The sequence below is a fragment of the Ammodytes marinus genome (assembly GCF_949987685.1).
Source record: "Ammodytes marinus genome assembly, chromosome: 19".
Lineage (NCBI taxonomy): Eukaryota > Metazoa > Chordata > Actinopteri > Uranoscopiformes > Ammodytidae > Ammodytes > Ammodytes marinus.
Window position 1 is genome coordinate 16,299,977 of NC_137223.1, and position 144,179 is coordinate 16,444,155.

Consider the following 144,179-nt stretch of genomic DNA (forward strand, 5'->3'; position numbering starts at 1 on the left):
TACTACATACCTACTACATAGATATGTGTTACCTACTACATAGGGTTTTTTTTCTGTTACCTACTACATAGGGTTTTTTTTTTGTGCTACCTAACACAGGTTTTTTTTTCTGTTACCTACTACATAGGGTTTTTTTTTTGTGCTACCTAATACATAGGGTTTTTTTTTTTTGTGCAACCTAAAGGCCAGGACACCGGTCCGATAATCGTCGTCGTAGAGTCTGGAGGGTCAGGGACACGAATCTGTTTGGTGTGTGCCGTGAAATCGGTCGTCGTAGATGTCGTCGGGCTTCTTTTGGCGGCGGGCAGTCTTTCAGTTGGAGCAATTTGATTTGTGGAGGGCTAGCGAATCAGTGAAGCCCGGAAGTGAGGCGGGTAGCACAAACAGCTAACAACAGTTAGCCATAGTTTTAATGTGTTTGTTTGTTTCGTTCAGCGAGTACTCACATGCATCAACCCTTGTTGACTGCTCGACACCATGCTCGACACTCTCTGCTAAAAATGGTGCTCTTTATGGTCCATAAATATAAATACGTATTTCTATCTATGTTTATGGTCTAGAGAGCCGTCCCATCATTTCCGGCTTCCGTATTTTTTCGGGCCACAATACAGATTAGCGCCGCCTGCTGTTATGGAGACATTACGTCCCGCGCAAGCGCAGAGCGTACGGAAAGTCAGCAGTCAGTTTGGTGTGCTCTTTGCACTTTTTCGGCCGCGACGGGAAGACTGGAGCTCCCTGAATCGGCAGTCTCCATTTTCGGGTAGTCGGACTGGTGTGTCCTGGCCTTAACACATAGGGTTTTTTTTTTTTTTGTATTACCTACTACATAGGGTTTTTTTTTTGTGTTACCTACTACATGGGTTTTTTTTGTGTTACCTACTACATAGGGTTTTTTTTGTGTTACCTACTACATGGGTTTTTTTTTGTGTTACCTACTACATAGGGTTTTTTTTGTGCTACCTAACACATTGGGTTTTTTTTTGTGTTACCTAACACATAGGTTTTTTTTTGTTGTGCTTCCTATGTGTTAGTTAGCACAAAAAAAAACCTATGTAGTAGGTAACAAAAGCCCAACAAATATAGTGAACAAACAAAGATTTAATTGTTTTGCTTGTATTGATGGGAACCAGTTCAGCAGCTCAGCTCCAACTCTGTGTGAGTCGGTGACCCCCTCCAACACGTAAACTACTCTTCAGGTCATGTGAGGTGAAAATAGCTCATGAGGGAATAGGAAAGCGGTCTCTAAATTATGCAAAACCTGGCTCCACTAGAAAGTATTATCAGCTTTTAGTGCGCTTTAACAATATGTTGCTTGTTGCTAATTGACAGGTTCGAGTTTTCATATGGTCCATTACAGTTATGGTTAGTTACCTGACAGATAAAAGTACTGTAGGTTAAGCTGTTGCAAAAATAAGCAAACACTTGCAATGTATAAATATTTCGGTATATTCCCAATTTCCATAAAAATCACATATTCAGATGTTGTTTTTACATTATAAATGGAATAAATAAAGAACATTGAATATGAAGCTACACCAACAGGAGATTATCTCAATTGACCTAGGCAGTTCAATTCCTGGAAATGGGGGAAACAGCCTGGCTCTAACAAAATGTGCGTACCATTCGCAAATCCGTACAGATTATTCTCACACTAATCCATATACAAAGCTAATTGTAAAAACAACAAATTGTGGTTTTATGCAGGCGTGTGCCAAGCAATTTCTTGCAAGAGCTCAGTGACATCCTGATTTGCCGGACCCTACATGAACTGTATAATTCATCAACAATTGTTTATGTGTGTTGGGCAAGAAATGTGTGTTATACTACGCTCACCCTGAAAGTTGATTTACTCCCTATAGGAGGGTATATGGTAACTATGGTAACTATGGTAGCGAGGCACCAGGTGTGATTAAAAGGTGGAGTTATAAAAGTGTTATCGTTTTTGTTTTCGAATGTTTGAATATAAACGGCCAAAACTATCGGCAGCCAAAGGTGCGGCCAAAATCGGCAATTACATTTTTGCTGGATATCTGTCCACCTCACATAGACTCCATGAAAAACCAAAATTGTTATCTTTGGAGGGAGCCACGCTAGCTGTTTCACCCTGGTTCCATTGTTTGTGCTAAGCTAAGCGACCCTGCTGCTGGTTGCAGCTTCACATTTACCGCACATAAATAGTGTAAATCTTCCTGTCTTAAAGCGCTTGAGTGTATTTTTCCAAAAGGTCAAACAACACCTCAAAAAAATGTGCTCCAGTGTCTGTGTAACTAGTATAGAATAACACATCTACGAACCAAAACTTGCATGCACATGATGTAAACAATGTGTGCTTCAACTAATCCAGACACACAGCACTTTCTTGACAGTGGAACATGGAGACAAAAAGCAGCACAGTTAAAGGCCTACTTCACCGGTTGGAATATGAAGGTGTATTGAACTCGGAGATCCTATGAAGAATAAATGTGCAAAAAAAACATTTCTCTTTCTGTGACATCACAGAAAGAGAAATGTAGGGTTAGACAGTGAGACCATAAAACACTCTTTCTGCCTTTTCTCAGGCTAGGATGATCCGATTTTCATTTATCCATTAACTGTGCTAGTTACTGCACTAGCATACATTGATTGTGTACATCTTATGTTGAGGGAGCCTGTAGAAAAAGTGGGCTATGTGGTGTCCTCGTATGGACTTCTTATACACTGCATCTATAAATGAAAAACGTCAAGACACATGGGGTTTGTTGACTGTCCAATACGAAAGGAATGAATGCTGTTTTGGGGGATCCTGTTCTCATTAATAGTTTTTTTTATATTTTCAAGTGGGAACGAGGGGGGGTCAAATAAACACCCAATTCCAGGAAGACCTTTCCCAGGAGAGTGGCTGTTATCGTGCCATAATGACAAGCAATTTTCAAAAACACAGCAGTAAACTGTCTTGGGGGATGGGTTGGAAATGAAGAAAACATGAGTGAAATTCCTGTCCAAATCTAATTCACATTAGTAGACTTTACTGGAAATCTCTTCTGGATAACAACATTGTGCTTTGACATTTCAGACCAGTCTTTCATCTTCCGCAACAGTATCATATCAAACCTCAGCTGACCCACTTTGTCATCTTCCAAAACTCTTTATCAACACAACGGATTCTTTTTTTCTTCTTTTTTTTCTGGGCTAAATGGCAAGGCTGTTTGATGCGATAAAAAAAGCCACCCTCTCTAAAGACGTGCAGTTTGGCGTATTTGGTGAACAAAGGAGGCTAGTGATCCAACGTGATGTAGCCTATCAGTGTGCATCGAAGGCTCCATGCAGCCACACCGGCCTAGACGGATAAGCCCGAGAGGGATTGACTGTTGCTTAGTAACTACCGACTTAAATACTAGACAAACATGAGGGACAAGGCTGCATTTTGACCATGAATAGTCAAAAGTGAATTTTATTGCAACCTTACCTTACCTTGAACTGAACCAAACGTGACAGGGGACATGTACAGGATATATCTGACATGACAATCAGCTGACAGCCCTGATTGTCGCAATAACGTGTTTTTCTGTGCGTGTGTTCTACCTGAGACGTGAGTATTCAGTGGCTCTCCAGCGGCCGGTGTGCTAATAGTGTTTTCGGCTGGATCCCTGCCACTCTTGGTGCTTTGCTGCAGGCTCTGTTTTTCCTATTCTTGGCTGTCCTTGTATGACCCGCGCTCCCATGCCAAGAACCAGGCTGTGTCTAATGAAAGTAGGGTTCCGGGAGTTTATTTCAGAAAAAAAAGAGAAGAAAAAAATCAAGGCTGAGGCCACCAGTGTTTCATTAAGCCATACTTGTCAAGCAGGCGATTGAGAATGCGAAAAAGTAGCAGTAGCTGTGGGATGGTGGTAGTAGAAAAGGAAGTTTAAATGGATACACAATGAAAAGGCTTTTTAGTTTTTCAGGATTTTTTAGTTTTTTAAGCAAAACAGACATCGCTTATTCAGGGAAATAATGTGGAAACCGTGTTTAAAAAAAGAAAATGCTTGTCAAGTTGAATGCATACAGTATAGTTGTGTGTAGGCTACTGTACACATGATCACACTGTATAAATTACTTAAACATATGATTCTAATTTGGATGTGAAAGGCTTCATGAGACAAAAACCGTAAGAGTAAAGATAAGTTAAAGTTCATAAGATCGCCTCATGTGCTTTAAAGGTGTGTGTGTGTGTGTGTGTGTGTGTGTGTGTGTGTGTGTGTGTGTGTGTGTGTGTGTGCGTGTGCGTGTGTGTGTGTGTGTGGCTGACCAATTGAGGGAGCCATGTTTCAGTGTTTGTATGTGTACACTCTCTGCCAGGGTTAATGAGTTTAGGAGATTTCGGTAATGGCCTCTTCCACGGCCGGGGTCACATGAGGCTGAACGCGAGCTGATCTAAGTAGTCTTTCATGATTCCAAGAAACCAACAGGAGTTGTTTGCAAGCCAGCACACATACTCTTTTTCTTCCTTTTGCCAGGGTGTAAACAGCTGATGGACGTCAGTGGTCTAATTCAGAGTACTGCAGCAATTAAACAGACCTGTATGGAGAAAATCAAAACTGACAGGAACTCCTTCTTTCAGAGTGCTAAGTGTTTACATGGGTCCTCTATCACATACTAAGATCACAACCTTAAATTTTGTGGTAGACACTTGGCTTGGCAGCAGCTCGATGACCTTCAAGACAAATGACATCTGTAATGTTAGAAATTGGATCTGAAAAGAGACCTTTCTTGATCTGATCCATAGACTTATGTCATATTCAACTTTTTTTTGCAACATCTTGTTTGTATTCCACATTGCATCATCTCAAAAGAAAACACATTGGTACATTGTTTCTTTTCGGTCTATTTAATGGCCACAGGCCCAACACCAGACTGAAATTCCAGCAGTTAGATCATCTACTTCATTCTGAATTAAGTGTTTTTAACAAATCAAACCTCTTTTTTATTGCTGTCATATATACACAATGCCTCTGTACACACAAAGTCCGTCATCGTGTAAATCCAGGTCATGTCAAGACTGGGTGAGGTGTATGGATTGATAGGCTTCATTACAACTAAACGGGTAGCTGGATTTGGATTTGTGTCCATTAGCCATGCCGTTTGCTCGTCAGCATATGAGTCACATCCCATTAACCTTTTGTGCATCGTTAAAAAAAATCACACGCTGCCTCCTAAGGCCATTTGCGGTACATTGAGAATAGACATGTTTAAAAATAACATGAATGTATTTTTCCACCATTTTGTCAACTGTCAAGAATTAACAATAATATTGAATTTAATGCATTTATATTGTTTATGCTGTTTAAGATTTTAAATTTGCCACACATTAAGGGCCATTGTATGACAGACATACTTCCATTAAAACCACACTTTTTGACCCTGCTGCCAATCGATGAGAGAAACCGATTTTTTTACTATTCTTTTGGTTCATTGCACTAATGTCTTGAAATTTTAAATTTTTTGTGTTTTTTACTTGTTGGTGCTATTTTCACACATATGCCATAGTTTTAGTTACAGGCTAAAATGTAATTTTGCACTCCCCGCTACTTAGGCCACTGCAGGAGAGTGAAATTCACAGAGAAATACAGCTCAATGTAAATGCATGAAAAGCTTAAACAGCATGTTTTGATCCCACGTGTTAAATTACACATTCATCCTGCTCTTATAACTTGAAATTAATTGGTTTTATGATTTTTTTAGATGTTTCATAAATTGTGTCCTTGCCTACGGCCTATACAACTAATAACAATACAAAATGTATCACAGCTCCCTCGTTTGCACTAGGGCAGTGGTTCTCAAAGTACGGCCCGCGGGCCAATGGCGGCCCGCAGAAGCATATCTGGCGGCCCGCGGCCCTCATTGAATTATGAATTATTAAAAAAAAAAAAAAAATCACATTTTTTTTTTTTTTTTTTTTTGAAACGCACGGAGGGGATGCGTCCCCCGTAACAGTAAAAACAGTACAGGGGTTGAAACACTTAAATATCCCTCCTAATTGTTTGTATTCATTCCCCACTTATTAAACTTGCGAAGTTCGGCTGGCCTCTGCCTCTCGTTGCAGACGGCTGGTCAGCCTCCCGCAGTGCAGCAGGCAGTGTAGTGGTCCCAATGTAAGTTGTTAGATAGTGAGCTTGTCAAGCCCAATACGATGCACTTTCTCACATTCAAGGTGAATTAGATTAGGTCAAGTGTCTAAGGATGGATGCTAACATTATCTGGTTTCTAACTCTTTTGCCTAAAGTTTAGCTAACAAGCTAACGTTAGCTTGCTGCTGATAGCCATGGAACTATCTGCCTAGTTGACTGCTGATAGCCCACCCGGTTTATTTCCAATGTAGTGTCATAATAGTTAACACTGATGCTGCATCATGAGTAGTGAGTCCTACAAAAAAACACTCCAAAAGGTGATACGTTTTCAATGTGTAGAAAGTTTTGAACAATAAAGTAGAATAAATATTTGAATGCAATACAGAATGCCTCAGTGCCTTGATTTATATTCCATTAGATGTGTGTCAATGGGAGCGAGTTGTCTTTTCCTTAACATTTCCACCATAAATAAATACAGAAGACACAAATTACTGCATAAAAATTAACCAAAATGCACAAAATGAAGTGTTCGAACCTCAAATTTTTCTGGGGGACAACTCCCAGACCCCCGCTTTTAATGTGTGTTCCCCAATGTTGAAATGAGACCTAGCCCTTCATTTATTACTTTAAATGTGTTAATTACACAGTATTGGATGCTGACCAATACATGTAAACTGTAAAGACGCAAAGACGCTGGCCATTGAAATTATTTCAGTTTTATAATTGTTTTTCCTTCGGTGGCCCTCGGTCCAATGTTGGGTTCCTAAATTGGCCCTCAGCTATCAAAAGTTTGAGAACCCCTGCACTAGGGGTATCTTTGCTCTTCAGGCCTATAAGGATGAAATTCACGCATCATCTGTAAAATAGTAAAAATTTACATTTCAATGTATAAGAACAGGATGAATGTCTGATATTACCACATTCATGTATTTAACCTCAATTGACCATGGGATCAAAACATGCAGTTTTTATGGATTTACATTGAGCTGTTTTTCTCTATGTGAATTTCAGTGTCTGTGTTTGGATATACACACACACACACACACACACACACACACACACACACACACACACACACACACACATACACACTTATTTGTCAAAACACACATTTATATTATACTATGCCATCACCAAGAATACAGAGAGAGCATTATAGCTGGAAAAATGTGGCCTGCAGTGGCTAGTAGCAGAGGAGTGCACTATTGAATCCAACCTGTAATTAAAACCAATGGTATATGTGAGAAAACCGATGCAATTAAAAAAAAACACTAAAAATTTAAATGTTCAAGATATTAATGCAATTAAGCAAAACAAACAAATTTTTTTTTGATTTCTATCATCTATTGGCCACAGTGTCAAAAAGCGTTGTTTGAATGGAAGTCAATTGGGCCAAAAATGGCCCTAGGAGGTAGCCTGGTGCTACCAGACCATCGTACTTCATTTAATTTGTACAGAAGGTCTGGAAGTGCTGTAATTGGCAAACGTTCACTCACTTGGAAGCGGGTGTCTGTTGAAGTTTAAAACTATTGGATCTGCCCAGTGCCACTCTGGATTAGCCAACCAATTGCATCACGTTTGGTCAGACGTATGTCATGAGCCGGCTTCTGGCGGTGCGTTCTAGTTGTACAGGGAACTCGGAAATTTCCGTCTTCACTACATATTGTAGTCTATGGAGCTACCGGTACCTGGCAACGGTAACTTGCTAGAGCCTAACGTTAAGTTATTTGGATGAGAAAGGTTGTAGGTGTCCATACTTTCCCGAGCAGATGCACTGGAACACAGACAGGTCGGAAGTCGGAACTACCAAGTCGTAAATTTCCGATTTCTGAGTATAAAGGAACGCTGCATTCAACTGAAACTGGAGCGCGACTTCGACATCATCGTTCTCAGCCACTCGCTCTGTTCGCTGATTGGACCGGCAGAAATCTGCCTGGGAAAGAACCCATGAATACACCGCACACCCAGACTGACTACTGAAGTGAAATGAAAATTGAGCGGAAGTAGGTAGGTGGGCGGAGCCAGGCTACCTAGGAGGCAGAGTGTGAGTAAAATTAATATACAGTGCATTAAAGTGTTTATATGTGTATTGAGGTTAATATTCATAAATTGGTCAGAAAACTTTTGCTTTGACCAGATATGAACCATTTGCATGAACACAGCCACAGCAGTTGTAAAATGAAAAAACAAAATGTACCAAAAAGGGCCTAAGATGCACTTAGGGTTAAATGTAAAGTGTTTTGTTTTTGTTTCTTTGAATTGATTTACTTTTCAGATGAAAAATGTATTTCTCATCATTTCAATTTATTAAAGTTCCCATTTTTCAGTCATCAGTGTTGTTTTTGTTGCAATCTGGCAGTTAAATCTAGCCTGGCACCACCCGCCAACGTACTTCCGCTCAATTTTCATTTCCCTTCAGTAGTCAGTCTGGGCCTGCGTTATATTCTTAGGTTTTCTCCGGACAGATTTTTTTCGGTCCAAAGAGGGAGTGGCTAAGAAGCATGGGCTCAGAAGCTGGCGCATGACATACGTCACGACCAAACATTATGCGATTGGTTGGCAGATTCAATAGTTTTAAACTTCAACAGACACCCGCCTTCAAGTGAGTTAACATTTGTCAATTGAGCGATTCCGGACCTTCTGTACAAATGAAATGAAGTACGATGGTCTGGTAGGACCAGACTAAGTTAAACCACCATGGCCGGGAATAATTCAAGACAGAGGGGGCGCCCTTAGCTCAGTTGGGGCCGGGCCCAGCAGCAGACCCGGGTTCGACTCCCGCCCGCGGTCGTTCTCTGCATGTCATTCTCCTCTCTGCCCCATTTCACCTCTGTCTCCTAACACTATCAATAATGCATGAAAATTGCCAAAAAATATCTTACAAAATAATTCAAGACATAAGCAAGAAACTGACGTGTTCCATTCAGGAAGTTGCCCTTTTCTGGCTGGAATCAATATATTGGATAACATTGACTTATTTTTGTATTATTTTCTAATTTCCTTTTTATATGTTTTGAGGTAAACGGATTGGGCCTGTAGTCAAATCATGTTGTTTATGAAGAAACGCTAAGCTACAATATAATTTGAAGTTGTTCAATGGTACTTGTGTTTTGGAATTATTTATGTTTTAACACATTCGTACTGTGAATAAAACACCAACTGACAATGTTTTAGTTTTCATGTATGATGACAGGCCAAGACATTGCATATCTAAAAAAAAAAAATCAAAAATTCAAACTATGAATTGTAAAATCCAAAGCTCTGGGTGGTAAGAAGAGGAAAAAAACACATCTCAGCTTCTTTTGTGTGAAACACATGTTGCTAACTCTCTGATCTAACATCTCTCTTTGAGTAAATGTTGCCAGTTAATGGCACTTGGAAAGTAGATGGCGCCTGGCACCGCTTTCTACTACTTTGTTTACTAAACAAACAGACCTCACACTTGCAGATGTTTGTGTGAAAGGAACTTAGATGTCAGATGCTGTTGCACATCTGTTTTCTTACGGCCGTTTTTTTGTGTCTGCTGTTCTGCAAACAGCTGCTAAACAGTTCCAGGTGCCTCCCATCAGCCCGGACGTCTGCTTTGGGATAAATGCACTGAACTTAAAGGTTCATTTCGGTTTTATCACAACTTGAATCCTATTTCCCTGGGTTGAGCCACTGGTTCTATATCAGTAGCATTGTATGCACCAGGTTAATGGCTGAGATCACAGCGACATCACTGAAAAGAAGGCGAGAAACACCATGGCGTCAGACTATCCCACAGGTTTTAAACAAACCCCAAGGGTAGGCAAAATGTATTAAAAAGAGAAAACAATGGCAAACTTACAGTTTTTGCCAAGATATGGGTTGGAAAATGATATCACGGTTTACAGACCGAATTCCTGGTTCAGCTATGACCTACTTGCTGAAGTCGTTTTCTACAAATAGAGTTTAGGGTGAAGTCGCTGTCGGTTTTAACTTCAAATAATCCTGTAGAAGACATGACTTAGCTGTTGGCTTTTTTACAACCTGTCTGATCGTCTTTCCACTTCTGTTTTCTTGGCCTATCTCATTGTACAGTGTTGGTGTCAAAGCGTTCATAGATCTCAACAACGACTTTAAAGGCATACTAAGCGATCTCCAGCGAGTGTTTGGCTACTTTTGTTTATGTTTATACTATCTGCGGCAATAGTTGACGGTCAGAGCAAGTGCTCGAGGCAGGCTGTTCCCCAAAATGCGGAGCGGCGGCTGTGTGTAAACACCCGACTTTCTTTCAGCATGCACACATGATGGACAGGTAGCAGATGTTGAGTAGATTTTAGTTGATTTTGGGAGAAAAAATCTGGATTCCAATCGCTTAGTTTGTCTTTACAGTTTTTTTCGATTGTTAACCAACAGTGGGCACAACTGGAGCGACATGTGCAAAACTCTAACAACACTATGCACAGCAGCGGTTCATTCGGACCCAACTGTAGCTCGTTTTTCATTGCTTAAACACAATTTTCAAAACTCTACACACGTATCTCATGGCTTAACCACAGCCTGCACAACACTGGATTTCCGGCACTTTGTTGAAATGCTAACACAATGCTCCCACAACTGTAAACCACACATTCAAAACAGAATAGATTTCAGCCTAGTGCATTTCAAACACTGCAGATTGCAATTTCAACTGAAACACTAAGAATGTGTCTTGTTTTAGACTTGTTAGTGAACATATATACAGTATATAGGGAAAGCTCAAAAATATTTTATTTTGGAAATGGACCAAGTTTAATGGACAGGTTGTTGGAGGGAGAAGAGTGGCAGTGAGAATGTGCATGTGTGGAGGAAGACCCAGAAGGTATAGAGCTGTAATTCATGATGAAATACAGTAAGGGCTACACTGATAGACCCTGTTGTGAATCATGGTCTCTCATTGATAGAAGCAGGGTTGAGAGTGTAACCAAATCTGCAAAGATCTAAAGTTGCATCTGTAATACGAATTTTCCAGCAAACAAACAGGTGAGAGTTGAATCCTTACAGTAAATGACAACATTACAGGAATTGATTTCTGTATTACAATTATAGAATATTTATACATATATATACTAAATTTGGATACATTTTTATCAATAAAATACAAATATGTATCTATTGAAGTAAACTTTTGATTTTCATTTATTTTTGTTTACCTAAAAAACTGGTATGTTATAAAATAAACAATTTCATGTGAAAGAATTTCACTCTTTCCTCAATGAGGCTGGTTCATAGTGTTTGATGCACTGAGCCTATTTTGCAGGTGAAGTGAACTGTTCAGCTCCAGTGACTGTTGGTTGTGCAGACTGCAGTTAGAGTTTTGCACATAGAGCTACAGTTGTGCCCAATGTGGGTTAGCGATTGAAAAAAACTGTAAGATCCGACATTTCAAAAAATGTCGCTTTTAGGCAACATGTTATACATTTAAAAGAAATAGCCTGACATTTGGTGGAAATACATCTATTCACTTTCTTTCACTTACACAGTAAACATTTCATAAATTTCTTTATGAAAATTGTCAAAATAATACTTGAACTTTAATGTATTTAGTAAGCTATCTCAGAGTTTAGAAACTGGTCGTGGCAGGTTTATGCTCCTCATCCTCACAAGTCCAGACCGTCTATCAGGGAATGACTCATCCAGCCTTACAGGTATGAAACCAGCGCATTCTAGTGGTTACAGAGGCTTCTGCACTCTTCACGGGAAGATATCAGAGTGTGCAGGCAGAAGGGAAATTAAGTGAAATGTTTGGTCCTCCCCCCCTCCCTCCACCATGCGTTCAACTACAGCCAATTAAAAAACTAATCAAAGTGTCTCGCAATAATACAAAAACTTCCATCTACTGTCAACATGTATCTTCATATGTGGATTTAAGACAGCCTGTAAGGCACCGGTGTCTCTATCTCTCTCTCTCTCTCTCTCTCTCTCTCTCTCTCTCTCTCTCTCTCTCTCTCTCTCTCTCTCTCTCTCTCTCTCTCTCTCTCACACACACACACACACACACACACTTTCTCTATCTATCTCTCTCTCTCTCTTCCTCCCTCTGTGTGGATCTTTGAAGTCCTGAGTGGACGCGAGGTAATCCCCACCATGTGAGTGGGCGGCACGGGTACCGGAGGCGTGTTATTTTCACCTCTTTTTCTTTTCTTTTTTTTCTCCATTATTCAAACGCTGCTGTACCTATAAAAAGGAGTGCCTAAGTGCGTCAGATAGTTTTTCTCCAATGGGTAAATGTGTCTGAAGACTAGTTGATTCTCTCGCCTGCCTTCCTGCCCGGTCGCATCCTTTCGGCAGGGGGCAAGAGATGATGAACGACTCTGGCGGAGTCCAAATGGCTAGGGCGCTGAAGCATGCAGCGCTGTGCCTGATGCTGCTGCCCCGGTTCCTGCTTGCCGCTGTCATGCTCTGGCTCCTGGATTTCTTGTGCATTAGAAAACAAGTGCTGCTGAAAATGGGAGAGAGGAAGGACGGCCCTGACGACCCGCCGGTGTGCGTGTCCGACTCCAACAAGATGTTTACCTGGGAGTCCCTGCGCGCCGTGTGGTACGGACAGAAATTGGACTTTCTCAAAGCTGCGCGCCTGGGGAGCGCGGCACCCAACACCGAGGTGATGCTGGTCCAGGAGCGGAGGCGGGTCCGGATCCTGGACTGCATGAAAGGGAAGAGACCGCTCATCCTCAACTTTGGCAGCTGCTCCTGACCGCCGTTCATGACGCGCCTGGCGGCGTTTCAGCGCGTCGTGACTCAATACGCAGACATTGCGGACTTTTTAGTTGTATATATCGAGGAGGCGCACCCGTCCGACGGCTGGGTGAGCACGGACGCTCCGTATCAGATCCCCAAGCACCGCTGCTTGGAGGACAGACTGAGAGCCGCTCAGCTGATGCTCGCGGAAATGCCCGGCAGCAACGTAGTGGTGGATAATATGGACAACTCGTCCAACGCCGCGTACGGAGCCTACTTTGAGAGACTTTACATTGTGAGGGATGAGACAGTGGTGTACCAGGGGGGCAGAGGTCCAGAGGGGTACCGTATTTCCGAACTCAGAAACTGGCTGGAGAAATACAGGGACGATCTGGCGAATTCCCAAACGGCGGTGCTCCATGTTTAGTTTAGATGCTGTAGCCTATAGCCTACCACCTGCTGCTCTGCCCAGTCTGCTTAAGTGTCCAACTCACAGTGCAAAATATTCAGATGCTGCTATCAAATGTTCGCAAATGGCACATTACATTGTTTTTTTCTTGCATTAAGATATTCTGGGCTCTTAAATAGCCTAAATTCAGTGTTCAAGCCTAACATCAGACTGTATGTTGTGCTTGTTTTGGATCTTAATTGATTGCCCATAGCGATTGTCTTAATTTTTTTGTATGCAAAAGTGTGTGTGTGTGTGTGTGTGTGCGTGCGTGCGTGCGTGCGTGCAGGCGTATGTCCTCGCTCTGGTGTTTCTGTGAAGTTCGGTTTTTAAAAGGCGAAGCCAGAAGACCGACACTGATGTTTCTAACACCGGGAGCGGGTCCGCATTAGCAGGATGCCTTCATTGATGATTGATTGATTGCCAAACAATGTCACGTTGAAACAATGTAACTGAACAAATGTTTTTATTAAATGTCCGATCACACTTTGATGCTCTACTGTCGACTGTGGAACAAACACCATGTTTAGTTGTTTTTGTTTTTTTCAATACACACGAAAAATAGGATCCATTATGTCTCCATTAGGCATATACACATGCTCTATCATGTGTATGCCTCAAAATCAGTGTAAACTATTCTAAAAAATTATACTTTTTCCCTATTTCTTTCTCTACAGTCAGAATTGATCTGCACATGATAGTTTACTTTCCTGTTTTGACCGTTACCTTTCAGGCCTACCCTTGCTCCTATTATAGGCCCTATTCAGGTCAAAGCATTCTCCAATTAGCATAGTAATCTACAGCAGTGTTAATACTGTGTCCTTGTAAAACATAGTTACTAGTTCATTAACTATGGATCTGGAGATAATGGCGTACAATATTATAAATAATGAGGAGAAACTGTAGTTTTCAGCAAAGAAGAAGAAGTAAAAAAAGAAAAAAATTCACAAAAACTATTTGACAAGTGACAAGTGACTATCTGGTGAGCATCCAGCAGCTAAAAGCAGTATATTTCCCTCTGGAGTTGGTGGATACTAAAAACTAAGTGAAAACAAGTGTGAATATTGCGTTCATCGGGTGGGCAGACGCACAACTCCAAACGAGTGCTAATATGGGATGTGTAAATCGTTCATTGTTTGCTAATACTGTAAGTTCACCTAATCGACTTTAGAAGGTAATAAATGTAATTCCCTATGTATCTATTTATTTTACTCTTCAATTGTAGGGGTGTAGGCTTGTTGCCATGTTGCTTTTCAGTGTTGCCCATTATGTATGTACATAACTATGTGGATTTTCTTCTTTGTTGTTATTGTTGTTATTGTTCCGGTCACGGAAGTCCATCCACTACACCACCTGCATTCCAGTTTGCTTAAGGACAGCAAAGATCTTGGTCATATTTTGCTGGAACATAAAACACACACACACACACACACGCTCTGAATAACCTGGCACGTGTCCAAAAATAGTTCCGAGTACCACTGGTGCTTTTCGAGGAAAGGTAACAGGACAGGTAACATTCCTTTTGGGGCTATTATCTCTTCATTTACCCAATCCCATGACATTCCATTTAACTGCAAGCCCTTGAAGTCATATGATGGAGAAAACGAGGTTTGTTACCATGCAACAGTGTGTCCATTCAGAGAGACATTTTATAACACACTTTAGATATCCTGACCTCGGTTACCCTCAGCATAACTTTCCAGTTTCTATCACAGAAATGTCAAAATATATATGTGTGTGTGTGTGTGTGTGTGTGTGTGTGTGTGTGTGTGTGTGTGTGTGTGTGTGTGTGTGTGTGTGTGTGTGTGTGTGTGTGTGTGTGTGTGTGTGTGTGTGTGTGTTTGTGTGTGTGTGTGTGTGTGTTTGTGTGTGTGTGTGTGGGGGGGTAGTTGCTTTCATAAGCTATGCACACAGCATAAGCAATAACAATATGATTGAAAGAGGAGCAGTGAGGAGTCATTTCCAGTGGGGAGATGAGAGTGTGCTGGTATTTGACTTGGATATAAGTTTTTATAAGTTTAAGATAATGTATGAAAGGTACATCATGTAGAGTTCTTTACTGTTTTCACATTTTCAAGCTGACTTTTCTTTAAAAAAGGGGTTCATATTTTTCAAGCCTGTCTTGAAAAAATACTCCCATAATTGCAATCTTAAGAGTTCCTTGATCCTGTATAATTCCTTGTTTCCAAACTGGCCGTGACGAAATGTGATTTTAAGAGACATCAGAGTTGTTCAGCCTGATATTGACAAATCAATGAGATGCAGTCTCTTTACATAAGGATTCACTTCATACGTTTTAAAACATTTTAACAACCCAGCAAAAGAAAATGTTTTTTAAGCTTTTTTTCTATCTCCAAATATGAGGAGTGCTGAAGACACAGACACAATTCACATAGTAGAAGGAGTGCAAGTTTAAAGAGGACCTATTATACTACTTTTCTGGTCTTAATTTCTTGTTTTACACTGCTATAGAGCAACCTGACACGAATCACACCACAAAAAACTATGTAGATTTTCGGGAAGCTCTTTCTCTTATTTTGGCGATCCAGCACGTCCTGTCAACACTTGAGTGTGGCTGTGGCTGTGTCTTGATTCAGGGGTTGCGGTCTTGGAACCGGCCTCGTAGGCTGCATTTGAAGACCGATTGCGTCATAGCGGCGCGCAAAGGCTGTCCCATTTGCAAGGCTCCTTGCAAGGCTCCTCATATGCGGTCGTGAAATGCAGCCTTCGTTTCACGGTTTTGAAGCAGTTTTGAAGGCTGCATCAGATGTATCCTTCGTGGCCCAACATATCCCAAGATTCATTGCGTTTTTTTCAGAGATTGCGTAAAATAAAATAAAAAATAACAAAACAGCAACGTGTTGCTCCATCTTCTTAACTTTTATCTTCCTTTCTTTTTTTCTTGTACTTTTTTTTCTTTTCGTCTGGTAGACAACTTATTTTTCTTTTTTCCTCCGCTGACAGGGCTGTCTCCGTTGGCAGCAATCAGGGTTGCTAGGCAGCACAGGAGCGGCGAGTCGTCACGCAAGGTAACGGCTTGTTACGTAAACCGGAAATGCTCGTAAACGGAGACCTGCGGAGACCGTCTCGTTTAACAAGGCTCGTTGGCCTTAAAACCAGCCTTAAAATCGGCCTTCATAGGCTATAGCCTTCATAGACCGCGAGACTGCGTCCTACCAAGTGCGTGGTCTCTGAATCAAGACACAGCCTGTGTCTTGATTCAGAGACCACGCACTTGCTGCCAACGGAGACAGCCCTGTCAGCGGAGGAAAAAAGAAAAATAAGTTGTCTACCAGACGAAAAGAAAAAAAAGTACAAGAAAAAAAGAAAGGAAGATAAAAGTTAAGAAGATGGAGCAACACGTTGCTGTTTTGTTATTTTTTATTTTATTTTATGCAATCTCTGAAAAAAACGCAATGAATCATGGGATATGTTGGGCCACGAAGGATACATCTGATGCAGCCTTCAAAACTGCTTCAAAACCGTGAAACGAAGGCTGCATTTCACGACCGCATATGAGGAGCCTTGCAAGGAGCCTTGCAAATGGGACAGCCTTTGCGCGCCGCTATGACGCAATCGGTCTTCAAATGCAGCCTACGAGGCCGGTTCCAAGACCGCAACCCCTGAATCAAGACACAGCCAGTGTGTGCTTCGGCAATCTCCGCTCCCTCCGCCTGTGCATCGGCCATCTCCGCTACCCTCCCCCCCCCTCTTGCAAACCCCACTCCGTTGTGATTGGTTACCTTCCTTCCGGAACACTTTCAGTGGCGGGAAGCGCGAGCATGGACCTATAAGGGCGCGAGGCAGACGCGAACAGGGAAGTGACAGCATTACCATACATGGAAACATCCGCGTGGTCACGTCACAAATTTTTATGCGACGTCATGAATTATGAAAGGGTAGACCGCTTTGAAGACGTGACTTCTCGACTGGCTAGAATAGTGTTTAGTGCTCTGCACAGACACCCCAGACGGTCAGCAGGGAATATGTCGAAATGCATGTAAGTCATTATTTGATAATTTAGTATGGTTAAGCATGACTATGAATCATCATAACAACGTTTATAGGTCATAAAAGTCAAAAAGCATCATAGGTCCTCTTTAACCTCAAACAATGAGAAACCATGTGACGACATGATGGAAATATAGCATGTATCGTATTGTAAAAGTCTGAAAAAAGTTACCATTTGCATCGTTCCTCAAAGACTGCTGTGGTAATTTTCTGTATCTCTACAGATCATGAAGCTTTAGTAGATGTTTGATTGACATGTATCATCCATACAACAGGATGCATCTGCCAAGTCTGTTGGTCATGAAAACAGTAAACATACAATAGTAGTGAAAACAATAACACATGGAGATCAAGCAGACAATGCAGACACATTAATATTAAAAGTAGGGGAGAGTGGCCTAAGTTGTGCATTTTGGAAGTTGTGCCACCCCTTGTTTCTAGAAAACCGTGGAAGAAATTGGAAATGTGACCACATATTTAAGAAGAGCCATCCATTTGACTCATCCTGTAAAGAAGGGAGACACAAGGAATAAGATATAAGCACATTTAAGCTAAAAAAACTGTGTTTTGCCTTTCAAAGTAAAATTTCCATGATCAAGGTTTTTTGATTATTGTGTCTGAACAATTATAGACAAGTTTGAAAACATTTGACACATGTTTTAGTGCTTTGGTATGCTACATTTTGAGTCTATACAGTTAGCACGATGTCAGCCCTAAATTGCTGCATCATGCTTATTATCCAAATTTCTGGGATTGGGGTGATTTGTGCCAAAGGGCCTGGGTGAGTTATAAGTAAGTAAGTAAGTAAGTAAGTAAAATGTATTTATAAAAGCACATTTATGACAGTTTGCACTGTCCAAAGTGCTGTACATAGTGCATTCAGTAGGTAAACAATGAAGGTAAAATAACAATAACCAAAATAAAAGACGTAAAGCCCATACATCCACATAAACACAGATAGTAGTGCAGAGGTAAGATAGTTAATGGGGAGGAAACACCAAGGTGTACATATGGGTTTTGAGCCTTGATTTAAAGGCAGAAATGTAGGGGAATCACATTTGTTAGGTGGCAGTTGGTTCCACAAGCACGGAGCAACTAGTGCAAAGTACATTTCTGAGAGTTGTGCCAGTGGCATGGCTGTATACGCTGGTCACCAAAAGAAAGTGATTGTCTAAAGTAGCTCAGAAGAGAGTGACATCTCAATTCCACTTAACGACACCACTGATGAGAGTTCAGATGGCCAGAAAGATGATGATGGTGACTTTGTCATTGTGAGCTTTGCAGGTAAAACCATTAGATCTGCTAGGCCTTGTTTAAGAAAATTGTCCTTCAATCTTTGTCAACTATTTACTTTATTTAATTTAAATACACCTTAAATAAGTGATTGTCTAATGGATTTGTCTTGCATTATAGTTTATGAGATATATAGCAATGGCACAATTCACCCCATGGTATTCTCTCCAACCGCACAACTTACACCACACCGGGGGCAAGTTGTGCATCAAGACAACTTTTTTTCTGAAAGCTATATTTCTTCAACAGTTTATTCCAGATCCAAAGTTTGTATTGCCAGGGATGCACAACACCCTGAAATATATGTACATATTTGAGTTGGAGACTTTACTGTCAAGGCCTCACTTTAAAGTCACTTTGAGTGAAAAGTTGCACAACTTAGGCCACTCTCCCCTATATTAAAAAAATCATGAAATTGGCACTTTCATAAGTGACACCATGTCCATGTTTTATCATTTGTGATGTGAAATATTCAGTTTCCTAATTGTACCTCGTAAAAAATCTGTGATTGTATCACAATATAATTATAAAACAAAATACCTTTACGAGATGCTTTGGTATAGATGGAATTTGAATCAAATTACAACCACCCCAAAAATTATAATTTATACAAATAATTCTCAACTTAATACTACTTATTTCTTTCTTGAATTCCTAATTCTCAATTTACACTGTGACTGTTGACCTATAAAATCTCATTTTCTAACGGTCTTTTAGCGCCCAGCGCCCACACATGTGTCTTATCTTTTTTATTTAAGTTCATTATGAAAAGAAAAATTACTACAAAATGCAAGAATAAAGTACTTGCAAATGTTGCAACTTTTACAAGCGCTGCTGACCTATTCCTGAAGTGGAACATCAATCACGGGGAGAGGAAGCTGCTTTGGAGAAATGGTCAAATATAATTAGTGGAAGAAGAACAGGCAGGAAATGATGGGAGGCCAGTGATGCAGGAAATAATTGAGGGACGGAAAATAGATGAATCATTCAATAATTTTTTTCTTCTTCTTCTTTTGGAAAAATTCTGGCAGCAGTCACTCTGCATATCACCTCAGCATGGCATCTGTTTCCCCGTTGCCATGACAATGTGGTTGCTATGAGATCAATTTATCTGGAGATCTGGCAGTTGCAGATGTCACCAGGGGCTGCTCTCAATAAACAGAGACTCTGTCAAAATTACAGACAGTTAAGGATAATTAAAGATAGTTGACAAAAAACAATGGATAACGTCAACGGATGAAGCTTTTTGGGACCACTCTGTCAGAAATAACTGAGCCAGACGCCACTGTGAAGCATTCAGTGTATGAAATGAATATCATGAGATGCCAGTCAAGATCAAAGTGCAGCTTGACAGACAGCAGCTCCCCTCCAGCATCCTCTCTTCTCTCCCATCCCAGAGCCTCCTGCCATGCTGTAAAGCGCGGGCCCTGCATGACGCATGTCTGCACCTCTGACGTGTGGCCCTGCACACAGGTGGGAATACCACCTTCTTGCTTTTCAGTGGTTATTGGCCCTGAGCGGCATATGTATATCTGTTTATTGCTCTCCTGCCTTCCACAAAGTGCCTTACATTCACTCAAATGAACCTACGGTATGTGAAGACTCAACTGAAGAAACCTGATTCACGCAAGGTTGACTTTATTGACAGTTGGTTTACAGTAAAAACTTTTTTTGGGTTGAAATATTATGATAATGTTACATTTATGGTCATTTTAGTTTATTTAATATTTGTTTATATTTTTAATGTGTCTATTTTAATTTTTTTTATATTCCATTGTTATTTCCGTACATCATTACAGATCTAGGCGGTGGGGGCCGATTCGATACGATATCAGTATCGGGATCGATATGGCTGCAATCTACGTATCGGATATCAGACTGACAACTTCGATATTAAAAAAATAATAATAGTAGTAATAGTTTATTTTTTAACTATGAAAGAAATGTTAAGACCATCACTCTTCCAAAAACCTTGGAAACAGTAATCCCACCATTCAAAGCTTGTTAATAAATTGCACTCCCATGGTTAAGCTCCAATTGAGACGTCAGAGACTCCGTAGTTCATTGGCATATCAACACATACAGTATCTCACAAAAGTGAGTACACCCCTCATATTTCTTCAAATATTTCATTATATCTTTCCATGGGACAACACTGAAGAAATTACACTTTGATATAATGTAAAGTAGTCAGTGTACAGCTTATATAACAGTGTAAATTTACTGTCGCCTCAAAATAACTCGACACACAACCATTAATGTCTAAACTGAAGGCAACAAAAGTGAGTACACCCCTAAGAAAAAAATTCCAAATTGGGCCCAAAGTGTCAATATTTTGTGTGGCCACCATTATTTTCCAGCACTACCTTAACCCTCTTGGGCATGGAGTTCACCAGAGCTTCACAGGTTCCCACTGGAATCCTCTTGCACTCATTCATGACAACATCACGGAGCTGGTCGATATTAGAGACCTTGCGCTCCTCCATCTCCCGTTTTAAGAACCCCCAAAGATGCTCGATAGGGTTTAGGTCTGGGGACATGCTTGGCCAGTCCATCACCTTTACCCTCAGCTTCTTTAGCAAGCCACTGGTCGTCTTGGAGGTGTGTTTGGGGTCGTTATCATGTTGCAATACTGCCCTGCAGCCCAGTTTAAGAAGGTTGAGTGCACGTTTTCAGCGTCATACCAAGAGGTTGGCTTTGGAAAATTGACGTATGAGTGCTGCCAGCATTGCTGCAGGGCTTGAAGGGGTGGGGGGTCAACCTGTCAGTGCTCAGACCATACGCCACACTCTGCATCATACTGGTCTGCATGGCTGTCGTCCGAGAAGGAAGCCTCTTCTAAAGATGATGCAAAATAAAGCCCACAAATAGTTTGCTGAAGACAAGCAGACTACGGACATGGATCACTGCAACCATGTCCTGTGGTCTGATGAGACCAAGATAAACTTATTTGGTTCAGATGGTGTTAAGAGTGTGTGGTAGCAACCAGGTGAGGAGTACAAAGACAAGTGTGTATTGCCTATAGTCAAGCATGGTGGTTGGAGTGTCATGGTCTGGGGCTGCATGAGTGCTGCCAGCACTGGGGAGCTACAGTTCATTGAATACCAACATGTACTGTGCCATACTGAAGCAGAGCATGATCCCCTCCCTTCGTAAACTGGGCCGCAGGGCAGTACTGCAACATGATAACGACCCCAAACACACCTCCTAACGACCACTGGCTTGCTAAAGAAGCTGAGGGTAAAGGTTATGGACTGGCCAAGCATGTCCCCAGACCTAAACCCTATTGAGCATCTTTGGGGCTTCTTAAAACAGGAGATGGAGGAGCGCAAGGTCTCCAGTATCCACCAGCTCCGTGATGTTGTCATGAATGAGGGGAAGAGGATTCCAGTGGCAACCTGTGAAGCTCTGGTGAACACCATGCCCATGAGGGTTAAGGTAGTGCTGGAAAATAATGGTGGCCACACAAAATATTGACACTTTGGGCCCAATTTGGACATTTTAACTCAGGGGTGTACTCACTTTTGTAACCGGCAGTTTAGACATTAATGGCTGTGTGTCGAGTTATTTTGAGGGGACAGTAAATTTACACTGTTATATAAGCTGTACACACGCTACTTTACATTGTATCAAAGTGTCATTTATTCAGTGTTGTCCCATGAAAAGATATAATGAAATATTTGAAGAAATGTGAGGGGTGTACTCACTTTTGTGAGATACTGTAGGTATGCACACCTGAGGCTCCACTTGCTAATGCAAGCACCGGAGAGTAGAAGCAAACTGCACTGTTAGCTCATTCTCACATCAACACCAGCCTCGAAGTAGCCTGGCTCCGCCCGCCCGCCTACTTCCGGCCAAATTTTATTTTCCCTTCAGTAGTCAGTCTGGGTGTACAGCCCATTTCCCAGTTTTACCAGAGATTCGACAGCCGGTCCAATCAGCGAACAGAGCGAGTGGCTGAGAACGATGACGTCGAAGTCGCGCTCCAGTTTCAGTTGCCAGAAGCCGGCTCATGACACATATATTAATGTATGTGGGTTGCCAGGGCCTTTAACCCACTAGTGCAGGGGTGTCAACACTGATTGATTGCACATTTTAGAAATATAATGTAATATGGCCATTTTAATTTTTGAATAATTTAAATGGATTCATTATATTACAGAGAAATATGTCCCATAAAGAAAAAGAGCACTAAGTCCATCCCAGAGGACCCTGCATAATATTATTATGGAAAATCCATGTGTCCTTCTTCAATAGCTTCTAATTCATCTGACCCACTGTCTCCAAATTATTTGTTCACACAAAATTTCTCAGATTTAGCATCTTAATTTTCCTCTCAAAGTGCACCAGATTCATGCATTTCACTTTAAAAAGGTTAAAAAAATCTCCCGGGGGGGCATACCCCCGGAGACCCCTAAGAGGTTCTGAATCTCGGCTGTCTAATATTTTCGCACAGCCGCACAGTGGAGGCACTAGCGGAAAACACTGGGTGTGTGAATGATATTTAACAAAGATCTATAGTTTCAGCAGCGCTAACATTGGAGAGGGGCCCCTAATCATATTTAGCTTAGGGCCCCCTGAAGGCTTGGGCCGGCTCTGTTTACACCATAAGAAAATAAAATGCCAACTTCACATTTAATGATGTTACTGGGGGCAGTTCATTTCAACATCAACATAAGTGTAGCCTCTTTTTATTCCACATGTGAATTGGGATATATTGCCCTTGGCCAAGTCCGATCTAAGTGATTCTCACTCTGTTGGCGACAACCTGATTAAAATCAATATGAAAAGAATGCATGGATCAAACGAGCGCTTGTTGTAGTCCATTTTCGGAAAATAGTGTAGTTTCACGCTAGTGACTCACGTCAGCAATACTCGCCATCGCGCAATGACGTCGGTTAGGAAAGTGGAGTCGAATTCATTTGAAACGGTGCTGTCTTTTCCTATGTTCGATAGGAAGCACATTTCATCTCTCCTTAACCCCGATGACGTTTAGGGGTTAAGGTAGGCTATAGGAAAGGAAGTTTATAGGTTAGGAGATTGGACTATTCGGATCGGCCCCGGGGATTCAAATTGCCCCAGGGGGAACTCCCCGTCATATAATCGGCACAATAGCCTACCATATGTGTCACCGCTGCATGTAACAATAGTCTATTGCATTGGTGGTGCATTTTTTTAATCAATGTAACGAGTTACGAATGAAGTGCAGGCTGAGCTTTTTTTGTCAGCAATGTCTGAGAACATGTTGCCGCGGCTATACCTGCAGCCTACTTCAACAGCGGGTCTCCACACTGTTGTTCCGCCCAGACAACTTTAGCCTGCATGTTTAGGATCCAACTGGCCGGCTGGTTTTAACTCATTTGATTGTCTTTTTTAGCCTATATGTTACGAGTTTACTCCTTGCCCTCTTAATTCAAATCGCAACATCAGCTACGTGATGAGCAACATTAGGCTATCAGACTCCGTTTTCTCTCTCTCTCTCTCTCTATTCCCACTCCTATCCTCAGAAAAATCTGATTTTAAAAATGCATCCGGCTTAAATGGATAGGGGATTTTTTGCAAGTTTAACGAGAAATAAACTAATAAGAGATATCCTAACAAATAGCCTAACAATAAATACGAGACAGATATCTTTTTATAGCCTATATTTTCATTGTGACACACTGACACCTGATTCAATTAAATACGTTGCGGTTGTGGAGGGAAAAAATAGCCTACAACTAATTGCAAGCCTATAATAATAATAAGTTACTTTCAATCAGGATGCAAGTGATTCTGAGCTGCGGCTCTCAGCTGTGCCAAAGCATTCGCTGTTGCTAGGGAAACCAGCTACCGTCGCAGCCCGGTGCAGTAGTGTGAACTGCCAGTCAGGCTCATTGGCCCTCATTTATCAATTTTGCGTGGAAACTGGTGCAGATTCTGGCGCAAATACCTCCCTACGCCAGGTATCGCGTGGGATTTATCAAACAGGCGTATCTCGCCAATCGTAGCGTACGCCAGGCCATATATTGATAAATGCGGCGGATGGAAACGAGTGTATCACGCCCCTATATTTTCTCAGTTTAGAGGCCTCGCCCAGAGGTTTTACGACATGGATATGCGCAATACGGCACTTCCCTGAAGTAGAAATTGACAGAATAACAGCGAAAGTAGAAAAAAAAGAGTTTCATTTCGGAGCATTAGCCTACAAGCAGCATCAAAGAACGACAGAAGGCAGCAGTTAGGAAGGAAATAACTGCTGCGGTCAACAGCGTTGGTGTTGACTCAAAATCGCCACTAAAAAAAGCGTGTTGCTGTTCTGAAATGCAACCAACTGGGGGTGCGGGGCTGCGGGCATAATATAAGTGGTGGAGGAGAAAAAGACGCACCAACTGTCCGATAATGGTCCCCATAAAATAAATACACGTCTGCAGAGATTTGAATGATTAGAATGTATTGGCCCTTTTAGATAGCACTTTTCAAAAGGGTTTTAAAAACTAAAAATAACACATTTTGCGTTTGTATGACAGCATGCGCTTGGCACGAGTGGTCAGCCCGGCCGTCAGCTGCACAAGCCGACCCGGCAGCGATCAGCTGTGAGAGCGCCCACCGTCCTGCTCCACCAGCAGATAGGAACAACGTGCCGGTTAACGGTGGAAATTAATCGCTCGCTTTAGCATCAATGACACATTAAAAGAGGAACTAACATCTACAAAGTGCGTCAAATAAATAAAATGTTAAGCTGAATGTTGTGCCGTGTATTTTTTTGTATCATAAAGAGCAGTGTAGGCCTACTACATATTTAATACTTAGGCTAACATTTTGAATGAATGCAGCCCCCGTGCCTCAGTGTCCCCCCAGCTGCTCCAGACGGAGATAACTGCCGCAGTCCCATGCAGCGCTCCTAAGTGGCCGGTGTGTGCACTATTGAATCAGTGCTCCTACTCAGTTGCGCACCATAAGCTGCACAATTTTAAGTGATTAATATCTTTATTTCGGTCTGAGCAAACACTGCATTTGTATTATCTTCTTATAATTGTCCAACAAAGTCATCGGCTACCCGGCACAGCCTGCACTGCGAGTCCATGCTGTTTACAAAATTGCGTACACGAGCTGAGAGCTGGCGTGGGATTTGAGCGTATCCTACGCTCACGTCCATATTGATAAATGCCGAGATTTGCGTGGAAATGTACGTACACCCATTTTTCTTGTCTACGCAAAATTGATAAATGAGGGCCATTGTGAGCACTTGCAACATTGTCAAGTTTGCGTCTCGTTGTGTGGGGAATCTTTGGTCTGAACTGGGCTAAACCTGCTCAGCGCCATGACTGAGAGAACGTTCCCTTACAGAACGTTGTTGGCCACGCCCACACCACACTGCAAAATGTTCTAGACAGCAAAAAAGCAGTTTTTTATACTACATTTTATAATATTTATGAAAATTTATTTTAATCGGATAAATGTAAACAGCTTATAGAGAAACCCAACATTAATGTCATATATTAATGTATGTGGGTTGCCAGGGCCTTTAACCCACTAGTGCAGGGGTGTCAACACTGATTGATTGCACATTTTAGAAATATAATGTAATATGGCCATTTTAATTTTTGAATAATTTAAATGCATTCATTATATTACAGAGAAATATGTCCCATAAAGAAAAAGAGCACTAAGTCCATCCCAGAGGACCCTGCATAATATTATTATGGAAAATCCATGTGTCCTTCTTCAATAGCTTCTAATTCATCTGACACAGTGTCTCCAAATATTTTTTTCATTCAAAACTCTTCAGATTATGCCTCTTAATTTTCCTCTCAAAGTGCACCAGATTCATGCATTTCACTTTAAAAAGTTACAAAAAATCTCACAGGGGGGCATACTCCCGGACCCCCCTAGGAGGGTGGGATCTCGGCTGGCTACTATTTTCACCCACCTGGACATTGGAGACAATAGCAGGAAACACTGGGTGTCTGAATGGCATTTAACAATAGTCAATGATTTGGGCAGCGCTAACATTGGAGAGGGCCCCCCTAATCATATTCTGCTTAGGGCCCCATGAAGGCTTGGGCCGGCTCTGAGGGGAAATGTGTCTGTTTAATTTGCAAGGAAAGTGTTGCCGTGAAGAAGGATTACAATTTACGAAGACACTATGAAACTAAACATCAGAGCAGCTACATGTCCTGATAAATGTGTTATTTTTGCAAAGTGGCCTGGCCCTTCTTAGATTTTTCTGTATGTGGCCCTCAGTGAAAAAAGTTTGGACACCCCTGGTCTAAACCTTGCTTGTCTTATCCAAACCCTTATCCCCAGATACAAGTCAATCCTTCCCCTGATGAGGTCACTCAAGTGTGTTCTGAGCATGTGTACTGAGAGCAGGCTCCAGACGGTCAGCTGAGGACACACAGCTCTGGTACATCTCCCCCCACCGCATACAGTGTAGTCAGCTAACAAGTGTCTGGCAAAGGCTGCATGGCTTCAGATAATGTGTTTGTCCCCAGGTGCCACAGAAACTGTAAAGGTTATGTTTGTGTGTGTGTGTGTGTGTGTGTGTGTGTGTGTGTGTGTGTGTGTGTGTGTGTGTGTGTGTGTACGTGTGTATCATGGTGTGTACGTATGTTCCAGACAGTCGCAGTGGTAGAGTGTCCTGAGGCCTGTTGCATAAAACTAAGATAAGGGATTAACCTTGGATATTTCGGTTATCCTGGTTTGCGTTAGCCATGATCCGGTTGCATAAAAGCGGAGGGACATAAATTACCATGGAGATTTATGGAATAAGTTTATGGAATACATTTATGGAATAAATTTATAGAATAAGTTTATCCTTTACGTTTAGCCTGGTCGGGACCAGGCTAAACGTAAAGGATAAACTTATTCTGTTGCTTGATTGGCTCAGTCACCTGTCACTCCGGTCTGAAATCAAGGTGTTTAACAGTTATTCCATGATCTTCTGTGCACTGCTTTATTTTCATAAGCCTGTTTTAAAGTACCACATAAAAGACTGCATTGTTATTTAGTTAAATAGTTATTTTTTATTTATTTAACCTGAACCATTTATAATTAATTTAGGCCTAATTATGATTAGATTAAGATTAAATTATATAAATTATAATAATTTATGTGATAGTCTGTTCATATTGCAGGCTTTATTTATACAATTGATTATCGATGGCAGATGACATCGCAAATGTGGGACAAATAAATTCACTTTGTACCTATAACCATAATACAGGTGCATCTTAAACAAAATTGAATATCAATGAAAAGTTTATTTTTTCTGTAATTTAATTCAAAAAGTAAAATTTAAATATATTCTAGATTCATTACACATGAAGTGAAATTAATCTAGAATAAACATACTTTTCAGAACGCCGACATTTCTGTGTTATAAATCCTTTTTTTGGTTGGTTTTATGTAATATTCTAATATTTTGTGATGCTGGATTTTTTATTCCATGATCAATCAATCATCCAACAAAAAGGCCTTATCTCACTTTGTGTATTGAGTCTGGGAAAGTTTCACTTTTTGAATTTACTTTCCATAATATTCTATTTTTAGATGCACCTGTAGACTGCTCACTGTCAACTATCATTAAAATAGATACAGGGTGTTGAGAATGAATTGTTGAGTTGAGCTGGCAGCCTAATATTTACGCCGCTTCAGGGCTTCGGTCAGGAAGGACAGAGTCACTTGTTGAGAGTTAGCTGATTTTACTTCGATTGGACTGTATAACATTTTGTAGAACACGTGTTGACACGTAGAATGGTGGTACATGGAATGATGGAATAGAATATAGAATATGCATGGAAGTTTCTGTAAATAAAGAAAGAAAAGGAAAAAGTGTACATGACTCTCATCTAAATAAAATACACAGGCTGTATTAGCACACTGAGTAAGTACAAAATGGTTGCCTATTACAACATGGCCAGAGCTAGCTAGTAAAACACAATGCACATTAGCCTCATCAACATCATGCTAGATTGTTTAGCTCCTCATATAAGAAACACACATTAACATGACAAAACAATAAGTCAGCTTAACATACAGCTCTCCAAGCTAGTAAGTGCATATCAACTGATTAACATGTTTAACATCGGATTTATAACTTACATCGTCAATGACTTCCGAACGTGGCCACCGGAGAATAAACTGAAATGTGGTGCGGACATTTACGTTAATGACTAAATTACGTAAATAACTGACGTAACTCAGACGCTAACAATAAACAGACAGGCAGTACTTAGAGAATTCACAACAGCCGCCCCCACATTCGAGCAGCGAATGTGCAATAAAGGGAATTCTTCAAGTGTCCTTGTCGTCGGCTCCGAGAGCCGGTAGCTGAATCAGGCGGGCAACCGGTCTGGTGTAGACTTCTCCCTTGACCAGGCATCCGAAGGTCTCTGCCACTTCTGGTGTGTCTGAAGAGTAGGTAGGTATTGCGTGCGAAGTTGATCCAGAACTGGTCTACCAGGTTCTGGCGGTGACGCAGCCGTCGCCGCCCCAGTGCAGCCGGCACATAGACCGCTTGAGACAACGCTGCGCCTCTTGATCAGGAGCTTCATTCCTGGGTGTCGTGAGTCCAGGACGATGGGATGAATGTCTTCAGGCTTGGCGTATTCCAGTCTACGCAGCCTACCATCAACTCGGATCAACCCTGCAGTAGGATCCCATTCTGGAGCAAGACTGGCCAGGCAACTGTGAGGCGGTACAGGCTTATCTGCCTTAAGGGCAGCAACCTTGTCAGAGAAACTCTGGGTTTGGCCGTTTCTCAGCAGTTTGAGCTCTGCTTCTCGATGGGTAACCATCTGGTCCTTAGAAGAATCTTCTGCCGCCCCCTGAGACCCCTGCATTCTTGTTTCCACCAACGCCGTCCATGAGTTGGACTGGGTGGCATCAGGGACAGTAGAGCTTGTGTCAACTGTGGTCATGCAACAGAATGTGGCACTCTTCGACTCTGAAGGCTTTGCCGGAGTTGCATAGTCTGGTTTCTTGGGCCATTGGTCTGCGCTCTGTCGAAGGAAAGGTGGCCCTTGGTTGCACCTACCAGGCTGTGCTTGTTCGAAGAGTGTCTCGCCTCTTGCTATGGCATCAGCTGGGTTGTCTGCGGAGAGGAATAGACACTGCTGTTCTGGTGCCTGATCTGAGTTGCACCCTTCTGGACCCTGAAGAGCCCATCCCAGGGCGGTGTTAATGGCAACGGGTCCACCTTCAATGCCTTGGCGTACAGGCTCGGTAGCTGTGAGAAGGTGGACGTGGTCCGACCCGATCAACACCAGAGGGCGTTCATTGTGGAAGGCATGCAGAGGAATCCTCCTTAAGTAAGGATACCGTCTCTGGAGTCCTTCGACAGGGTAGCTTTGTTCCACCAGATCCAGTCCAGAGGCAGTGAACGCTCCTTGGATCTTGTACAGTTTCCCTGGATTACTCTTGGGAGAAATCTCAAAGGTGACCATTGACCCACTCAGATGGGTGACGTCTTCGTGTACCGTACGAAGGGCGAGAAGCTCACGTTCACCAGTGAGGCGAAGTTGCTGCGCTGCAGATGGAAGGATGAGGGAACGTTGGGCTCCATCGTCCAAGATTGCCAGAGCCTCCATAGTTGTGGCTTTATGATGCAGCAGGACTGGCACGATCTTCAGGAGGACTCTACCTGATTGACTAGAGGGTGTCAGGTAGATGCGACCCTCTGACACTCCCACCCGAGGGTTGAGGGTGTTATCTTGGGCTACACCGTGGAGAACATCGAGATGGATGCCCCCACAAAAGCTACAAGGTTTCTTGAGGTTGCATAAGTCTGGAGCATGGGAGCGTGCACATTTCCAGCAGCGCCTCCCTTCTTTGATCCACTTGACCAGACCCTCTGCTGACCGTTATCGAATGCGAGTACAGCGAGTGATGAAGTGTTCATTGCTGTTGCAGAAGAGGCAATGCACCTTGAACTTCTTGTTATGGGTAGACTGGGATGTGATATCTGAAGACTTAACCTCCGCTGAGCCTGACCCATGAAAGATAGCGGCGCTTGGACCCTTGGGTTTGGGGGGAGGGTTCTCCCTACCGCTAGTAGGAGGCTTCTCTTGTTGGTAGCGCTGCACCAGCCTACTAGACAGCCTCTGCTGGTGGGCTTTAGCCTGGAGCCATCCAGAAAAGTCCTGAAGGTTGTAGGGGTTGAGACTCATAGAGTTGAGTTTCCCTTGGAGTTGCAAGAACTCAATGAAGCTATCTCGTAAATACCTTGGTAGCTTACTCAACAAGCGATCCACATGTGAGCAGCAGTTAAGCTCGATGCCTGTAGGTCCCTCTAGAGAGAGTAGCATGCTAACCAAGAGGTGGATGTGCAAGGCGAAGCTTTGGAAGCCTTTGGCGTCGCTGGTCTTCACATCAGGAGAGTTCAGGATCTCTGCAATCTCGCTTTGAGCCAACTGGTGTGGCTGTCCATACTGCAACCGTAGAGCTTGCATAGCTGCCGAGTATGGATATGGGTGGTGGCGACAGGACTGGCCTATCATTTGGGCTTCAGGAAGCTTGAGGTGCTCCAATAGGACGTGGTACTTGTACCTTTCCAACAGCTGTGGATGAGCGTCAAGAAGGTTGTCCAAGGCTAGCTTGAGATTTGCAAAGTCTTTCTCACTATCGGTACTGAAGTCCGGGATGGAGGGCTTCGGTGCTCCATATAGCGACAGTTGCTGCATGCCGTACCCTGTTTGTGGCAGTACATGCTGGTGCGGGAACTGGGCTGGAAAGGATGGAGCTTGACCACTATATAGTGGAACTGTGAGGAGACTCTGAGGTGGCGGAGCCGACGAGGAGAGAGGAGCATAGTAGGGGTGAGCATTACTGGTCGGGGCAGGAGCTGCGGTGTTCTGCACCTGAGGATAGCCCGTGGTTATGTGACTAGGGGCCTGAGCAGGGTGCTGATAGGCCGGTGCTAGAGCAGTGGTAGGATACTGGTAGGAAGGGGCCAGAGCAGCTGCTGGCTGTTGTGTTAGGAGCAGCTGAGGTTGGCTAACGGTAGCCGAGTGGTGCGTTGGCCCGGTTCCCTGCACTGGTGAAGCTGGTATAGCACTGGGGTTATGCTGATTAGACAGCGGGGTTATCATGCCAGATGAAACAGGTGAACTGAATGCACTTGATCGTTGCTGTGATGCTGTATGGATGGGAATGAATTCAGTGTTGCCTAGTGTTGCTAGACGATGATGAAGAATCACTGCTGGTTTCACCCGCCTGCTTCTCTGCTCCTGCACTCTGCCTCACCTTCGGTCTGACGACTGTCTCGTGAGGTGGGAAGTTGGCTGACTGTTGACCAGTATTAGGCTCCGTAGTATTTAATTGACGTATTGGAGACGGGCGATGTAGACAAGGACCAGTGGTTGGCTCCATAGTTGATGTGCCTGTTGTCCTGCCCTCCATGCGAAGAGGTGTCTCTTCGGCCTCTTCCTCTTGTAGGAAAGCTGTAATGCGTCCCATAAACTCCTGGCGCCGCTGCCGTCGTCTCTCATACTGGGCTAGTTTGCTGGTGAGTTCAGCTATTTTGTTTGCTTCCTCCCTTTCGCTCTCTGAGATGGACTCCATTAGCTTGGTCAATGATCCCGTATTCAGCAGCTTAGCTTCGTCCGGGCTACGCATGACCGGGTACATACTCTGATTTGGGGACGTAATCCCTTGGGCATTGCTCACTGCGGCTGCTGCTCTTTGCTGCTCCTCTGGTCCAATGATGACCGGATGGGAGGAAAGTGCAGGTCGGTGAAGGCTGTGGCCGAGAATATAGTCCTCCAAATATCTGGGAGTATGATGATGCCTTGAGGGTCTCTCTTGTGTAGCAGAAAGGGAAGGGGGTGCTGACTCTCTGTCTGATGACATATCTGAAGTAGCCAATATTAATCCGGCTCGAAGGACCGTGTTGAGAATGAATTGTTGAGTTGAGCTGGCAGCCTAATATTTACGCCGCTTCAGGGCTTCGATCAGGAAGGACAGAGTCACTTGTTGAGAGTTAGCTGATTTTACTTCGATTGGACTGTATAACATTTTGTAGAACACGTGTTGACACGTAGAATGGTGGTACATGGAATGATGGAATAGAATATAGAATATGCATGGAAGTTTCTGTAAATAAAGAAAGAAAAGGAAAAAGTGTACATGACTCTCATCTAAATAAAATACACAGGCTGTATTAGCACACTGAGTAAGTACAAAATGGTTGCCTATTACAACATGGCCAGAGCTAGCTAGTAAAACACAATGCACATTAGCCTCATCAACATCATGCTAGATTGTTTAGCTCCTCATATAAGAAACACACATTAACATGACAAAACAATAAGTCAGCTTAACATACAGCTCTCCAAGCTAGTAAGTGCATATCAACTGATTAACATGTTTAACATCGGATTTATAACTTACATCGTCAATGACTTCCGAATGTGGCCACCGGGGAATAAACTGAAATGTGGTGCGGACATTTACGTTAATGACGTGACGTAAGATAAGTAAATTACGTAAATAACTGACGTAACTCAGACGCTAACAATAAACAGACAGGCAGTACTTAGAGAATTCACAACACAGGGGCATCAGGGTTGTTTGGCAGAGAATACAGGTGCTATATGAAATGAACAGCACTGTTACAGCTGGACAGGGAGGACACAGGCGCGGAGACAGTACCAGTTTAAGAAGGTTTATTCAACAAGAATCAGCTGGTGGTTTGGGCCGGGATCCAGGGAAAATCCAACTGTCCTGGGGGAGGGGTCCGGGGAGAGAGCAACGGAGAATGTCCAGGGGCTTGGGCGAGAGCAAACCAGAGCAGGTGGGCAGAGGAGTCCGGGGGGGAAGTGTTCGCTGGTGCAGGTTGGAGCCGATGGGGGAGTCAGGCCGGGAGAGCTGTGGCAGAAAAAAACAGAAATGAGCACGAGGCAAAAATGCAAACAGCGCTGCAAACAGGTAGGTAACGAGAGATAGAGCTACTGAGACTACAATCTGGCAGTATCTGGAAGGTCGGGCCGTGTATATGAAGAGCGGTTGATTGGTGATTGCTGGCAGCTGTGAGTGCTTCGCCTGACTCCAACACACCTGACTCCAACCCTGCAATAAACCAGACAAGCAGACGGGCAAAGGGCAAAAAACATAACAGAGGCAAAAAGGCCCAGGCAGGATCATGGCAAGCCCCCTCACTTACGATTTAAACTAGCAAGGCATTGTGTGAAAATGGGCTGTCTTTTCCATTTTTACATCAGTAAATCTGTGTTCGATCTCTGGGTCTACTTCTGAAAGCTGTGGGCTGGCACTTAACATAATTACTTACACCTGGCTTGACAAAGCAGCCCCTTTTCATCCTGGATTGGCGTTAATGCAACTGACCAATCCAAATTGCCCAGGCTAGACTTTGTCAAGGCTGGCTTTATCAATCATCCTGGATATCTGAATTCCACGTTTATGTAACAGGCCCCTGGTACGACTCTTTAATGCCTTGACTGACAACCAGCAGGATTAACTGCTGAAGAGGTTAGCACTGTGTTTTCTTCCTTCTACAAGGAACTTTGTAAAGTTCATGATTTATTTTATTTTTTTCCTCTGCTGATCACAAATGACCTGTAACAGCATACGAGACCATCTGCGAAAACAATGATTTTTTTTAACAATAGTTATTATTAAGGCATTTGCTCAGGTTCAATTAAAAAGGGATGCTCATTCATTCTCTGTCCTTCCACTAACAAGTGAACTGACTTTAAACTAAGAACATATACAAGAATATATAAGAATACACTTCATATATAATCCTATCACATACAGTTCAGCTGTGTGTGCTTTGATTATCCCTCTATTAGTAGCTTACACATGTTGACAATTTCCACCTTAATGTCTTCTGACTATGGAGTACCAACTGCCTTTCATTAATATCATCTTTTTTAAAGTTTTTTTAAGGAAAAGCTAAGAAACATCTGAATAAGAGATGAGTCATGTTTCCAGAGTTCCTGGTTATCTGTTCCAGTGATCCAACATGGTTTGGAGAATGTGCCGTGAGTGATACTGAGAGTTTTCAGCCAAGCAACCTGTGTTGACCTTGCAGCTCTGCAATGCAGCTACAGTGCCTCCAGGATGTTTAAAAATTATTACCATTTTTGAATCACTAGTAGTGCCTCTTCAAAGGGTCCCAGGACCCTGAGAGTCAGGGGGGACCAGTTGCAGTCACTTACAGTCAGTCCACAGTCCTCTATCCAAGTCAATTGAGGGCTTGCTATGCTAAGTGCTTCATCGTGCGGCACATCATCTCTAAAGCACATAGCAAACCCCATTTCTACTGTGTGAGTCAATAGCCCCTTTTACACAGAGATTGCAGCATATTGACGGAACAACATCACTCCAAAATGCCGGCTTTGCTTGCTTCTGTGTTATTTACACAGAACCAAGCAACGCCGGCCTGCTGGCGCATCAGTAGCTCCTTTTACACAGCGTTCCGGAATGAAAGAGGTGCTTGTAAACAGCGTCAGGTGTGACGTAAACATTTAGCGCCGCGCCGGTCAGCTGCTTTACAACAACAACACTGGCCGGTGAATTGAGAGCAGATGAGTGCTGGAGCTTGCAGTAAGAGGGCCGTATTTTACTGTCCCCACGATGTGCCGGTTGATCTCGCTACGCGCTGAGTCCAACATCACCGGGACTGTTAACCAAACTGACAAAATCAATCCGCTTCACCTCTGTGTCTGTGTGTGTGTGTGTGTGTGTGTGTGTGTGTGTGTGTGTGTGTGTTTGTGTGACAGGTTGGCTGTGAGCGAGTCTCTTTGTGAGGGCAGAGATCTGCCAATTAGATATAAACATACACATACACACAGTGTGTGAAGTCACGTTACTGTAGGCAGAAATAAAGTGTGGATATACGCTCAGACTTAGGATAATAATAGCGGCGGCGATCCGGTCGCAGCCTGGCTTAGCCTAGCCTAGCTTTCCCATTGTACAACTTCTCCTGGGCAGAAATAGACTCATACACTCTGCAAAATGAAGCGCGGGGGTTTGGATTGAGCAGCGGACCTTATGACCAGCTAGATTATAAACCGTTCCTTTTATTTGGTGATTTTTACGGGACATCAGGCCGCCGTGATTAATGTTAAACACACGTCCTTCAACTGCTAACATGGTCGCATGTTTAGAACGTAGGCTATGGAACGTCAAACGCCCCCCTGTTCCGCAACAACAAGCTGGAGCATTTAAACAGAGAGGCGGAACTGATTGTGTCGGGAATCTTACTACCCCCCGAGGTAGTAAAATTCCCGGAACAATCTCTCGCACCTTTATTCCCTCGTTCCGCAACGGTCGCATTTATACAGCAGGGCAGAGGGCCGAAATTCCGGCATTTTCCCGGCTTTCACTGGCTGTGTAAAAGGGGCTAGTTGAATATGCAGCAGCTTCTCTGCAGCTCTCATGTCATGGGGATACAGCATCACCATGGTCTGGGAGACTTCAGGAACGGCTATTATTGCATCATTCAACACCGAACTTTAGTGTGAGCAAACAGAGCTGATTTGAACTATACTGTCACAGTTGTCTTCGCCCATCTGATATCTTCCCATGTGCACGAGATAAACCTCAAGCTTTCCAGCTCTGTTAGGACCAGTCCAGAAAATATATGGGCATGACGGCACTCCCCCATAGACACACATCATTTAAAAGAAGACAAGTTTAAATGGGACTGATGCTGCTTATAAAATGAATAACAGTTGTATTATCTTTAATCTAAAAGGTGGCTATTCTTAAGTTCAGCCAGTGCAAGTACATACTTATTGATCCACATAAAGTCTCAGCCAGTACTAACTCAGAGCCAGTATTGGCTTCAGCCAGTACTAACTATTGTGACGACTGGACTGATTACTAATAAACAGACAGCAGAGCCAAACCTCAGTGTTATATTTTCTATTATTTACCTATGCTAATGTTAATAAACACGCATCTAGATAATATTCTATAGAAAATATTCTAGTCAAGGAGCACTGGGGGTCAGTTGTAACTGTGTTGCAATGGCAAATGGTTAACATAGGCCTATCTCACAGGTCACGTAAGAGGGCCCCTTAGTAAAGTTTTACTTAGGGGCCCCAGCGAGGTCAGGCCAGCTCTAGGTCGTGTTTATTGTCTGCAATCATTTACTCCATATAGAGTGTTTGCAAAAAATCATTAGTCCCACTGTTATTGTTATCCCTCTTTGACAGTCAATTCAATATTTCTGGAATTTGGACTGTAAGACAAGAGATATGAATATGTCACGTTGCACTTTGTCGAACTGTAACTTGAACTTTTCTCACTCATTTCTGACATTTAGTAGAATAAACAAATAATCGAGACAACAACCAACAAATTAATCAATAAGGAAAATGTATAACAAATATCGGCTATGTAAAGCAGTTAAACATGATTTGATTGTTTTCTATTAAAAAACTTCATGTGGACACGTGTTAAGAACTAGCATGTATTCTAAAGCACTAATGGTACACTTACACTATAAACCGAATAGCAGAATATACTGTACACTCACCGGCCACTGTATTAGGTACACCTGTTCAATTGCTTATAAAAACAAAAAGCTAATCTTCCAATCACATGGCCGCAACTCAAGGCATTTAGGCACGTAGACGTGGTCAAGACAACATGCTGAAGTTAAAACCGAGCATTAGAATGGGGAAGAAAGGGGGTTTAGGTGACTTTTAACATGGCATGGTTGATGGTGCAATGCAGGATGGATCAATGCTTTCATGTTGTTTACTCCAAATTCTGACCCTACCATCTGACTTTCGCAACTGAAATCAAGACTCATCAGACCAGGCAAGACTTTTCAAATCTTTTATTGTCCAATTTTGGTGAGCCTGTGCGAATTGTAGCCTCAGTTTCCTGTTTTTAGATGACAGGAGTGGCACCCGGTGGGATCTTCTGCTGCTGTAGCCCATCTGCTTCAAAGTTGGACGTGTTGTGCTTTCGGAGATGGTATTCTGCATACCCTGGTTGTAACGAGTGGTTATTTGAGTTAATGTTACATTTCTATTATCTTGAACCAGTATGCCCAATGCCCATCCTCCTCTGACATCAACAAGGCATTTTCGTCCACACAAATGCCGCTCACTGAATATTTTTTCTTCTTCAGGCCATTCTCCGTAAGCCCTAAAGATGGTTTGGAGTGAACATCCCAGTAGATCAAAAACCGGGCAGCCATCCGTCCTTGAGGTAGAGGAGAAGAGTGTAAGAGTGTGTTTGTGTGTGTTGGAGGGGGGAGGGGGAGGGAGGGACTACTCAAACACACACACACACACACACACACACACACACACACACACACACACCCCGGTCCACACAGGTGTTGCCACACTCTGTGGCCCCCCCCTGAAATCTTACTGGCCACCCCTGTTCCTAAAGTCTGATTGGATCTAGTCAGAGTGGGGGTTGACGCTCTGAAACTTTTGAGCACTGTTTCCATGGCGATAGGTTCTGACATCTCCTCCTGCCGTGATAAGATGTTGTTTAGGTTGCAAGGAAGGGGGATGGAGTGGGGGGGGGGGGGGCAAAGCAAGATTGGAACCCTGACAGTCATGGGAGGCTGTCAGAACATCCTGATCAAGTATCTCAAGTCGAGACTGACAGCGCAGCATGTCGACTGCAGGCAAAACACAATGAACCCGAGTGACCTCATCTCAGAGCAGAGAGAGAGAGGGAGAGATAAACACGGTCTGTTTATCATGCACAAAATCTCACTGGCGTAGGTTATCCTTCTGAATGTCGCATCCAGCCCAGAGGAATATTTCCTCCTAGATAATTGGGGTACAATGTGCTGTTTATGAGGCAAACTGTTTTTTGAGGGGATTGGTTTTGTTTTTGGTGGGAGACAATTTGCAGCCTCATTAGGGCAGTCATTTAGAGACTTCTCTAATGGGAGATACACCATTTTTACTTTGACCCTGAAAAAATTAGGGGGGGGGGGGATCCATCAAATTAAATGTGCAGCAATAAAAAAATGAATAATTTCAAACAGAGTGTTTTTTTTCTCCCTGTGTCACCTGCACTGTCAGAGCAGCAGCCCCCACATTTGTGTTTAAGAGGCGAATGAAAAAAAAAATCGTATTTGTTTTCTAAATCCCTCGCAGGGTCATTCAGGTTCAGATCCCAGCAGGGGTGCTAGACACAAGAAGGTGGGCTGGTGCCAAAAGCTCACTGTTGTCTTCAAATGAATGGAGGAACTTAAGTGACCTTGGATAAGCCAGCATTCGGGCAACTGACGGCAGCACCAAGCAACATCTCAGAGAGAAAGATAGAAAAAAAGCAAGCCTCCTTCAAATGAATACTATATGAAAAATATTGCTGCTTGGGAATCAAACCAGAATAATCAATGCCAGGTTATAGTCAGTGATGCATGAATGGACTTTTTCATTACATAACACGGCCCGTTTAAATGAGAGGCAAAGCATGACTGGATGTCCAATATTTCTGCATATGTGAGTTCATTAATTGCAAAATTATATGGCATTTCAAGTAAAATATTGTTAAAAAAAAATTCTGTCAAACTATATGATTTTTACTCTAATACTCTATGTCCTGGACACTGGATTTACACCTCTGTTTAAAATTGATATGGGGCAGTTTAACAAATTTATGATTAGAATAACCCACTTAGAGATGAATCTTCTGTTGTTTTAAAGGATGTTGAATGTTTGCCCGTTGTGTTCAGCAGGTGGCAGCAAAGACCTGCATTTACATTTGTCAAACTTAACAGGGATCAAGAGCACAGTGTATTTTGAGCATGGCAGGCAGGATTTGGCGAGCAGAGTTTCCACAGATTAAAGAAATTAGCATTTTCTCCTCACGATACGATATGTTTGACTAGTTTGTTCAGTGTGATATACTGTACTGTATATGCACATGTTTTCACTTATCTGTTTACATTAGTCAAGTGATATTATCTTGTATAGGTTTTTGCTGATACTTCTTGAGGTAAAAGGTTGTATGGAGAAACTGAACAAACCCGTGACAGTTTTCTTTTTTTTTTGGGGGGGGGGGGGGGGGACTTTGATAAGTCAGTTTTTCCAATTTGAAAGTTTCACTATGAAGATTGAGATATTTTAATTCACAGCACTAGTGTCAAACACACCAATCCGTTATTACTTGTTTTAGTTTCCTAGGTGAGAGAGAAACAACACAAGCCGGTGACGGCTGCAGAAAATGGTGATTCGCGCGAGTAAAAAAGACAAGATGCTCGCGGTCTACGGGGGCTTAATTGTTTCCAAGGCGAGTGGCGACCTATCTTTACTACAGCACATAGCAGAGCACAATCAATAGGCATAGGCTATATGGTGCGCAATTTGCACAGCGCAAACGTACTGCTTTGGTTTTTTCTGTTTCCATTTCCTCTTTAGTTTTGACCACTCTTCTTTAATTTAATTTAATTTAATTTAATTTAATTTTTTTTTTTAATTTAATTTAACCTTTATTTCACCAGGAAGGTCCCATTGAGTTACAGTAACTCTTCTCACAGGGAGTCGGCCAAGACAGGCAGCAGTTTGACGTCTATGGCGTTTGACGTGACGTGACACATTACCGCCACCTATTGCCCTGGCATGATAACGTCAGTGTTTTATTCTCTTTTATTATAATGTAGCCTGTCGGCATCGGATAACCTGCAGGACAAATAAAAAGCAAAGACTTCGCTTTGCATGGCCGGTGGTCCAGACAGACATGTCCTGTCAGATCTTATTTTCCAACGACGCTTGATTAGACTTACATACAGTATGTCATTGTCAGTGTTACAATGAGATGTTTGATTACTACTAACTTAAATTACCGTTGTTTGGCGAAAATAGTTCCGAATGTCTTCTCCTTTCCCTTTCTTCCCCGACAGTCTTCCTTCAGCCGCATTCACAGCGCAGCAGCTGAGCTGATTGATTCCGTCCCAAAATGACAGCAGAAGCTGTTTTACCGCTCTCAAATTAAGCAACCAATCACCGCTAACTGAAACACAACCCACGACAACCAACAGGAGGCAAAGCCAATCACTAAAGCGGGACTTTAAAGAGGCAACGCATTAACCCTTTCTCGTCGTTGTCATCTCGTTCTCATATTGGTGTGGACAATTTCAGCACATTTGAATATTGGTATGGACACGTCCACACCGTCCATACGCAATTTTACGCCACACCCCTCACATTTCTTCAAATATTTCATTATATCTTTTCACTGAAGAAATGACACTTTGATCAAATGTAAAGTAGTCAGTGTACAGCTTGTATAACAGTGTAAATGTACTGTCCCCTCAAAATAACTCGACACAGCCATTAATGTCTAAAGTGCTGACAACAAAAGTGAGTACACCCTTAGTGAAAATGTCCAAATTGGCCCCAAAGTGTTAATATTTTGTGTGGCCACTATATTTTTCCAGCATTGCCTTAGTCTCGCAAAGCCAGACCAAACTACAGCAAGTAGTATGGTCTGGAAGCACTCCGTTTAGAGCCGTCTATTCGGGGGGAAACTGGGCTGGCCTGTTTTTATTTCTTTAAACCAATCACAATCATCTACGGCGGGGCTAACCCCGGGAAGCAGCCAATGGAGGCGTAGCGTTGTTTGCCGACGCCAGCGCTTAATAGACGCTGGCTGAAGTGGTCAAGCCAGACTAGCATTGCCTTAACCCTCTTGGGCATGGAGTTCACCAGAGCTTCACAGGTTGCCACTGGAATCCTCTTCCACCCATTCATGACGACATCATGGAGCTGGTGGATATTGGAGACATTACGCTCCTCCACCTGGTTTGAGGATGCCCCAAAGATGTTCAATAGGGTTTAGGTCTGGAGACATGCTTGGCCAGTCTATCACCTTTACTCTCAGCTGTTTTAGCGAGGCAGTGGTCGTTTGGAGGTGTGTTTGGGGTTGTTATTATGTTGCAATACTGCTCTGCGGCCCGGTTTAAGAAGGGAGGGGATCATGCTCTGCTTCAGTATGGGACAGTACATGTTGGCATTCAGTGAACTGTAGTTCCCCAGTGCTGGCAGCACTCATGCAGCCCCAGACCATGACACTCCAACTATCATGCTTGACTATAGGCAAGACACACTTTTCTTTGTACTCCTCACCTGGTTGTCGCCCCACACTCTTAACACCATCTGAACCAAATACGTTTATCTTGGTCTCATCAGACATGGTTGCAGTGATCCATGTCCATAGTCTGCTTGTCTTCAGCAAACTGTTTGCAGGCTTTCTTTTGCATCATCTTTAGAAGAGGCTTCCTTCTGGGACAACAGCCATGCAGACCAGTATGATGCAGAGTGCGGCGTATGGTCTGAGCACTGACAGGTTGACCCTCCACCCCTTAAAAGACCTGCAGCAATGCTGGCAGTATTCATAGGTCTATTTTCCAAAGCCAACCTCTGGATATGACCCTGAGCAAGTGCACTCAACCTTCGTAAACTGGGCTGCAGGGCAGTATTGCAACATGATAACGACTGAATCTGAATCTGAAATTCGGGGGGAAAAAAAGACTTGAGAACAGTTTTTTTAGGATGAAAATATAAAACTCACATGTTCTCTTTATTTGCAGTATATAGATAGATGTTCACCACTGGAGATTTGGATAAAAGCACACAGAAAAAGCTCATGTATGTAGAATCTCAACACATGTCCGGAGATGAAAAACAAAACAAAAAAACGGATGTCAGATTACAATAGATAAAAAAAAACTATCCAAATTCTATAACGGCGTCTAAATGTAAATAGTCACATGTGTTTTAAGTCTGTGCCACATACCAACTGTCTGCAGTTGCTATTAACCTCTGTATTCTGTACACAGGATATTTTGTACAAAATATGAAATCTACCATTGAATAATAGTTATATAACATGAAATAAAAGTACATTATATGTACAGTATAAGATGAAGCCATTTAGTACAAGACATATACTAAATGACACTTCATTCTTTTCAAAGAAAAAAAAAAGCTTATTTAAAACGGAGAGCTCCAAAGAAGCCAATATTAAAGCCATTTCAAGAAAAACAACAGTCACCAGCGGGACACTCCTGCATGACAACATCACGTTCCTTTCATCAAATCCACTGTAATACCCAGCCTGGGAGGGGATGAGGTTAGTAGTAAAAGCCTTTGGTGATTGTTGTTCATCAAGACAAAAACATGGAGAGAACAGAACGTGACGGCAGTATTATTTACAATTTGCACATTCAGTTGAAAACACTGACAAGGAGGTTCTGCAGGCAAAGGAGGAATAACACAACAACAAAAAAGAACAAGCAAGCATCCAGAAGCAGATCAAACCGATTTTTAAAAGAACGAGCCCTGCAGGGTTGTACACTTGTTTTACTGAAAGGGGGACAGGGTGGGGTGATGGCCAGAGTGCAGGTCTGGGCAGAAGGGGTCAAACATCGCTACAAATCTAAAGCTCAATTGGACAGTGAGGGCAAAGAATGGAAAAGTCACAATGGGAGTTGACCTCCACGCACCAAAACTGACAGCATCACGGATTTCAATTCTTTACTAGTTTTTGATTTTTTCAGTTGTGTTTCTATTTTCTTTCAAGTTTCATCAGGAAGTGCTTCATTGTTAAAGTGGTTTGGGGTGACCACTACTGCTTCTCCTCTCTAGCTCATGACTACAAAATCCACGCTGTAGCTTCATCAAGGCATGTGCTGGAGTCCAAGCGGCTGGACGTGTGCCAAGGTGCAGACTTGAGCACATTTTGTTGTTGAAATGTTTTATGTCACCAATGTTACATTTTATTTTGGTTTATTAATGATGTGGCATTTTTAGCTCATGCTACTACTCGATTCTCGGTTGAGCAAATGTTCCCCTTAGACTATAAAAGGCACTGTGAAAAAGAAAGGCTTATGTTTGACCTCTTCAAACCAAACACACATTGCCTAAGAAGAAGTAGAACTCGAACAAGTCTTTTATAAATAAAAGGGTCTTGCTCGAGAAGAGTAGAAAAGGCGATTGCTGTCGGCACAGTTTCGGCCTGTTTTGTCTTCACTATACACGGTACAATCCCCAGGCAAGCAACAACACTCTCTGACCTCTGGTAAGCCTCACATGAATGACGGCGACTTGTACTGAATGCTAATGAACATGTTCGACGCACTCTTACAGGGCGCTGGATGTGAAAGGGCAACCAAAAATAAATCCCCACAATCCCCTCATGTAACTGGAGCAGCAAAGCGGGCTGGACTCATCCCAAGGACCAATCAATTGGACCGAACCACGAAATAACAAACAGTCTAACCAATGTTTGAGCTGCAGACACACACACTGCAACCTGTGTTAACTTATTGCCTACACAAATAAAAAGGGTCACTTACGAAAGAAAAGGTGCTAAATTAATGAGAGAAGTTGGCACCAAACTAGGCTCCTCCTGTGGAGCCTGACCCTCTGCCAGGCCAGCACTGTTTGATGATTATAACTGTTTTGTAACACTTTCAATCCATACACACGCGAGCGGGAGTCCCAGATGACCCTGTCCTGATTAACAGATCAATGAATCTTCACAGCTGATGGAAAATTAATTGAGAAGAACTAGCAAGCTCCAAACAGAACGGTTCCATAGAAAGGATGCGTGTTTAACTCTGAGTGGAGCTCCTAATATACTATGTAGGAAACAATATAAACATCTGTCTTGTTTAAATGTGGTGAGAAAAATAGCTTATATTAAATATATAGAAACAACTGACATTTTCTCACAAACTGATACTTTACTTTTTTCTCTTTTTTTTAATTCAACAGATGTAGTCCACTGTGAGGTTACGGTTGAGGGCTGATATTATTTGTAAAAGCACCTGACATATATAAAGAAGAGGCAAGAAGGAGAAGACGGCTCACACATAGAACAGAACACCTGAGAGAGATGACCAGAAGGGGGCGGCATTGCACCCTGAAAACACACACAAGTTGAGAGGACAGGAAGAGAGACAAAACGAGGGAGGAAAGAGAGATAACGACACTACAGTATCTCAGGGCCAGGATTCGGAGCACGGTGAATATTGTGGTCATGCAGCAAGACCGTCCAGAATCTCAGAAGTCTCTGCTGGACCAGGTGGGTGAAAGGGGAGGGACAGTAGAGAACATGCACCGCATGTCCCCAAAAACCTGGACCAGGCTTAGATTGGCGGTTTTTAGACATTGTCTGTGTCAGGAGGAGCTGGGACCGTTCAGTTGTGTGTTGTGCTGGACTGGGCTTAGATACCAGACTTCTTGGTGTTGTTGTGCTGGCCCCTGTGGGCCTGTGGTTCCTTTGCTGCTGCTGCTGGTTAATGGTGGATGAAGGGAGGTCTCTTAGTGGCCGTCGGTCGTAGTAATCATTTCATCTGCTCTCCTGTGTAACTCCAAGGCTGTGACAGTGCAGATGTCCTGGGGGAGTTCGGATTTCCTCCGCATCAACGGGCGCTCTCTACGCTGATCTTTTAGGCCCTAGACAGTGACACAATGGGACAGAGAAGGTTAAGTAACAAACCATACAAATACACCAAACCTTCTTCACAATCCTTTCTGTGCACGGTCTTAGGGGGCTTTCACACTTGAAAGTCGGCAACAGTACCCAAGGTCCCAACTAAGGACTACTTTTTTTAATCCCCTGTATTGATTTGATCCACTTATATTTGGTTTCACATTGCAGTTTTGCCAGCACACTAAAGAACTTTCCATGACATACCTACGTCTGTGTTTATCACCTACATGGGCTGCGTCCCCCTATACTGGACATTGATTGGTTTGTAGATGGGCTTGTGTCAGAATATATTATTCATGGCCAGAGTGAAGGCACTTTCTCTTCTTGAGTGTGTGTAACTTTACCTGAAATGGGCTCAAATGTTTTAGCTGTGGCTGGGTATAGAGCTGCAACGATTAATCGACGAATCGATTATTAATCGATTATTAAAATAATCGCCAACTATTTTGGAAATCGATTAATCGTTTTGAGTAATTTTTTAATAAAACATTTCCAAATTCTCTGATTTCAGCTCCTCAAATGTGAATATTTTCTGGTTTCTTTAATCCTATTATGACAGTAAACTGAAATATTTGTGTGTTTCGGACATAATACATTTAAGGACGTCAAATTTATCAACATTTTTCACCATTTTACGTACCAAAAAACAAATCGATTAATAATCGATTAATCGAGAAAATAATCGACGGATTAATCGATTATCAAAATAATCGTTAGTTGCAGCCCTAGCTGGGTATAAAAGTTCATTTTATCTTTGTGTCCAAACACACAAACAAAGTTTCGGATAAATGCATTCAGGCCTCGTGGATTCGATTTGAGCAGACACACGCACTATACGCTGAAAAACTAAAATACTTAATAGGCACCTCAGTGTTAGTCAGACCTAGGAACACAGTACTGTTGTGTGCAAACACGGATACACTTAGGAGAATTGTCTAATTTGGATGTCTGAGTGATGTGATAAAAAATAAATGTAACTTAAGCTGTTGGAAGGGTACATAGTAGTATTGTTTTTGTAAAAGTTGTACATGATCATACTACATTGACTTAAAAGCACAAGGGAGCTTCATCATGAACAAATCTTGAATTAAAAAGTACTTGCATATTAATTTACATAACTTGATAATTGATTGAGATTAATCCAGTGGATGAGTGTTGGCTGTAGCACAAATACATAAAGCTGATAGCATAGCTGTGTTTCTCCAAACTATAATAATTAGATTCCAGTGTCTTTGTGCCCTGCGACACACCTGCCCCACACAAAAGCACAGTGCTATACTAGAACGATACACTCACACTCTATTCCTGACCTGTGTGGCTTCCTCCGCTACCGTTTTCTTTAGCAAGTTGACATCGTCTAGCAGCGGCCCGTCTATCTCCATGTCCATCGGACTGCCTGAGCATATTGCCTCAACGAATACCAGGAACTGTACAGGGAGAAAAAAGGGCTAAGTCGAAAAGGTCCAAGAACCCATTTATATTTCATAGTTTGTGCGACATTCTTTCCGCTTTAATTTTTCTTTTCTTTAAAAAAAATCAACTTTAAGAATGTTTGTAATGGTGTAGTGGTTAGAGCGTCCTCCTAGAGGCTCAGTCCATATCACAGCAGACCCGGTTCAAATCTGCATGTCCTCCCCCATTTGCCCCATATCAACTCTGTCTTCTCAAAAAAAGAGTTTTCACATTCAGACTAATTATATGGTCAGACTAGAGTTATGGTACCTAAGACTATTTATTTCATAGAGGCATAGCTATCCTGAAATGCATCATCCTTGAGTATCATGTGTGCAGTATTATCTCCAGGTTAAAATCCTTCTGCTTACCTGTGGGTTTGACTTTGCGAGATTCTCAATTCTCAGCCATGCGTCCTCTCTCTCTTTCCATTTGGCTTTCTCTCTGTGACGGAAAATAACAGAGAAACTCATTAGAAACTGCATCAAAGGAAAGATTTACTTGCATACAGACAGACAGACGGACACACACACACACACACACACACACACACAGACAGACAGACAGACAGACAGACAGACAGACAGACAGACAGACAGACAGACAGACAGACAGACAGACAGACAGACAGACAGACAGACAGACAGACAGACAGACAGACAGACAGACAGACAGACAGACAGACAGACACACACACACAGACAGACAGACAGACAGACAGACAGACACACACCTAAAATCTGCTCTGTTCAAAGCATTTTGTGAGTTTGTGGTTACGTTAACGTTTCTGGTTTTCTTACCTGCTTAGTAATTTTTTTCGCCCAATCTCTAATAATGTTAATTTACAATGTTTTCTTTGACGTTTGTTATCAGTGGAACAAAGACCACAAGAGCTGTAAACTGGAGTATATGTCTGGCGTTTTGACTTACTTGCTTTTCTCTGCCCTAAATTGTTGGGTGCAGTCATCAAACAGCTTTTGGTTCATCTCCATGAAGAGTTTCAGAGCATTGTAGATCAACCCATGGATCGTCCTGCAGACGGACACATTTTACCATGGGGTCAATTGAATTATGTAGTCGGTATCATCACAGTAAAAGTCACACAGACAGAAGCACGGAGCAGGACAAAAGCCTGAGGTAACTGACTTGTTCCAGTGGGTCTTGGAGTTGCGGTAGAGGGCAGGGAACATGATGGGCAGGATCTTGGCGGCGTTGTCACTGATCAGACTCATGATGTACTCGTTGTTCCAGTAGTACAGAGCGCGTTCCGCCACCTAACATAAGCAAATTACATTAATAGGGTTACGAATTCAAAATGACCTCTACAAACTAAATACTAAATCAGATTATATGTAAACCGAGATCATGAGTCTCAGACCTGAAAGTGTGGGCTGGACACACACTTGGCCAACTGTCTGAAGAGGGGCTCCATGACTTTGACAAACTCCGAAGGCTCAATGACATCGAGGATCTCCTCCAGTTCATTGAGGAACATCACCTCTTTTGGACTGTGGGTCTTTGGCCAATACTTCAACAAAGCCATCACCGTCTGCACACAAAGGACAACAATCGTATTAAGGGAAGAGAAAGAGGTATGGACAGCTGACATCTGTCTCAAGCACTACAGGAGCAAGCTTTCAAAAAAAAGTTTATATAGAGATAAAGCAGAGAGCTATGTATATACTTGGTTTGTACATCATTGCATTTTTCGTCTGGGATTGAAAATAAAATTACATTTAGGCTGAGCAAGCAAATGGCCAGGTACTTGTTTTCTCTTTTTCTACATTTATTTTTTTACATTTATTTTTTTTAAACTTCAAATGTATTTCCTCTGCTCTTAACTGAGATTCTAAAATAATCCAACTAGGTTATCCTGAAGAAATGATTTGTCAAAATAAATTTGTTTTTATTAAAAAAAGAAATTGGTTTCTGAAAAAAAAAAATCACATTGCAATCAATCTTAGTTAGGAAATATCAAAAACTATACTTCGGCAACGGAGTCCTTGGAATTCATACAGGAATTAACTCCTCTTAAGCAGAAAGGATATTAAAGGATAATCCATTCTACAATATTAACAAAGAACAATAACAAATAAATCATATCTTACCGGTTCTGTGAGGGTGCTATCCTTCTCTAAGAACTGTACCACACAGTAGGCCAGCTAAAGAACAAAGACAACACAATGTCAGCACTTCGTTCTGACAAAACTGCAGTATTGTAGCAACAACACACAATATTTAAGTGACAAAAAGGGGTCGTTACCTGTGGGTGATATACACTAAGAGACTTGACTTTGTGTAAAGGCAGCAGAACTTTCAGCAGGAATATCTTGTGCTCTTCTTTCAATGGTAATGCAAATCCATTGATTATGCTGATAGGAGAAAGGTGGCCATTAGAAAAATAAGCTAGAGATTAGATGTACTTCTATGTGTATACCGCATACGTCGGTAAAGTCTCACAGGTGCACCTCTCGATAAGTCTCTTACCTGCCTAATATTTCCAGTAATTCTGCTATTCCATTATGATGTTCAGTCTCATAAATGAAGCTGAAAAATACGGTGAAGTAGTGGAGTGGTTAGTTTTGGTGCCACATTTAGTTTTTAATACACAGACAAAATACAGGTGACACTAATGTACCAAACTCAACAACTCACTCACCTATAAAATATGTTATTAATATGTTTCCTAATGTATGCTCGCAGGCCCAGGAACTTGCCATAGATGCGATGAAGAGTGGTCTTTAAAAAATCTCTTTCCCTGGGGTCTTCACTGTCAAACAGGTCTAAGAGCTGTGCACAGAGAAGGAGTTACTGAGACACATTGAGCAAACTAGAACGAGTACTAAATACAACAATGTATGGAAGAGAAAAATACACTCAGGAATAATGAAAAAGGCATACAAAGTGCTCACCTGCATTACATACTTCTGGTCAATATACTTTTTGGCTATGTTTGGTTGAAAGTCAGGTGACTCCAAGAACCGCAGGAAGAATTCATAGACGAGCTGTTGAAAGAAAAGCAGAGGTTAACAAAGCTGAATTGGGATTTATTTTCCTCTGTAAAAAGTGAATGAGTAAGACTGTGTCTCTGTGTACCTGCAGATGAGGCCATGCAGCCTCTAGCGTCGGCTCGTCCTCTTCTGGGTCAAACTCAGCCCCAGTGGGGTTAGATGATGGCGGCAACGCCCTGAACATATTCACAGCAAACTGGGGGGAGAAGAACAGAGACAGGACTGGTCAGGTCAGAAATCGACTGAAAATCTAACGTCAGTCGACACAAGGGATTCATGATACCATGTTTCAACTACCGACAGACATAACAAAATGCCTTCTAACTCAGGTATGCAAAGACTCAAAATTAAATAAGCCTTAAATATGAATAATTTACAAGCCAAACCAAAGTCTGGCAATTGGTGCCTTCTATAAATGATGGTGGATGGATTATAGACATAGTCTAGAGAAACTGAATGCACACGCTGAGAGCGGTAACTGAATGCACACACTGGGATTTTTGCACCAATTGCATTTTGACACTCAACAAGTGACTGAGTACCATGAGTGTGGAGTTTTAGTAAACACATTTCTTTTAGGCAGCAGTGAACACTGAAATACAATCCCTTTTTATATTAGCCTGGTCCAACCAGACCATCGTACTTCATTTCATTTGTACAGAAGGTCTGGAAGTGCTGTAATTGGCAAACGTTCACTCACTTGGAGGCGGGTGTCTGTCGAAGTTTAAAACTATTGGATCTGCCCAGTGCCACTCTGGATTAGCCAACCAATCGCATCACGTTTGGTCGTCACGTGTGTCATGAGCCGGCTTTTGGCGGTGCGTTCCAGTTGGACAGGGAACTCGGAAATTTCTGACTTCACTACATATTGTAGTCTATGAATCTACCGGTACCTGGCAACAGTAACTTGTTAGAGCCTAACGTTTAGTTATTTGGACGAGAAAGGCTTTAGGCGTCCATACTTTCGCGAGCAGATGCACTGGAACACAGACAGGTCGGAACTCGGAACTACCAAGTCGGAAATCTCCTTCTTCCGAGTATAAAGGAACGCAGCATTCAACTGAAACTGGAGCGCGACTTCGACGTCATCGTTCTCAGCCACTCGCTCTGTTCGCTGATTGGACGACTGTAGATTCTCCGGCGAAAGCTGGGAAATGCACTGTACACCCAGACTGACTACTGAAGGGAAAATGAAATTTGGCCGGAAGTAGGCGGGCGGGCGGAGCCAGGCTATTTTTATATGGCATTTAGTCCTATATTTGGCCGAGTGAGAAAATAACAGTTGCTATATTGCCATATCGTAGCAAATATTTGCTCTGGCTGTTTGTCTACTCTACTGCCAAATAACCCCAATAATTTAACTTTTGCTTTTAAAGCACATCCGACAGCTGAGATCATGAACCTGATGGGAGAATAGAAAAACTGTTGAGCCATAGTATATAATGTATTACTATTATGTCATTATGTTATAAACAACAAATGATGAATAACTCATTGTGGGAGTAGATTAAATACTGAAGAGGAAAACAAGTCTCTTTGTAACAGCTATGCCAAAATGGAATAAAACAGTGACACATTGGTTGTTATAATGTGTAGATCACATATAAATCCATGTAAATACAAACACTTGGAGAATTATGTTACATAGCCTCTGCATACGGGTTTATCTCCAAGTTTTAAAAACCACCTTAACTAAAACTTAACCCAAAATAGATTTCCAGACAGTACTTAACTTATTAAAATACTGTTTCAAAGTCTTCCCGTCCAAAAAATTAAATGATAAAGTGATGTGTTTTCTTTTGGAAAAGGAATGAATGAATTTGCATCGGTGGTTGAATATTCCCTCTTGTGGAAACATCCATCTATTTTCCCTCTTAGTCCTTTCTCCCTTTCAAGACAGAAGACTTAAGACAGTCCCTCCAGACAGTGCAGTCGAGCAGAGGTCAAAAACACACTGCCTCACTATAGTGTTTATATTATACTTAGCAGAAACCATTTCTTACTTCACCCCAGAGAATGGGACCAATGGAACAACCACTGACGTGTCAAAGGCTGGCCAAAATAATGTTCTAGAGCTCGTACATCGAGCAATCAAACATGATGTGAAAGAAAAAGAGATTATGGGGATACAGCCTTAACATAAGAATACACTCTTAATCACGATAGAGGAGTTAGTCATGTCAGCCTCTTTACTTTGATGATGAAAGTGGACTTCAAAGAGCCTTTGTCTTTCAGGGGTCACAGGGAAGGGGCAGCAAGGAATAAGACTATATCATTTTCATGCTGATTTGGCAGCTCTGTTGCATTTTCTGCTGCACTCATCAAATGAAGCCACGTCGAGGAGAACAGGGTTACATTTGCACCTTGATCATCTGCAGTTTACCATGCGGCATTGAGGCAGGGCTTTGATTAATATCAAAGGCTTTTTTAATTTGGCTTGAGAAAGCGAACCTGGCACTGACTGCACCATGAACACATCTAGGCCACAACCTCAGAGGAAGACACTTCTAATATACACAGTAATGAAAGCCATGGAAACCATAGGTCGAATTGTGTATTCACTTTTTTGGTTGTGTGTTTGTGTTCACTTCACTGATTTTGACAAAAAGTGATTTTGACAACAAGCATTCTCCAGAACCACTGACTCTACCTTTAATATCAAGACACTGAACCCTAAATTGCTCCTGATAGTTAGCCTGCCCTGCACCCTGCATAGTAGTTGCTGCTATCGGTGTATTAATGTGTGTGTGAATGTGTACAAAACACTGTAAAGCACTTGGGGTCTGTGAAAAACCAGGGAAAGTGCTATATAAGTCGAGTCCATTTACCAGTCCATTTAATATGGCTGAATAAACCCTTCTCTAGATGACCACTTTAGGAAAATACCAAAATATATGGATCCCTTGATGGTTGAGAAAAGTTAAAATCTTTGGGTTCAACCTGAGGTGAAGGATTTTCATGTGTTTCCTGTGACTCTGCAAGGAGCCAATAAATAAAGACTAAATATGTCTGAAGGCAGTAAATAGAGCCGGCAGTAGAAACCACAGTCCATTTCTTCCCATCGTACAGAAACGAAGCCCACAAGAAAAAAAAAAAGATCTAACGTCTTTGTAACAACTCACAAGCAGATCTTTTAAAACAAAAAATCTAAATGGAATATGAAAACAATAGTCAGTCAGACGGCACTTGTCTTTTACTGATATACAGCGGAGCATTATTCATAAGAAAATGAAAAATCCTTCTTACCCCAGTGGGAATAAATAACTCTGGAACATCTAACAGAGGAATTCATGTTTGGGAAAAGCTCCACGACCTATTGTACTGCTACACGGAGTCACAGACAGACAAGGGAATGTAACAATATGTTTTATTATGGAGCTAAATAAAATGGGATTATTACATAAAAAAGGCTTACACTAGCTGCAGAATAATGTCACTAGGTAGGTTAAGCCCATTCTATCCGTCGTTGGTAATTATGGCTCAATTTACACATTTTAATTAGGAGAGAAGACAATTCTCTAAGAAGGCCCAGATAAATTATTGAGACTGGAGAAAAAGACCATGATTTATTGGAATCATTACATCATCATAATGACTTGTGAATCAATTGTTCATTGTTTAAAAAGGCTGCGAGGAACTTTGCGTTTTTACCAAGGTATTAATGATCTTAATTATGATATAAAATATAACAGTTAAAATCAAGTCTTCTGCAAAATTAAAGATGTAAAAAGAAAATATAAAAACTGTGAAATTCTGAATCTCACATCAGCTCTAAGAATTCCATTGGTGGCAATGTCTTATCTAAAGTGAAACACCTACGTCGATTCAACGTCCATTCTGTATCAGCCAAGAAGAGGCCACATTTATGAAGGAAATGATATGCCACCATCTTTGTCCGGCCTTAAACATAAGCCATGCACTGCATGATAATATGGGGACACTTAATCTTACTGGGGTTGAATAATGGACAGTACTCAGATGAACTGACCATTTTAGTTCTCAAACTATTGGACCATTTGAATGTAATGACATTCTGTTGAGGATTGATAGCTCAAAACAAAATAATATCAGCGACAGTTGACTTTGTTTGATTTGAATTTCAATGAAGGTTTGATATGACTGACCATGTGAACCACCTCTGGGTAGATGGGTTCTGTGATGACGTTCCGGTTGTGGGTGATGTACTCCACCATTTCGCTCAGCGCCGCACGTTTCACCTCCTTCCATTTCAGATCGCTCAGCGGATCGGACACAAAATCAAAGAGGACGCAGCACTGCCGCAGCTTCTGGATGAACAGCTTCTCCTGCTCGGCGGGGGGGACATCTACCAGAGAGAGAGAAACACCAGGGAAAAGTGGAATCGACATGTCTGTCAGAGCATGTGTCAAGAGTTCGCTTTTTTTTTTTTTTTTTTATGGAAAAGTACAAGTACAAGAACAGATGTAAATCCTATACTTTCAAGATAGTAACACTGTATGTGGAATGTTGTCCCTCACACACTATTGGAGATGTCACAGAGGAACATCTTAGTATGACATTGTTTGAAAAATTAATCTGGTTGATCACATTTTATTAAGTAAAACACATGGCTAAAAGTGAAACAAAAGCCAGCTGCTTGACTTAATTCATCCCAAATTATACAACAACAAAACAATTCTAAAAGAAAAAGGTATATGTCAGGGATAAAAAGAAATCCATAGAAAATGCTAAAGTAGTGAGTTAATGTTGTTGTCAGTTGCATTGTTTGTTTTTCTACCCTCCCCCCCAATCGCCCTCTCTTGCAGCAATACATTTTAACAAAGCTTCAACGTTATTCAGGTTGAGCTGAAAACAGATGTCGTTTGACTTCATAGATCAATAATTCTGCCTGTCAAAGACTAAGTCACCACTCTATCAAGCAAAGGCTCAATCGTCCTCTAAGATACTGAGCCACACCTGTGTGTATAGTGATTAACTTGCTATTTAAAAATCATTACATGTTTTTTCAGCTACTGCACACACACTCACTGTCAATGAGCCAAGCTTCTTTCTGAGCCGGCATTCACACATTGTTAAGAGCAAACAAATCAGTGGTTAGCACATACACTCACCGGCCACTTTATTAGGTACAGCAGTTTGTTGTCTTGTTAACACAAACAACTTATCAGCAAATCACATGTCAGAAACTCAATGCATCTAGGCATGTAGACCTGGACGGGACAACTTATTGAGGTTGAAACCGAGCAACAGAATGGGGAAGAAAGGGGGTTTAAGTTACTTTGAACATGGCAATGTTGAGGGTGCCAGGAGGGCTGGTATGAGTATTTCAGAAACTGCTGATCTACTGGGATTTTCACTCTAAACCATCTCTAGGGTTTACAGAGAATGGTCCGAAAAAGAAAAAATATCCAGTGAGCGGCATTTGTGTGGACGTAAAATGCCTTGTTGAAGTCAGAGGTCAGTGGAGGATGGGCATACTAGTTCGAGATGATAGAAAGGCAGCAGTAACTCAAATAACCACTCGTTCCAACTAGGGTATGCAGAATACCATCTCTGAACGCAAAACACAACCAACCTTGAAGCAGATGGGCCACAGCAACAGAAGACCCCACCGGGTTCCACTCCTGTCAGCTAAAAACAGGAAAATGAGGCTACAATTCTCACAGGATCACCAATATTGGACAATAAAAGATTGAAAAATCTTGCCTGGTCTGATGAGTCTCGATTTCAGTTGCGACATTCAGATGGCAGGTTCAGAATTTGGCGTAAACAACATGAAAGTATGGATCCATCCTGCCGTGCACAATCAACCATGCCATGTTCAAAGTCACCTAAACCCCCTTTCTTCCCCATTCTGATGCTCGGTTTGACTTCAGTACATTGTCTTGACCACGTCTAAATGCATAAATGCATTAAATTGCTGCCATGTGATTGGCTGAAGAGCTTTTTGTTTTTATAAGCCATTGAACAGGTGTACCTAATAAAGTGGCCGGTGAGTGTATATCTCATCTACAATAATCTCACTCGACATGACATGCAATCAATCAAGCAAGCAATCAAATTAATGAACACTATAGAAAAAGAGAAATATTAAGACCAGTCAAATGTTGCACCAAATAGGTAAGCGTTCAACTGATGTTGAAATGTATTATAAATAGTATGTGTCTGTGCCAGAAGCTCAGAGCAAAGGAGCTAAGCAAAGAACCACTTTGATTCTGCACTCCTGAACCCTCTCCTCACAGGACCTGGGGGCTTTCCCAACCTGTACACTAAACTGTGTAAAGTGTAGGCCCATGTAGTGCATTATATTCAAGTGAAAGAACCTTAGAACTATGCTAAAACTTAGGGAACCATTGAAGGGATTTTAAAATAGATATGTGTCTGTGCTCTCCCCCTGGTTTTTGTCAGTCCTCCTCAGGCAGCCATAGTTGGTAAGATTCCAAAGCTAGAAAAAAGTACACTGAATCCAAAGAGAGGTCAGGTGCAATAGTGCTCATTCATTTATGTCTAACATGGGGATTAGAGACTTAAAGTCAACTCATACAACCCACTTATAGGGCAGCATTCATTTATTAGTAACAAACTGATTTATGATTCAGTCTTGTCTCCCCATTAACAATCAGCATGTGTACGGCACATCACCATGGTGACCACAGGAGAGGTAGGACTTTGGTAGGGGGGGGGGGGGGGGGTGCTGCTAATCAAAAGATGAATGCAAGCTGCTGCTGCTGTGGTTGTTACATTAGAATCGTATGCTACTGATTTGCTGTGCCCATCAACTGCGGCCAAGAGATGTGTCAGACAGAATCCTTGTCAAACATGAATAATAATAGCCAACACCAGTCAGTCCATTTCTAAAACACACCATCAAAACCAACATTAATAATCCAAATGTACACCCTGAAACAGAGTGTGTGAGCCGAGACAGTAAGCTGCGTAGTTTGTTGATACTTTTATAACTTTCGAAAGGTATTAAAGTCGTAGTTCCTTACTTTTTCCCCGTGGAAGCGAACAGCTGTTGTGCCGTTCCAAATCAGCTGTCATGTGCCATTGTAACCCTTGCAAGAGCTTTTCAATTCATCCCGGAACATGCATCTTTTCGGGGATTTATAAATCCATACAAAGGTCCAATATTGATAGTCTTTTGTGTCCATATTATATCCATTATTGACCGCGTATTCCCATGATGCAAGCAAGTCAGTGTTGATGATGGGCGATAGCAGCACTGCATTACGAACGTAAACAAACAGCTAAGGTAAGCTAACGTTAGCATTATGCCAAGCATTAGGCTACTTTTCATTCCAAAATCGCGCTAATGTTGTGTTATAGCAGTGGTTCTCAAAGTGCGGCCCGCGGGCCGAAGCATATCTGGCGGGCCGCGGGCATTGAATTATGAATTATTAACAAAAAAAAACAAAAAAAAGAATTACCGTACTTTCCGTACTATATGCCGCACTGGACAATAAGCCGCAGGTGTTATAATGTTTAATTACCATATGTAAGAGTTCGTGCACAGAGGGGATTGTCGGGAAAGAGATGGCTGCTTGAGGAAGCTCCCACATTTCAACAAACAAGTTGCATATTTGCATAACGTACGTAAGTGTTACCATTTTGTGCAATAGTAGCTATTAGGGATGGGCACGAGTGTTTTCGCTACTCGTGTGATCGCTTGCATTCCTCGAGGATCAATCGATTCTTCGTTAAACTTTTTTCTATTTTTAGGACGCAACGCATCTGTCTACAGAACAACGGTTGACCGCAATAAAGCGCTCAATGCTTATGTCAAACAGTCACAGTTGCCATATGATATTAAGGATTTATTTTCCACAAGTTTAAAACACATTTTCCTAACTGAAAGTAATTAAATAAGCGGGCCACAATTTAAACCGATCGAGTAGGTCTGCGGTGGAGAGAGAAAAAAGAGAGAGAAAAAAAGCATGGGCTGTAGTTGGCTAACATTCAAAATAGACATTTAAAATAAGAAGGGCAGCAAATACAATAAAATTATTGTCCTACAATTTAAACACATAGATAGGCTAAATAACTCACCAAAGCAGTAGAAGTAGTAGGCTAGTATATCCAAATGCTCACTCCTGTCCGTGACTAATTACCGCGACTAATTCCTCGTTAACGGAACGTTACACCGTCGGCTTTTGAATCTCAATCCTATATTCCATAATAAAGGCTTCTTAAATGTCGTTTGCTCGAATGTGCCCGAAGTCAGCCTGGCTTCTTTACGTGTCTTTCCAAGTTTTCCAGCACCGCATTCAGCTCCGCGGTGCTGTGGAGACCACACACTGGCTGCGCTGCACGGAGGTGGCAGTTATTTGCGGTTTCTGTTTGACACAACGCTTAGTTTATTTAACTTGGATCAAAATATTTAATTTTGTTAAACTTTATATCCGTTTTGTGCCGTTTTGTACACGTATATAACATTTTAAAATATGGGCGGCCCGCCGGCCGGCCTAAAGGCTACAAACACAAAAAAAAAAAAAAAACGATTTTCCTCATCCACCAATCGAGATCATTTGAAACGAGGAGTACTCGAGTACTCGATTACTAACGCCCATCCCCAGTAGCTACAGAATATATACTGTGCTGTGTAAATAACAGGGTCGAAAAACGGGGAAAAAGTCGCGGCTTGTAGGCCGAAAAGTACGGTATCATATTATATATTTTATTTTTTATTGAAACGCACGGAGGGGATGCGTCCCCCGTAACAGTACAAACAGTACAGGGGTCGAAACACTTAAATATCCCTCCTAATTGTTTGTATTCTTTCCCCACTTATTAAACTTGCGAAGTTCGGCTGGCCTCTGCCTCTCGTTGCAGACGGCTGGTCAGCCTCCCGCAGTGCAGCAGGCAGTGTAGTGGTCCCAATGTAAGTTGTTAGATAGTGAGCTTGTCAAGCCCAATACGATGCACTTTCTCACATTCAAGGTGAATTAGATTAGGTCAAGTGTCTAAGGATGGATGCTAACATTATCTGGTTTCTAACTCTTTTGCCTAAAGTTTAGCTAACAAACTAACGTTAGCTAGCTGCTGATAGCCATTGAACTATCTGCCTAGTTGACTGCTGATAGCCCACCCTGTTTATTTCCAATGTATAGTGTCATAATAGTTAACACTGCTGCTGCATCATGAGTAGTGAGTCCTACAAAAAAACACTCCAAAAGGTGATACGTTTTCAATGTGTAGAAAGTTTTGAACAATAAAGTAGAATAAATATTTGAATGCAATACAGAATGCCTCAGTGCCTTGATTTATATTCCATTAGATGTGTGTCAATGGGAGCGAGTTGTCTTTTCCTTAACATTTCCACCATAAATAAATACAGAAGACACAAATTACTGCATAAAAATTAACCAAAATGCACAAAATGAAGTGTTCGAACCTCAAATTTTTCTGGGGGACAACCCCGAGAACCCCGCTTTTAATGTGTGTTCCCCAATGTTGAAATGAGACCTAGCCCTTCATTTATTACTTTAAATGTGTTAATTACACAGTATTGGATGCTGACCAATACATGTAAACTGTAAAGACGCAAAGACGCTGGCCATTGAAATTATTTCAGTTTTATAATTTTTTTTCCTTCGGCGGCCCTCGGTCCAATGTTGGGTTCCTAAATTGGCCCTCAGCTATTAAAAGTTTGAGAACCCCTGTGTTATAGAGTTAAGAGGAACACATAATCTATTCTTCCTCCATCTCTCTCTCCCTACTGCGCTTGGTGCCGCTTTAGTTTGCCTCGCTCTGGTAACATCATGTAGCCTCCAGCTGATATCACCGGTTGTGCTTTGAAAGGTCAGCGGCAAACTAGGTCAAAGTTCAAATAATTCGATAATATATTTTAAATTAAAGTCTAATGTGTATTTTACAATTGTTGTATAACTTGTGTATCTAATCATTATTTGCTGACTAAATATGTTGGCGTTTGAGGTGCTTTTGCAAAACAAATATATATATATTTAAAAAAAAAAAAATAAAATAAAGACTAATATTCCGAATACTGAATTGAGCTCCGAATACTAATTTATCAAACGAATACTCGGATATTCAAATAATTCGGGCCAGCCCTAGAAACAATCCCAACATATGTAGGACAGTAATAAGAAATAAACTGGTACAGAAACATGTATGCACACTGATATGTGTTGATGCCATGGGTCAAATTACTGTAACCTCACATCACAGGCCAAACACACAGAGCTAACATTAAATACACAATAAATACAACTAGTGTCAGATTGAAGAACACATTTTTCTGTTCATACTCATCAAAAGAGGCAGAGCAATGAGAAGAAACTCAGATCCCAGAGAAGAGGTGTCCTTGGTTAATTTTGTTGTTCGGTAGCTAACAATTCTACAGGGTAATGTCTGTGTTTATTGACAGTATACACACCAACACCTCAATACCAATCATATGAACCTAAAAAGGAGATATTACCAATTTTGTATAGGTAGGTACTTTCTCATAACAAACAAATACATTTGCACATAGACAAATATTTGCATAAAATCACAAATGACTCGCATAAATTGCATATGCATCCAGACAGTTATTGTGTATATAATTGTACAATCTCCCTTTCAGCAAAAAAACACATTCAGCTTTTTTTAAACCATTTACTAGACATCATGTCCACAACAAATGTGCAGATGACTGACATGCAAACGTATACAGTAGCTGTATGGTTCCAATGCTGTGATGTCTATTGATTCATTTGCAGTATTTCCGCACACTCTTTTTTGAATATTGCATTTTATCATGTGGGGAACAGACACACATATCAGACTTGTTGATACCAGTGAAAAGTCTCATACAAATGTCTCTGCATTATATTTCCTCCTATAAAAACAAAGCAATCTTAAAAATCTACAACTTGGGTCTCATGAGGTGTCATACGACTTGTGGGTATTTCAGGCTTAAGGGGCTTGTTTGTCGGAACAAAGAGTCAAGCCAAGTGATTATGGAACATGTTTGATTCTATATTCAGATACACAGTGTAGAATAGTGACAAGTGTCTGAAGTAGCTTTTCAGTAACATCTTACTTGATTCCTTATATCCCAAGTGCTGGCCACAAACAGGATCTAATTGCCCACATAAAAAGGTCAAACAGCTGGTAATTTAACCCTGTGTTATCTATGGATACCACACCCGCGAAGAACCCTTATGGGGATCTGCTTGGTTTTAACACTTTGTTTATGTAAGGCACAGATGAATATATTATTCTTCTGTTCTGTCTTCCTTTCCAACAAGCCGCAGACTTATACTGTGAAGTTGCTACTACTCAGTGTAACTTTTCCACTGAAAACTTGTTACCATGCAAAAGTATATGTCCCTTTGACGGATCATTTTAGGTTAAATCCAGTAGTATCTGGAGGGTTGGTGTCTGTTACTAACATCTCATCAACCCCTGAGTGCCGAGAGGTCACCAGCTCCTCTTACACAACAGCACTAGGGTTTCTGAACAGGCCTGAAATATTAAGAGACCTGCTGTGCAACTGCCAACTTCACACACATGCCGCTCTGCGTGGATGGACACATAACCTTTACTCATCCAGAAGCTCCAGTGTGTGCACACAGGAGGAAACCGGACACAAATTGCCCCCAAAGAATATCAAACCCCACAATATCAATTGGTGAGTATAATGAATGAAAAGAAAAAGTGACAAATACTTATTTCTGTGTCAACCAAGACATGACCAACCAATGCAAATGAGAACAGGTGAGTAGGCTATACTGTGGCTGTAATTATCCCTATGCTTTTATGATGCCATTTCAACACCCTTACAAGTCACAGCAAGAGAACCCAACCTCTCGCTGATAGTAGCATGCTTGTGCAATAATAGGCTGCATGTTAAAAAGACACTGCTACATCTGTTTCAAGAGAACAAAGCAATGTATGAACAAAACAAACGTTAGCCTTGAATGTGTTTGACTTACTTTGCATTGATATAGAGTTAGTACTTGTGCTTGATGCACAAAACTTGCTTAAAGTCCGAGCTTAAAGTTTGTTCATTCTGTCAGTCAGAAGCCTGCAGAACACTCAGCAAAAACATGCAGAGCATTTCAACTTACACGTCTGTCAGCTGACATCGTATAACAATATTATACAACGCAATACAAATGCACACACAGACCGCAAGATTTGACCTCATTTCCTATGACATCGGCAGTCTTGATGGGGGAAGGGAGACTCAAAAGTAACACTCATTCTCACTCTATCGCTCTCGCTCCCTGACTGAAGCAAAGCAGTGCAATGTGTGGCCAAAACCCTTCCTTGTTGACATACAAACACAACATCAAGCTTCCTCTTCCAAAAATAACAATGCCAAGAACACAAGAGAACATATGCTCCGAGGATTTTGCACCAACTTTTAGAAAAAAAGGATTGTTTTCCTGCAAATATACAAATTGAGTTGCTGCAGTTGCTTATTGGCAAACACATTCTTGCCCATATCCCCTTGCAACAGACACACAGACACAGAACAGCAGAGGAGGCACATTTTTTTATCCTCACCTCTAAAATGCATGAGGGCAACAGGCTGGAAAGGCCCATTGGAGCTGGGTGCATCCAGAAGCATCCCACTGGCAGCACTAGTACATGCCAACATCAGTGAGCCGAGGCAGCAGACAGGGGAGAAGAGGGCAGCTAAGGCGAGGAGCCAGCCTCCATTTTAGCACGAACACTCGGAGCAGAAAATGAAGCTCCCCTGCTGCTGGAGGGAACCAGCTAGTTAGTGACGTCATAGCTCAATGTAGCCACCCGGTTGGCTGGCCGCGATCACGTGGCCAGGCTGTCAGAATAAATAAACATGTGGGAAGGGATTTGCTGGTGGGCTGAAGGGAAAGGGGTGGAACTGTTACTGTGATTGGAGTGAGAGCAGCCACATCTGTCAAGCGTTGTAAAGCACAAACTACAGATCTGCCATCAGTTTAGCCTGTTTTATTATTATTCAAATACAATAATAAGGCCAGAAAATACACATTCCTATCCCAACAGGTATATGCTGCAGTGATTAGGATCCGATTCAGTGACACTATACATTTCTCTTATAGTTTAACATCCAACTCCAAACCCAGAATAGCCCAACCAACAAAAACAATGACAGCACTCAAGTCAATACATTACAACATCAAAATACCCACCTGAAACCACAAGTGTAACAGGGCAGATTTAGACCGAATCTATGCAATTCAAAAAGCTACAATATTAAATAAGAACACTGTGCATCAACTTTAAGGTAAGGTTTGTACAAGACAAGAAAGAGACCGTCTGAAACTGTTTGATAAAATCTCTTTATATGGGTGTGAGTTTGTGCGTGACAGATTGCTCTGCAGGAGCGCAGCCTGAGCCCAGGTGTATGTGACAGAGAAACAGGAAGGCAGGAAGTCTCAATGTGAGCAACACAGGATGTGCATAATGTACCGAGCAGCACTCTGTCTGTCTCAGCAACACCACGGACACAATCCTGCACTGTAAAGCTGCACAGGAAAAGGGCAAGTCCAGAGTGACGCACACCAGTTAAATGCACTGAAAGCACAAATTAAGTGTAATTAAAGCACCTTCAAATCAAGACAAGAAAATGTCCCAATCAGGGTTGAGTCTTACTATTGTGCATCCATCACAATTCACAATGACAACAAATACTTCAACATTACCAACGACCAATGTAAAATCATGCAAATGCAGAATGAAAACTTGAGTTCAGAATTTGCAATTTGCAAAAGTTGCTGCACTATCACACAATTTGTTAGGGGTAAATGAGATACTACGGAACAAAAAGTTCAGAAGTATCTCACTTGTGGATTTGTTCAACTTTTTGTATGGGGTAAAATGTAAGTAAATGTCATGCTAGCTAACTCTTCAAAATATACATACAATCCAGGATCATTTATTTGTCTATTTTTTAAACCAAACCAATTCAAATTCTGGTTTGACTTGCTGCTACACTAGCTAGAAACGATAAAACTAAGCTACAATGTTAAAGAGTATCATGGCAACATATACATCCCCAGCGTAAAGATCTAGTCACGAAATACAATTCAGCAATGTGACTGAACCCCTAACATCAAGTCTGGTTGCTCCATATAAAATAATGGTGTAATTCAGCATGGCTTAATCTGAGTGTATAAAGGCCTCTTTCTTGCCATTGATTCTGTTCCCTAGTCATGGGTAGAGCTGCAACGATTAATCGAATAATCGATTAGTAATCGATTATTAAAATAATCGACAACTATTTTGATAATCGATTAATCGTTTTGAGACATTTTTTAATACAAAAATCCAAATTCTCTGTTTTCAGCTTCTCAAAGTGAATATTTTCTGGTTTCTTTAATCCTCTTATGACAGTAAACTGAAATATCTTTGTGTTTTGGACATAACAATACATTTGAGGACGTCAACATTTTTCACCATTTTATGACATTTAACGGGCCAAACCACTAATCGATTAATCGAGAAAATAATCGACAGATGAATCGATTATCAAAATAATCGTTAGTTGCAGCCCTAGTCATGGGGCAAACTCCCATCAGAAGATCTGTTGTTCCAACCAAGACTAGACGACGCCAAACACACCCACTTGTTACATATACAGTCAAAACGCTCCTTTGGCATATGCATCCGTCAGGCTTGATCTTTTTGCCGTCTCTGTGCTATTTCTTGCAGGGCAAAGAGACACAACGAGTGTGAGGCATTGTGCGTCAGCTCCTGAATTTGATTAAAAGTGTGCTCCCTTTTGTTATGAATAGCCCTTCTTGGATTCACTACAGTTGTATAATATAATCTTATAGCAGCGAGATTTCTCTAAATTCATCATTGATAGCAGATGGCCAGGATCAACTTCACAGTTGACTGAATCATTTACAGGTCTGCTGATCTTTAATGCCATGGTCTTCTGTAATATGCACTTCCAGGCTCAAATCTATCTGGAGAACCAGGCCAATCAACACAGCTAGAGGGTCTTACAACAGTAGCTTTACCTAAGGTTCCTGAAGCAGCTTCCCACAGTAGAAACACAGCCCCGTCAGTATCCATGATCAATCTAGCTCTACTGAAAGTTATCTATTCAAATGACAGATGCCATGTTTATTATGGCTCTGAATACATTTCACAAAAAGACGGAAATATCAAAAAGGGGGAGACAAGGGGGAGACAGTTCAAAATCTCAGGTAGAGCTTTAATTTGGGACAAAGCCAATACAAATGTTGTCCATGCAAAATGTCAACACCTGTGGCTGTGGGACTGTAAGCTGAATACACAATAGAAATTAGCATAAATACTTCAAAGTAAAGCCGTGGTGTATTACTGAGGAGCACTTTATTTAATTATATTCAAAAGTGAGAGTATACATTGACAGTAGTTGATGACAGTAGTTGACTGGGTTCGTCTGCCTTTTTGACTGTTTGTTTAAGTTAGAAATTTTGTTGTCAATACAATTCTAAACGTTATCATGCTAAGAATAGTAATGCTAGAATGACAAGCAGCAAATATGCTCTGCAGGTCAAGCAGATAATGTTCTCGCATTTGAGACACCATTTCATTCAAAAGTACTTAAACCTTTGCCTTTTTATTTTATTGGCTGTTTATTATTCTTAAAAGATATATATATATATAAAATAAATTGTATAAGAGCAGAGTAATGCCAGACCATTAGTAATAGGTAGTTATTTAGAGCTTCAACAGCCTGATCACAGCTAGTGAGTAATGTTTCTTTGGCTTTTGTATTGCGTTATGTGGCATGTTTGACCAGGGAAATCTCTCTCATGAGGTGTCTCGGTAGAGGAAACCTTTCCCTGAAACCTACCTTGCCCTTTTGCTTCCTGCTTTATGTATCTGCCAACAGTGTCATCAAATATGTATCAGGCATCAGCATGCTTAACCTGCAGCCTTATCCTTATACGGTCCTCATGAAACAGTTTAAGATTTGAAAATATTAAACTGATGTCCACATTTCAATGAGTAATTTTATTAGAACTAGATGCACAACTATGTGTGCCAATTACATGGAGATTCTAGTTCAACCAAAGGCTTACAAATAAATATGTTCTGCTCTAAAACATAATTAGTTTCAAAATGTTGTAGATTCTATAATATAACTTGTGTTGCCTAGCATGTGAAACTGACAATACGCCTTAATAAATAAAAACTCTTAAATTGAGAGATAATTACAAAATTGAATTCCACAAACTCTAGTTACTCAAATACTTGATACTCTAACCAGCAGATGGCGACAACGCCCATGAGACAAATGCTGCATGCAGGAATAGCTCCTGCTCTAAAAAAGAACACATACAGAGGCAACAACTGTTGTTGTTCTGTGCTTTTTGGCAAGTGTGTTTACACTTGAGACCACAATGAAATAAACAGGTCCCTGTAAAGATTTATCTTCCGCTTAATGACAGACCTCCAGCAAATATTTATCCAAAACACAAATTATAAAACATGCTCACGATATCAGGTCTTTAACAGGAAGCACTTAAACAGCTGCGCTACAAAATGTAAAACGCCTAGGCAGTTTAGAGTGTGTCTCTGGAGTCACAACAAGCACACATGGTTTTGCGGTGAGAAAGGCCTCCTTCTGGCTAGGCTTTACAGTCTGGCCTTAACCTTGTGGCTGTGCAGCACAAGCTCTCAGACGTGTGTTTCCATGGGGAGGTGGAGAACATGCCTGGAGTGGGAACAGGCCAAGCGAAGAGCATGTTTGGACAGGACTAAGTGATAACATCTACAGGGCCGGCCGCTGTGGGATAATGTTTTCCAGTATGTTATCAAAGCTTTCATTGGGGTATGGGCAGTGAGCAGTCTTTATCAGAAATTAGGTTTTGCTTATTGGTTTTCTTGTGCACAGTACAAAGGTAATGGCTAAGCGAGATAAAGACTCAGGTATATTAAATGGTAGAATCAATTTCTTTTTGTGTCCATTAATTCCACAGGAAACACTGAATGGAAACAAATGGCACACAATAATACAACAGCCACTGGAGTCACAGATAGTAACGCCACTTTACAATACCTGAGTCTTCACAACGAGAGCAATAAATAACATGTAAATGAAAATAAAATAATAAAGAATGCTGCTTTTGCTGTGGTCTTTTGAAGCAAAGTGTTTACTGCAAATAAAGAGGTATGTAGACATAAGGAGCGAGAAACAAAAATAAAACAAAGACAAACTTTAAAAAATAACTTGCATTAAAAAATGTAGTGTAGTGGTTAGAGCGTCCCCCCCAATGAGGCAGTCCTCGCAGCAGACCCAGTTAGAATCAGACCCGTGGTCAGTTCTCTGCATTTAATTTCCCTCTCTGCCCCATTTAATTTCTGTCTCTATGCACTATAAATAAAGCATTGAAATGCCCAAAAGATAATCTTCATAAAAAAATAAAATAAAAATTATATTTATTTTAATTAAAGAAACTATTTAACAATCAAAAAAGATCAGTAATTCATGAATTATTCTGGTTACCCGCTCCCTTAAAAAAATTTGCAAGTACTTACTTACCCATAATGCAGTAATAGGTGTCTGCTTTTTGTACACTGCAAAGTTATATAATATTTTCAAAGTGTAGCAGACATTATTGTCTTTTGTATTAATGCATGAGTACACAGAAACATGCATAGATAATATGCCCACAGGCTTTACAGGCGGCCTTGCTTTTCCATCTGGTGCTATCCTGGCACAGAGCTTAGACAATCCAGTAAACGTCAATATGCATCTGCACTGAGCCACCAATTTCTCTCCTGCAAGGGGAGGAGGAGTAAAGGAATAGCAGTGCAGCAGCCAGACATTGCTAGTCATTGGCAACATCCTGAAACACAAGGGCCATGGAATTAAAGCTTTATCTCTGGATTACCACTAAATATAGACGCTTGGGTCAAATCCAACACAAAGTCCATGCCATGTACGTCCGCTGTCCGTCTACATTGTGTAACATCATGCTAAGCTTGCTATTAAAATGAGGGTGACGCATCAGGGGATGTTTTGAGATATTTCAGCGTGGAAAGAGGGAGAAAATAAGTGTGTACCTCTAAGTATGCATGTCTGAGGCATACACTTATCTGTGTCAAGATTACAGGTATTCCTTACCGAGCCTGCCTACAGGAAAATTCTTCTCTATGACCAGCTTCTGACTGATTTTTTTTTCAGTATTGGATTTGGGCTCCAAAACGTCATAAATGCATTACTCATGCCCAGAAAAAAGCAAGTATGCTAAAATTCCTAAACCAATTGCAAACGCAGCAGCTTTGCTAAATGAGCTTGTATGTGTATTTGTGTTATTGCAATCACTCCAAAACCTAGCTGACCGGCTACTTAATTATGTGATAATATGACAGGATTAAGTCACTTTACTGGTAGATACCTTTGAAGGCAGGCAGTTTCTGCAGCTCCCTGTTGTTGCTCAGGCTGAAGCGAGATGAGCTCTGCCTCTTGTCCTTTTTGACAGGTGTCTGAGACCCTGGCTGCTTCCCCTTTAGCAGCTGAGTGGTGGGAGGAACACTATTGCTAGCCTTCTTGTTAGAGCTCTGCTGAAACAAGAGAAAAATCCACATTAGTGACACTGAGGTAGGGCAGGGACATGTAGTGCACAAAGCGTGAAAGACGGTGGAAGTACCTCCTTAGGAATCTGATAACACTGTGTGCATGTGGCCACTTGCAAGTGTATTATGGAACTAAGGTCATAGACCCCTACTTAAACAATTTTTACCTAATGTGCAGACACTATATCATAAGAAAAAACTATCATGGGTTTCTTTTCCACCCTGCCAAGCTGTGTCTCAGGAGACTTAAATAAACTGTAGGGTTTGTAGGGGTGGGTATAATACTGATGTGGGATCAGCTCAATGTGGCATGCCTCTTAGACCCCGTTTCCACTTGGCATTAACATCTGACTTTTGTAATCGGATCACATGAATAAAGCTCTAGCTACAGGTGAAAACACTCTCAAGACGCATTGAGATCGGATCACAAAAACCACATTCGGAGGTGGTTTACGTCCATTGTGACCGTTGTGTCCGCATTAATTTGGTAGTGGGAACACCAATGTGGTTTTTATCCACATTAGGGACCTCCTACTCAACTGCCGCCCCCTGCCTGAGCGGAAATACGTTGAAAATGCAGCTTTTATAGAAGCCTCATGAACGTTAGTTGCATCCGCCAGTATTGCAAATGACAAGCTTTCTGTCCTCTGTTTTCATTTCACTGCGTAAATCGCTGCTATTGACTGGAGAGCTGCAAGGCAACGACTTCCTGTTCTTATCTGCTTAAGAATAAAAGTCAACTCGCGTTTGGCTAGTAACAGGCGTTTAATGTGAAGGCGCACAGGAAATATTCTGTTCGCATATGCAGTATCTTAACTGCATACAGAAAGCCGTGTAGGCTACTGGTGGTGGTGACAAGAGTGTAGCAGACGTTAGAAAAGCCGCCCGGCAAACACACATCTTTCACCAGCCAAAGAGGCGTAATACCTTACTCGCCTAAGAGTTTTTACTTTGATATACTATCTATGATATTTCCCGCATTTGGCGAGTGTTAATGTAGAGCCCTCTAAGCAGTGTTGTGCATCGCTCCTCCTTGTCTAAATGAGACAGTAGCCTATCTCGTCAACCTAGACTTGTAATTATCTTCGCACGTAATACATTTTAATAGCAAATGTGATTAAAACTGTGGCACTGTACAGCCCTGTATGTTTACTTGTTTGAACCCCACCGGTTAAAAACAGCAATGCAAACGGAAATGATGTGCGTGTTGATTTAAATACAGCGCGGGTAAATGGAATCGGATCACAAGTAGACAAAGAAGTCACATTTGAAAATACAAGTGGGAACACACGGACTGAGAGCTGGCCACTTGTAACCAGATTCAAAAAGTCAGATGTTAATCCCAGGTGGAAACAGAGTCTTACAAATGGTCCCACCTGCCTGCTAGGATCCATTTATCACCACACACCTGATGGCATGGAGCTTACTTAACCAGATGCAGCTGTGTCAGTCTGAATCACAGGGGAATTGTTAAATGAACTTAATGGCCAGCTTAAGTTGGCCCCAGCCTGCTGTATTTCAATACAGGAACTTTAGCAAGCCGTCTTATAAAATGGAACTTTGGCTGAGATGGCCGCTTTTATGAACTACATTACATTTTCATGTGATACAAATATAGGAAAACGCTATTCTACTGGTAAGTTAATTCAGTAGAAACAGCGGTCTTCTAGAATTTAGTCATTTTCTAACTTCACTGATAAGTCTGCTACCAAGACAACCAATGCAGCCTTATGAACTTTCTATTCAGTCACAAACATTTCTGTTTAGCTTGCTGTATAGTACATAGAACAAAAGGAAGGGCTTACAACAACAGCCCTCTGCGTGGCAATTTTAAATAAGTTGACACAGGGTTGCTAAATGGCTACTGCTACATTACTGAAATGAGTACATCAAGGTTTTGGGAAAAAGAAAGGCCTGCAGTTCTATAAAGTTCTTTCCATAAGGATACAGTGATTTTCAGATAAAAGTGAATGCTTAGACCATGGCCAAGAGGAAGTTAGACTTAAACCCGTTGTTTCTAATATTTGTTCAAATGTATTCCACCTTGGTTAAAGAGGAAATAGAGGATTGTTGTTTGAAACAAAAAAGTGCATCTGGTCCCACTGAAGGCCCTAAAACAATGTTTTAAAAGACAGTATATGACCAGGAAGAGCAATAATGTGAGATATATACTAGGGATGTCCATGGTTAACTGGTTAACTGTTAAGAAGATCTTTAACCGGTTAATACTAAAGGTTAAACGGTTAAAAAAAAATCATCTTAATTTCTCTGAAATCCGGACTCTTATTTTGATATCGCTAAACCGGATGTAAGAATGCCAACTGTCGGTAAAGAATGAAAAGAGTCGTGTAGGCTACTCTCAACTTTATAATAGGTCCATGGTACGCTCCCAGAAAGATAGCCTGTCACAACTTAAGGTCACAACACTCCCCTGCCATGTGTTTGTATAATTTAATTAACAGCGTGGGCTCCCGCTAGTTTAACATAGCGCTAACATTAGCCTTCTTGAGGTGGATGCTGTCCTGCATCTATCACCGTCTCAGTGAGTGTGAGAGAGTGACAGACAGGCAGTGGGTGCCCCTGCACAGACACAGAGAGGTCTGCCATGCTTGTGTACGAGGCTCAATAGCGAAAATCCGTCATAAACAAAACCGTAAAGTACCGTTATGCAGTACTGATAACGTCGGAGCTTATCAATACTAAGGTCTTTCAAAATGTTGCCATCCCTAATATATACCTATGCTATGACAGGTCCAACACACAGTTTGTAATGTGGGCTGAAAGTCCCACTTTTCCAGATGTGGCCAGATCAAGATTTAAGCAAGAAAATTATTGGCTAGGAAGATATGTTTACATTATACAACTAGAAAGTGACATAGATTTGTGCATAGGGCTGCACAATATATCGAATTTTCATCGCGATGACGATATTGGCTTCCCACGATGACGTGTACATGAATGTGCGATATTGTAAATGTGTGCTCAGCTGCGAAGCAAATCAATCACTCCCCAAACCACTCGCTGATCATGTGCCTGTTCATGCTCCAACCTGGCAACCCCAGGTTCCCCGAGAGCTGTCAATCAAAGTCCAGTGGCTCCGCCCCCAAAGTGTGAACAATTTTCTGCCCGCATAGACAGAAAGCACTCCAAGAGCCGCGCGAAGAAGCAAGCTGCTGCTGCTTATCGCGCGAGCGAGAGCAGACATCTGCGCTTGTGAAATCACATACATCCCCTTGTTAGTCTCTTTTTTTGTGTGGGACCGGATTTATAACCCATTATTACATGACACTTTGCCAGGTCTGTTATCCAGCCAGACAGACCGCTGTCAAGAGTATAATGTATAGCGAACGGGTCACCTAAGGACCTACGTCATAGTTTTGATGGATAGACGTCCACAAACAGGGCTACTCGTTCAGAAAACAATGGAATACTTTTTCAACACGTCTTTGCATGTATCAGGAGAGCAGGGAACACAGGAGTCATGGTTAATGTCCGACAGGACTTCAGCAAGACGACGTGAGTACGTTTTGCTTCAGGCTGCAGCCCGCCATGTAAATGTTCGGCAGTCATTTTCTCCGTGAATTGTTATAGATTTTGGGGAATAATGCTTTGTTAGCTAGATGGAGCTCTGGTTAAGCATGTTGGCCGATTACATTTACTGTTTGTACAGTGTGCGAGTCTTGAGTTGTGTTAGCAAAACAGTAGCTCTGTGACTAACAGCTGAGCCGGAGCCTTCAGTCAGCTGAAGCAGTCTAGCTGGGCGAGTAGACTATTCCACCGTTGCTAGTTCGTATCCTTGGTCGTTCCTATTTGCTGGCGTATTGAACTACGTTTTCATTACATAAGAACCTAGTGGGTTTGCAATGACTATTCCAGTTATTAGACAAGCTCCCAGGGTTGCTAATAACTCCATACAGTCAGTGCCTCAGCGTACACACGACCTGAAGCGAAGATGAAACCTCGCGTTGGGAGTAAAGGCATGAGAGGCAGCAACATTTAACTAACGTGTTGCTGAGTGTTACCTGCCACTTCCAGTCTCCGTCCTTTCAAATTAAATTCCGACATAGTAGAGCCATATAGGTTGTGATTTATTTTGACAGGGCGCAGCTCATAATATACTTATTTTAGTTATACATTGTGGGCACAATTTTATTTAGTTCAAAATCAAGTTTTATACACATCCATCATGCAGGTACAATGAATGGAGTAAAATATTTTATATTTTTGCTTTTAGGAGATGCAATGAGGTCAGGTGAGGAAACAAAGATGTGTTATTCAACAGAAATGTAGCACAAGGATAAGTTAAAGCAGTGCTCTGTTGATTTGATTTTGAGTAAAGTTTTGGTGCAATATTTTGATTTATATTTTCTTTGTGGAAATGCATTGACTTCAGGTAAATATTTATTATATTTATGCAAATATATGTACATTATCAGTAATATTGCATAGCCGATCACATGGATATGAAAGCGCTGTTATGTTTACGTGACAATCCAATAAAAATATTTTACTCACTACAATTACTGAATAATCGTGGTAAAATATCGTGATATCAATATTGACCAAAATAATCGTGATAATCATTTTGGGCAATATCGTGCAGCCCTATTTGTGCATACTTTGTTTTGATACAAGTCGTTTCTGGCAATGCCGGTCTTAACCCTTATGCCCCGTTAAAAAAAAGTTACACTGGGACCGCTTCGTACATTTTGTGTATTTTGACCTTTAAACTGCATTAAAATGATGAAAGATCAATATTTTTTCACAATTTTTTTTTCCATTTTTTTCATGAAGGGGTTGTTATTCAATTCATGTTGTGATTTAATAAATCACAAATGAAAATTAACCCTTTAGATGCCATTTTTGATCATATACCACTAACCGCTTTTTTGAAAAATACACATAAATTCAATATTCAAATCTTTTTTTTAACTTTGATTATTATTAGTATCACCGGCTCACCCATCTGAATGATAGGTGAGAAAATTATATTTGGTGCATTATTACTTTTTGTTTAATGTCAGATTGAATAAAAAAGTTACACTGGGACCGCTTCGTACATTTTGTGTATTTTGACCTTTAAACTGCATTAAAATGATGAAAGATCAATATTTTTTCACAATTTTTTTTTCCATTTTTTTCATGAAGGGGTTGTTATTCAATTCATGTTGTGATTTAATTAATCACAATTAAAAATTAACCCTTTAGATGCCAGTTTCGATCATATACCACCAACCGCTTTTTTGAAAAATACACTAAAATTCAATATTCAAATATTTTTTTTAACTTTGATTATTATTAGTATCACCGACTCACCCATCTGAATGATAGGTGAGAAAATTATATTTGGTGCATTATTACTTTTTGTTTAATGTCAGATTGAATAAAAAAGTTACACTGGGACCGCTTCGTACATTTTGTGTATTTTGACCTTTAAACTGCATTAAAATGATGAAAGATCAATATTTTTTCACAATTTTTTTTTCCATTTGTTTCATGAAGGGGTTGTTATTCAATTCATGTTGTGATTTAATTAATCACAATTAAAAATTAACCCTTTAGATGCCAGTTTCGATCATATACCACCAACCGCTTTTTTGAAAAATACACTAAAATTCAATATTCAAATATTTTTTTTAACTTTGATTATTATTAGTATCACCGGCTCACCCATCTGAATGATAGGTGAGAAAATTATATTTGGGGCATTATTACTTTTTGAATAATGTCAAATTGAATAAAAAAAGTTAGATTTCTACCATTGACTTGCATTATAAGAAAACTTTTTGGCAACCCGCCTTTAAATTAAAGTGAAACATTTTTTTTGCCTCTGATTTCCCATATTACTGCAGAAAACACAATGCAATTGGGTAAAATGAAAGAGAATAGTAAAATTTACCCATTTTATCACCTCTTTTATCATCAAAATATGAATTTTTATGATGAAAACCACTCACTAAAACTACAAAATAACAGCTTTTTTTTTTTTTTTTAGTGTGTGAGTGTGTGTGTATGTGTCTGTGTGTGTGTGCATGTGTAAGTGCATGTGTGTGTGTGAAAGTGTGCTTGTGTGTGTGTATGAGAGGAGAGAAATTACAAGGGGTACAGATTTGCAGCCCTGATATCGTATGACACATGCAAACACACACACCCCCCCACACACACACACATACACACACAATCTTATTTTGTCATGGACATGCAGACAACAGTCCCCCCCATCCATATTCAAACAAATTTGACATTTTTCTTTAGATTTGTTGTCGCAGTGGCCAGTATTCCTGAAATTTTTTAAAATTATGAAAAATCCTATTTTTTTTCAGATTTGTGTCATGAGGCAAGTTTTCCCCCAGTAATACACCATATGAAATTCATAAATCAACTAGATAATAGTTAAAACCTAAAATGTGATGCCTTACCTTCAAAATGAATGCAAAACATTATATAAATTCTGATTTTATCTTGGCATGGCCAAGGAATCAAAAATACTGGTTTTATGGCTTTTTATGAGTTTACGAAATGGCATCTTTTTAGACAAGGATTTCAGTGTATTTGATTTGAGTACACACAGACACACTCCTGGATTTTTTTTTTTAACTTCAACCATTCTGACTAAAAGATGTGTTCACTAACTACACATCAAAACAATTTTATTGTATTTTTTAATTTTTTTAACTGGTTTGCAGCCATGAATTACACAAGGATGCCAATTTGTTGTAAAGGGTCACCATAGAGGTCAGGGGGGGGGGGGCTAAAACGGGGCATTTTTTTTATTGACCTTATTTTTACATAACCTTATCAAGTTTACTACAGAGAAATGGGAAATTACAGTCAAAAATATTTTTCACTTTAATTTTAAGGGGGGTGTCAAAAAATGTCGTTATAATGGAAGTCAATGGTACAAACCGCGTAGTTAGCGGTCCCAGTGTAACAAAAACATCTCACACAGTCAAAATGAAGTGGAAATGGATGAAACTCAGGATATCAAAACTTCATTGTAAAACACACCTCCTTACCAAATTTTATGGCTTGGGGACAATCACAGCCAAAATTATCTCAAAAATGCAACCCCAGATACACAGAATTCCACTAGCGGGGCATAAGGGTTAAGATGAAGCAAATGATTTTTGTTGAGTTTAGGAAAGAGGTGTCAATTTACTTCTGTGATCATTTCTGAGGCACCAATCCTGTCAAATGTTTGCCTTTAAAGTTTACATTTAGATGACTAAAGAATACCCAATTATACGCCGATTTATTTTGTAAACACAATACATGCAAGTATAACAAGGAATATTTCATCTAATTGGAATTATATTAAATGCCTGCATGTTGCGCTAAAAGTCTCATACAAGTAATAACAATAACAATAGGACCCACAAGGTGACAGTGAACTGTATGCCTTGCTCATCTATAGCTGCCTTTGTAATCCTGATTAGGTTAGTATAAGATTTGCATAATTTTGCCAGGTACACTACAAGTGGGTATTTCTACAACACCAGCAATTATATATTTTATTGATTTTTTTAATATCAGCATTTTAAGAGGGCATGGCAAAATTCTACAGGGCAGCAGTAATAAAAATGGATTAGAAAGTGCATCAATATTGAGTGAACGTTTGTCTCACTTTTTTTACACACTGTATGAAAAGAAAACCTTTCAAACAGTGGAGAAGTCTTGGTAAACATTAATGATTGGCTGATGCACTGCACTGATGCCATCTAAAGAAAAACAGCAGCAAGAGTCACAAAAAGGTTAACAAATGACCCAGGTGCAAAGGAGTTCGGTCTATGAACTCTCTTCTCACAGACAGACACTGGCAAAGGCAAAGCCACTCCCTGTACTATTTATAACCTGTGGTTCACGTGGGATGAATAACACTGTATCTATAACAATGTGATCTGATATATCGAACATAATATCATAAGATATGTTGGTTATATCCCAAAGATGTGCATATTTAGGGCAATTCACTGATATAAGGGAATGATCTTATCTCATTAAAACATCATCATGCACAGACCTTTCCCCAGAATCACTTCAAAGGGGCAGCAATGGAAACTGATAATGCAGAGGTTGAACTTGTTTATTCCTTATGTCACCGATGATGCAGTTGTTGTTCATACAGCGTAAGTGTTATAGGCCTATCAGTGGCATTTGAACTTATATCAGACAAAGTCAAGAGTGTTTTCTGGTAGACGGTCCTGGGTTAGCCTACCTCGTGCTCTGAATTCTCCTGACATCCACTCTTGCCCACTTTTCCAGACTTAGGGGACTCCTGATAGAAAAAAATAAAAAAGGTTAAGTCAACCTGACATTGCGAGAGAAGAAGGCTGATAACTCGAGTGTACAGTCTATCAATGAATGCTCCCATGCAACAACACAAAAAGTCCCGGCTAAATATAGCACTCCTGCCCACCCCTGTCTCGCACTCCTGTTTGCATACACTGGCAAAGCGGCTGCTAGCTAGCGAACGTTACTTTACAGTTGTACAGAAAGTGGCATTCACTCGACCCGTCTTAGAGCTTAGAAATTGAAACAAAGAGTTCACTTTTTACACCTCGAAATACGCTGCCAAGAAAGCTTTTACACCCAATTCAAAGTATATTAATTTAACTACTTGATAACGGCGCTGTATCTATATAAGGCAGCACAACGTAGCAAGTGCTAATATGTTGGCAGGATAGCGGCTAGCTGCTGCTGATTGCTGGTTGGCTAACGTTTACAATATGGGACACAGCGCTGATAGTAGCAAAATGATCTGTTATGAGGCAGGTTTCATTATTAAATAACACTGAATTGCATTTCATGCAAAGTATTTCTCCAACCCGCAATAACCGGTAGGCATTTCTCAGACTCACCTTGTCTTTTTTCGTTTTATTCGGCATTGTACAACCGTAGCCGCCCTTGCTCCCCTCTCGGTTACTCCACAATCAAAACCTTGACAACTCTCGGGGCATCCACACTGCAGGGCGGTTCTGCCCGTTCTCGCCCTGTGATTGGCTGCTTTCCGTCAGCTGACCAGCACATCCAAAAGCTGACACGCTGGGCATCGCGCGAGGCAGAGGGAGCTCCCTGCCGGTGACAGGTTGCCCTACTGTTTCTTTCCACATGCCCATCCGTCACTAATGTCAGAATCAGGAGCAAGCCCTGTTTAATAACGCTGTAAGCATTCACTGCACCTACAAATGCTAGACCATGTAGGCTATTTTATGCTTTAAATAAGCCTACACACTTTTAACCATGAAGATATAATCATCATCATGATAGCCTATAAATCTTAGCACATTGTAGGCCACATACAGTACTCTGATAAAGAAACCTGTTACAGGTTAATTATAATATTTCTAATTGTTAACATTTATTTTTGCCTATTTTTGGATAGATAGATAGATGATAGATAGATAGATAGATAGATAGATAGATAGATAGATAGATAGATAGATAGATAGATAGATAGATAGATAGAATACAATGTTTTTAGTAAAATAAAATATAATCAAATAATTGTAATTGTTTTTTCGCAGCTTATTATATGTAACTATTTGAAGGTTCTTAGTCTTCCATGCCAAACTTTTACAAGGGTTAGGAAATTGCATGCATTTTTTCAAAATGTCCCAACATCTGTGCACATTACAAAACGTAATTCCTGACCCTCCATTTCGCATAACTGAATTTGTTTTATCTCTCGCTTTTAGATAATATATTAACTTTACTGTGGCAATAGATTATCATTTCCTGCATTTTTGTTGTTGTTTTACCTCATTTTCTTTCTTCCTCTTGCTTGTGAGCAAAAAGCTATGCCAAACGTGAGCAGCTTGGCAGTACCCTCTTTAAATACAGAATCTGGCATCCTGTGTTACTTTACTGCCATCTATTGGTATTTTACAGTTACTTATGATGTTTATTTTTCGCTCTGAATTGTATTCATCATTTAACATTTTTCCCCAAATCATATATATTTACTTTTCTCCTTCTTTTTTTTTTATCTCTATCAATATATGCCCTGACCCCACCCATACAATAAACCTTTTCAGTTAAGTCATTTTGACATGTCAGAGAAGAAAAACGTAAAGGTGCTTGACAGGACAAAATGTCTGCTGTCTGTGTATAGACCATGTGTAGGAATGGTGTGACATGACTGTGACTTTCTTTAGTCTTGACATTATGCCTCTTCCTGCCAGTCACTCATCCCAATGGCATTCTCACAAGAAGTTTTCATTTTCGGTCTCATCTAGTGTGGGACTGCCAAGTTTGTGGACAGGATCCCTGAGCTCCCTGGTTGATAAAAAGGCAAAGCAGTAGTGCCCATAGAAGCCTTTCATAGTGCATGGTAAGTGTACCGTCCTGTTCATTTTACCAGGCAGCTTAAAGATATACAAACTTGTTTATACCTCATCGAAATTTCCTCCAACTTTACTATTATTTCCACAACCAATATGCATTCAACTGTTTTGTACATTACTTTGAAACTAAAAGCCACATTACCAGCTGCCAAACCTACCTCAAACCCGCTTATTTTCTGTATTAAAACAGCAAGTGACCTGCCATGTTCACACACACAATGCTGATTTCACTTGACTGTGCTTTAAATTATTTAACTTAATTTATACCAATTTCATGAGCCATCATTTTTTGTACCTAAAGGCCAGATTTCAACTGGATGTAACATATCTTCAACGAATTCACATTTGTCTTGTCTTGGAAATTCAATTATTTAGAAAAAATTAATAGGTTACTCACCTGTTATACAATTCTCAGAGGAGCAGTAAGGACTAACAAGACATGACTTGTTAACATGGTAAATCTTTATTTATGAGTCCCACATCGTTTAAATAACAGTATCAATTTTGTTTATATTTACAGTTAAAGAAAAAACACACAAACACATGAGAATGTCAATAAACACAATTTCTTTGTTGATAAAACAAAAGAATACAAAAAGTTTCAACTTAAAAAATGATATTCTAGTGGGAATGATTTTGAACCACCTGTGGTCAATGCAAGGGGGAATACAGTGAACTTGGTTGAAAAAGGGTTTAGGAGCAATAACAGGCTCATTTACAACATTAAACTTTACATTTTATAGAACAGTACCTCCTTATGCTAGCAGGTAATAGAAACAGGCCTAGTCCACCTCCTCCATCCTGGATGTGTCCTCATCATCCCCTTCAAGAGGAGGCATTTCTTCAGTGGGAGCAGAGGGGACATCCTCTGGTGTCAGATCATCTTCATCAATACCTACGAGAGGAATTAATCAGATTATGAGCCGGCAGAGTCAGGTAAATCATCATAGACATAGTCTGGGTGTGTTGCACAGCGTGTCGCTGCAATCATTTTTGGCTCATAAAAGAGCAAGAAAAATTAATAAAAATGTCAAGCTTAACATGGTGAGCACACACACAGACACTCACCTAGGCCCAGCTTGATCATTCTGTAGATGCGATTGGAGTGGGTCTGGGGGTCATCCAAGGTGAATCCTGAAGAGAGCAGGGCAGTCTCAAAGAGTAGGATGACCAGGTCCTTCACAGACTTGTCATTCTTGTCGGCCTCTGCCTTTTGCCTCAGGGTTTCCACGATGGGGTGATGTGGGTTGATCTCAAGGTGCTTTTTAGCAGCCATGTAGCCCATGGTGGAGTTATCCCTTAGAGCCTGGGCCTTCATGATCCTCTCCATGTTGGCCGTCCAGCCATACGTGCTTGTGACAATACAGCAAGGGGAGGATACCAGGCGGTTGGAGACTGTGACCTGTGCAGGTTAATAAATACCATTTTCAGCTTTATTAGTACAACAGATTAAAAGGTAAACAACACCTCGTAGAACGTTATGGAATGTATTCCACTGCTCACCTTTTCCACCTTCTTCTCCAATATGTCCTTCATGATCTTGCACAGGTTCTCAAACTGAGCCTTCTTCTCCTCCTGCTTCTTCTTCTCGTCCTCATCCTCAGGCAGCTCCAGGCCTTCCTTTGTCACAGAAACCAGGCTCTTGCCTTCAAACTCCTTCAGCTGCTGGACGCAGTACTCATCAATGGGCTCAATCATGTAAATGACCTCCAGGCCGGCTTTGCGAAGGCGCTCCACGAAGGCAGAGTTGGCCACCTGGTCTTTGGTCTCACCTGGAGTTCAGACATGGCAAGCAGTCACACATTTATTCAATATCACATGGTTGAAATAAGTTCACAATTTTAAACATCTCTTTTTTAACATGAACAGTTTATAGATAAAGAGCATCCTCACCAGTGATGTAGTAGATGTGTTTCTGGCTGTCTTTCATACGAGTGACATAGTCCTTCAAGGAAACCAACTCATCTCCAGAGGCTGACGTGTAGTAGCGCAGCAGCTCAGACAGCTTCTTCCTGTTCTGAGAATCCTCGTGGATGCCAAGCTGAAAGATGAGTTAAATTTCAGGAACAGCATTGAAAATAAAGTTACATGTCAGTAGACATCAGTTAAACTGAGGTTGTAAAAACTATAATTATACCAGTGTTAAACCTTAAAAAATAGAGTTTATCTAAAAAATTTACAAACACTGGTACTGGTCTATAAAGGTGTAACCCTACTTAACCAGAGTGCCTCAATCTAAAAAGAAGATATCAGTAAGTGGCTTTCAAACAGGACTCCAAGCAGCTTTACATTGGAACAATATGGCCAAAGGATCAGGCAGATGGCTTTCACATAAAAGGATCAAACAGTGATGATCAACTAAAATTCCAAAGGTTTTTGTAAAGCTTTGGACTTTAAGAAAAAGTAAGCTATTTCCTGCTAACTTAAGATGCATTGCGATATCAAACCAAGGGTTTAACATAAAATGGCTGCCAAAAGTTTGAATGTTAGTAGATTATTAAAAACTCTTCAGCTTGGACAGTGCTCGGTGAGGACACTAACCTTGATGTTCTTTGAGAACTGGTCGTAGCACTTTTTATAGTTTTCCTTGTCGTCTGCGAGTTCGATGAAGAGCTCCAGGCACTTCTTGACCAAGTTCTTGCGGATGACCTTCAGGATCTTGCTCTGCTGCAGCATCTCTCTGGAGATGTTCAGGGGCAAATCTTCAGAGTCCACAACACCCTTGATGAAATCTGTTGAGATGAATAAAAGCTACCAGTTCAGCAATATGTTTACAGTTTTAAAAATCTTTATTTTTTTCTAATTTGCATTAGATTAGATGATCATTCAAATTATGAACAAATTGTATAAACTGGTAATTCCGCATTTGGCTTAATACTCACTAAGGTACTCAGGGATGACCTCATCGCAGTTGTCCATGATGAAAACTCTGCGCACGTACAGCTTAATGTTGTTCTTCTTCTTCTTGTTCTCAAAGAGGTCGAAGGGAGCGCGACGAGGCATAAAAAGCAGGGCACGGAACTCCAGCTGACCTTCTACTGAAAAGTGCTGTGTGAAGATGTTCATCAGGTCAATTGTATGGTTTGTTTTCAATAAATAAAAAATATGGCCAATATATATTTTTTTAATAATATACCAACCTTGACAGCGAGATGTTCCTCCCAGTCATTGGAAAGACTCTTGTAGAACTCTCCGTACTCCTCATTAGTGATGTCCTCGGGGTTACGGGTCCACAGGGGTTTTGTCTTGTTCAGCTCTTCCTGGTCAATGTATTTCTCCTTGATCTTCTTCTTCTTCTTTTTGTCGCAGGACCCATGGTCATGGTCGTGGTCGTGGTCATGCTCCTCATCAGACCCAACATCCTCAATCTCTGGCTTGTCCTCGTCTTTCTCTTCTTCTCCATCTTTATCTTTCTCCTTCTCCTCCTCCGCCTCATCATCACTCACCTCCTTGTCACGCTCTTTCTCCACCTGAATGAAAAAATACAGCTCGGTCATTGGCCATGATTGTTTTGGATAACTTAGTTATGTTAGCTGATTTTTTAGACTATTTAAATCAGTGCTTACAAAGAGTGTGATGGGATAACCAATGAACTGTGAGTGCTTTTTCACAATCTCTTTGACTCTTTTCTCCTCAATGTATTCCATCTGGTCTTCTTTAAAGTGCAGGATCACTTTGGTGCCACGCCCAATTGGCTCACCTATAAGGGGGAAAAGATGAGGGTAAATGTGCTTTAAACATGAAACGTTGATATTCCTTTATTGATAAAACTAAACAGGGGTTCACCGTAACGGAGTAACGGCCTTTTACATAACTTACCAGTGGTGTCCACTTTTACTGTGAATGAGCCTCCAGCAGAGGATTCCCAGACGTATTGCTCGTCATCATTGTGCTTGGTTATGACTGTCACCCTCTCGGAAACCAGGTAGGCGGAGTAGAAACCCACACCAAACTGACCGATCATGGAGATGTCAGCTCCAGCCTGCAGAGCCTCCATGAAAGCCTTGGTGCCAGACTTGGCAATTGTTCCCAGATTGTTGATCAGGTCCGCCTTGGTCATTCCAATACCTGTGTCAATTAGGGTTAGGGTGCGATCCTCTTTGTTGGGAATGATTTCGATTTTGAGATCCTTGCCACTGTCCATCTTGGATGGGTCAGTAAGACTCTCGTATCGGATTTTGTCCAGGGCCTGGAGGAAAATCAAATTTTCAACATTTTAATATGTAATTTAAGCACAGCATACAGTATAACAATAATTAACTTCAATGAATCAATTGTATTCTTTGACACAAAACCAGATTAAAAAAACTGCTTTAAGCGTATACAATGACAAACTTACATCTGAGGAGTTTGATATCAGCTCCCTGAGGAAGATCTCTTTGTTGGAATAGAAAGTGTTGATGATTAGGGACATCAGCTGAGCAATCTCAGCCTGGAATGCAAAGGTCTCCGCTTCCTCCTCCATTGGGTGGTCGTGAGATTCAGGCATCTGAGCAGAGGGGAAAAATAGAAGTTTGGTTCTTAAGGCATAAACAATATTTTAAAATAGTGTTCTATTCACTGATGGTCTCATTTGCAGTTACAGGTCATTTATGAACATGAGAGGAAAACTCAGGCTGTTTCATAAACATGTAAAAGTTCCTCGTAGGAGGTTTAGGGACCTTTTTTGCACTTTCATGTTGATTGGTCTGTTGATGAGCAGCAGCCCAACGAGTCATTACACTGTCACACCTACAACAAGCGTACATTGCTAATCACCCACAGGTCAGGTGGAAGTATTTAAAGTTACACCTTATTCAACACTACCACTGAGCTCAATAACTACCTCAGACTTTAAGGACTTTAATCAATACTTCTGACACATTTTGATTAATAGATTTGTTTTTATTGTCCATACATGTGAAATCATTAATATTGTCCATCAGCTTTCAGTGCTTTACTCAAAATGCTGGTCTAATAATCAGTTGACAGTTAACACTGGTTATCTGAAGTAACTGTGAGGTATGCCTCAGTAATTACAGCTGATGTGTGAGCATGTATCCTTTGCACAGGCAGGTGGTGTGACGGACGGTCAAGCTCTGCTCACTGCTCCATCCGTACTCAAGCTGCCTATAGCCTAATCCATTTTGTCTGGTTCAGCCTTTACGGCAGTTACGTAGGCCTATGCCTAATGTAGGCTACATGTTATTTTCATGCAAATACCAAAAAAGATCCATACTGTGGACGGTGTGAAAAGTAATTTACTCAGCAGATTATAAAAATGAATTTGTATTAAAGTTTATTTTGAGCTTTCACAATCGACTCAAGGCCTCAACTGAACGTTGATGACTGTAGGCTATTGCTGGCCTCAAATGCAGATAAATCGCGATAGTCTAATACTAACATGGGGTATTATCCTCTCCTGTTGTAATTGATTGGTTACATTGGTTGATAGGAGATACACGTGGCTGGAATCACATTATCCACATCAGCACAAATGGCTCCACCTGTCGGTTTCACAGGTGAAGTGCACGATTCTAGAAGGTACCAAGAGGCAAAAATAACTTAGTCTAGCAGTTTCCATAGACATCTAAACCCCCTCCTCTTGACCATCTTCGCTGATTATGCACCAAATCCCTTTTGCAGCAGTGGATGCACACACAAAGTGAGAAACATTTCTCTGCTCGGGAAATCTTATACTACAATTTACATGTTTTATTCCTGCCCTGACGAGTGCACTATGAATGCACCGTGAGCGATGCACCGCAAAGGTAACTGAATGTGGGTGAGACAGATACTTGGGAAAGTTTTTGCTAAGAAATTAACACTGATATGTGTCTGGACACTCGATAGGCTACCCACTGTTTGATTTTTTTTAATCACAAAAAAAGGACAGGGTTTACTGCAATTAGGCCTATTTTATTGTCATAATAGGAAATAGAAAATGATGTAGGCCTAGCTTAAATGTACGCCTAGTCATCACCATTTGCAAACAGTCATGTCAGAATATGTTATCATTATGGTCATTAGGCCTAGCATAGCCTATATTTTATCAGTTGGCGTCTAACGTTATTGTATTTATTAAAAAAATATTTTAAAAGTACCTTGGTCCTCAGTGTGTCGACAGCTCCGATGTGAAATGTGTGGGGGGGTCTCCTTTAAGTTGCAGACAACACGGCTACCGTTTCTTCCAAGTGAGCTGTGCAGCTTTTATACTCATTGACCGAGCGTCCGAGAAATCCTGACCTGAGCTTCCAGAACCATCTGGAATCTTCGTAGCTACAGCTTGACAGTGGTCGCTGACAGGCCGAGTGGGCTGTCAATCACTGCAGCCACTGCTTATTCTTGGGAAGGAGGAGGCGGGACTTGCAGGATAGGGAACGCTCATAGGTACGCTTCAGCTGAGCCGGCTGAGGAAGGCGTGCGTGCGGAAGCTGAACTAGAATGAATCATGCAGTGGCCACAGAAAATTCGAGAATATCGAAATAAGCTAAGAATGAAGTTGATGAATGAGAGTTCCTACACATGCGAGTGAATAGTGATGAAATTCAGCATGCCACAGACTCAGTAAATGAGATTGCAGTATTTATTTGTAAATACATTTTATTACAAATTTGAAAGCATTTCATTAAAAAAAATGTAATAGTTACAAAAAGAAACACAAGCCCAGTGACTTTATATTACTCTTAGCCTTATGGTTTTCAGTAGGCTAATATGTTTTTTTAGAAGCAGCTGATGGTTTATAGCCTACTAAGCCACATTGTGGCCTACATTAATCCCATTAATTAACTTGTGTTGACTAGTTAATACTGTTTATGAAATGACAGTTGTGTTAGAATGAAACGTCTGTTTGAAGAAGCAATTGAACTTACAAAAATAAAATTAGGAAAGATAGTCTACTAAGTATTTTAGTCAACTTCCTCCATTCTTGATGTGTCATCATCTCCTTCCAAGACTGGCATATCTTCTTCAGCAGGCTGACTGAGGTCCTCAACGGCAGAATCATCATCAATGCCTGTGAATGGGATTTTATTCATAAATAACCAAAGCCATTTTTTTAATGTTAAAATAAGCATACTAATTACTGTTATGTTAGAAGTCATGGAGAAGAAGAACTTACCGAGACCAAGCTTGATCATTCTGTAGATACGGTTGCTATGTGTCTGTGGGTCCTCCAGTGTGAATCCTGAAGACAGCAGGGAAGTCTCAAACAGAAGGATGACCAGGTCCTTGACAGCTTTATCGTTCTTGTCGGCCTCTGCCTTCACTCTCAAGGTCTCAACTATTGGATGCATAGGGTTGATCTCAAGGTGCTTCTTGGCTGTCATGTAGCCCATGGTGGAGTTATCTCTCAGAGCCTGAGACTTCATGATCCTCTCCATGTTGGCCGTCCAGCCATAGGTGCTGGTGACGATGCAGCAAGGGGAGGAGACCAGGCGGTTGGAGACTGTGACCTGTGCAGGTGAACAAGAATATATAAAATGTTCAGCTTCCTTTGCAGAAGAGATTTAAATGTATACATCATTGGAGACAAAAACCTGTCACTTTTAATGAAATGGATTATTGTTGCGATAAAAATAAAATACTGCAACATTAGTATAGATTCAATTATTTTCTGCCATCACCTTTTCGATCTTCTTGTCGAGGATGTCCTTCATGGTCTTGCAAAGGTTTTCAAATTTATTTTTGAGCTCCTCCTGTTTCTTCTTCTCGTCCTCATCCTCAGGCAGCTCCAGGCCTTCCTTTGTCACGGAAGTCAGGTTCTTGCCATCATATTCCTTCAGCTGCTGGACGCAGTACTCATCAATGGGCTCGATCATGTAAATGACCTCCAGGCCGGCTTTGCGAAGGCGCTCCACGAAGGCAGAGTTGGCCACCTGGTCTTTGGTCTCACCTGTGATAGTTATTATGAATTCATTGAATAAATATGCTAATTACTAAATCCCTTTTAAAAATATTTCAAGCAAAAGTAGAAGAAAATAATGTAAATTACTTCTCTAACCTGTGATGTAGTAGATGTGTTTCTGGGTGTCCTTCATGCGTGAAACATAGTCTTTCAGGGAAATCATCTCATCTCCAGAGGATGAGGTGTAGTAGCGCAGCATATCAGCCAGCTTCTTCCTGTTAGCAGAATCTTCATGGATGCCAAGCTGAAACATCAAAGGACGTGTTACTAACACTGAACATTAAACATGTGGAATTCAGGTTTTCCATTTGAAGGTATCTAGTTAAAGAAACATATTGGATCCACATACCTTGATGTTCTTTGAGAACTGCTCGTAGCACTTTTTGTAGTTTTCCTTGTCCTCAGAGAGTTCGGTGAAGAGCTCCAGGCACTTCTTGACCAAGTTCTTGCGGATGACCTTCAGGATCTTGCTCTGCTGCAGCATCTCTCTGGAGATGTTCAGGGGCAAATCTTCAGAGTCCACAACACCCTTGATGAAATCTGTTGAGATGAATAAAAGATACCAGGTCAGCAATACGTTTACAAATCTTCAGATTTCACAACACCTTTGATGAAATCTGAATAGGGGTTAGAAGATAAGAAGCGCTAACCTTCCAAAGCCAGACAAAACATATTCATTTGTCCATTTTAGCAGCAAGACAAACAATGTGTATGTGAATGATTGGTAATATGTTACAAATACTTACTGAGGTACTCTGGAATCAGCTCGTCACAGTTGTCCATGATGAAAACCCTGCGCACGTACAGCTTGATGTTGTTCTTCTTCTTCTTGTTCTCAAAGAGGTCGAATGAGGCCCTTCTTGGTACGAAGAGCAGGGCACGGAACTCCAGCTGACCCTCAACTGAGAAATGCTGCCGAGACAAGAATGAAGTATGCATTTATTAGCTTAGAAAAACATAACATATCGCCAAGGTTTATCGCCAAGAGACATAACTTACCTTGACAGCGAGGTGGTCCTCCCAATCATTTGTGAGACTCTTGTAGAACTCGCCGTACTCTTCATTAGTGATGTCATCAGGGTTACGGGTCCAGATTGGCTTGGTCTTGTTCAGCTCCTGAGCATCAATGTACTTTTCCTTGACCTTCTTCTTCCTCTTGTTCTGGCCATCCTTTGTGTCCTCATCCTCATCAGCGCCCAGATCCTCAATCTTAGGTTTGTCCTTGTCCTCTGCAGCATCCTTCTCAGCCTCCTCCTCCTTCTCTCCCGCCTCGTATTCCACTTCCTTTTCCCTCGTCTTTTCCACCTGGAATACATGAAAAGAAAAGTAGCTTAGGAATCTAAAGTTTCTCAATATCATTGGTTATTATTGTTTTTTTTAAATAGCAAATTCTCCTTGTTAAAAATGAACTAAAAACTTACAAAAAGTGTAATAGGGTAGCCAATGAACTGTGAGTGCTTTTTCACAACTTCCTTGACGCGCTTCTCCTCACAGTATTCCGTCTGATCTTCTTTGAGGTGAAGGATGACTTTTGTGCCTCGGCCAATGGACTCTCCTAAAGCAGTAAATACAAATCAATGAAGAGAGCAGGGCCTGGCATTGCGTCAAATTCATCGTGCAAATTATTGAATAGAGTATCAATGAGGGAGGTCAAGCTTACCAGAGTCAACTTTGACGGTGAATGAGCCTCCAGCTGCAGACTCCCAAATGTATTGCTCGTCATCATTGTGCTTGGTTATGACTGTCACCCTCTCGGAAACCAGGTAGGCGGAGTAGAAACCCACACCAAACTGACCGATCATGGAGATGTCAGCTCCAGCCTGCAGAGCCTCCATGAAAGCCTTGGTGCCAGACTTGGCAATTGTTCCCAGATTGTTGATCAGGTCCGCCTTGGTCATTCCAATACCTGTGTCCATCAGGGTCAGGGTGCGATGGAGCTCGTCTGGCGTGACTTCAATTTTCAGATCCTTGCAGCTCTCAAGTTTGCTGGGGTCTGTTAGGCTTTCATATCTGATTTTGTCCAAAGCCTGTCAAGAAGGGATACGGTTGTTAAAATAATATGTTTTATTATTTAATTTTTTTAAACAAAGGAACAAATGGCAATAAAGTTCTGCTTTTACTTACATCTGAGGAGTTGGAGATGAGCTCTCTAAGGAAGATCTCTTTGTTTGAGTAGAAGGTGTTGATAATGAGGGACATCAGCTGAGCAATCTCAGCCTGGAAGGCAAAGGTCTCCACTTCCTCCTCCATAACTTTTCCAGCTTTCTCAGGCATCTAAAGGAAAGCAAGAAAATATGGTTAATAACCTAATTCTTGATGATTATAAATACATTTTTTTTTAATTTTAATTAATATGGAATATATCTGGGAACTCCTTTCATGCTGTTAGATTAACAAAAAAAGTTCCCCTTCTCCTTGTTGAAGACAACCGCATGGCTTGAGGAGGGTAGCTATGCTGATGGCAGCACAACACATGTTCCTTCTGTCCATCAAATAGTTGCCAAATGGGTGGGGTTCTGATGCTTTCCCCATCCCCCAAAGCCTTCAGCATGTCATTCAACACCTCTATGTTAAAGTAAGGAATAGTAGCTAGAAATTCAAAGATAGAAAAAAAATAAAAAAAACTTAACAGGCTTTTTTACTGTAGAGCAATAATCTCTAATCTTTCTTTAAGAGGGAATTGGAGAAAAAAAATATTGTATAAAAATCCATAATTAAATTGGCCACACAAAAGGTTTGTGTGTTATTCTATTGCATTTAAACTGTGTCCCCTGTTACTTTATACTTTTTTGCTTTATCTGCTCTTGGTGCCAACCGGTTTTCCGGCTCACCCGCCATTGCTCCCATACTCAGGGTCACCCCACTTGCCATGTGCTCCTCTGCTTGTTAGTCTCACTTGGATACTAATGGCCACAATATAAATAACTGATATTAAAACATTACAGTCTCCCCTCTACAAATAAATGATATATTAAACATATAAATGAAGTGTTTATTTATTAAAACTTGCACATTATGTTGGTATTCTAATTTGGAGCATGTGTTCTTGCTCTCCTGCCTGTGCTCCTTTCATTTTACATTTGGTATATTTTTCATTTAACTTTCAAAGCAAAAACAGCTGTATTTGATTTTTGGTGTTCAGGTCTTACCTTGAATAAACTCTTCTTGTATATTCACCTCTTGAAGAAAGTCGCCAAATGTATCACCACACACGTCTTCTCTTCTTAAAGAGATCCAAATGTGAGCTTTGCTGCTGCTCCTATCTGGAGTAGTCTCTCCCCTTGTTCAAGTCAGTAACTTCTGACAGACCCCACGTCACGCCGTTTTCTTTTTATACAGAAGGGGTGGTTTCTCGAAGCTCCCATTCAGAAGCTTCCAGAAAATGTGTTCACTACAGTGGGGTGTTAAGGAAAAACCTGGAAGGGGGTTGAGACCAAGACACCAGAGCCCTAAATTCAATGTGCCCATATAGGGCTGCAGAGTCACAAGGAGTGCCTGTCAATCACATTGAGAGCTTCCCTGATAGCATGGCTAGCTGCAGGCCCCATAACCCCCTGTAATCGTCACAGCTGTGCAGTGTCTTTGCTATCAGCTGCCGCCGGGGTGCCTCATTGGACACAGTCACATACCATAGGGCTTCCTATGGATAACAGACCCATTTCTTTTTTTGGTTTCACATATTTGAAGCTGGACAAATGATTGCAACTTGTGTGCAGCATAATCTCCATTCAAAGATACACATTAAAAGGTTTTGGTCCTGGGAGTCTTTGTATTCTACATGAGTTTATCTCTTTGTTTTTACATGATTAATATCACTTTAAAATAGTAGTTTGACCAAAGATTCTTAACTCAAGGTCTACCAACCGGAAATTTACCAGAGCTTTCAAGCCTCTTGTGGCCCGCATCACCCATAGTCTTTGTAAAGCCATCCACTGTATAGTGAGTTCCCCCTGCTTGCATAAGTTCGAAGGTTGATTAAGGCCAAAATACAGGATTAACAGACTGCAACAATCATTTCCCCCTTCTGTCAATGGGTTTTTTAAATGTCTCAATGAGATTCTAAATGTTATTTATTTCTGGTGTTTTTATATTGTTTTGTATTAATCTAACGTTTGTTTGCACTTTATGTATTCTGCTGACTGCACAAAAATCTGCCCTCTTAGACATAAAGAAATGTTTTAGGGGGTACAATTAAGTCTGATGATCAAAGACAACTTTAAGTTCTGACAGCTACTACAATGAATGACTTTCAGTGTCATGATTTTTAAGAAGGGTGTTACAGCAATTGAAGAAAATCTGACCAGTCAAGTTCTACAATATGGTTGTTTAAATGAAACAAGATACACAACTAACTTTCTAGAAACAATGTTATACAAAGTGAAAGAATGCTGCACAGGGAATGGTTAGCCTACAAATGATTATAGGCTGATTCACAAATTTGCAAAGCACACAATGTTGATGAAAGTTGGAAGAGCTGCCAAAGAAGGGAAAGGATACTGTGGTTTGACATCCCTCACCCTCCATAACACTTGAAATTAACAACTCTTACTTAGAGGTTTGCAAATGTTGGACTACACAGTAAATACGCCCCTGAACAAGATATAAGACAGAATTCTCTGTTCCAGTGTTATTGTCAATTACTTAAACTGACCAGAGGATGGCAGTGTGTTACTCTTCAATAGATCTCTTATGTAATCCAAATGTTCCCAGTAATAAGCAGACACTACTAGAAGCTGACTGTCCGTGTAACTGAGAAACGCGTCGAGAACTGTCGCAATCACTGTAAGATGATATTTGATGAAGTGGAGCCACATCCCCCATAGTTGTTTGCTAGAATACGTTGGAGAGTTCTTAGTTATACTGGATGGTTCTGGAATTTAAAAGTGGTTATTGGAAGTGTATGAATGTGCAGGATTTAATGTCCTTTTTAATATGATCACAGCAAATTAGTGTAGCCTAGGCCTATATATCGGGTCCAGTCTAGTCAAATTTAGTAGGCATAGGTCTATCTTCTACACAGGGATATATGTAGGCTATGGTTTAGTCGAGTAGGCCTAGTGTTTTCTTCATATTAGTCTATTTAAAGGGGTTTACGTTTTACAGCGTTTCTTTGGTTTATAACCCATACAATAGGCTATTAAATCTAATATCAAACATAAATGTTGCTTGCCCTGTAAGCTAATGGAGACTTATTGTTTGTATTTTCTATAGGCCTGGTCTACAACTCAGCTATAGTTTATAGCCTACTGCTTTGTAGCCTTTTTGTGGTTAAACCCAGTAGACCTAAACCTAGTAGTATATTTTAGATATTCTTTAGCCAGTCTACAGCATTGCATGATCGCAGCTGTTTCTAGTAAGGATGGCATTAAATATCAGCCTAGTCCCATGTGTCTGGAAGTGTATTCTTTATTAATTTCTAGTCTGTAAGCCGAAGGTTATTGTGTTTGAGGCGGATCATTGCATGTGTTCCATCATGGACTTAGCCTATTGATTTTATCACGTTTGTTTTTTGTAGGCTAGTTTATTCTCACATGACTTGATATTTTTTATACGCACGACTGCTGGACTTCGACGGCCCAACGCATGCGCTGACGGTAACATCCGGGGGTCGGACAAGGATGAACGCCAATTTCCAAGATGGCGGCGGAGGGAGGAGGGAAGGAGATGAACGAAATTAAAACTCAATTCACCACACGAGAAGGCGTCTACAAACTCCTCACTCACTCCGAATACAGCCGCCCGAACAGGGTGCCTTTCAACTCGCAGGGCTCCAACCCCGTCAAGGTCTCCTTCGTCAACGTTAACGACCAGTCCGGCAACGGCGACAGGATCTGTTTCAATGTGGGCCGGGAACTGTACTTTTATATCTACAAAGGCGTGAGAAAGGTAAACAGTGTTGACTGCAGCGGCGCAGACCGCGCTGTCCACGAGCAGCCCATCAGGTTGGCGTCCTCAAACGTGTTGCACCCTCTCTGTCAACTCTCTTAGCTCCTGTCATTGAAGTGCGCAGATTGTCAGGCAAGGCCATGTAGCGGACCTGGCTAAGTTGAGCTAATTAGCATCCTTGGCTAACATCGCCACAGTAGTTGTGTTTTTGTTTAGTTGTTTTGCCCCGGTGGTAATTGTGTGCACTTCAGACTGCGCCAGTCGGTTCAGTTCTCAGCCAGAGTCAATCTGTGACAGGAGTTTTTGTAGGCTATTGAACTGGCTAAAGTGACAGCAGGCTGTTCGTGTCGTGTCTTAGGTTGTGTTTATTTATCCTCGTTCTTTACATGGTGAAGCTATATGTGGGTTGGAAAGTTGCCAACAGCGATCATCAGCAGGCTCAACTTTGGTGTTGCTAGAAGATAATTTGGTGTTCACATTGTAGAAGCTATGGGAATGTTATGTGTTACCCGTGATGTAATGATGATGTGTGCACTGTGCTGTCAGGGTTTGGATGTGATGCAACGTGATCCACTGTTTGGTTGCACACAGTGATGATGTCATTGCAGCAAGCCAGGATTGGTCTTGTTTAGCAGGGTGGGTGACTCTTATTATACATCCATGGGGTGAGTGTGACAGGAGAGATCATACCAGTGAAGGGTTTTTCTCTGAAGAAGATACAAGTTCTGCAAGAGGCCTTCCCCAGTGAGAATTGTGCTGCCATTTCTCCAATTCATCAGGTGTTCAGGTGCCAATACTATCAACCATGAGAGAGAGGAAGGCTTTCTTTTATACATATTTTTCCTGTATGCTCAATCCAACCAAAGCCAGTATATTGGCTAATTTCTGTGATGATACAGTATAGTTTTTAAATCACAATTATTAGCCTACTTGATTTTGACTTAAGAATTGTTGTGTTTTTTTATCATTATTTCTAGGAAAATTGAATATAAAATTTTAATTTGAATCATTTGAGTATTGAATATTAATTATGCAATTTGGAAGGAGCCAAAGTAGGTTATAAAATGCAGCCATCAATACAGTAAAAAAAAAAGTTTTTTCACGGTTCACCTAGTAGTTGATATAGCTAGAATCTAAGGACAGAAAGCTGAGATGATCAGTAAGTTCAATTAAACAGAGGGGGGGGGGGGGGGGGGGGTCAAAATGGTTTTCAATTTATTGGTACGCTGATGGATAGTTCTACTGTGTACAATAATCACATTGTTGCTAGGCAGGCAAGCACAATGTTTTTTTCCCTTCGACAAAATTGGCCTTGGCAAAGGTTTTGAGATGCCCCCAAAATGTAATGAGCACCTTTTCCCCTGGAGGCTCATTGATTCTTGATCTTCTCTCACCCTTCCCCCCCTTGAAATATTTAAATTGATTAATAGATTGAAAAGTTTGTAAAAATGTACACGTCTTCAATCAGACTTCAAGTTAAATAATCAGTTACTGTGGTTTCTAACATGTAAGGCTTGATTGCAGCCCTGATAGGACGGCCAATGAGAGCAGGTCAGAGAACAGGGAGACTTATCTATTAGGTGACAGTCAGAAAGACATGGGACTGAATGATTAGGAATTTCAAAGTAAAAATGATTTGGATTAGTATTTTCATTTTCCGCTTTCTTCATATGAGATCGTTGAGCATTGAATAGATATGTTATTCCAGGTAATCGTTTGGTTTATGACGCCAAACAATGAATGATTCAGATTCAGAAGAATTTGAGAGATGGTGTAATATTTAATTAAAAAAAACACATGGAATGTCAATGTGATGTTTTTTGCACTGAACAAGGACTGCACTTAATTTTGTTGTACTTCTTACAATGACAATAAAGATATTCTATTCTATTCTATTCTAATTAGAATTCAATTATGTTTTTTTTATTGTTATTGAAGTCATGCAGCTGGACTTTAGATGGAAAGTTGTTGACATCAGTGTGTGACCTACAGAATTGTTCTGTCATACATACGGTCAGAAATCAAGACCGAGCTTGCGTTTGATTTAATAACTGTTTTTGCGGATAACTATTGAGTAGCTGAACTTAACTGACAATGTGCCAACCATTTCTAACCAACGGAAATATGTACATGGATCACATCTTGATGATCTTGGGTTGTTTATACCCCTCAATCTTTAGTTAATTATACGAGCTGCTGTGTCTTGTATGTGTTTAAGACACACAGTTGTGCAACATGTTTTTTATTGAAAATTTCTCTCTGCCTTCTTTTTCAGGCAAAGAAAAATAGACCAAACCACAGTTGGAGCAATAAAGCATAATGCTCTCATAAATATCAGATTCTTGCTGATCCAGTGCCAGATACATTCCTGCCATGTTAAAAAATTTTCTCTTAGAACTACTACAGGTTGAGCTAATTGTCCTATATCGTGTTTTTTTCCACACAAAAAAAATCGTGAAAAGGGTCACTGACTTGTCGTGCAAGTTCTATCTAGGCTTTTATAATTCAAACTAGTGTCACATGGTGTTTTAGAAAGATGAGATATGGGGAAATAAAATGTAATGCCAATTTTCCATTTCCTCTTGGCGACACAGTGTTATGTTAGGTTAAAAAGTCCTTTTGTCAACCACTTGTTCCGACAACAAACTAAACAGTTTATTTCTATTGCCTGTCTAGGCTCCTCTCTATTTTTGGATAATGACTTTCCACGTGTCACAGCTCATTATGATCATGCACAAGGAACATTGGGTCGGCACTTTGTAGACACCAACAAAGAGTATGTAACAGACAACAGTACTCTTGAGATGTTTGAGTTCAAAGAAGTGGTATTTTTCTCTGGACTTCAAGTTTATTCAACCCCCATTATTCGCAGCCTGATCTAGGAGAAATTGTCCCCTGGGGGCTTTTGAGAGAATCAAATGTAATTTATAGACTTTATGTTCTTCACTGTGACTGAGGAATTCATGGATTATGTGTAAACCTGACCACACAATAAAATCTTTCAGGAGATGCTGTGAGATAAACACAAGTGCTGCGTTGTGTAGTAAGTATTAGGGGTCACCTTCGAGGAGAAGAAATGTCTGAAATAGAGTTAATGTGCCATTAGGTTTTGTTTTGAACAAACTGAATAGTAGCAATGTGCCCATTATAGTCACTTTTTTCTTTTATTTTCTAAGCGCACTAAAAAAACAGGCTTTCTCACACTAAAAACTAAATTTGTTTGCTTTTCTCATTGTTTTAGGCTGCCGATCTTAGCAAGCCCATAGACAAGAGGATATACAAAGGAACGCAGCCCACGTGTCATGACTTCAACCCCCTCACCGCTACAGCAGAGAGCGTCTCCCTGCTGGTTGGCTTCTCAGCAGGCCAGGTGCAACTCATAGACCCAATAAAGAAGGAAACCAGCAAACTCTTCAATGAAGAGGTGGGTTCCGGTCAGCGTCGTCAGCGTCTGATGTTCCGTTGCTTACCAGAGGGTACCTCCGGGGTCTTACATGCATTAAAAAAAAGCATTCAATTAAATATTCTGAAAATAAGGCCTTAAAAGTATTGAAATTTGCTGCAAAGTATTGAACTTCCTATACAAAGTTCTAAAATGTTTTTATTGCACATTTAAATACTTGGAGAGGGGTCATTATGTGACAAATTAGCACTTCTTGATTTTATTTGAATGTACACACACAAGTCTATTTTTACTGTACATCAATGTGAGTATATTTATATGCTCTTCTTTAAAACTACCTTATAATGCTACAGAATTAGTTAATATGCTTCCTACTTTTGCCAATATGGCCTGACGCTGGCATAACATTTCATTTTAAGTGGCAATAAAAAGGTATGGAAAAGTCTTAAATTTAACTTGGATATCCTTTGGGGTACCCTGTACTAAAATATACTTCTTCATAATGATATTTGCGTTCAAATGTCAAGTATTGGTAATATAATGAAGGAACAAGCTGACCACTATCTGTTTATCCCTTTCTTTGTTTCCCTCTCCTCCCAGAGACTTATCGACAAGTCGCGGGTGACGTGTGTACGATGGGTTCCCGGTTCAGAGAGCCTGTTTCTGGTGGCTCACTCCAGTGGCAGCCTGTATTTGTACAACGTGGAAAACACCTGCGGCACCACTGCGCCTCACTACCAGCTCCTTAAGCAGGGTGAAAGCTATGCCGTGCACACCTGCAAGAGCAAGTCGGCTCGCAACCCTCTACTGCGCTGGACTGTGGGCGAAGGAGCCCTCAATGAGTTTGCCTTCTCTCCGGACGGCAAGTTTCTGGCCTGTGCGAGCCAAGATGGCTTCCTGCGGGTGTTCGGCTTCGACGCGGCGGAGCTCCACGGGACCATGAAGAGCTACTTCGGAGGCTTACTGTGTGTGTGCTGGAGCCCTGACGGACGGTATCTTGTGTCAGGAGGCGAGGACGACCTGGTGACGGTCTGGTCCTTCTCAGACTGCAGAGTGATCGCACGGGGACACGGTCACAAGTCCTGGGTGAGTGTGGTGGCGTTTGACCACTGTACCACCAGTGTGGAGGACGGGGACCCTCCCGCTGAGTTCAGCGGTAGCGATGAAGAATTCCACGAGCAGACTCACTTTGGTGCGGGCAGAGACAGAGCTAACAGCGCCCACTCTCGGCTCTCTAAGAGAAACTCTACGGACAGTAGGCCCGTTAGTGTGACCTATAGGTTTGGCTCAGTGGGCCAGGACACCCAGATGTGTCTGTGGGACCTTACAGAGGACATTCTCTTCCCTCACCTCCCTTTGTCCCGCACTAGGACTCACACTAATGTTATGAGTGCAACAACAAGCCCTCCGGCCACAGGACAAACTACTACTGCTACTACTGCTGCTTCTTCTACTACTACTACTACTACTACTACTACTACTACTACTACTACTACTTCTTCTACTACTACTGTACCCGCCACTAACCCCAGTGGCACCAATGGTAAGGACAATACCAGCAATAGTAGCACCAGTGGCAACCCGTCTAACTCCCTCCCCAGCACCCTGCCTCGGTCCAACAGCTTGCCACACTCCTCCAACCCAACAGGGGGCAGCACGCCCAACAGTCACACAGGCAGCAACAGCAGCAGCAGCACCAAGGGCAACAGCATCATCGACACTGCATTCATCGCCACCGGCGTCAGCAAGTTCGCCACTCTGTCGCTACACGACTCGCGCAAGGAGCGCCACGAGAAGGACCACAAGCGAAACCACAGCATGGGCCACATCAGCAGCAAGAGCAGCGACAAGCTCAACCAGCTCAGCTCGTCACGGACGGCAAAGGCTGAAGTAGCTAAGACTCTGGGCACGACGCTGTGCCCGCGCATGGAGGACGTGCCGCTGCTGGAACCGCTGGTGTGCAAGAAGATCGCTCACGAGAGACTCACTGTGTTAATCTTCCTTGAGGACTGTCTGGTAACAGCCTGTCAGGAGGGTTTCGTTTGCACATGGGCTAGGCCTGGGAAAGTGGTGAGTGACAGGCCTCTCGAGGATACTGTCATGTGACACCTCTCAACTACTTCCATTGTCTCGAGTACAGGCTTTTTTTCTTTTTTTTTCTCGCTGCATTCAGAAGCTGTTAGCGGCACTGTGCGCAGCCCAAGGTTTCGGTTATTTCATGCCAGATTTCTTCTAAACCATCAACATTTTGATGGTTATTTGCACATCCTCTCTCCGACAGCTAACCTCATGGCCTCACTGTTCTGCCTCTTGTAATACATCCAAGTAACACTGTTGTTTGTTATCAATGTGTGTTATCTGTCTCTCCACAGGGATTGCTATCATCTCAAAACAACCCCGCCAACTCCCCCAGTGGAACAGTAGTATAGCCCCAGTGCTGGTGCTGCTAGTGACAGCTCCATGCCACAGAGACGGGGATGACCAAGGCCAAGGCCCTGCAGCGCTTCTTCACACACTGTCACAGACCACATGACATGCAGTGGTCACCTTCATTCTCATCAGTACAACCACCCTAGACGCTCTCTTTGTGTTAACTGCTCAAGTTTAGAAAACAAATGTTGGCCAAGCCAGGGTTAGGAACTTGACTCCCTTTTGTGAGGGGGTTAAAAAGGGTGCTATTGGAAGTAAGAGTGCAAGCTTTAAATCGTCCAGGAGGTTAATAGGGCAGAGGGTGTGGATGGGGGGTGGGGGGTTTGACTGGCTCCATCTGTAGTCATATCAAGTTGCGTCTAGTCTGAACGTAATAAACTCTAGAACCCAATCCTTTGTGCCTGTAGATCAAAGACTAGATGTACTGTAAGCATTGTCGTGTCGCCTCAACCTAACCTTTCATATGGGTTTAATTCAGACAATTCTTCTAATATTTTATTTCTTCAAATGTATTCACAGATAAAGGGAATAAGAGGAGGGATTGTTTTGCAGCAACACCAGCACATCCCCAATGCCAAGTCTCTTTAATTTGTCACTTCCTGGGCGATCCCTTGTGCAGCCCCAGTCCTCGACACCTGTTCAAGAGAGACTGGAGCTTTTTTACTTCCTTTACAACTATTTTAATCAGAGGTATCACACTTTATAGTGTATTTTGCACAGATTTTCTTTCAGTTTCTTTCTTTTTTTTTCTCTCTCCCCTATTTTGAATTTGTGATGGTGGAACACAAAGCGAAATATTTTGATGACAGCTTTGGAAGCACTTGGGGAAATGGCTTGTTATTGCCCTCTGTCTCAACGCTGGATGCTGCAATCATAGTTTTTTATATGGAAAAAAAAGAAGTTGTTTGCACTTAATAGTTTGTTAGAGGAGAATGGCTTTACATTTTTGGAGTGTGTATGGCTCCTTGACAAGGTTGAAATATAAATAGAATTAACGAAAACTTTGTATCTATTGAACATTTATTTTAATATTGTTTCCGATTAAATGGGCTCTGTATTATATGTAAATATTGTTCTTCAATGCTTTATGGGTGAAATGATCATTATAACATTAGTTCAAAGATCCTCATTACAGAAAATAGTGGTATTTCTAATACAGAAAATCTATACATAATAATTAAAATGAACCTTGAATATGCAGGTGAAAATGTTTCTTTTCTGTTGTACATAAAGAGAATTCAGGTGTATTTTTATTAATGAAACGTTTGGTATAGGAGATGCCTATGAAATCCTCTTATCTAAACAGGTAGTGCTGAATGCTAGCTAGCCTAGCTGCAGATTCCTTTTACAACTAAGGCAGGTGGGCACAGACGTCTAACGCAGCCATCACTCCGAGCTCAGGTAAACCACAGGAAGACTAACGCTGGCATAGTCCCTCCCCCCCTTCTCTCTCTCACTAGTCTCTTCAACGTGTGTGCGCGTGTGAATTCACTTTAACTAACAAATATAGACTGACGACCATGCTCTGCAGACGGGGCCGAAATCTGTGAGTCCTGTTGTTGTGAGTGATAATAATTTACTGAACTTGTGAACAAAACAATTTGACACTGTTGAATACCAACTGACTTGATGTCAGCACTTGATGATGATGGAATAAATGCTTGAGGTGAGTGTGTTTTTTCCAAGCACCGACATAGGAAGACTGAGGATTTTAACAGTGGGAGCCTTTTCCTCCATGTGACGCCTATTAAAACAGCTTTGACAGACTTACTCTCGTTCCATTTGTGTTACTTTATTATAAGTGCCTTTATGGAGCCTGTAGTGAGTATGGTTCTCTATTAGTTTGGATTATACTACTTTCCTAGCTCCCAACAACAAGTAAGGCCAGAGGTCAAGCTTAGCAACACAACCAATCACTGATGCAGTAGAGTCATACATAAGAGAAGCTTTTCCATAATAATATCAGTAGTTGTAGTTTTTTGTGGATAGGAGGGAGCAGTGTTATTAAATTAAAGGCCCTCCCACAGATGCTTATTAGAGCAATTCCAGAAATGAAACCAAAGAACATGTAATGAAGTTGAATTCTGGAGAATGCTCGTCAAAATCAGTAAATTATATCTCTTCACGGTTTGCTACCTGTCCATACAGTTTGCCCCTAAAATATGTGTTAATACACAGCCTGGACTCTGTAAACAGGCAAGTTGCTTTTCTACCGCGGGCCCCCTATGTTTACATACCAGGTTACAGAGCCTAGGCTGGGTATTGACAAACTGTTGGGAATTTCATGAGGTCACCAAGATCCTTAATAAGGGGGTCATTTTTCTCAACCTGGTCAGGTGGGACAAATTACAAATCCTTTTAACCAGCTGGTACCAAGACCCACACAGTTCATGAGTAATGGTCTAATCTGGGGCAACAACTGAAAATAATTGGGTTTCAGGCTTCAGTGTATAGGGCCTTCTTCAATAAGAAGATGTGCAATAATAATAACAAATGGGGGTGATGGAGACACTTTCAACATAAGAAAATCACGGACACATTTTTGCCCCCATTCCATTTAGCTGTGGATTTTATCAGTGTTATTCTCATTATTGAAGCTGTTACATTTTAAGCCATTTAGTCTGCAATACAACTATTCCATGTCTCTCTTGCCTACTGTACCCAGTGGTGGAATGTAACTATAAGCACATTTACTCAAATGCTGTTGTTAAAGGTAGTGTAATGTAACTTTAGTATTGGGTATTTTTATTGTTTGTAGTTTGCAACTCAGATGAATACTGTACGTTTTACTCCACTTAGGTCTTCTGACAGCTGTAGATTGTAAGATGTTCAAAGCATTTACAGTGTGGTATTGGTACTGTACTTACACCACTGCTTATATCTGAAGCCTAATTGGGCCTACCAGTTTGTGGCATGTTAGGGTTACAATAGGCCAATAGGGGGCAGTATTGCTGAGACAACGGATAGCTCATTCACCTCATAACCATGAGGTGAACTTGCATTTGACAACAGCAATCACTTGATCAAACTGGTGAAAAACATTGTCTATAGATGTATACACCTCTCTCTCCCTCTCTCTCTATTTACAAATGTACTCTTACTACTTCATATATATTTCATATACCAAGTGGGGAATAAAACTGCTCCTCCATAATTTACGAGTCACTTTTGGAAAGAAATACGAGCACTCACAACCATTAAACCCAGGCAGCCCGTGGCACCACTGTGGAAGGATGGAAGGCTTATGCAGAGAGAGAGAGAGAGAGAGAGAGAGAGAGAGAGAGAGAGAGAGAGAGGGCCTGATCAGGGCGCCACACGTGACAGGCTCTGACCGTCTGATCCCTCTCCATGAGCTGCTCCACACTTCAATGCTGAGCTGTTTGCAAGAGATGTTTCACATAAAACCATGACACTGACTATAATGTATGCAGTCTTTTATTTTGTTTTGTTTCTAAATGGGTCTGTCAGCCACATGTATATACTGTACTATACTAAACCTGACCACCCTTAACTCTAATTGACTATTTGAAATGCAATCGAAACACTGCAGCATAGCCTAGGCCCACAGTAAGAGCTCGGAAAACAGCAACATTTATCTTGCATCCTCAGGGAAATTGATAGGTCCCACTTGATAGGAATTCAATAAATCGGGAGAGAATCCCTTTTGCTTCAGTAAGAGTCTGTTTTACTCATCTCCTTTGTGATGCAATTCCCTCGTCTGCATTCTTATTGTATATAGGCATATTGATCCTTTTGTTTATCTAGCAATGGTTGCAATGGCTATGAATGATCAGCATAGTTTCTCAGAGCTAATAATGGGCCTCCGAAAAGAGCAGAAAAACGTTATAATTTAGGACAATGGACCATGCAAATTAATGCATGGGCCTAAGCTACGTTTGCAAAACGACATGTCCGTTCTAGTTACATCAGCGATGGATTTCTTTCGAACATAAAGGTCTAGTCAGATTAGGCCAGGGGAATGATCAAATTAACCTAGTTCTTTTGCAAATCCCACAGGGATATTGATGTAGCCATTTCTGAGGCCTGTAGTCAGTACAGAAAGGGAGGAATGAGTTATGTTAGGAAGTAGGCATAAAGAAGTGGATGATCAATCAAGTGGAACACTTGGATCCAAGCTCATTCTTTAAAATGGATGTGTTGGCATTTGGCTGCTGGGGAGCTTGGACTCCAGTGTTGGTCCTTTTCTACCAATAGCATCCTGTTGATACATTATTTTTCAGAAAGATGTGCATCAGGGAATTTTTTGATACAAAACATAAAATAGATACAAGGTATTAGGGTGCATAAATGTTTGGATCTGGAATGCTAACCTTCCGGAGGTGCTCATATCCAATGAAGTACCCAAGAACTCTACCGCGAGCGCCTACTGCTTAGCATATTTAAAGGTTCAGTAAGCGGAATGGTCAGTTTAGGTAAATCCCTGTCAGTGACTGCAGTTAGCAGTCCCCTCCCTCGTCCCCACATTAATGCACTGCGGTCTTCAAGCAGCAAGTTATCTAGCAAGGTGCATACACTTGTGCATACACTTTCATACAGTTATCTAGCAAGGTGCACCAAGGTGCATACACTTTCACCCATCTGTCGCTCTGCACGTGCACCGGCATTGAGACGGGTGCCAGTTTGTAGCGTTCTCTCTTCTGATTGGTTATTAGTCGTGGGATCCCTGAAAAGTGTATTTGCCGATTACAAGCAGAGGGAGTGACTGAGAGATCGGCTTGATGAAACGCACACAATATAAGGGATCATGAGTAAAGAGCGATTTAACACTTATATTAACACAAACAAATCGTTTACTTCACCTTTAAGTCCAATATTCATGCTCATTTTAGTTGTTTTTGGTATCCACTTACTCCTAAGCAAAATTTTGTTTGCTAACAGTTAGCCTTTTATTTTTGGTTGAGCTGTTGGAAAGGGGTTTATAACAACATTACTCTCTTGAATATAGTTTATGTAATCAAAAGCACTTTGGTTTGCAAAATGAAAGGTTCATGATTAACACCGTATTTTGACTGCATGCTCTTTATTCCACATGTGGAAGTTACTTGCACAATAATGAATTCAGAGGAATGATTCACCCTGTGGCTACCTCAAGGTCAATTATTACATTTAAATTATGCGAGAAATATCTTAGCAGATGTATTTACTTTGTGTATTTGTTTATCTTATACTAATATTATTATTCATGTTGTGTTGTTTCTGATCATATGCTTAAATTGTTTATTTTCTAAATTAAGGTCACTTAGTCCTATTTTGCATGATTGTCTTTTTCCTAAACATTTGCTTGTGAGGCCTTACAGCTTTAATACAGAACTTCAGGTTGTTTTTCCTTTTCTTTCTTGTCATAAAATATTAAACTAGGTAGAGCTTTTAGAGGCAACATAACATTATAAAATTTCAAGGGCTCCAGCAGAAGTTCACCATTCGTCACCAAGAATCAAGAGCACAGTGCCACGTCCTCCTATTCTAAAAAAATCTATTCTAAGCCGTGTTTCCCTTGAGATGTGGGCCCAATAATTGGGCCTCCAACATGGGAGCAGCTGCGCAGTTTGCCAGTCACGTGACCTCTCCACAGCAGTCCCAGAGGCACATGTCTTCACACTGCATTAAGTATTAAAGTTCACATAGGTATTAAAATGAGACCTAGCCTGCAGAAATGATGTGCTCTCTTTGTCACAGAGGACGCTGTGTTCTGTTGGCTTCATCAGCGTTGCTCAGTCTTGAGCATTTGTCTTACTGAAGGATTGTGCTAAGGATATATACCTTACATTTACCACATCATATTTAATTCATGCATTGATTAGGTTGCTGAGCCTCACAAAGGCCTCCAGCAGAGTCTACCTCAGGCTATATTTAATATAAAGTGTGTGTAGAGTCCAGTCAGCTGTAACTTTACAGTTATTCCAGATTTTGAGCAGTGTGCATGACTGATTGTTTAACATTGCCAGAGGGAGGTGGGGGATCAATGCAGTTTCAGAGAAGCCAGCAAGCTCAGGCCTCAGTGGAAAACCATCGATACTGAGCTGTAGTCAAAGCACTTAAAATGTAAATGCACCTTCAACAGCAACAACGCGTTGGAGAAAGTTGTATCTGTGTCTTGGGATCTCTCCAGGTGCATTGTGTGCATTTATCTGTGTAATCAAATTCTCTAGATTGGTACTAAGGTTGTCTGTGTAGCATTGCAACAAAATAGCACAAATGTCCTGCACTGACCATATACACACCCTTTGTCATAGCAAGGCTTGATGAAAAAAACAATGTAGTTTGTGCTCCATAACGTCAGTATCACTGGCGTGCTGTGGACCTTAGGTGACATCCTTTCTGCAGTCACAGGAGTAATGAGACTCTAGAAACTTGTTGAAGATTAGCTAAGTGGGAGATCATTTAAATGGAACAAGGTGTCCCAAAGGATTTCCTTTGATCTCAGCAAATTTATGCGATATAAATATCTTCTAATTAATTATGCATTCACAGTGGGATTTCTAAATCCACAGATTCACCAAAGTTATGACTGCCTTGATGAGCACTTGCCTGCTCTTTCCAAATGAGCAATATATAGAAATGTTCTAATTGGTATATAAAGTAATCAATCTGAGAGTTAGAGGAAAGACAGCAATATATTGTTTAGCACATTATTGGTAATCATAACTTACAAAAGAAAACAAACTTTTTATAATAACAATTAAATGTCAAAGACGTGTTAGAGAAGCCAAAATATCCAACATTCATTTTTTATTTGGAACAGTCCAGTAAAACAGGCAATATGAAGAATAGTCCATAAAGATTTACTTTTAAAAGGCTTTTTTCTTTATAGAGGATGCAAAAGAGACAAGAATATATAATGGTAGCAATTAAGGTCACTGTAATCGAACATAACTCTTGCAGAGTTCATGGTCCCTGATATCTCCCCAGCCCCCATTTTTCACATGTGGGGCCACCCCTCCGGCTCCGTTGGCTGGCAGTCTCTTTGCTATCAGGAGGCTCTTGGGGAACAGCTGGTTCCCGCTGCTCTGTAAGATGTTTTCTATCTTGGTTTTCTGGCTGAGCGGCATGCAAGCAGCCTTCTTGTGGTGCATGCCACAGTCTCCGGCGTGGAAAACCCGCGGGGCCTCACTCAACATGACCTTCCAGTAGGAGGGCAGGCAAGACACGGTCAGGTGTTGTAAGGACCAGTCCCAGTTATAGTCGTCATAAGTGCAGAAAGTGTCGGTGCATTGGATGAGCTTCTGGTACGTCTCTCTACTCAGGGCCATCCCCATGTTGTGCTCAGTGGACTTCCAGGCCTTCACCTCCACTTTATTTGCTTTGCTGGAATAGCCGATGTGGCTGTAGCTCCCCAATGAGAGGATGTCGCAGTCGCTGCACAGCTCCTTTTTGAGAGCAGCCATCAGCTTTAAGAGGTGGATAAAGTCCGGGGACATGAAGTGGTCCTCCTCGATCAGCAGGACCAGGCCGTTATGGTCCTTCAGGACCCGGACTCTATCCCATACAAAGTGCAACTTCCACCACCAGTGGTGCTTGGTCTGGGAAAACTTTGCCTCGCGGTAGTGGCCGAACGAGTCTGGGTATTCTGCATTGATGCAGCCCATCTTTAAGGCGTCATTTTTGGGAATGTCTCTTGGGCAGTCCTTGGGGTCGTGTCCCGGGAACTCCTGGGGGTACAGCTGGATGCTGAAGGGGAAGAAAATCTGAAGTACCTGACAAAAGTCTACCGTGGCCACCACTTTATTTATCTCGGGGGACCAGAAGTCATGGCTGAATATCAGCAGTATGCTCTCCACGCCTCTGGCCTTCCTCAAACTATCCACTAATAGCTTAAGGTAGTCTGGTCGGTTATGGACCTGAACCACCACAACGAGGTCATTCTTTTGCCGCACCGCCTTAAACTTTTCCTCGTTTTTTATTGTCTGATCGAAGTTGAGCTGGAAGACAATGCCACGGTAGACTAAAGTGGTGTTATCGACCTCTGGCTTGGGTATCTTCTCCTTCTCCTTGGCTTTTTCGTGGTGTGTGTCATTTGCTTGAATAATAGGTGGTGGAACAGGTGCCCGGCTAACCGCAGGTGTTGCTTGCACCTGGATATGATTGTTGATGCTACTGCTGCTGCTGCTGCTGCTGCTGCTGCTTCTTCCCACCGACTCCACTTCCTTGGGGATCGGTATACTGTCATTCTTCTTCTGCCTTCCGCTGCTCCAGAAAGCTAGGCCACAGATGACAACCACCAGAGTCAGAATCACCACCTTCCTCTTGTAAATTCGGAATCTCATGATAGGGGTTCAGCCTCTTGCGGAGGGGAGACAAGTTGATTGTAGTGAAACAAACAGCACAGGTTCGCAGCCGAGATGGTGTGCTTTGCCAAGGGGAGCAAGCTTGATTAAAAAGAAGCTGCAAAGAGGCTAATTGTTTGCAAAATGAACTGTAAACATGGATCCTGCTGGAATGTTATTAGTGGCGGATGGATATTCCATAAGGCATGACGGTTGCTGGGAGGCAGCAGGGTAGCAGTGTGCATGAACCACCTAAATGAAACATAAATCGATAAACAAAGTTAGGTGCATCATGCCACAGTCTTAGTAACAACAATTTCCGATATAAATATGCAATATCTCAATATGGAAAAGGTTTACAAATAAGCATCTCGCACACACTGAAAAAACTAGAACTAATTGTGTTTTTTTGGAGAAATGAATATCATGATTAATGTAGTATTAAAAATGTATGTGATAAATGCGCTGTGCACCAGCTAATCAAATAATTGTTTTGTCTCCAAATGTGCGCAAAAAGCCATTTGCTGATAAAGACCTCCAAAAACAATGGAAAGCTATTTCACAGGCTAATTAGGTTGTGGGGACAAAAAATACAACATAATACAATTCACATACTAGTTTTGTCAGATTTTCATTTGGATAAGATGACAAGCACATATATTGATATGATCATTATTCTACTACTCTAAAACACTCTTACAGCAGCAGTAACAACCATTTTAATTCCCATACCAGGAAGGCACTGGTCACACATCACCAAAAACTAATTTAATCCATTGTTCACTCATTCTGCTGTTCCTCATCTTAAATCATATTATCGGTTGATAATTTCTCCATGCTTCTATAAACCTCTGCATAAATCTCCATCCCTAACTGCATTATCAGTATTGATCAGGCCTTCCTGTTTAGATCTGCTGAACAAACGTCCATATTTTATTTGTTATTCAATTAATAGTCTCCATGGCTTCCTACCTGACCCTGTCATCCATCTTCTCCCTGCCTGGGTTGGGCATTTGGTATATATTAGCAAGTCTGTTATGATATTTTTAAACACATTCCTGGTAGCTACTATACAACTACAAAGTAAAAACCTAATGCTACTAAGGAACATATACTTCAACACTTTAGCCATATCTATCGATCTCCTCTCTTTTTTTAACAGAGTAGACTCCATAGCTGTGTTGATAGACCCTAGCCTAGAACATGAAGTTGTTGTAAGTAGACAGTACTCTAGTTAATTGCTGACTAAATGACAACTCTAAAATTCATTCGTTTTTTAAAAATGTTCAATGGTTGCCAGGCACTTGCAACTTTGCCAAATAAAGTGAAACGCATGTTGTGCAGCTGAGAATACTGTCGTTTCTTACCCCTGTGTTGCATTCACGAACCCCGAACCGTTTAATATAAAAATGCCCGTCTCCCGTTCTTCTACGCTCGCGTAAATAATATGTAATGTCTCACTTAAAGCCCACTAACCGATAGTTTTTCCTGTCCTGTATTTGCCGCTGTCAGCCACACCAAGCCGAGCCCCAGCCTCTGTCGACTCTAGCACGAGATACCATTAACGTCAATTCGCCCGCTGATAACGAAATGCTCTCGTCGAATCGGAAAACAACAGCCTGCGTTGCAGCTTTGGTCTTTTATATGACAGCTAGCATCAATACATAAGTAAAATAATGCTAACTGTAAGTTAGCAACGCCTTCCGCTAGCAACTTAACAAGCAGTCCGTACAGACCAGATCGAAACCTCGTCAACAACAGCGTCCATGGCGCACCAAAACAACCACATTTATCCCGCTCACCTTAAACTGGAGCAGTCCTTACAGCGAGTAAAACATCAACACGGTGGCGTCCCCTTCGCCTCCATACCGTCCAGCGGGCTGCATGGAGCTAGCTGTGATAAAATTTCCAAATACGGAACCACTGTCTGCCGCTGTCCCACAATGCACTAGTCCAGCGGGGGCTACCCAAGCCATGGACATATAAAGAAAAGCACACACTTGGCACCTAAAATATCATGTATCCGTGCTGATAACATGCCCATCAAAGTGAGCTAGGTTTACTATACCTTTAAGTGATTCACAGGTTTACCGCGAGGCTCAATATGCTATACATTTAAAAGGACAATCCACCCAAAACAGATCGAATTATGATATTGCGCCTGATTCTCCCGGGATCCAGTGTAAACACACAACAAGAAAAACACACAGCATCAAACCACATACTTTCAATTATTATATTCTGACTGTATCAAACATTTTCATTTACATATTACCGCTATTTGAGAAAATATTTCATGGTTAAATAACCTCAGGTGCTCTCACAGTGATCTAGGCTACTTTAGACGATTAGATTATCCTCTAGTAGGCCATAGGCTATTTTCAACATGATCATTTGGTCTACATGATTATATTTTCTGGTGGTCCGCTTTTCCTTTGCAAAAATAATTTGCAAAATGTTTCCTAAAAGAAAAACGAATAACTTGGCAATTTTAGCTAATCATCCAACTGCATCTATATTCACATTAATCCCATTGGAAAGTAAATTAAAAACACGTACACTCTACTGAAAAAAGCATAAATCAGTCAAAATTACGCCCAAATATCATTTTGACATTTTCAACCTGTATTGATTTATTCCCCATAAATGCCTTTTGTTTAGTCCCTTAACAGTTAACTAATGGATCAATGGCAGTAACGCAACCCACAGGCAGTTCTTCTATTACAAGCAGAAGTTTTGTCTACCACTAGGAGGCTCCACACAGCAACTCCACAGCCGGAAATACGCCATCTCAAAGCTTCATTTGCGCACGCGCATCCGCCTTTCTTCCTTTCCGACGCTCGAGCGAAAGAGACAAGATGGGCCACCAGCAGCTCTATTGGAGTCATCCCAGAAAATACGGCCAGGGATCCCGTTCCTGGTCAGTTCTTGCTCTAACGTGTTATTAATCGATGTGTGCGCTTTAACCCGTCAGTTTTGAGGTGTTTGCGGCTTCCAATACTTGAAAGATTTGATCAACAAATGAGCACCGCATGGAAGCCGCTCGCGAGCCAATATGGCGGAGGAGGATGCGCCCCGCGAGCTATGTAGCACTAGCTTTGTGTTCAATTAGCCGCTCACTGTTCGTTGAAACGACGTTACTCCTGTTGACTTTTCCAGAACGCACATTACATTGGATTTAGCTTAACTCTATTTTGTTATATTGAGAGCTTAACGGTATTGTTAATCGGAATACGTTCTTTCTGGGTAGCCGGAATGCACACTGAATGACTTGTAACTTCCTTGAGTTTATGTATGAATGGCAATGACTCATTTCCTTTGCATGTTATGGTAAGGGGACTAACTCTTTGTATATCGTTTTTTGTTTACAGCCGGGTATGCTCGAACAGACATGGTCTGATCCGTAAATACGGACTCAACATGTGCCGCCAGTGCTTCAGGCAGTACGCCAACGACATCGGCTTCACCAAGGCAAGTGTCAATGAAATATGTGAAAAAAAGTATACATTTAACAACCAAATCAAAACTCACGAATAAGTTAAGACTCGTAAACAACTTTTTTCTAAAGTGTAGTTGAAGCATTGGTACAACACATGTATCAATATACCGGTAGTTATGTGTAAACGTAACCCTTTAAAATCAACATAAGCTTGAATATTTAACGAAGTGAATGCTTCCAGAAGTGTCATTTTGCTGGAGTCATTGATGTTACAATCAATGTAACAATAGCACTGGCACTTCCATCTTATTTTGGCTAATGGCTCTTTTGCTATTTGTTTTCCCACAGCTGGACTAGATGTCTCGCTCCGCCATGTCCTCTGGTCAAGCCATCTCTGTGAGGCCGGTCGTGATGGGATGATTCAGCACGATAATAAATGTGTTTTTCGATCCAAGTTAAACGCTTTGTGTTTATTCATGCGTGTTTTTCTACACATTATTTGGGAGGAATTGCTAGTATGCAGGGGAGATGAGGCTAATGTTGTGAATGACCTCAAAGAAAAAAAAAATTGATTGCCACTATAACTTACAAAATCGTAATACAAACTAAGTACTGTTCTCTACGATAGTTGTATACAGCTGCATCATCTTTAAACAAGTCTAACAAGTAGGTTGATTATATGTCACCAGCTACAGCCTATGCATTTGAAATTTACTTTCTAAATCAGATCATTTTGCATTACTTGACCAGGTAATTGCTGTTTGACAGTTAGTTTAAGTTGGTATCAAAATAATTCTTATGTTATGATTGGATGGGCCTGTTTTTGTTAAAACGTTTGGAGCTAAAGTATAGTGAATTGATCTCAAACGGATATCTGGAAGACACACTGACAAAACAAACAATATTCCTGTTTTGTCCATTTTGATCACGCATAGTATTTCAGGGCTGCTTGCTGTGCCATAACTCTTTGATTACAAGTGTGTGTGTAGGCTAATCTGTCTAATCAAAATATTGAAACAGCACAGTGTGCGTTCTCAACTTTCCTGAGTACTAAGTAATTGCATTGCCAACACTTTTGGGGCTGTTTCTCTTAGGATTGTTGTGAAGCATCATGTCTAAAATGTGTTATCCACTATAAGGGTAATTTGTGGAGGCATCTGTGTAATTGGTGGATAACGTATGCATTGGCATCCATGGAAACAAAAGTGCTAGATTAATGGGGCGGTAGACCAGGGGCCTATTGCATAAAAGTGGAATAAAGACATCCAGGATGATTGATAAAGCCAGCCTTGACAAAGTCTAGCCTGGGCACTTTGGATTAGTCAGTTGCATAAACGCCAATCCAGGATGTAAAGGGGCTGCTTTGTCAAGCCAGGTGTAAGTAATTCTGTTAAGTGCCAGCCCACAGCTTTCAGAAGTAGACCCAAAGATCGAACACAGATTTACTGATGGAAAAATGGAAAAGACGGTCCATTTTCCCACAATGCCTTGCTAGTTTAAACCGTAAGTCAGGGGGCAGTTCATTTCATACAGGACATGTATTCTCTGCAAACTGTCCTTGATGTCCCTGCATTGTTTTATGATAAAATAGTTGACAGTGAGCAGTCTGCAGGTGCATCTAAAAAAATTGATATGGAAAGTCCATTCAAAAAGTGAAACTTTCATAGATTCATTACAACAAGTGAAATATGTCAGGCCTTTTTTTGGATGATTGATTGATCATGGAATAAAAAATCCAGCATCTCAAAATATTAGAATGTTACATACAACCAATCAGAAACAGGATTTATAATACAGAAATGTCGACCTTCTGAAAAGTATGTTTATTCTAGATTAATTTCACTTCATGTGTAATGAATTTCTAGAATATATTTAAATTTAACTTTTTGAATTAAATTACAGAAAAAAGGAATTTTTCATTGATATTGAATTTTGTTTCAGATGCACCTCGATATAGTTATAAGTACAAAGTGAATTTATTTGACCCACACTTGCAACGTCATCTGCCATCGATAATCAATTGTATAAATATTGCCTGCAATATGAACAGACTATCACATAAATTATTATAATTTATATCATTGCATCTTAATCTAATTATAATTAAGTTAATTATAAATGGTTCAGGTTAAATAAATAAAAAAGAAGAACTATTTAACTAAATGACAATGCAGTCTTTTATGTGGTACCTTAAAACAGGCTAATGAAAATAAAGCAATACACGGAAGATCATGGAATAACTGTTAAACACCTTGATTTCAGATCGGAGTGACAGCTGACTGAGCCAATCAGGCAACAGAATAAGTGTATCCTTTACGTTTAGTCTGGTCCCGACCAGGCTAAACGTAAAGGATAAATCTCCATGGTAACTTATGTCCCTCCGCTTTTATGCAACCAGATCATGGCTAACGCAAGCCAGGATAACCGAAATATCCTAGGTTAATCCCTTATCCTAGTTTTATGCAATAGGCCCCTGGAGAAGCAATAATGTTCTTATTCAAAATACAGACCCCACCTCCAAGCAGATGATCTGCCATAAAGCTTGGATGCAAAATACATCAGGTAGGGACTATTTGGATCTAAGTGGTTGAGCCTTAGGATAGGCTATATTTATGATTGGTAACCTGCTGAGAGAAATCTTCAAAATTAATCAGTTCTCTTTCGTTCCCCAATGGTGCCGAAATGTCTTACCTCAGTGTTACTCAAGCAAATGCACTCCAAATACTAAGGGAGCACAGCACAAACTAGCAAGGACAATCTTTAATAGCGCACAGGTATGTACTTGTAAAAGCTGAATTACACTCACCGACCACTTAATTAGGTACAGCAGTGATCAGCCAATCACATGGCAGAAACTCAATGCATTTAGGCATGTATACCTGGGCAGGACAACTTATTGAAGTTAAAACCAAGCAACAGAATGTGGAAGAAAGGGAGTTCAAGTGACTTTGAACATGGCAATGTTCAGGGTGCCCGAAGGGCTGGTCTGAGTATTTCAGAAACTGCCTATCTACTGGGATTTTCACGCACAACCATAGGGTTTACAGAGACTGGTCCGAAAAAGGAAAAATATCCAGTGAGCGGCAGTTGTGTGGAACAAAATGCCTTGTTGAAGTCAGTGGAGGATGGGCAGACTGGTTCGAGATGATATAAAGGCAACAGTAACTCAAATAACCACTTGTTGCTGCAGAATACCATCTCTGAATGCACAACACGTCCAACTTTGAAGCAGATGGGCCACAGCAACAGAAGACCCCACCAGGTGCCACTCATTTCAGCTAAGAACAGGAAACTGAGGCTACAATTCACACAGCAGGATCACCAAAATTGGACAATAGAAGATTGGAAAAATCTTGCCTGGTCTGATGAGTCTCGATTTCAGTTGTGACATTCAGATGGCAGGTTCAGAATTTGGCTTAAACAACATGAAAGTATTGATTCATCCTGCCGTGGACAATCAACCATGCCATGTTCAAGTTACTTAACCCCCCTTTCTGATGCTCGGTTTGACTTCAGCACGTTGTCTTGAGCACGTCTACATCATAGATAGGCTAATATATCAAATGGATCCGGGCTGATCTCAGTTCTCCCAGCAGCGTCCCATTTTCTTGGTCTACATGCCTAAATGCATTGATTTTCTACCATTTGATTGGCTGATTAGCTATTTGTTTTTATAAGCCATTGAACAGGTGTATCTAATAAAGTGGCCAGTGAGTGTAACATTTGTAAGGCAAATGCCTTACAAAGGTTTGTGCATTCAAGACAATTTCCCTAGGCTCTTACTGTTAAATTAGACTGAGGTGCAACAATTAGGCTATTCCTCCTTATTTCAAATAAAGTGTATAACCACCAGATGGAGACAAAGCAGTATGATACTCAGTGTTTGTAAAGATCAAAATGATATCCAGTCCGTTGACAAATCATCTACTTTTTAACCATCATGGCAAAGTTATATTGAGGCAAGTTAATTTAAAAAAAATAATTAGGCCTTCTTTATATCATAGGGGGCTTGTGTTAACTTACTTGAGTGTATTTTCTGAACTAGCCTACGTGAAGGGATTTATTATCTATTTGTATTTATTTATTAATGGCTGAACTTAAATATCTCCTATTATACTACTTTTCTGGTCTTAATTTCTCATTAATGACTCCTATATAGCAACCTGACACGAATCACACCACAAAAAAACCATGTAGATTTTCGGGAAGCTCTTCCTCTCATCTCAGCGATTTCAGCATTCTCTGTCCACACTCGGCTTTGTGCTGCAAACCCCACTCAGTTGTGACTGGTTACCTTCCGGAACACTTTCAGCGGCACGCCGGCAGATTTGAGCAGGCAGGTGGGGGCACGGCCAGAGCGTGCCTGAGCACGTTGCAGAATTACCATACATGGAAAAATCCGGATTCTCTAAGTGACGAATCCCGGAAATTTGAACAAGTGAATTTTCGGCCGGCTGCCCTAGTGTTTAGCACTCTGCACAGCCACCCCGGACGGTCAGCAGGGAATACGTGTAATGCATGTAGGTCATTATTTGATACTTTAGTATGGTTAAACATGACTATACATCATTATAACATTGTTTATAGGTCATAAAAGTCAAAAAAGTATAATAGGTCCTCTTTAAGTCAACGGTGCTGATCTTCACACTCACAATAATAGAAATTGTAGGCAAAACATTAAGGCATATAGGAATACAATATGTTTAACACACGGTGTCCTAAATAGTCAAAAGTCATACTTATATTGCTGAATTTTGAAAAGAGCATGGCACTGACCTCCTGATATTGGTGGGTCCTTTTGTTGACCTTGTTCAATTGTCATTCTATCTCAAGTGCACCGAAACAGCTAAAGCAGCTGGAGAGTTGACCAGAGATTGCATTCTGAAGTCTTTTTCTTCTTTTACAAATCCATACCTGTACACGCTCAAATGTTAAATGTAGAGTAGAGTAGTTCTCAGTATTTGTGTTCTCTGATATACATAAATAGGCCCCCTGGCAGGTGAGCTTCTATCCAGATCCTCATACAGACCAGTAGGGCCTCTGGCCAAAGCAATTCATGTCTTTAAAACCGAAGGTTAAGTGTTGGGCACTAGATGGCAGCAGCGCTTCACATCCATGATTCAAGACCAGTGACACTCGAACGGACAAGTAGTCTGAGGCCTTTCAGGAATTGGATAAATGTCAGATGCATGGCTGTCTCCACTATGTTAGGTGGTGCTGTAGCCCTTTCAACAAGTGGTTATAGAGTTACATGAGCTGTACACTTTGACCAATCAGAGTGAGGCTTCAATTCTCTGTTCTTATTGGTTGTTGGGACTGTCCATTCACTTTGGCACGACTTTGTTGGTGTAGAGCGTGTCAGGGATGGACCATAGTGGAGGGACCAAAGAGAACAAGTGGATCGGTTGAGGTATTTGGATTCGAATCTCTTTACCAACTGCCATTTTCTCCCCAAATCCTCCACCCCAGCTTTAATGTGCCGATTTGTGTGCGAAGTAGATCGGATAAAGGTGTTTACATGCATTTTACAAGTCCTGTTGAAGTCTTATTCGTTTATTTACCCGATTATGAGTCTGCATGTAAACGCACTGAATGACAGCATCACCATAAAATGCATTTTATGCAGTTGTGTATTCTTCAGCATATGCAGATGGGAAGCTGTCTCTAACCCCCTTCTCATCATATAAACTTAATTTAAGGTTTTGTCAGTCACTGAAGTGCATGTTTATTGTGCGGTTTCAGGCAGGATGGTGGAAAGGACTTTAGGATTGGGTGAAAGAGCATTGGAAATATGTTCCTCTGGTGCTATCCCTTTAAAAAACAAACAAAAAAACGTTTTACTTTGATTTGTTGCCTTGCCTTGCACTTTGATGATTCACAAGCCAGGGGGTTCAGTCTTGTTTAATCCGGGGCAACAAATAAATGATGTTTGGCAAGTCAATTTCAACAGATTAAAATAAGATCACAGCAAAAGTGAACCTTCAATCTCAGCACAAGAAACAGGAAGGAGAAGATTTATGAAAAACTAAGATTTATGAAAAACGAATAGCAGTGAGCAAAAATCTTTTATGTTTAAGGCACCGAAATCCCAGAAGATGCGTAAAGAACAAATTAAATAAACACATTCACTCAGATGAAATAAAAGAAGCAAAAAATGTATGTTTCTCCAAAATATTCTCTTTGAACACATTGATTATTACATAATGTAAGTGACAATCATCAGTCTGTGGAGCTCTTCTTAAGGCTGCACAGAATTAGCTGAAAAATCTGCAAAGACTTGTGTGTTAGATGGAGGGTGCCCATGAGCATAACATGTTTATACTGTATATATATATATATACACACACTAAATATATATATATATATATATATATATATATATATACACACACACACAGTTTATACACTCCTGAGCAAAATCTTGAGGGGGGGATTGAAAAGTATTTGCATTTTGCGTCAGGTGATCGTAACCAAGTTTTAAGTAGAGCTATAAAATAACATCATTAGCAAAAGACAAAAAACAAATTAAGCAATTTATTGAAAACTGAATTTAACTGAATTTAAACTCAAACAGGCTGTTCATCATCTGATCAAAAGTTAAAGACCATAGCCTTAAAAAACTCAAAATCTGGCTTTCATGTCATGTTCTGTAAGACATTCACACTGTCATGACTTCCTGATGGCAAAGGCAACGCTGCAGTTCACAACGCATGCCTGACGAAGGCCTTCTTCCAGGAGAATAGTGTTGCTCTTTTGGACCATCCTGTGTGTTCTCCTGATCTAAACCCCATTGAGGATGTTTGGGGATGGATAGCAAGGGAAGTCTACAAAAGCGGACACCAGTTCCAGACTGTGGATTCCCTAAATGAAGCCATCTTCACCCCATGGAGCGTCTCACCAGCCTCCTGGTAACACTTGCGTCAAGCATGCCTAAAATAATCTTTGAGGTAATCCACAAGAACGGTGTGCTTACCCACTACTGAGTCCTTTTTTGAAACTTTTTTTAGCATTTTTGATTTTTAAGGCTATGGTCTTAAACTTTTGATCAGATGATGAGCCTGTGGGGCTTATCAGGATAAAATGCTTCAATTTGGGAGCATAGTGATTGGACTCTGGATCAATGGAAAAAGGTTGTGTGGTCTGATGAGACCAGATCAACCCTGTTCCAGAGTGATGGGTGCATCAGGGTAAGAATACAGTTGGATGAAGTGATGCTCCCATCATGCCTAGTGCCTACTGTACAAGCCTGTGTGGCAGTTTACAGTATAGGATTTGGGGTTACTTCTGTTGATCAGGTCTAGGTTCTAAGAAACCTTATGTACCAAATAAAGCTTAATGTGTTACGGCGAATATGTGCCGTAAGCAAAGCCGAGCAGTGTATATACAGTATATAAAAGTATATAAGCAAGTACTAACTGAGAGATTGGGAGGACTGTGTGCACACAAGTTGGCAGTGGATGAGGCTGGTTGGAAGAGAGAGCTGAACACACAAGTACTCCATGTTGCATCAATCCACTTCAGAGGTGGCTGGAAGGTGATGTCTTTGATGTTCACTTCACTTTACTTTCTGTGGATATATATACGTCGTATACTGTATTTATTTTATTCCTATTTTTTCCACCGCTGTGCTCCTGTTATGCTGCCTCCTCAGCACACCGACAGACTGATAGGAAAACGTTGAAAGGCCTGCTTCATCCAAAATGAGTTCGCTCAAGTGGGCTCTTACTTGTTCAGCGCTTTTGCGTGCTGTGCCTCTTAAAGCTGGGGTGGAGAATTTGGGGAGAAAATAGCAGTTGGGATAGAGATTTGAATCCAAATACCTCAACCGCTCCACTTGTTCTCTTTGGTCCCTCCCCTATGGTCCCTCCCTGAGACGCTCTACACACCAACAACGTTGGTGCCAAAGTGAATGGACAGTCCCAACAGCCAATAAGAACGGAGAATCGTATTTAAAAAATAAACAAAATTAGAATCGGAGCCACCTTCATATTCCAACCGTTGAAGTAGGCCTTTAAAAGTCACTTGTTTTTTTGGCTCTGGCTCAAAAAGATATCCCTCTTTTTCACCATTGTGTCATTAACTTTGTCGGGGGGTTTGGGTCGATAGAATGTTCAAAAGCTGCAAGCTTGTTGTTTTACAATCTGTGGCTTTTTCACTCGACCTGTTTCACATTGTCATTGTGCATCAAAAGCATTAATTTACACGTTTTAACCATCATTATTACTTCCTCTTCCCTTGAACGATGAAATGTGGCCACTGTGTCTCAGTGTGTGCTCCTGAGTTAATTTGCACTGGTTCAACTCTATAAGCAGATAGTTAGGTGGGATTTCTGAGACTTCAGTACATGCTGCGATGGTGTCGGTTGGAAAAAATCAATTGTTTCGTGGTGCAGAAATGCTCAGTGTGCACCCATGTGTGCATTTCAAGCTTGTATGGTGTGTGGAAACCACCATGCTAAGGCTGAAAGTAAACTGGAAAAACTAGCCATGCTGGCGAATCAGCAGGGACCACTTCTGTGATGGCGTGGGACCCCGGAGTCTCAGTGCAGCTCTCCGACTGACTGCCAAGGCACACCGCGGAGGTCTCCCATCCATCTCCTAGATTATAGAGGAAATAAGTGAATAGAGCATGCACTGTTGGCATGGAAACATTCCAGTGGGCTTTCACCTGCCTCCAATTGTTAGACCAAGAGGCACTTCTCGCTGCAAGGTTCCTCAAAAGGGCTGTGAGCAAACACATCAGTGCTCTCCCCTCACATTATCAGCCGAGTGGGGATCGGCGTTGGCTGACTGCTGGCAAATAAAAGAACATTTTAAAGGAAGTAAAAAGAACAGAAGCAACAGTAAAGGCGGGAGCAGTTTATTATCCCTGTAAAAGAAGCAATGGTGTAAGCAACTCCAAGTATTGATAATGTCCAGTTGTTTTGTTCACGATACACTTATTTTCTTTAGGTAATAGTAGCAGGAGAGGTTGAGTAAATCCTCAGTAATCCACTTGTTGTTTTCTTTTCACCAGAAAAGGATCATAACTATGGCTACAAACGTCACCAGACTACATTCTGTTCCAGGAACATTTTCCGTTGCTTCACTGTAATTCCCTGATGAGTGAGCTGTGCACTATGCGGAGCTTCATTACAGTCCAGTGTGGACCACCGAGCTGAATCAATTGTTCCAGTCAAACAGGACCTAATTCTCAAACCACTGTGGAATTAGCATTCTCCCGCTGCCAGGCCTCAATTTAGGCTCAGACGACTTGAGCAAACATTCATTTCTCTGTAGATTTCAGGGGAGATTATTGAGACGGCCTAGCAGCGCTCATGATACAGACTTCATTATCCACCCGGTATATCATCTTCAGGCTAATGTTGCATAGAATGGCAAAATGACAGTCGCTCGTGAAATTCTCCTTGCCGAAGCGTTTGACTCCTAGGCTGCCAAAAGCAGGAAATGCACAGGTATATTGAATAATACCAAACTGGTGGTTCCAGGGTTCCTGCTACATTTTGGCTCTTACTTGGGCATTTTAAATGGAGCGGAGCAATCGTCTGTTTTATGAAATACACCTGTACGTTCCCTGGTTTCGCAGGTCGAAAATGTCTGCACTGAAAACTGAAAATAATGATGTTTCACTGGGGGGTTTAGTGGGAGTGTGCAAACTGGAGCCAACTGACACCACAGGACAAAGACCGAACTTTTGAATTTATATTTTTGTGTTTCTCTTTCCCAGTTCTAATTGACTGGGGTTTTAACTGTGTCCTGCTGCCTGAATGCTTAATTAGCTGATTTGGTTCACCTGGGGAATGGGGGTTGGCTCAGGGGATTTGATTGGCTCAGGGGATGTGATTGACAGTTTGCCAATTTCAACAGTGTTACACGTCGATTACAACAACATGGTTGCGTTCCGAATCGCATACTTTCTACTATATAGTATGTAGAAAAAAGATTTAGGATGTCCCGATTCTTGTGGCCAGATTTAGGATGGTTAGAATACCCGGATGGTCTACTTCATGCGGCCAAGATTGTTAGTGTTGAAAAGTGCATCCTATTTGGGCGATTCTGACCCACAATCCAGTGCGCACGTGAAGTGACGTAACATCGACGAAGCCTATAGGTCCATGTTATGAAAACAAACGGGGATGCGACGGATATAAAAGCAAGAGGCAAGATCAAGGCGCAATGTTATGATGAAATAAGAGAGAAAAGTATGTCCCAATAGGATGTCTACTGCATCCTAACTAGATTCTTTTTATCGTCGGATGTAGTATGTAGAATAGAAAAAAGAAAGAGTATGCGATTCGGAACGCAACCCAAGTCAGTAACCGTGTTAGTGTTTGAGGGCTCCAGATGAATCTGAATCAAGGATTATCTCAACATCCAAATTCCTCTTATATTTCTATGGTGGATGGATATGTTTGTAATTATTTCCGATGCATTTATACTGTATGTTGGAACACAAAATCAGGTTCGACCTTTTTCCACCACATTTACCTCTTTAATTTATGTACATATTCTGTGCATCACAATTTTCTGGTTTCCAGAGTTCACGAGCAAGAAAGCAGATTATCCACCCATGAAGCCCAAAAGGCTGCACTCTACAAACATTACCAACCGGAATATTAATAGCCAGGACTCTTACCTGTCGGGAGCATATGAAACCCATTTGAAAAGTTAGGCAGGTAATCTGCATTTAACACCTCTTAGTCACTCTGTAATTTCACAGCTGAAGTAATGTGTGCAGAGCCGGAAATTAAAAATTTGTTGCTTACCAAATATGACGAATAGAAAAAGTGTCCTGCTTACCGCCTTTGTGGTATCAAGCCTTGGTTAAAACATAACTCAATTTCTCAATTTAACAGTGCCTGCAGAGAGGTCTGTCTCCTCGATGAAGGTATACAATACGATACGAAAAGAGTCAAGAGAATACAAGCATTGAGACTTCAAGACTGGACCCAAAAATACATATATTCAATGTAACATTACAATAAGAGAAGAGAAGACAACATTTAAGGCCCATCAGGGTGCATTTGATCTGGGATTAAAGCTGGGAACACACCGCACTGGCCGCGCGGCGAGATTACATACAAAGTCAATGTACTAGCGCGTGGCCGCGCGTCCACCCATAATCGGCGTCCAGCGGCCGGCGGGGGCTTGCGCGGCGCGTGGCCGCGCCTCATGAGAGGCGCGTGAATCGGGAGCGCGGCCATTAGCGGCGCATAGAAATTGTGTCATCGAAGGAGCGTGAATCGAAGGCTTGTGCGGCGAGCACGGCGCCGCAGAAAAAGATGAAATTTTTCATCTTTTTCTGCAGCGCCGCCGGGCACCGCGCCTCCACAGCCAATCAGCGTTGAGATTGCCCGGTGGCGGTGGTCTGCAAGACGAGGTGGGCGTGTGGAGTGAGGACATCGGGCTTCCAATACATTCTGCAAATATGTGTAGGCTATTTTGCATCTGTTTAGCTGTTGGTTGTACTTTAGCCAAGGTAGCGCCGGTTAGCATAGTGAAACTCACCAAGCTGTGTGCTGTTCCTGAGGATAATATACCCAAACTTGACGGCGGTGTCCGTGTGGAATTCCAATATAGTGCAGCGAAGAACCGGCTGTCCTCCGTCAGTCGGCACACTTTCACTTTCAGGTAGGCTGATGTCTGCCTTTATTTGTGCTGCTGAGCACACACTGCTGTTGTTAATGTGTTTAGTATGTTGCTGAATTGCTGTTAATGTGTGTGTATTTGAGATCGGGGTGCGTGTTCAGGCTGTTTTAATGATATTTGTGACAAGACTGCAGCTGGTTACACAGTGAACCTACATCTGTATTTTTTGGCACAGCTGGACCATGTTATTGTTGTTGTTGCACCGTAAGTGTGACGGGTCTGATCTCGGCGTCGGCGTCAGGAATATATGGCCCAATATGATCAAGCGGCGAGCCTCCTGCTGTCACGCGGCCAACCGCTGCCTACGATGAGGCGGCGGTTGGCCGTGGCGGCGACTCCGGTGAACATGGCCCAATATGACCAAGCGGCGAACCTCCTGCATTCACGCGGCCAACCGCCGCAGGCGGCCAATGCGGTGTGTTCCCAGCTTTAGTGTTGTAGTATTTATTTCGAGAAGTGACTGGTGCACCAAAGAGTTCTACAGTATAAATTAATTACATTTTGGAACCCTATATTTTTCAGGTTTGATGGCAGCAAATTATACTCACTGTTCAGAGAATAGTTGTCAGAGGAAACGTCATTGGCCATCCTCAGTATGTTTTACGGTACTCTTGTACTATGTTACAGTATTCATTATCACAGCTGAGGAGGATCTGTTCTTTCAAAGGCATGGACATGTAGCGTTTGTGTTTGAAATGGACAGAACCTCGGCTGCAAGTGACCCTGACAAAAAATCAAGTCAGTTGGATTGTGATATGCATGCCATGGATCTTTATTGAAACCCATAGCTTAGAACACAATTAAAGGAGAAGTAAGTGATATGGTCCCTTTAGTTAACTTCCTGACAGTGACTGCAGTTCCCTCCCTCGTCCCTACAACCAACCCTCCCGAGCAAAATAGTGCAGTCAATAAATCATTTTACACTCAGCCAAAAAAAGAAAAGATGCAGTGCCAAAAACATACCTGTGGGGGCAGTGTTGCACCAAAGCTGGAAGTGGAAGTGGCAAGGACAGGAGACATTAAGCAGAGGAAGTTGAGGTGACAGGAGGTGTTGTGCGGCACTCTGGGGAGGAGCTATTCAGTCGCAGTGGAGAATTTCTTTTTTAAAGAGAAAGAAAGAGAGAGATGCAGCCTCAATCGGGGCTGTCAGCTCGGGGCACATCTAATTGAATATGCCATGCCATTTGAAGTTGGAGAGTACAGCTGGAGCAGAGCAGAGAAGAGAAAGTGCCGGCATAGGGCAGACACAGCGGGAGCGCAGCCTTTGCCAAACAAAAAAGACAAATCAAAGAGTGAGCACAGAAGATGTTCAAACAGATAGCCCTGATCTTTGCTCTGTGTTCGACATCGCCCACTGTCTTTATGTACTGGGCGGTGGCGTGGGGGTACGTGTGCGAGGAACAGAGAGAGAGAGAGAGACAGAGTGAGAGAGAGGAGGGGAGGATACGATGCAGCCTTTCGAGGGTGGTTTGAGGAAAGAGTGGAAGGAGAAGGAGAAAGAAAGACTGAATGAATGGATGAGGTGGCAATTTGTTGCGGAAGTCATCGACCTGGAGACGAAAGGGACGAGGGAAAACGAAGGTATAGCAAGTCACACAATCCCTGAGTCAATGCACGTTAAACGACCTCCCAATTCCGCTTTGGAGATTCACAGGAATCATTATACGATGATGGAGGTCGGGTCAGCGGACTGTTTCTGTATTCGACCGGCCTGCAACACGTGGCTTAGCACAGCACAGCGCCTAGGGCTATAGCTGGCAGAGAGAGAGACAGAGAGAGAGAGAGAGAGAGAGAGAGAGAGAGAGAGAGAGAGAGAGCCATTGCTCATGAATGCAAAAGATCAAATAGTGGCATTTAACAATCGGCGGAGAAATGGTGTCACGGAGGAACCTGGGTCTTTAAGCTGTCCTCAGGCTTAAGAGGATGTGATGTTCTGTCGGCATTGCAATGTATTTCTCACACAGGACATGGCTGGAAAGTCACACTATACACACCATGCTTTTACTAGAGATGGTCCTCTTGCAATAATCCCCCATTATGGTCATGCACATAATTCAGTATGTGCTCACCGAGCTAAAGGTATGAATAAAGTTAAAGTAAGATGTCATGCCTCCAAGACCCATAACCCTTAAATACAATATGGAAATATCTGCCCATAACCCTGCCTGTCAGGCTCTTTTGTGCAGTGGTCTCGATGTTAACCTTTTTAATTTACAATGTGTGGCCTTAATATGACCCATTGTAACACTTTTCATTAACCACGTACAGTATATGGATCTCTGAGACTGAGTGGAGGTGAATATTTAACATGATTGGCATCTGTTGTATGGGAATGGACAGGAGGAGAAGTAGAGGCAGAAATGTATGACGGATCAATCGATGCCTGATTTCCATTTTTTTCTTTTGGTAACAGCAAACACGTAAACATTTGTTATGCACCACTGAAGAATTGCTTCCTAGGAATGGTGAATGCCTAAATTGCTTGATGTGATAAACAAATGTTGCAAGTGAGTGAACAGCTGCCACCCATTTTGATCTTATTAGTAGTTGCTAATTCTTTCCACTGTGCCTCACAGTTGTGAATTGTGTTTGTCGCATTCCGCTTTCTCTCTCTGTGGACACTTCAGCGCAGGCACTTCCAATCCAGGAAAGAAAATGAACTGTTGCGCATGTTTGATTGTTAAAAGTGGCCGCTGGTTGCCGTGACAACACTTTTACCAGTTGGTCTTGGCGTAATCTGCAGGTGAGACGTCATCACACAACCGTTTCTCCACCCCTTCTCCTTTTCTCTCCCCAGTTTGAATGTTTGAAAGAGGTCATTCAGATGGTGAACGATTCAACTAATGACAATGTGACAGATGCAGCTACATTTTTCAGTGCGAATGTGCGGATGACACAGCCGGAGAGGATCAGCGAGAGCGGGCATGACAAGCAGGATCTCATACTCTCCCTTCGGCTCCAGCCCTTCTTATTTATTTTTTTATCACTCCTACCATAAGCATTGCGCCTCTGGCTATTACGCACAACATGTCCGTGGACCGACCAAAATGTCAGAAAATGACTGGCATTAAACATGACACAGTCCTTGCACCATCACTGCAGATAGGGGCCATTTTCCTCTTGAGTGAATTGGAGGAGGGGGCAAAGTGGATATTTTTTATTTATTTTTGGACAAAAAGGCCTAATGCAGTGCTTGAGTCATCCAACTTTCAGTCGCACACCTGCGCAGGGCAGTTTGATGTGTTTTGTTCTGAAAGTAGGCTGCTTTTCCTGCCTGCTGGTGAATTTTCAAGCACCAATGTGTGCCTTAGCTATAGGCCTAGATAGCTTAGCTAACATTAGCTAGTTAGCTAAACTGAAACTCAAGGCACAAGTTAATTTATAACGTTGACACTTGACGCAATCTCATTCAGAAACCCAGAAGCTAAAACATTGGAGTGTATTAGGCTAAATAAGCTACTCTGTCTGCATTACCTTGCGTGAGGCTGGTCAGAAGCCCCTGCAACGTGAGCCACTGTGATGGAGGGAGATCGACAAGGTTAAGATGGGATTGTCCACTTTGGGGGTCTAAAATTGTTGGGAAATACAACGTATTGGTTCTCACAGGTAAGAAGGATATACTATACATTTTTTGACCCCCTTTACTGTTATTTAACCTCTTTTGGGGAGAGGCTTTTCTTTCATAGTTGGTCTAATTGTTTTGTGCTAAATTTATCTTCTGAATATTGGGACATAGCTATCGCCTGCAACCCCGTCCCCCACCCCAATTCTACACATTTGCTGCCATGTACCGTCTCTAAACAGGCCCTTTGACCATTCAGCACTCACTGCTGATTATGTTCATGTCCTCTTGGCATCCCTGTGCTAGTATGTCTAGTATGTCTCTTCAGCAGCCAGCTGAACAGAAGCAATTTCAGAAGTAAACTTCCATTTATGTATTATTCCACATCTTAATATAATGTCCATTTGTATTCCCTGGAATCACTCCATGGTCCTTGTGGACTGTAACTTAAAGGGATCCTATTACTACTTTTCTGGTCTTCATTTCTTGTTAAAAACTGCTATAGAGCAACCTGACACGAATCACATCACAAAAAACTATGTAGATTTTCGGGACACTCTTCCTCTTACCCTAGCGAGCACAGCAGTCTCTTTCTACACACTGCTTTGAGCTTCTCCGCCCCTCCCCCCCTGCTGCAAACCCCACTCCGTTGTGATTGGTTACCTTCCTTCCAGCAGCGGGAAATTTTCAGGAAGCCGGAGCTTGCCTGAGCGGCAGCATTACCATACATGGAAACATGACAGAAACGACCCGAGCATGACAGAAACTATCCGGAAATTTGAACGAGTTCGGCTCGACCGCCTGCCATCATAGTGTTTAGTGCTCTGCATAGCCACCCCAGACGGTCAGCAGGGAATACGTTGAAATGCATGTACGTAATTATTTTATACTCTAGTATGGTTAAACATGACTATAAATCATTATAACAACGTTTATAGGTCATAAAAGTCGAAAAGTATCATAGGTCCTCTTTAAAGTATATTCCATGACTCAATGGATCTTGGTTACAACTTACAGCAACATGGTTTATTGCCCACAGCGATGACAAGTAAAGGATGAGTAAGTCACACAGAAAAGGGGCTAGTATAGTGTATTGTTGTTTAGTGCTGAAATACGTATTTTCCCACCCCTGTCTGTTTGCCTGCGGGCCGCATGACCTGCCCACTCTAGGCTGTGTGCTGCTGCTGCTGTTGTTCCACAGGGATTCCTCTCTGCCTTTATTGATTCCAGCCTGTCTGCCCAAGAGAGGATCCAATACCAGTTAACATGATGCAGAGTCCACATATTCAGAGGCCCGCAGGGTATCAGCGGACCCAACTCTGATTGGCATAATTGAGAGTGATAGGGATCAGTCAGAGGCAGGTTACAATTGATTAGGCGTGTGTGTATAAACAGATAAAGATCAATGCAGACAGGTCAATAGAAATCAGCATCAGCATTTGAACAAGCACCAGTGAGCGACACCAACAGGCCCGGTTCTAGACAGCTAGATTAGGGTGGGCCTGTAGAAATCTTAGGTGGGCACACTGGGCAGAGAGACCGAAGATGCGATCACGTCTGCTTTTTGGCACATTTACTGTGAATTGTGTAGAACACAATATGCACATAAACTTTGAGTGTTGCTGTGTGGGAGATTTGATTCTTGCATGTTTTTTTTTCAAAATGTTTATGAATAACGTACAATATTATATATAAAAAAGATACATTATATACAACATAATGTTTTTTTTTTTAATCGCAGCATTAACTGTAGGCAGCCTGAGCTGATTGAAGAGAAAGCTTTGGGACTGGGCAACCTGGATGGTGGTAGTCCAGAGCTATATACTATACACACTATATAGCTATATAGTCTTTCCACTATTGCCTCCGATGTCCAGCTGGGTGAAAATAGTAGCCATTCGAGGTCACGTCCCTGCTAGGGGGGTCCGGGGGTATGCCCCCCCCCGGGAGATTTTTTTTTACCTTTTTAAAGTGAAATGCATGAATCTGGTGCACTTTGAGAGGAAAATTAAGAGGCTAGATCTGAGGAATTTTGTGTGAACAAATAATTTGGAGACACTGGGTCGGATGAATTAGAAGCTATTGAAGAAAGACACATGGATTTTCTATAAAAATATAAATTTGAAATAAAATATTATGCAGGGTCCTCTGGGATGGGCTTGGTGCTCTTTTTCTTTTGCGGGACATATTTCTCTGTAATATAGTGAATGCATTTAAATGCAGTGAGAGGAACGAAGCAGAAAAACTCTTTTGTCCAGTTATCTTTTTTTCCACAGACGAGGCTGAAATAGGCTATAGACTATACACAGTGCATGGGCAACTGAGTGCAGCCCCATTTTCAAATATTTTTAAATAAACTCAATACACACTGTTCATGCCATGGACTTGAACGTGACGTGATCAGTTAACCTCGGATTACCTCTCAAATGATCGGATTCAATTATTAAGCTATTAACTATCTACCAAAACATTGTATTCCTTTTATTGTATGATAATTCACATTTTCATAATATGATGTTGATATCAAACACACAAACTAAAGAAAAATTGGGGGGGCCCCCCTGGCAGTCGGGACCCTAAGCAACCACTCATTTCGCTTATGCCTCGGGCTGGCTCTGCTGACCAGTGACCACTATAAGCGGGTGGGTAACTTGGAGGCAGGCTGTCCTGCCCACCCAATAATACGATTAGAAGCAATGAATGGTAATGGTATATTCTTTAGTATTAATTAATTGTCTGAATTTTATTTGACATTTTCTTGGACAGCAAATGAACAGGTCCGTCCGATAGTGGGTCTGGACTTCTACCTAAAAAAAAAAGAAAAAAAAAAAGATTTTTTTATTTTATTTTTGGATTGGGTGGGCACAGCCCACATTTGGGTGGGCACGGCCCACCCTGGCCCCTGGCTACCGCCGGCCCTGAACACCAAGAGTTAAGAGGTGTAATGGATTAATGCCCAGGCTTCTTTTTTTTGCCCTTGTGAATAAACAATTATTGCGTCTTTTATTTGTGTTGCCTTATAAGTATAATCATCAGGACAGTGCTTAAACCAGGGGGATGGTTGCGTCAATACTTGAACATTTATTTATTGAGAACAGTTTTGTCGCAGACAGTGATACCTGGGCCTTTGTGGTCCAGGGATGGGGGAAATCCGCAGGTCTAGTTGCTACATTCAGTTCCTGCTGTTTCACTACCCCTTACTTCAATTTCTATTGTAAGTGCATGTATATTATTATGATTTAATATCGCTAACCACTACATCTATTCATGAATGTGCTCACTTCTTCAACTTAAACCAGCTCTCTTTGCAAAGAAACACGCTGTGCTAACTAGCCCATGTGTCTGGTGATTACATTATTGCTCGGCCCTCACATAATTTTTTCGAGACACATCTTTTATTAGCCAATTTACATATAACTGGTGGAATGTTGGCGTCTCATCATTCATTTTCTCCTTCCATGATAGCCCGCTCTACATCATTACACTCGGATTTGGAGTGGTGCTCAATCAAGCCTCAGGATGTTAATAAAAAAATATGCGGGTTACCGAGATGAGATGAATAATCGCAGGAGTCAAGCATAATTTCCAGTCCCGGCAGGTGGAGTGTGTGCGCACGCAGCCTCCGTCGCGTCATTGGCTGTGGCTGCGATGGTGGCGATGTGAGGAAAGGTAGGCTTGGCATGGTGCACGGCACGATAAGGTTTCCGCACCGCCGTGGACAGCACTGAGGGATTCCGGGGAGAGAGAGCGCTTATCAGTCTGCGTCAGGGTCTATCAGAATCTGTCATGTTTACTCCTCAGGTGTGCTGGCTGCTGGCTGACTGCTCTGCCAAGGCTCCTTCATATCAGCCAGCTGAGAGCTAACCGGGAGCGCAAACAGGAAAACCACCCACTGTGGTGGATGCAGACCAAACCCTATCCTCCCTATTACAATTCCTCATCTCTCTGTACACACACACACACACACACTCACACACACACACACACACACACACACACACACACACACACACACCTTTTTTTTTTTTCGACAAGGTTTACTCATTACATTCCCTGCCCTTTTGCCACCTCACCCTTCCACATCTTGTTTTTCACTGTGTAACTCCATCCACCACTTCCTATTCACCAGCCTGGAACTCAGTGAATCATCCGTGAACAGCACATCACCAGACCCCAGCCAAAGAAAGGCCTTGATTTATCCGAGCACATGCTTTTCATGAGTCAAGTGGCGGAGCGTTATCACCACTCCAGTTCATTTCCTCTAGTCGTTGTCCACAATTGCTTCTCCTTCTCACCTCAAAAAAAGTGGGCAAGTTCCACAGAGAGAAATGTATATATATTGAGAGAGAGAGAGAGAGAGAGAGAGAGAGAGAGAGAGAGAGAGAGAGAGAGAGAGAGAGAGAGAGAGAGAGAGAGAGAGAGAGAGACCAAGGCAGAAAAAGGATGGCATGAGCTAAATGGAATATGAACTTTGCAGCTGTAAGATTTAATTGCTGCATACAGGATGTGTGAGTGCACGACGAGGGAAAAAGAGAGAGACACACACAAACACACACACACACACACACACACACACACACACACACACACACACACACACACAGAGGGAAAGGTGAAAGAAAAAGTTCAAGCAAGAGAGAACCAGAGATTTGAGAGAGATTGGGAAAATGTCGCGGGTGGAAATGTCACAGCGAGGTGGAGAGGAGTCAAACAGAGCGAGAGCACGAGGTTGAAAACATAATTAGTGTCTGTGAGTCACCGCAAGTGGCCCTGTGTGATGTCACCGGCTCCCCGTCCTGTGTTTCCACCACAGAAGACATGCACAGGGACTAGCATATCCTGACCTCTGGCCTTTGTGAAGAACATGCAGTGCTCTCCTATTCACTTTCTTTTTTTACTGCGGCTCATCCTCCAGGTCTTCGGCCTCTGCTTCGGCTGTGTGTTATACCCTCACCACCATTTGTGAGGTTACACTCATGTTTGCTGTGACTGTCGATGTGGGTGTGTGTGTGCGTTTGTGTGTGTGTGCGCGTGTGTGTGTGTGTGCATCTCTTTTATCTCCCGGAGAGCAGGAGCAGCTGCTGCATGACTGACAGCAAAACCCAAACCGCTGTAGCAAATACCGCCTGCCGGACCATCTTGCCGGGAAATCAATGTAACATTGAAGCAAATCAGAGCAACATATGAGGAAGTGGCCTCTGTGCATTCCTTTTTTTTCTCCCTCTGTGAGGCAAACAACCGTGGTCCGTGTCATGCTGTTCTCTCTTCACTGGGGTATCGCAGAGAGACAGGCAACCAGCCACTGTGAAGGAGTGAGCTCGGGAATGACAAACAACCACTTGATCTCATGAACCCGCATAACAAATGGCTGCGGGAGCCACGGACACGGCCAGTGCCACGAGGGATGGAGAAGGCAGGGGTGGTATTCAGACAGCTCAAACAAACAAAATGGAGCTGGAGTCCCAACATTTGTGAAAGAAATACGAATAATTCTGGTTCTGGTGTCATTGGGTTGTATCAGGCAAGGTAATTCAAAGAGCTTTACATGAGGCGACAGAGCTGAACAAATCAATACATATATTCAACAAATACAGTATTTCTCAATGTATGTAGTGTAAATTACTTGGAACAACAAATTCTCGTACAAAAGTTTGGCAGTTGGCACAATGTTTAGCCCCCTGAAACTGCTATTTCTTTGGAAGTTATATTTCAGCTCATATGCTACGGTGACCTCTAGATGCAGATTTACACACTAAAGGCTTAAGCGAAGATACAGTATGTCCTAAGTTTTATGTATTGGTGGGATACAGTTTTGTAAGCCACTAGCTTGAAACTAGATTTGTATAACGCTTTACATAATTTGCCTCTCGAATACTCTTGAATTCCCATTTACACATACACACACACACACACACACACACACACACACACGCACACACACACACACACACACACACACACACACACACACACACACACACACACACACACACACTCATACACCAATGGCAGCATCTAGCTCTGGGTGCAAGCTAGCTAGCCATCTGGAGCAATTTGGGGTTCAGGGGTACTTCGATATGTGGCGGGAGGCGGGATCAACCTGCCACCCTGCGATCAAAATATGGCTTAAATACAAAAGCTCCTGTGGCAGTTGTTCTACCAGTGTCTGGCACACACCGTGCCAAGATCTGGTGATTGTGTTAGTAACGCGCCATGTTAAACAGATGGGACAAAATGGAGGGAACAGTGGAGTGCTTCTGTGTCTGACCTAAAGGAATAATGATGAATAAAGGAATAGCAGTCAGGGAGACTGGGCAACAATACCACCCGAGTGCTGCTGAAAATAAGCAGGCTCTACTGTCTGACTGCTGTAATTCTCACAGTGTTCAGCCTCTCATGAAATGATTAAGTCCAAAAATCTTGCACTGTAGGGATTTCTCTGTTTTGCTATACGGCTCTCCCTCCTGATCAGCCTAGCAAAACATGATGTTTGTAGATGGTCTCCCCGCTCATTTGTCATTTAAAGAAGACACTGTCTGACTCAACCTGCCTGGGAAATGCACATTTTCTGCATTTATCTAGTACCTGCCATCCCTGTACTCAACCACCTAACGCACACACACATACACATGTAGGCATACACAAGCTAACAGAGACAAACGGGCGTAGCTTTTTTCTGTGATTTCAATTAATTTTGCATTTAGGGCATGGATGTCATAGCAAATCATAGTAGCATCATGCTCAAAGAACAGCATTACCTTCCCCCTTCCATTTATCCATACTCCATCCCAAGCTCCACAGTGCATGGAACAAAATAGGGGCTTTTTTTTCATTATGTATCTGGTGTGGCATATGTGAGTGTGTGTGCATATGGCAATGAGAAAGAGCAAGCAAGGGAAGATATGTTTTACCCACTGCGGCCTTGAACGTATGTGTGTGTGTGTGTATTTAAAGTGCATGTGTGCTTCAGCTGGAGGAAAGCAGCATAGAGTGTACCCAAATGCTTTCTGGCCAAACCTACAAATAGATAGGCTGACATTCTGCCGTCTTTTTATTTATTCATAAATGTCAGAGAGGATCTAGGATTGCCACTGTGGGGCAATGACAAAAGGTTTGGGGAATTTCCAAGTGTCCTATTTATGAAAGCAATTTAAAACTGAATCATCCCATGTAGGTTCCATTTCCCCTCTCCACTCCCCATCTCTTTGATCTATGAGTTTGTGCTTACCTCTCCCTCTATACTTCAGCTCTTCCATAGCGATCACTGTTTTATAAACCCTTTGACAAAGCTGCTTGAGGGCAAAGTGGCAACACAAACCGGTTTGATAATGCCTTTTAAGACCTGCATTTTAGGCGTCTGACATTTAAGAACATGTTGTATTTTTCTTTGAGTCTTTTTCTGTGAACACTTCATTAAGGCTGTGTCAAACTGTCCAGGGGCCCAAGGGCAACATCTTTCTGTTGGGACCCCTTTTGAAAGCCCCACCTCTCCCACCCTCTGTGCATTGTGCATGTCCCGAGTTCCCATTAGATACAGAGCACATTGCAAACTACACACTAGACACTGCAGCTTCATTATATGCTATACTCCCATGCTGAAATAATATTTGGTCCCAGGTTTTCTGTGTTTGATATCAGAGTATGCATCATGTGAGCACAAAATAAATTAGCAAAGGGCTAAAAAATAGATTTGGACGAGTAAGCTCTTGAGACAGGGTCTGTGATAGTTGATATTGAACCTTGGTGGTGCAAGGGGCCCCCTCTTTCTAAATAATTACATGGCAATTGCTAATTTTTCCAATAAGCAAATTGAAAGATAAAACATAAAAGCAATACATCTCTAGCCAAGCTATTGTCACTTGCTGTAGCTAGCTTCACCTCAAACAGACCTTGATTTATTTTTTGGATTGATTCCACATCCTGAGCGGGTTTGAAGGTGTTTAACTGCTGTGAATTTTTCCTAAAAGAAAATAACATTGTTTTAATTAAATCAAAAACATTTTTGCCACTATATACATATTCAAAAGAAACGACCACCACAATGTGGCACCAGATGAAAAAGGGGCAATGCATATTACAATGCTAATAGCTTTTGTAACTATTAACCACAATTTAATCAAATCCAGTTTGTATGCTTTGCATCATGTTGAGTTTTCCCAAATGACTGCAGCCCTGCTCTTTCTCTGCTGCTGTTACAATAGCCATATGTAAATACTTCCGTTCTCAGTTCTTAATGCCTTCCTGCACACATCCCAGGAGTCATTTGCAGTTTTATACAGGATAAGTGTGCCCATTTTACATGTGAGAACACAAAGATTATCTTTAAATGTTTCAATTAGTAAAACATCAATGATTTTGCAGCTCTAGTCAGGACCCGGGGTTGTTACTTATAATCAAGATATGTGCGACAAAACAGACTTTGTGATTTATGAGTGCTGGGGATCATGGGTAATAACTGTTGTTGCATCTCTCCGACACCCCAGTTGTAATTGTGCCTGTGACACATGCTGCACATGAGCCGGGGCCGAGCGGCCTTCCTCATCTTAGGGGAGGTCACAACTTCATTACGCTGTCCGAGATCAGTGTGGAAGCCCGCTCGAACAAGCTAAGACCAATTATTTAGATTAATTCGATACACCCGTGCCAACCTCATTCCGCTCTGAGCATCTGCTTGGGCTCAAGGAAATGATGATGTACGAGGCGTAATTTAAGCTTGTGAGAGAAAGAGATAGAGAGAGAGGGAGAGAGAGAGAGAAAGAGAAATAGAGAGAGAGAAAGAGAGAGAAATCACAGAGGCCGATTGTGGCCAAATGGAATTCAGATGGACTGAGCTTATTAAGAGGTAGAGGGGATGTGAATGTACAGGTAAGAGCTTTATCAGTGTTAATACATTCTACGGCCATCTCTGCTGCAAGCTCTACCAGGAGAGAGCCGGGGAGGGGGGGCGGTGGGGGGGAGGAGAGGGGGGGTCCTTCAGTAGTAATCATCTGCTCCTGCGAATGATTGGAGATATTACATTTGCTGATTTGTGGGAGTCAGTGCTGGTTTTATGAGCGTGTTCTCAGCAGTTGATGAGTAGCATGTTGAATGGGTGCGCTTTACTGCGCCAGTGCTATGAAGAATTACCGGCTATGCCTGCGAATAGGATTACGATGAAGCACCCCCCATTGAGTGTGCCTGGCAAAACAGTGCAGAAAATGGTAAAAAGCTCCAAAAAACTGTAGGGACAATCGTCCTAATGTCATTGTTACTCGTGAATTACACCAGAACTCATTTTTAGCAGCAATGAAATCTTTAATTGGGTTATGAGAACATCATCACCAGTGTGTATCACTGAGCTTCATAAAGTAATGGATTTAAATGGAAACTCGCTGCTAGCCTTAATGAAGCATGATACGCATTCCCAGTTTACACAGAGAGGGAGGGGGGGGGGCGAAATGATAAAGGAGGAAGGGATGCCCGTTGTTCATACGTTTGTGAAATGCAGGCCCATTAAGGTAAAAATATTTGTTTTTCTTTCATTTCATCTGAATTAACATCAACTAAATAATGTATGTTAGGGTTGGCTTTAGGTGAGAGGGACTGACTGTATAGACAGTCCGAGGACTGAAGGATTGAAATAAACAGAAGATGACGAGAAAACCTACATTAAATCGTGTGCCATGTCATTTTGACATACTTATCTATTATTCACAATTGTGTTTGCAAGCTTACATACATACATACATACATACATACATACATACATACATACATACATACATACATACATACATACATACATACATACATACATACATACATACATACATACATACATACATACATACATACATACATACATACATACATACATACATACATACATACATACATACATACATACATACATACATACATACATACATACATACATACATACATATTTATCATAAAGAAAGACACCATCACTGATTTTCTCGACTTTCATATCCAAAGTTTCTGTGTTGTCACTGACATGTCATCAGCCCTAGACCTGATATGTGACCTTGCACGGAACTTAATTATCTTTCCTCCCATGTAGCGATTGCATGACGGAAGTTTTCAGCATTTTAGAAATGTGTACAGTTGGAGTTGAAAATTAGATTTAAATCAGATTGAGCTAGGTAAACAACATGCTGCTGCTGGTGTAGAAATGAACCACCTCCCCAGGACAAAAGCTGCCTTTAAAGCCTTCATTCAAATAAAAGCCTGTGTTTGTTTCCGCCTGGCTAATATCTGTATCTGTGTGTGTGTGTGTGTGTGTGTGTGTGTGTGTGTGTGTGTGTGTGTGTGTGTGTGTGTGTGTGTGTGTGTGTGTGCGTGTGTGTGTGTGTGCACACGCGTTCCAGTCCACTCCGAGCTATAGATTCATGTCTTTGTGGGCGCTGGGATGCAGCCATGTGTTGTGCTTGCTAATGAAGCAGAGGGAGGAGAAGAAAGAAACCTTGTTTACTCAATGGAGATAACAACAGCTCAATCAACTGCCTGATCTGAATCCCTAATTGGTATCATTATTAAACTGGGGACAACGAAAAGAAGATAAGTTTCTTATTTGCATAGCAGAGAGGAGACGATAACGGACGCTTCATCTCACCTGTCGACAAGGAACTTTAATCATAATAGGCCAGGTTTGTAGTTATATATTTAGATTTTGAGTGACTGTGAGCAGAAAACATTTCATCCATACATATCTTTTTTAATTTATTGGCAAAACACATCTATATATACCTCATGTATTTAATCCTACTGCTGCTTGCAATATGGTATATTTATAAAGGCTGCTTTAACTGTTGCAAACCTGGCACAATCCTGGAGCACCATCTGAAGGACATTCCTGTGGATCTAAACCCTCTTTGATTGTGCTATAGTGGACACCAGCTAATCCAAACTAATCCATTTATCAGTACAGAGTTGAGTCTGTGATATTGGTTTCTATTGAGTGCTGTGACAGGTGGTATCTGGTGTGCGTGCTTGCATTAGCCGTCCGCACGCAGTCGAGCCTAAGCAAAATGTTACCTTTCACAGTTTGCCTGATCGCATATGCAGCGACCCAGCCGGAACTCACTGGAGGCTTCTCTGGCTAGATATTAATTTCACTCAGATGTGAGCGCATGAGTGGTTGAATGCACACTGTCACACACATATACACAGCCACAAAACCTCAGTTTGAGCCCTCGCTCGAGATTACATTATCGCTATGACTCTATTGCCACTACCACTCCGTCGGCAGCCAATTCAGGGGTGAAATGTAACTTGCCCTTGTTATTTGCATGCCGATTATGACTTGTGTGCATGGTTCTGTTTGTCCAAATTATGCCTATACTGTTCTACCCAACATATTCACACATGCAAAGACAGGTTTCATGCCTGGAAATGACTGCTCTTTCCAGGGGACTTGATGAGCAAATTCATGTTGGTAGTTATAAACGTGTTAAATGTGACAGGCCGACAGTTTTACACCCCGATCTCTGATCAAACAAATCCATTTTATGACCAGCATGAGTCTGTGTTGAACCAGCACTGTTCTGTCCATAACTGTAAATGTGATTCATGAGCCAACCTGTGATCAATATTACATAATTCCCCTCAGAGTTTAGCAAACAATCCGATCCTACATGAGACTATATAGGGTAAGGGTCTCTCAAGCTACAGCCATCGATCTTTTCATCTTACTCTTGGCAAAGTGGAAGTGTGTTAGGGAATATCCCTAAAATGTTAAACTATTTATTTAAGCATCTCACAAATGTATACATCCCTTTTTGCATCTGAGAGTCCTCAGTTTCTGTTGTGATCACAATTTGTTTTCCAGGAGATGCATTGAGATCATTCACCATTTGTTGTTATTTTTATTTCTTCAATCATATGCAGGCTTTCAATGCACCCACTCAGCAGTATTGGTTTGAACCAGAGGAAGAAGCCATATTATAGCCATAAATTGCCCCAGATGCGGGAGTCTTTGGAGACTTCAATTCATCAGGAGCGTAGGACAGGAGGGCTGAGGGGGCAGATCTCAGGTTTCTTATTGATGTGCTCATTACTGTCACTTCCACCAACCACAGATGGTTCCAGCCGAACGAGCTCACTCCAACAACTTCAAATTGGCATGTATGAAACCAGAAAATAGATTTTATCCATTACCTTGCCTCAGCAGTGTGCATTTTGCATGTCATTACCCGGCCCCTATGTATCAGGCATCAAACCTCATTACTACAGGGATTGGGAGGACAACTATACTCTCAAACTCTACCTTTTCTATAAAGTCATTTGCAACAAAGGTGTTTCGGTTGGGGCCTCTGACAGTGGCCTGGGTTATTGAAGAGTTTGTGTCATTCTTCAACGCCATTATTGGGTATGTGTTTATGTGAGTGTTTACCTGTGTGCTTGCACTGCCAGAATACAGATGGTCTATTATGGATGGAGAGTGCACTGAATGACAGGACTTGCTGTTCCCGCAGCTCTATAGCCAACAGAGGAACATTTACTGCTAAAGTGACTGAAGAAAGATGGCAGGATGTTAACATGAGATCTTCTCCAAGTATTCAGCGTACTGTTCGGCAAAGCTGGATTACAGTGCCTATCAAGGACACAAAGTGATTGATCATTTAATCCAGGGCTCCTCTGCTTAAAGTCCTCAGATATGAAGTAATTGTTTGGCAAACTATTTGAATGCAAACTGGGACTGTTGCTGTTGAGCATGTTTACCTGGGTGGTAATCATTCAACAGCTTTAACCTAAATACACTGCCATTGTCTGCTTTGAAAAGGGAACGCTTCAATCATGCCATACCTGCTCTTATCACCGTAGAGTTTTATTTGTAGGCCTTTCGTTTCCAGTCAGAAAGTGCATTTCCGATGACAGTTAAGGGAATGTCCAATAAACTAAATTCAGCATGTTTATTAGTCCATGACAAGTTTGGAAATTCCTCTTGAAAGTTAATAAAATGGCAACAAGCTCATAAATGCTCCTAAAATGAATTAAACTGTGGAAAAAACACTGTTACACATATAAGCGGCAATTATGTGATCATTAAAACATTAAGACACCTAGAAGCCTGCGTTCCCCAAGAGCATTATTTAATTTGCGACACCTTCGAACTTCCAGTATTCAAACAACAGCCGCATATTTTGGTGGCTCCAGCCCTGCTAATGTAAAGGCATCAGAATGCTCGAAAAATAACTAGTTTGTAGGACGTGTTGTCATCTCTGAACAACAGTAATATCTCTGTCAAGGGGGGCGTTAAGCCAGATTGTTTGGTTTCGTGAAGTTAAAGAAATTCCCAATTCAGACATTGGACATGGAATTAAGACGTTGTTTTAACAATCAAAACGCCCTTCCATTGGAGCATACTAAGCTTACTGTCAACACAATACATATGCCCAACACGAGTCAAGATCAAAAGCTCTAAAGCCCAAATCTTTGCTTGTTCATTGTCCGGATATTTTTAAGGCAGACGGCCAATTTTGATTGAAAGTATCCAGAATCTTTCTTTGTTTTTCTGTGAGTTTATTTTTGCACCTGCACTTAACATTGATATTCATTTGAGTGTCCTGTTCATTTTGTTTTAAAAATAATAATAATATAGTCCTTTGTCACAAACATGCTCCCGAGGACATTAAATTGAAAGACAACCCTGGATTTACTGAGGACACATGAAGCAATTAGCAGGCAGCAATATAAAACAGCAATAGAATGCAACATAAATCGACAATAAAGTGCAACATAAAATGACAATATTGTGCAAGCACGGCAAAATGCAGAATCCAAGCAGGGTTAACCCTACACGGGTTTTCCAACATCAGATTTTTGGTCAAAGGTTGAGTAGGGTTATAGGGTTCCAAAATAAGCGAGCTGAGCTGCTATATTTTCAATACCCTTCCATTGGGGTACCAAGAGGTCCTCAGACTCTCTCAACAACTCCGACTCCCACATCCACCTGCTTGCGTGTTTACGCTCCAAAATCATCCCCACCTGCTGAAACACCTGCATCTCATTATTTCATTAGGTCTTAGTGTGTATATAGCCAGCTACCCAGCCCTGTCCCTTAGCCAGTTTGCCATGTTGTGGCTTTGTTTTTCATCCACCTGAACCTGTTTCCTACAACAGAATCTGATACCACAAATGAGAGTCGGGAAAGAAACGCCTTGCAGATTTTTTTTTCTTGATTCAGCAAACTAACAGGGTCGTTTAAGTGAATGAAACGTCAGGGTACATGAAGGATGAAGAGGCTTGATGGCAGATAAAAAAAAATCCCATATAATGATTTACAGCACAGCATATGTCAGCAGCACTTTAAATTCCAATCTTTATTGAATGGGACCATTTTAAAAGGATGTTAGAACAGGTGTAAATGTCTACAAATGTCCCATTTCTATTTGATGTTTGGGCAAAGGCGTTTTCAGTTGAAAGATTATATGAACTGGTGCGTTAGAAAACAATAATAATAATAATCACTTTTTCTAAACAGGTGTACAAAGTGCCTAAACCTTAGAATAAAGTGTGTTGATAGATGGTTTAAGATACATAAGATGGCTGTGCAAGTAAATCTATTGATGCTTCTGGACACATCTTCAGTGATGATTCCTGGAATCATCGGGTGTTCCGGGTCTTTCAACATCATACACCCTCCTCCAGGTGACCCAGCTGAGGTTGATCAGACCCCAGCTTGTGTCCAGATGGCTAACTAGCTACTTCTGCCCCAATGACTCTCCCCTCTTGAGCCACAGCCATCTTGAGGCTTTCTCTGCCGCTTCGGTGGTGTTGCGGATGGCTCTTCTCTTCCTCAGTCCTACGATGCCCAACGTACTAAAGGCTCTGGATAGTGATCGTGCTGCAAAGCCCCTGATTCCAACCTCTATTGGGAGACACCTTGCTCTCCATCCAGCTTGCTGACAACTGCTGACAAGTCCATCGTACTTGGTTAGCTTCCTTTCAAAGGCCTCTTCCAAGCGGTCTTCCCAAGGGACTGTGAGCTCCAACAGAAGCACTTGGTTGGTGGATTCAGACAGGAGAACAATGTCTGGCCTCAAGTTGGTGGTCACTATGTGGTTGGGAAACTTCAGTTGCTTCTCAAGGTCAACAAACAGCTGCCAGTCCCTTGCAGAGGCCAGGACACCTGCAGATGTTTTTGCAGCGGTGCTTGGCTGTTCCCCGGCTCTGATGAAGACGATGGGTTGCTTGGGGAGGCGGGAGCGCTTGGCCCACTCGACACCTGCCCCGATGGCTTCAGCAATGACCTTCAACACCTGGTCATGTCTCCATCGGTACCGTCCCTCTCCAAGTGCCTTGGAACAGCTGCTCCGAATGTGCTCCAGGGTTCCATGCTTTGAGCACAGCGGTGCACAGCAGTGTTTCTGCAATACCCCACACATGCAGGTTAGATGGGCTGGGAATCATATACTGCCTGTATGAGGAACTTGATCCGCTGTGGTTCGGCTTTCCACAGATCAGCCCAAGTCACCCTCCTCTCGATCATGTTGTCCCATCTTGTCCAAGCACCTTGTTGCCTCATTCCTTGGAAATAAGATAAAATAAAGTCACATTTCAAACATTTCAATAGAAGAAAAAACTGAAACACGATTAACATATTAACGTAATATATTGTACTGAAAAATAGGACAAGGCATAAAAAACAGATTAAAAATGAGGAAATGTTTGTAGACAGTTTGGATATTGTTAAAAGCCTGGCAGCATTGTTTTGGACAAGCTGGAATTTAATTAATAAGCTTGAAAAAAAGTGTGTTACAGTAGTCTCAAGTCATGAAGGCACAGGTGAAAGGATGGATCCAACATTTTACAATATGTCTGAGCTGCAGGAAACATGGTTGGATGTCTGTCGATCAATGTCAACCTTATACCCCATATAAAACATAACAATATCGTCCCAAGAATGGATCCTTGGAGCACTCCACAAGACACTGAGAAGAGGAATGGTTACCAATCATGCATTGAAGCATGTATTGAATGACAGCTTTAGCATATTTATTATTTATTTTCCGTAAGAAATAAAGCATGGTCTGTAGCTAGACGCTCTGGAGATAATACAAATTGGACTATTTTTAGACAATTTAGGAATAAGTGCACAGCCATGGTCAGGAAAGCCAAATCCGAATATTACCTTGAATTAATCTCCGACTGCTACTCTAACCCTGCACTATTTTGGAAAGCTGTGAACTATAATAAGAACAATTCTAGCACAGTTCCCACTCAGATCAAATTAAATGGTCACACTCTCAATGATCAAAAAGAGATTGCCTTAGCTTTTAATAAACATTTTGTAGCTGCTGGTCAACTCCTTCAGAATGGATTATGTACACCTTCTACAACCAGTAGTAACATACTGCCTGTCTCTCAAACTCCTCTTTTCAGCCTGGATCTTCTTCCCATAAGTGTTGTTGTAGATGCGCTCCTCGCCATCAACCCCAAGAAGTACATGGGAGAGGACAATTTGGACCCGTTTTCAATCAAGCTTTCTACACATATAATATCAAAACAAATAACCCATATTTTTTATCTTTCCATCTCCTCTGGAATAGTTCCTAAAATTTGGAAAAAAGCTCACGTAATTCCTTTACATAAAGGTGGTGACAAAAATAATCTTAATAACAACAGGCCAATTTCCAAACTCCGATGCCTGGCAAAAATTCTAGAATCACTTATTAATAATCAGTTAAGAACATTTCTAACTAGTACTTCCATTTTGAGCCCGTACCAATCTGGTTTTAGGGCAGGCCACAGTACAGTCTCTGCTGTGACTTTGGTTGTAAACAACATTGTTAGAGCATTAGACAAGAAAAAGCACTGTGCAGCACTTTTTATTGATCTTTCAAAGGCCTTTGATACTGTTGACCACCATTTGCTTTTACAGAGGCTGCATGACATTGGCTTTGATCATTCAGCATGTAGCTGGTTTAGGGATTATCTTTCTGATAGACAGCAGTCAGTTAAACTGGGAAGATACCAATCTGAATTCTTAACTGTTACAAATGGTGTCCCACAGGGCTCAATTTTAGGTCCAGTTCTTTTCACAATTTATATAAATAACATTGTTTCATCGCTAAAAAACTGTCAAGCCCATCTATACACTGACGACACAGTACTGTATTGCATTTCCGATTCGGTGCACCAATCTATTCAGAACCTACAAAGCTCTTTTAACACTCTGCAGGACTGTCTAGTGGACCTCAGGCTGGTTCTAAATACAGACAAAACCAAATGTATGTGTTTCTCCAGAGCAAGAACTACAGATTTTAATGATTTTAATATTTTTACAAAGAATGGATTTTTAATTGGAAGAGTCACAGAGTACAAATATCTCGGCATCTGGTTAGATGATAAACTCACTTTTAATTTTCATATAAAAAATCTTGTTTGCCGACTACGACAAAAAATTGTCTATTTTTATAGGAACAAAACCACCTTCCCTTTATTTAGTAGGAACAGGATTATTGAGGCAGTTTTCATGTCTGTCCTTGATTACGGTGATGTGGTTTACCGGCATGCATCTCATTCATGTCTTACACTCCTAGACTCTGTTTTTCACTCTGCTTTAAGGTTCATCACAGGACATGCTTATGACACACACCATTGTGTTTTATATGAAAAGGTTGGGTGGTCCTCCCTTAAAGAGAGACGTGACGCATATTGGCACATTTTTATTTACAAAGATTTGACCGGGAAGCTTCCTCGTTATTTAACAGAAATGCTGCAAATTTTAGATGGGCTTTATCAAACTGACATGCTTATGCTTAATGTCCCACAAGCCCGGTCTGAGCTGGGAAAGACAGCTTTTAGCTTCAGTGCCCCTAACTCCTGGAACAACTTACAGCAACAAATTAAACTAAATACCTTCATATCCTTTAACCAATTTAAACAAACTATCTTAAATCTGCCAAACTCTACCTGTAACTGTTTTAATTAGGCTATATTGTACTTTCACCCATTTCATTTAAATTGCTGCCACTCTTCACCACTATGTAAATGTTTCAATTGATTTTCTCTTCACCTGCTGTTGTGTATTTGATGTATTTGCATTGAATATTGTTTATGTATTGTTGTTTTTCCTTTGAATTTGTTTGAACTCGACGTCATTGTAAATGAGGGTCACCCCTTAATTGGTCTCTCGAGGATAAATAAAAGTTAAATAAAAAAAATTAAATTAACTTGTGGGCAATACAAGGTTTTCATGGGACTTTGTTATCAAGAGTGGTTGAGTCTGCTGTCTCCCAGGTTGCTCAGGAGTCATCAATCCACAAGAGCTGGACTAACATAGTTAATCTCGCCACTTTCCTGCCCTGTCAGGATAAGTAACAATACTAAGTCTTCATGTGTCTCCTCTTGCCCCTCGCCTCCCTCATAAATAAAATAATTAACTTGGGCAGTGCTGGGTGAGTTGTGGTGAGAGGTAACGTGCCCCACACACATACAAATATTTACACAGGGATGCACACACCTGGACACGCACATCTACTCCCAGATATATATACCCTGAACACACCAACACTCACATACTCTTGGCCAATCATTCCTCCTTTCCTTCCCCACTGACATGTTGTGTTGGAGGCCCAGATGAATACAAATCAGTCTGCTCCTGTCTGTCTGAGTTTAGGAGATTGTAGCTAGGTAAATAATCAAAAATAATGTGTGAATACATGGAAGAAGAGATATCTTGTGGGACAAACAGATATAGTGATGAAGAGCTGGGCAGCTTTCCCATGACACCACCCAGTCATCAGTGTGAAAAAAAGGTGTGCCTTGAAATCTTTTCTACATCCAGCAGGAACATGGCCGTTATTTCAAGGATGATTAATTGTGTGGTTTGTGGATCTCAATGTATGTCTTTCAATTAATCCCTAAATTGCCAATCTAACAATTCCATGATAGTCCAGGGCTATTTAATTATTAAGAAAATGTAATTAAGCCAATAAAGTTGTGTTGCCGTAGGGATGGCAATGTCATTCTGTCGGTCCAACACTTTGTTACAAACTGAATTATCTAACTGTTGGATGGATGATGTTAAAATGAATTCATGATCCCCAAAGAATATATCATGAAGACTTAAGTGATCCCCCTGACTTTTCTCTTTGTGTCCCCATGCGAAATATCTCAACTGTTGGGTGGATTGCCATGACATTTAGGACAAATATATATACTATATATATATATATATATATATATATATATATATATATTATTGTTTTCTCCAGGTATAATTGTAATACCTTTGGTGATCCCCTGACTTTTTTTTTTTTAGATTAATGATGTTCCCTCGTCCTCAGCCTTATGGTCTGATGCAGATGTTATTATGTGAACGTGCTAAGATGTTGAATAAGGTCAACATAAAC

General features: G+C 41.5%; 7 protein-coding genes across 10 annotated transcripts; 3 read left to right on the plus strand and 4 right to left on the minus strand.

Annotated features, from left to right (window-relative positions):
- The first annotated feature begins 12,324 nt into the window (after positions 1-12,324).
- LOC307266327 (thyroxine 5-deiodinase-like) lies at positions 12,325-13,892 on the plus strand. The gene has a single exon (XM_080048315.1). The coding sequence runs from the start codon at positions 12,391-12,393 to the stop codon at positions 13,195-13,197; it is 807 nt and encodes a 268-aa protein (XP_079904441.1). The 5' UTR covers positions 12,325-12,390; the 3' UTR covers positions 13,198-13,892.
- Positions 13,893-42,012: 28,120 nt separating this feature from the next.
- ppp2r5cb (protein phosphatase 2, regulatory subunit B', gamma b) lies at positions 42,013-76,854 on the minus strand. 3 transcript variants are annotated; one of them, XM_080047666.1, is made up of 16 exons: positions 76,796-76,854; positions 76,153-76,212; positions 67,760-67,922; positions 53,543-53,742; positions 49,504-49,614; positions 49,320-49,412; positions 49,067-49,197; positions 48,895-48,954; positions 48,671-48,779; positions 48,516-48,569; positions 47,786-47,956; positions 47,554-47,681; positions 47,338-47,439; positions 46,779-46,851; positions 46,266-46,382; positions 42,013-44,918 (listed from the first exon to the last, which is right to left on the minus strand). In XM_080047666.1, exons 1-16 carry the CDS (start codon positions 76,820-76,822, stop codon positions 44,784-44,786), a joined length of 1,734 nt encoding a protein of 577 aa, XP_079903792.1. In that variant the 5' UTR covers positions 76,823-76,854; the 3' UTR covers positions 42,013-44,783. The 3 variants fall into 3 exon arrangements, with proteins under 3 accessions (XP_079903792.1, XP_079903791.1, XP_079903793.1); XM_080047665.1 differs by having other exon boundaries at positions 67,760-67,925; positions 76,796-76,834; XM_080047667.1 differs by lacking the exons at positions 67,760-67,922; positions 76,153-76,212; positions 76,796-76,854 and adding an exon at positions 61,920-62,075.
- A 1,887-nt stretch (positions 76,855-78,741) lies between these two features.
- Positions 78,742-84,484, minus strand: LOC307266200 (heat shock protein HSP 90-alpha). The gene is made up of 11 exons (XM_080048168.1): positions 84,364-84,484; positions 82,620-82,769; positions 82,100-82,469; positions 81,847-81,980; positions 81,421-81,750; positions 81,163-81,328; positions 80,822-81,012; positions 80,174-80,321; positions 79,784-80,052; positions 79,349-79,682; positions 78,742-79,175 (listed from the first exon to the last, which is right to left on the minus strand). Exons 2-11 carry the CDS (start codon positions 82,767-82,769, stop codon positions 79,063-79,065), a joined length of 2,205 nt encoding a protein of 734 aa, XP_079904294.1. The 5' UTR covers positions 84,364-84,484; the 3' UTR covers positions 78,742-79,062.
- A 532-nt stretch (positions 84,485-85,016) lies between these two features.
- Positions 85,017-89,448, minus strand: hsp90aa1.1 (heat shock protein 90, alpha (cytosolic), class A member 1, tandem duplicate 1). Its single transcript, XM_080047685.1, has 11 exons — positions 89,315-89,448; positions 88,290-88,439; positions 87,826-88,192; positions 87,587-87,720; positions 87,165-87,470; positions 86,912-87,077; positions 86,515-86,705; positions 86,262-86,409; positions 85,885-86,153; positions 85,380-85,713; positions 85,017-85,274 (listed from the first exon to the last, which is right to left on the minus strand). The coding sequence occupies exons 2-11, from the start codon at positions 88,437-88,439 to the stop codon at positions 85,168-85,170; spliced, it is 2,172 nt and encodes a 723-aa protein (XP_079903811.1). The 5' UTR covers positions 89,315-89,448; the 3' UTR covers positions 85,017-85,167.
- A 2,347-nt stretch (positions 89,449-91,795) lies between these two features.
- On the plus strand, positions 91,796-99,631 carry wdr20b (WD repeat domain 20b). The gene is made up of 4 exons (XM_080048008.1): positions 91,796-92,051; positions 95,293-95,475; positions 96,055-97,524; positions 97,827-99,631. Exons 1-4 carry the CDS (start codon positions 91,803-91,805, stop codon positions 97,881-97,883), a joined length of 1,959 nt encoding a protein of 652 aa, XP_079904134.1. The 5' UTR covers positions 91,796-91,802; the 3' UTR covers positions 97,884-99,631.
- A 4,975-nt stretch (positions 99,632-104,606) lies between these two features.
- On the minus strand, positions 104,607-108,099 carry mgat2 (alpha-1,6-mannosyl-glycoprotein 2-beta-N-acetylglucosaminyltransferase). Of its 2 annotated transcripts, none has more exons than XM_080047581.1 (2): positions 107,972-108,099; positions 104,607-106,421 (listed from the first exon to the last, which is right to left on the minus strand). In XM_080047581.1, the coding sequence occupies exon 2, from the start codon at positions 106,167-106,169 to the stop codon at positions 104,760-104,762; it is 1,410 nt and encodes a 469-aa protein (XP_079903707.1). In that variant the 5' UTR covers positions 106,170-106,421; positions 107,972-108,099; the 3' UTR covers positions 104,607-104,759. The 2 variants fall into 2 exon arrangements, with proteins under 2 accessions (XP_079903707.1, XP_079903708.1); XM_080047582.1 differs by lacking the exon at positions 107,972-108,099 and adding an exon at positions 107,537-107,626.
- Positions 108,100-109,000: 901 nt separating this feature from the next.
- Positions 109,001-110,062, plus strand: rps29 (ribosomal protein S29). Its single transcript, XM_080047828.1, has 3 exons — positions 109,001-109,089; positions 109,541-109,640; positions 109,957-110,062. Exons 1-3 carry the CDS (start codon positions 109,028-109,030, stop codon positions 109,963-109,965), a joined length of 171 nt encoding a protein of 56 aa, XP_079903954.1. The 5' UTR covers positions 109,001-109,027; the 3' UTR covers positions 109,966-110,062.
- The last annotated feature ends 34,117 nt before the right edge of the window (positions 110,063-144,179 follow it).

Excerpts from the sequence above, each read along its gene's own strand:
- LOC307266200 (XM_080048168.1), bottom strand. The coding sequence starts at position 82,769 with ATGCCTGAATCTCACGACCACCCAATGGAGGAGGAAGCGGAGACCTTT. Across the intron at positions 81,751-81,846 it reads GTTATCCCATCACACTCTTT|GTGGAGAAAGAGCGTGACAA; the intron begins GTAAGCACTGAT and ends TTTTTCATTCAG. Across the intron at positions 79,683-79,783 it reads TGGAGAAGAAGGTGGAAAAG|GTCACAGTCTCCAACCGCCT; the intron begins GTGAGCAGTGGA and ends TAACCTGCACAG.
- mgat2 (XM_080047581.1), bottom strand. The coding sequence starts at position 106,169 with ATGAGATTCCGAATTTACAAGAGGAAGGTGGTGATTCTGACTCTGGTG.
- ppp2r5cb (XM_080047665.1), bottom strand. The coding sequence starts at position 76,822 with ATGCCGAATAAAACGAAAAAAGACAAG. Across the intron at positions 48,955-49,066 it reads ATTAATAACATATTTTATAG|CTTCATTTATGAGACTGAAC; the intron begins GTGAGTGAGTTG and ends CGTATTTTTCAG. Across the intron at positions 48,780-48,894 it reads TTACTGGAAATATTAGGCAG|CATAATCAATGGATTTGCAT; the intron begins GTAAGAGACTTA and ends TTCTCCTATCAG.
- rps29 (XM_080047828.1), top strand. The coding sequence starts at position 109,028 with ATGGGCCACCAGCAGCTCTATTGGAGTCATCCCAGAAAATACGGCCAG. Across the intron at positions 109,090-109,540 it reads GGCCAGGGATCCCGTTCCTG|CCGGGTATGCTCGAACAGAC; the intron begins GTCAGTTCTTGC and ends TTTTGTTTACAG.
- hsp90aa1.1 (XM_080047685.1), bottom strand. The coding sequence starts at position 88,439 with ATGCCTGAGAAAGCTGGAAAAGTTATGGAGGAGGAAGTGGAGACCTTT. Across the intron at positions 87,471-87,586 it reads GCTACCCTATTACACTTTTT|GTGGAAAAGACGAGGGAAAA; the intron begins GTAAGTTTTTAG and ends CATGTATTCCAG. Across the intron at positions 87,078-87,164 it reads AGGACCACCTCGCTGTCAAG|CATTTCTCAGTTGAGGGTCA; the intron begins GTAAGTTATGTC and ends TTGTCTCGGCAG.
- wdr20b (XM_080048008.1), top strand. The coding sequence starts at position 91,803 with ATGGCGGCGGAGGGAGGAGGGAAGGAGATGAACGAAATTAAAACTCAA. Across the intron at positions 92,052-95,292 it reads TCTACAAAGGCGTGAGAAAG|GCTGCCGATCTTAGCAAGCC; the intron begins GTAAACAGTGTT and ends TCATTGTTTTAG. Across the intron at positions 97,525-97,826 it reads GGGCTAGGCCTGGGAAAGTG|GGATTGCTATCATCTCAAAA; the intron begins GTGAGTGACAGG and ends GTCTCTCCACAG.